At 44.6% G+C, this 144,179-nt stretch overlaps 1 protein-coding gene across 3 annotated transcripts; it reads left to right on the top strand.

Moving 5' to 3' along the window:
- The first annotated feature begins 30,728 nt into the window (after positions 1-30,728).
- On the top strand, positions 30,729-117,692 carry TRPM4 (transient receptor potential cation channel subfamily M member 4). Of its 3 annotated transcripts, XM_077259720.1 has the most exons (25): positions 30,729-30,920; positions 51,824-51,909; positions 54,564-54,741; positions 59,890-60,070; positions 61,888-62,054; positions 62,183-62,360; positions 65,457-65,521; positions 66,780-66,962; positions 68,174-68,273; positions 70,461-70,579; positions 75,021-75,395; positions 76,181-76,309; positions 84,844-84,973; positions 100,782-100,927; positions 101,510-101,622; positions 102,613-102,711; positions 102,804-103,235; positions 107,468-107,600; positions 108,035-108,209; positions 109,569-109,737; positions 110,801-110,982; positions 112,363-112,495; positions 112,833-112,905; positions 116,587-116,683; positions 116,991-117,692. In XM_077259720.1, the coding sequence occupies exons 1-24, from the start codon at positions 30,894-30,896 to the stop codon at positions 116,680-116,682; spliced, it is 3,669 nt and encodes a 1,222-aa protein (XP_077115835.1). In that variant the 5' UTR covers positions 30,729-30,893; the 3' UTR covers position 116,683; positions 116,991-117,692. The 3 variants fall into 3 exon arrangements, with proteins under 3 accessions (XP_077115835.1, XP_077115837.1, XP_077115838.1); XM_077259722.1 differs by lacking the exons at positions 30,729-30,920; positions 51,824-51,909; positions 54,564-54,741 and adding an exon at positions 56,621-56,671; XM_077259723.1 differs by lacking the exons at positions 30,729-30,920; positions 51,824-51,909; positions 54,564-54,741; positions 59,890-60,070 and adding an exon at positions 61,226-61,347.
- The last annotated feature ends 26,487 nt before the right edge of the window (positions 117,693-144,179 follow it).

The raw sequence follows: 144,179 nt of genomic DNA on the forward strand, positions 1-144,179 counted from the left end.
ACTTGTGGCATAACTTTGACTTGCGCTACTACCCCCGTTTTTCTATGTACATTGGTACTTTCTTTGGCATACAGGTACAGACCAGACGAGATATAGGGGTGTAGGCTCAATCACTCAGATTCATCTGTGTTGATCCATCTATCCATACATGTGTTGCGCACGTTTCCAGCCCTGGGGAGTTGATTAGCCATTCATGCTATTTTATACGAGGTCATATGATATATAGTTATTGTGTATTATATTTTGTCATATTGGGAAAACAATTGTCTTACACATGTATTTTTCTGACCTTTTCATATTTTTGGCGGGATCTTCTGGGTGATGGTGGGAATATTTAGATTTTTTTAAATTTGTTGTACCAATAAAAGTTTGCCTTTTTCATATTACATTTATCAGTGGTGTGCGGTATTTTAGAGTGGTTGCTTTGTTCTCTTTGTTTGCCATATCACATTACCACTCTCCCGCACCCCTTTTAGTTTATATTGTGTAATAGTAGTGCACCAGTGTTTGCTTCATGTCACATTTACAAAAATAGGACACTCCAATTTGCAGTACATCTTACCAAGAAAAATGGAGTACAAGTCCAAAATAGTACAAAGACATAGATTTATTCCAAAATTACATCAGACAATTAAGATCACATAGACAATTCATCAAAAACACATATCTTGTTTTTCCCTCGCTGAGCATGATATGTGTTTTTGATGAATTGTTTGTGTGATCTTAATTGTCTGATGTAATTTTGTAATAAATCTATATCTTTGTACTATTTTGTACTACTTGTACTCCATTTTTCTTGGAAAGAAATATCCAGTTGGTTGTACCAAGAAAATGGAACAGCAAAGTATAGTTGTTGTTTTTTTTTTTTTAAAGGAACCTGTAAAAATGGTTTTAAAAAATCTGTATCCAGGAACTCGTCCAAAAAATTAAAAATGGTGTTTGATCTGCAGAAGGATCTGAGCAGATTAGTATATAGTTTTGTAGGAAGAGATGTAGTATAACTTGTATTTTATTCCTTTACATCACAGCTTTTTTGTTTAGGAGTCCAGTGGGCGGTCCAATCAGGGAGTGATAGATAGCTTTCTTTGCACAGTCATATAGAGCAGGCTGCAAATTATCTAATAGGACTCGCTAAACCTAGAAACAGCAGAATTATTCTAAAAAAGACATGGCTTACATTGCACCAACTTCTGCCAAAATTTCAAAGCAAGAAAATAGTCTAAAAATATGACACGTTTTTTGTCTTGGGTTCCGTGCTTGGTTCTTTTTTTTACTTCCTCTAAAGCCAGTTTCCTTTGTGCTAGTTCATGCTTGATACAATGGTGACCCAGCATATACCAGGTATAACAAGCTTTCCAATAGTTAAGCCACAGTTCCAGGTGCCTGATTATCTACTTAGCTTCTTTTGAGTGTTATCTTGGTGCTCTCTGAACTCTCAGCTCTGTTGTATTAAGTTACCTGCCAGCCTACTCATCTCTGCTATTCCAAGGTGTTGTCCTCACTCACAACTCTGTTGTATTAAGTTACCTGCCAGCCTACTCATCTCTGCTATTCCAAGGTGATGTCCTCACTCACAACTCTGTTGTATTAAGTTACCTGCCAGCCTTCTCATCTCTGCTATTCCAAGATGTTGTCCTCATTAACAACTCTGTTTTATTAAGTTACCTGCCAGCCTACTCATCTCTGCTATTCCAAGGTGATGTCCTCACTCACAACTCTGTTGTATTAAGTTACCTGCCAGCCTACTTGCAGCGCCCCAGAGTCCTGGTCGTTGCAGTACTGTGGCTCCGCCACTATGGGGAGCCATGGTGCGTCCGATGGCACTGAAGGAGTTCATCTGATCAGGTATCACAGACACCAATACATTTCACAGCAGGGCCTCCGGGGGGAGCTAAGGGTGCTATTCATTAGGCCACTCCCCACCATAGTGGGTAAACCGGGGGTCAGGCAGGAAGTTAGATCAGAAGGCTGACTGGATTGAACGAAGCAACACCTTGTGGCAGAGGGTGTTGTGGAGGAAGAGACAGTAGGGTCTCTGCCAGGGGTGGGATCCTGGCAGAGGCTTGGCATTGGAAAGAACGTAACGGGACCGTGCCTGCTCAGAATAGCGGCGGTGCCCTAAGAAAGGACTAGAAGCGAGATAGATTGTGCTGAGTGAGAAACGAGATCAAGCAATAGGAGAATTCCAGTAGGGGTCGTGCTGTAAGACCGGAGCAACACCCTACTGAGGCGCATTACCGGTGGCCGGAACGCCGAGGGAGTATTATAACATTCAGCTTCAAGCAATACTCTAAACAGCGGCAGGACAGTCAGTTTAAGGCGGGCTGTCTAACACACATCACCTATGAAGTCTTGGGAGGCAATTGCGGGAGAGGGGCGTCTCTAGGGTCCCAGAAGAACTCCAGGCCTATCCGACAAACGGGTGCCGTTCCAACTGTAACATCAGGAAGGGACGGAAGATTAGAAGAACATCATTTAATCGAGTTGTGAGGGAACTTAAGAAACAGACACAACGGTTGTGGGGTACTTTCCGTAAGCACAGCAGGGAAGGACTACAACACATAGCGCTAAGAAGGAAGGCACCGATTTCCACCTGTGAAGTGAACTCTGGAGGTGCCATTGGACCGGCCGGACTTGCGCAGCCTGGTGAACCGTATTCTGGACTGAGGACTCAGAGATCTCCAGTAAAGAGGTAAAGAGACTGCAACCTGGTGTCCTCGTTATTTACCGCGACCTGCACCCCACAACTGCACCGTTACAACACGACTTATTGCACCGGACGTCCCCCACTGACAGACAGGGCCACGGACCGGGTCTAGCCACCGTGACAACCCCAGGACTGAGACCTAGAGGCCCGGCTCCGGGTACCCCTTGGCCCTGCGGCGGTGTGGGGGCGCTTCAAACTTGGCGTCACGAACAGGATCTACTTAAGCCTGAAGAATCAGGTCATGTGTGCCTAGAGACTGTGATTTGTTGTGCTTGAACTGTACTTTATTGCAAAGACTGTGTGCTACCATTGACCAAGAGAAGTTCCCGCCAAAAGCCGCCGCCATTGCTACTTCGGAGAAGAAGGAGGGCGTGCTATGGGAGGAGACTACCAGAATGGCGCGAGAAATGGATACCGCCCCCTGCGCTTCTGGCTGCAAGGAGATGACCTGCCCCAAAGCAGAGGACAACCCCCTGATTTGCAACGGCGGGAAGCGGGTGATGGAGAAGCCCGACCTCGGAGAAATGGCGGAGTCAGATGCATGCATTGCCACCGATCAACAGATCATGATGAAGAACAGCGAGTGCCGGAACGGGGAAGGAGCAGTCCCGGCTTACCCTCGTTCACTAGAGGTGGACCCGTGTCCTCTACAGCCGGCAGATCCGAAGCCTTTGGAACAGATAGCGGAGCCGAGTCACCCAATCCTGGCCTCGGAGTCAGCGGAGGAGGAACCCCAGCGAGTGGAGCAGCGTTCGGGGTCCGCATTGGAAGAGCCGCGGACCGAGCAGCAGCCGACTCCAGCGTTCTTGTCAGCGGACCGATTCGACACCAGTGGAACCACATCAGGCCCAGGTACGACAGATATCCCTGCCCCCACGCTCGGTCCCGCTCCCGCGACCGATCTTCCCCGCAGCAGTAATCATTCGTTCACTATTGAGCGGGTGGTCCTCGGCCCCAGTGCGATCGGGAAGTTGTTACCGCCATTACCAACTAAGTGGGGAGAGCCCATAGAAATGGACCCCGGTGGAGTGATGTTTCGGTGGGATACCCCCTGGGTCGAGCAGGATGGGGTTCCAGTGGATGGTCTCACTATTGCGATACTTACCTGGGACCAGTACAAACAATGCGTGCTCCAGCACTGGGGGCAGCGCAACGAAGTTGAAAAACGGGAATTGCAAAGCAAGAAGTTGATATATGGTGGAATGGATGTGGTAAGACGAGGAATTGTGTCGGCCTTCCACCCCAAGAAAGGATGGGGCTCCATTTGGGAGTCGGGTCTACCTACTGGCATCTTCGTTGCTGGTTACGACGTGGAAACTCCCTGCTGTGATCGAGAAGGCGAGCCACTACGGGAGGGAGATCAGGTGACGTACACCCGTCACCAGAATGCGCAAGGATGGCGTGCCCGGAAGGTACAGCGATGTGAGTCTGAGAGAGTCTCACCTGTGGCCCCAACTACGGTTGGTCCAGAGTTGCCGGATCTTGTTACTGTCTCCACTGTGCGCTTTGTAGTAGCTCCCGAGCTTGCCCGCCGGGTTAATCTTCAAATCCAGACACCGAGTGACCTGGTGGCCCCTGCGGGGCTTGCCGCTGGAATCCGTGCCACCGTGGACGGGGCCCAGGGGCCAAGGCCGCCTGAATAAGGATAAACCTCGGAAACCTGAAAATGTAAATAGTTTTCCCGTTAACTGTTTGTGAACTGTTTGCTGCTAAACCCGTCCAGGGTTAACAATTTATGGATCCCTTAGTTGACCCGGGATCCTTATTGTTTGTTTTTCTACAGTTTTGCACAAGTTTTAAAAACTGCTGAATCATGAACTGTGCATGATCCGAACTTCTTTGTATATAGTTTGCACCTTATTAAAGGCGCTCCCTACTGGTTTTACTTAAACAAGGACTCTTTGCGAAGATACCGCACTGGAACCTTTGATGAGTATGGACTGGTAGCTTGAGAAGATGTGCTACCTCACAGAGATTTGGTCCCCTCTTAAAGGGGATGTTCATTTGTTGCACGTAAATGGTGATATTGCTTTAAGACCGGTAGCAATAATGTCGATGGAAGAAAATGATGATAATATTTACATGTAAAAGTTATATGTATGCCATTAGTTAATTGTAAAGGAATGCTGATAATGTTCTCTGAAAGAAAAAGTAAAAGGGAGTAATGAGAAAGTTTAATGTTGTGAAAAGAAGATAGTTGATAATGTTGATAAGAAAAGGGGGGGGATAGAAGGTAAACCCTGCGTTCCCCATCGAAAGTTAGTAATGTGTTATTAAGGACAGAAAGTGAACCCGTAAGGGTTAGTGGGTGAGTCCTTATAGGAGCCAAGTAGAGCCGGCTCAGTGTTCTCAAACTGAAAGAAAAGTTATGTTCTATACTGTGTATAGTAGTTGAAAAGGCAGTAGGCCCTGGCTGAACGGGGCGGTCCTGTAACAGAAAGGAGAGGCAGTAGGTCTGGTGCCGATAGGACAGGCGGTCCTGCAGATCCAAAGTAGGAGAATGAAAAAGTTAAAGTGCCTTATAATGTGATTATAGGAAGGTCTTTAGTGGATTTAGAGTGTGAGTCCTTAAAGGCAATGTTAGATTATTGTTCAATAATGTTTGCACTTAGTAGAATACCCGGTTGGGTAAGAAAAGTTAATTATAGCATGTTGCTATGATAATTTTTGCCATGTTTGTAACGTTCAAGTGTCCTTACCTCCCATAAAGGGAAGCCTGTTCAAGTATACTTATTGTCATTGCACTCAACAAAATTGTATGTCTTTTTGCTAACTTGTATTGTTGTTTTCTTCCCAGTCCCGGAGTACTGTGTTTAACCAGGGGGGAGTGCAGCGCCCCAGAGTCCTGGTCGTTGCAGTACTGTGGCTCCGCCACTATGGGGAGCCATGGTGCGTCCGATGGCACTGAAGGAGTTCATCTGATCAGGTATCACAGACACCAATACATTTCACAGCAGGGCCTCCGGGGGGAGCTAAGGGTGCTATTCATTAGGCCACTCCCCACCATAGTGGGTAAACCGGGGGTCAGGCAGGAAGTTAGATCAGAAGGCTGACTGGATTGAATGAAGCAACACCTTGTGGCAGAGGGTGTTGTGGAGGAAGAGACAGTAGGGTCTCTGCCAGGGGTGGGATCCTGGCAGAGGCTTGGCATTGGAAAGAACGTAACGGGACCGTGCCTGCTCAGAATAGCGGCGGTGCCCTAAGAAAGGACTAGAAGCGAGATAGATTGTGCTGAGTGAGAAACAAGATCAAGCAATAGGAGAATTCCAGTAGGGGTCGTGCTGTAAGACCGGAGCAACACCCTACTGAGGCGCATTACCGGTGGCCGGAACGCCGAGGGAGTATTATAACATTCAGCTTCAAGCAATACTCTAAACAGCGGCAGGACAGTCAGTTTAAGGCGGGCTGTCTAACACACATCACCTATGAAGTCTTGGGAGGCAATTGCGGGAGAGGGGCGTCTCTAGGGTCCCAGAAGAACTCCAGGCCTATCCGACAAACGGGTGCCGTTCCAACTGTAACATCAGGAAGGGACGGAAGATTAGAAGAACATCATTTAATCGAGTTGTGAGGGAACTTAAGAAACAGACACAACGGTTGTGGGGTACTTTCCGTAAGCACAGCAGGGAAGGACTACAACACATAGCGCTAAGAAGGAAGGCACCGATTTCCACCTGTGAAGTGAACTCTGGAGGTGCCATTGGACCGGCCGGACTTGCGCAGCCTGGTGAACCGTATTCTGGACTGAGGACTCAGAGATCTCCAGTAAAGAGGTAAAGAGACTGCAACCTGGTGTCCTCGTTATTTACCGCGACCTGCACCCCACAACTGCACCGTTACAACACGACTTATTGCACCGGACGTCCCCCACTGACAGACAGGGCCACGGACCGGGTCTAGCCACCGTGACAACCCCAGGACTGAGACCTAGAGGCCCGGCTCCGGGTACCCCTTGGCCCTGCGGCGGTGTGGGGGCGCTTCAAACTCATCTCTGCTATTCCAAGATGTCGTCCTCACTCACAACTCTGTTGTATTAAGTTACCTGGAAGCCTTCTCATCTCTGCTATTCCAAGATGTTGTCCTCACTAACAACTCTGTTGTATTAAGTTACCTGCCAGCCTACTCATCTCTGCTATTCCAAGGTGTTGTCCTCACTCACAACTCTGTTGTATTAACTTACCTGCCAGCCTACTCATCTCTGCTATTCCAAGATGTCCTCCTCACTAACAACTCTGTTGTATTAAGTTACCTGCCAGCCTACTCATCTCTGCTATTCCAAGGTGATGTCCTCACCCACAACCAGGGCCGGACTGGGACTAAAATTCAGCCCTGGCATTTGAAGTTACACAGGCCCACTTGTCACATGATGACTGTATAATATCTTTGTACACTTGTAGGCAGGGCCGGTTTTAGGCAAAGTGGGGCCCTACGCCTAGGTAAAGTTTAAAATGGGGCCCCAAATGCTAACATATTGCACATCACACAAAAGCATTTCGGTTGTATTTACATGCGCTGAGTTCAGGCCGCTAAATGAGTTTGATCGACAATACTGAAGTTGTTGGACGCTTGTTTCCCGGCCTCTTTCCACCGTCTGAGACAGAATGATGGGACAGAACGATCACTAAGGGCCCCTTCACACTGTGCAATCAAAGTCTGAACGAGCGTTCGATTTGTGACGTTTATCCGTCCTCGTTCCGAGGTTGCAAAGTGTGACATGGCGTTACGATTTGCGACGCAGCCCAGCATCGTACGATGTGAAAGAAAGAGCAGAACTTTCTTTCGTCGTAAATGTCTCGCTGTGGCGGTCGAAATCGTAGTATGTGACGGCGGTCATACGAGCTCGTAATGCGACTACGTGGGTTGGGCTTCCGCATACCTGTCTCCTGATTGGGCGTGACGTTTTAGCACGCCCATGCTGGTAATACGTCACGCTCGGAGTCGTAGGACTATGGCGGTGTGAAGGGTAGCGTACGATTGCGACGCGTGACGTTCACATCGCAACTACGTCAGAAAAAGCGTTAACATCGTAGAGTGTGACCGCTGGCTACGAGCTCGTACTGCGATGTCGAATATGACGCAAATGCGTCGTAATCGTAGCAGAATCGACCAGTGTGAAGGGGCCCTAACAGATCACCATACAGTATCATGTTATCAGCAGCACATCTACAGTTTACGCTGGCGATTTTTGTTCCGGCAAAAACAATCTGAATATGCAGCATTTTACTTGTTTAGTATAATACACTCCCTATAGTCCTCCATATATTAAAATACACTGCTCAGTCCTCCACAGAGCATAATACACTCCTCATAGTCCTCCATATAGTATAATGCACCGCTATAGTCATCCATGTAGTACAATTCACTTCCCATAGTATAATGCACCCCATAGTTCTTCATATAGTATAACGTATTCCCCATAGTCCTCGATACAGTATAATGCAGCCCACATACAGTATAATGCAGCCACCACCCTACAGAGTATAATGCAGCCACCCCAGAGTATAATGTAACCCCCCATAGAATATAATGCAGCCCCCCCATAGAGTATGATGAAATCACCCCTCATAGAATATAAATATAATACAGCCCCCCATAGAATTTAATGTAGCCCCGAATAGAATAGAATACAGCCCACCTCCCCATAGAATATAATGCAGCCCCATCAGAGTATGATGCAATCATCCCTCATAAAATCTAATACAGCCCCCCATAGAATATAATACAGCCCACCTCCCCATAATATATAATGTAGCCCCCCATAGAATATAATGCAGCCCCCCATAGTATATAAGACACCCTCCCCCATAGAATATAATATACCCCCATAGTATATAACACAGCCTCCCCTACAGAATATAATATACCCCCGCAATAGTATATAACACACCCACATAGTATATAACACGGCCTCCCCCATAGAACATAATATACCCCCTATAGTATATAGCAAAGCCCGCATAGTATATAGCACAGCCTGCATAATATAGCACAGCCCGCGTAGTAGTATACAGCACAGCCTGCGTAGTATACAGCACAGCCCACACAGTGCTATATACAGCACAGCCCACACAGTGCTATATACAGCACAGCCCACACAGTGCTATATACAGCACAGCCCACACAGGGGTATATACAGCACAGCCCACACAGGGGTATATACAGCACAGCCCACACAGGGGTATATACAGCACAGCCCACACAGGGGTATATACAGCACAGCCCACATAGGGGTATATACAGCACAGCCCACACAGTGCTATATACAGCACAGCCCACACAATGCTATACACAGCACAGCCCACACAGTGCTATACACAGCACAGCCCACACAGTGCTATACACAGCACAGCCCACACAGTGCTATACACAGCACAGCCCACACAGGGGTATATACAGCACAGCCCACACAGGGGTATATACAGCACAGCCCACACAGGGATATATACAGCACAGCCCACACAGTGGTATATACAGCACAGCCCACACAGGGGTATATACAGCACAGCCCACACAGGGGTATATACAGCACAGCCCACACAGGGGTATATACAGCACAGCCCACACAGGGGTATATACAGCACAGCCCACACAGGGGTATATTGTTATGACCCCAATGGCGAGGGTCTCAGAGGAACGTGGAAGTCTGCAGAATACAAAAATCCAGCTCATAGGGCAGTGGTAACTGGGTTGACCATATATCTACTCCTAACGCCAACACTAGAAGTAGCCGGGGATCATTCCTACGTTGATTCTAGATGACACGCGCCAGCCGGAGAATCTAGCTACCCCTAGTAGAGGAAAACAAAGACCTTTCTTGCCTCCAGAGAAGGGGACCCCAAAGCTGGATAGAAGCCCCCCACAAATAATGACGGTGAGGTAAGAGGAAATGACAAACACAGAAATGAACCAGGTTTAGCACAGAGAGGCCCGCTTACTGATAGCAGAATAAAGAAAGGTAACTTATATGGTCAACAAAAACCCTATCAAAATCCACACTGGAAATTCAAGAACCCCCGAACCGTCTAACGGTCCGGGGGGAGAACACCAGTCCCCTAGAGCTTCCAGCAAAGGTCAGGATATAGATTTGCAACAAGCTGGACAAAAATACAAAACCAAAACAAATAGCAAAAAGCAAAAGGCAGACTTAGCTGATATAACTGGAACCAGGATCAGTAGACAAGAGCACAGCAGACTAGCTCTGATAACTACGTTGCCAGGCATAGAACTGAAGGTCCAGGGAGCTTATATAGCAACACCCCTAACTAACGACCCAGGTGCGGAAAAAAGGAATGACAGAAAAACCAGAGTCAAAAAACTAGTAACCACTAGAGGGAGCAAAAAGCAAATTCACAACAGTACCCCCCCCTTAGTGAGGGGTCACCGAACCCTCACCACGACCACCAGGGCGATCAGGATGAGCGGCATGAAAGGCACGAACTAAATCGGCCGCATGAACATCAGAGGCGACCACCCAGGAATTATCCTCCTGACCATAGCCCTTCCACTTGACCAGGTACTGAAGCCTCCGCCTGGAGAGGCGAGAATCCAAGATCTTCTCCACCACGTACTCCAACTCGCCCTCAACCAACACCGGAGCAGGAGGCTCAGCAGAAGGAACTACAGGCACAATGTACCGCCGCAACAAGGACCTATGAAATACATTGTGAATAGCAAACGACACAGGAAGATCCAGACGAAAAGATACAGGATTAAGGATTTCCAATATCTTGTAAGGCCCAATAAAACGAGGTTTAAATTTGGGAGAGGAGACCTTCATAGGAACAAAGCGGGAAGAAAGCCACACCAAATCCCCAACGCGTAGTCGGGGACCCACACCGCGGCGGCGGTTGGCAAAGCGCTGAGCCTTCTCCTGTGACAACTTCAAGTTGTCCACCACATGATTCCAGATCTGCTGCAACCTATCCACCACAGAATCCACCCCAGGACAGTCAGAAGGCTCCCGCAACCGCCGGTCAATTTGAATAGCCAGTGCCATAGTATCATTCAGACCTGTGGGAATGGGAAAACCCACCATAACATTCTTAATGGCTTCAGAAAGGCCATTTCTAAAATTAGCGGCCAGTGCACACTCGTTCCAATGTGTCAGCACGGACCATTTCCGAAATTTTTGGCAATACACTTCAGCCTCGTCCTGCCCCTGAGACATAGACAGCAAGGCCTTTTCTGCCTGAATCTCAAGATTGGGTTCCTCATAAAGTAAACCGAGCGCCAGAAAAAACGCATCAAGATCAGCCAATGCCGGATCTCCTGGCGCCAGCGAAAAAGCCCAATCCTGAGGGTCGCCCCGTAAGAACGAAATAACAATTTTTACTTGCTGAGCAGAATCTCCTGATGAACAGGGTCTCAGGGACAAAAACAATTTACAATTATTCACGAAATTCCTAAACTTAAACCTGTCTCCGGAAAACAGTTCAGGAATCGGTATTTTAGGTTCTGACCTAGGATTTCTGATAACATAGTCTTGTATGCCCTGCACACGAGTAGCCAGCTGGTCCACACTTGTAATCAAGGTCTGGACATTCATGTCTGCAGCAAGCATAGCCACTCTGAGGTAAAGGGGAAGAAGAAAAAAAAAAAAAACTCAGAATCTTCTTTCTTATAATCCCTCTTCTGCAATGCATTAAACATTTAATACTGGCCTGGCAAACTGTTATGACCCCAATGGCGAGGGTCTCAGAGGAACGTGGAAGTCTGCAGAATACAAAAATCCAGCTCATAGGGCAGTGGTAACTGGGTTGACCATATATCTACTCCTAACGCCAACACTAGAAGTAGCCGGGGATCATTCCTACGTTGATTCTAGATGACGCGCGCCAGCCGGAGAATCTAGCTACCCCTAGTAGAGGAAAACAAAGACCTTTCTTGCCTCCAGAGAAGGGGACCCCAAAGCTGGATAGAAGCCCCCCACAAATAATGACGGTGAGGTAAGAGGAAATGACAAACACAGAAATGAACCAGGTTTAGCACAGAGAGGCCCGCTTACTGATAGCAGAATAAAGAAAGGTAACTTATATGGTCAACAAAAACCCTATCAAAATCCACACTGGAAATTCAAGAACCCCCGAACCGTCTAACGGTCCGGGGGGAGAACACCAGTCCCCTAGAGCTTCCAGCAAAGGTCAGGATATAGATTTGCAACAAGCTGGACAAAAATACAAAACCAAAACAAATAGCAAAAAGCAAAAGGCAGACTTAGCTGATATAACTGGAACCAGGATCAGTAGACAAGAGCACAGCAGACTAGCTCTGATAACTACGTTGCCAGGCATAGAACTGAAGGTCCAGGGAGCTTATATAGCAACACCCCTAACTAACGACCCAGGTGCGGATAAAAGGAATGACAGAAAAACCAGAGTCAAAAAACTAGTAACCACTAGAGGGAGCAAAAAGCAAATTCACAACATATATACAGCACAGCCCACACAGGGGTATATACAGCACAGCCCACACAGGGGTATATACAGCACAGCCCACACAGGGGTATATACAGCACAGCCCACACAGGGGTATATACAGCACAGCCCACACAGTGGTATATACAGCACAGCCCACACAGGGATATATAGAGCACAGCCCACACAGGGGTATATACATCACAGCCCACACAGGGGTATATACAGCACAGCCCACACAGGGGTATATACAGCACAGCCCACACGGGGATATATAGAGCACAGCCCACACAGGGGTATATACAGCACAGCCCACACAGTGGTATATACAGCACAGCCCACACAGGGATATATACAGCACAGCCCACACAGTGGTATATACAGCACAGCCCACACAGGGATATATACAGCACAGCCCACATCTCATCTCTCCCCCACCAACCCCCCCGATAATGGCCCCACAGTCCAGTTTAAAAAAAACACTCTCCTCACCTTTCCTTTTGCCCGCGCTGCTCCCTGCTCCTGTCTCGGGCTCTCGGCGGCTGCAGTCTGCCCAGGACACAGCAGGTGCTCGATGATATGACGTCATCACGCACCCGCAGTGTACTGTCAGAGGCAGAGCGGGGAATGATGGGAGAGGGAGCGTCAGGAGACGCTCTCTCCTCCATCATTGCATTGAACTATACCGGCTTCATAGACGCCGGTATAATTAAATGCGGCAGCGGCACAGGAGGGGGAGGAACAGTGCAGCGGCCCACTACTGGCACCGGCCCTTCTGACATTTGCCAGAAGTGCCCGATGGCCAGTCCGGCCCTGCTCACAACTCTGTTGTATTAAGTTACCTGCCAGCTTACTCATCTCTGCTATTCCAAGGTGTCGTCCTCACTCACAACTCTGTTATATTAAGTTACCTGCCAGCCCACTCATCTCTGCTATTCCAAGATGTCGTCCTCACTCACAACTCTGTTGTATTGTTACCTGCCAGCCTACTCATCTCTGCTATCCAGCTGTACTGGTCCTCGCTCTTTCACGTTATGTCCTGCTACTCTGCATCAAAGCCTCCGGTCCATGCTGCTCACTCTGAGCTATAGCTAGTAAATCCACCTCATCAGGTGAGCCTCTAACAGGATACTCAGGCCATGGATTCCAAAGGTGCAGCAGCATCAACACCTTTGCTACTGGATACTGAGGACATATCAAAAACAGTTTTGCAACTTTCTGTGAGCCAACAGGAGGTAGTCACCCAAGTGGAGGAGGTGTATTGGAGTCAGATGCTTCCGATTCATTAGGGGTGCTGATAAACACCGTCAGTCTCTCTGGGTGATAAGGTTTCGTTTTCCACCAAAAATATTTGATTAAAGAGTCGCTGCAAGAAACTGGCTACTAAATTCATTGGTCCATTCCAAATCTGTGAGCAAGTCAATCCGGTGACTTTCTGCTTTGAAACCTCCATGCAATTTGAAGCTTATACTTTGCCTTCTAATTTCTACTATACTATCAAGTCAGTTTCTGCTTTCGCTACTGATCCTGACATGGAGTATGAGGTTAACCAAATTCTGAACTGTGAGAAGGTTCTTTTCTATTTGATATTTGAACGGATGAATCCTAAAGAGATACACTGGGTTCTTAAAAACTATATTAATGCTACAAATTTACTCATGAAGCTTCAAGCCAAGCATCTTCTTTATTTTTTGATGGACTCTTCTGGGAGGATCCCTAAAAGGAAGAGTACTGTTACTCGCCTCTCCGGGCTCCAGCGCCAGGCTATGCTTTTCCCTACCACTGACTCCCTCTTTGCTAATCTATTTTTACTAACCCAACATGCACCTCTGATATCATCAATCATCCAAGGGTTTTTAAGGTCATTTCAGGCAGCTGCTTACCGCCTGAGTATTCAGGTAGTAGTGCTTGCTGCTACCACATCTTATCTGCTTATCTTACCTATTCTTATCTACTTATCTATTCAGCTGCTCCTGAGTGCTATCCAGCCTCTAGCCCCTACTTCGAGCTCAGCTCTGCTGGTCCTGGTGCTGTACGCACCCTCATATCTGCTATATCAAGGTACCAGCCAGCCTACGAATCTTCCCCACCCTTTTTTTACATTTACATGGTGAAAACTGTTCAGATCAGAGATAGATACAACATTTTCAAGTCTAGAGAATTCTCTGTGAGCAAAATACAGTACGCCACCAACTAAACATGTGTCCTGTTTTACCATGGAGCAGTCCAGACTGTGTGGCTCACAATATTCGGCCTCATTCAGACATCCCCGATTCTCACATGCGAGTGATATCTGTTTTTTTTTCATGGATAGTTTATGGGGCCATTTTCATGTCTCTGTTCTTCGCAGATCGAGAGATCCGCGGAAAATCGCAGAAAGTCCAATTTTGTGAAAGTTCGCAGTCCAATTTTGATACGAGGCTCGGATCGAAATTGGCAATGCAAGTCAATAGGTCCGTGAAAAAAATCAGACTGCACTTGGATGACATCCGAGTGTGGTCTGATTTTCACTGACTGTCAGAAAGTAAAAGGTGGAGAAACTTTTTTTTCTTTTTTTATTTGCCTAGGTACGAGAAAAACAGTTTACACTCAGACCACTCTGTGATTAAACTCTGAACAAAGTCTCATCAGAACAATGGGTCTATTTTTCGCGAATGTTGAAAAATCAGACCTTACCTAAAGTGTATCCACTAGGGTTGAGCGAAACGGGTCGTTCATTTTCAAAAGTCGCCGACTTTTGGCAAAGTCGGCGTCTCATGAAACCGAGCCGATCCCAGCGTTGCATCGGCCATGCGGTACGCGACTTTCGCGCCAAAGTCGCGTTTCAATGACGCGAAAAGCGCCATTTCTCAGCCAATGAAGGTGAACGCAGAGTGTGGGCAGCGTGATGACATAGATCTCAGTCCCCACCATCTTAGAGAAGGGCATTGCAGTGATTGGCTTGCTTTCTGCGGCGTCACAGGGGCTATAAAGGGGCGTTCCCGCCGACCGCCATCTTACTGCTGCTGATCTGAGCGTAGGGAGAGGTTGCTGCCGCTTCTTCAGAAGCAGGGACAGTGATAGGCAGGGTACATAAAGCTGCAAACCGCTTGTGCTGTAGCGATTTCCACTGTCCAACACCACCTTTTGTTTGCAGGGACAGTGGAAGCTAAATTTTTTTTTCCTCAGCGCTGTCGCTCATTGGGCTGCCCTAGAAGGCTCCCTGACCCTGATAGCTGCGTTGCTGTGCCTGTGTGTGTACGACGCTGTGCAAACCAACTGCTTTTTTCAAAGCACAAATCCTCTTGTTCCTTCCTTTCTGCACAGCTATCTTTTTTGTTTGTCCACACTTTTTATTTAATTTGTGCATCAGTCCACTCCTTATTGCTGCCTGCCATACCTGGCTGAGATTACTGCAGGGAGATAGTAATTGTAGGACAGTCCCTGTTTTTTTTTTTTTTTTTTGTGGGAGATTACGATTGGCATTTCTGCTAGAGTGCCATCCTTGTGTGTGCCATCTCTCACTCAGTGGGCCATAGAAAGCCTATTTATTTTTTTGCTTGATTTGGGTTCTAAAATCTACCTGACAAAAAATCACTACATCAATCAGTGGGAGAAAAATATTGGCCTCAGTCAGGGCTTGTGTGCCACTCCTGACTCCTGTGTGTGCCGTCTCTCACTCAGTGGGCCATAGAAAGCCTATTTATTTTTATTATTTGGTTTCTAAAGTCTCCCTGAAAAAAAAAAAAAATTTCAAACAGTGGGAGATTAATATTGCCCTTTCTGCTTGTGTGCCACTCCTGACTTCTGTGTGTGCCGTCTCTCACTCAGTGGGCCATAGAAAGCCTATTTATTTTTTTGCTTGATTTGGGTTCTAAAATCTACCTGACAAAAAATCACTACATCAATCAGTGGGAGAAAAATATTGGCCTCAGGGCTTGTGTGCCACTCCTGACTCCTGTGTGTGCTGTCTCTCACTCAGTGGGCCATAGAAAGCCTATTTATTTTTATTATTTGGTTTCTAAAGTCTCCCTGAAAAAAAAAAAAAAAATTCAAACAGTGGGAGATAAATATTGCCCTTTCTGCTTGTGTGCCACTCCTGACTCCTGTGTGTGCCGTCTCTCACTCAGTGGGCCATAGAAAGCCTATTTATTTTTTTGCTTGATTTGGGTTCTAAAATCTACCTTTAAAAAAATCACTACATCAATCAGTGGGAGAAAAATATTGGCCTCAGTCAGGGCTTGTGTGCCACTCCTGACTCCTGTGTGTGCCATCTCTCACTCAGTGGGCCATAGAAAGCCTATTTATTTTTTTGCTTGATTTGGGTTCTAAAATCTACCTGACAAAAAATCACTACATCAATCAGTGGGAGAAAAATATTGGCCTCAGGGCTTGTGTGCCACTCCTGACTCCTGTGTGTGCCGTCTCTCACTCAGTGGGCCATAGAAAGCCTATTTATTTTTATTATTTGGTTTCTAAAGTCTCCCTGAAAAAAAAAAAAAAAATTCAAACAGTGGGAGATTAATATTGCCCTTTCTGCTTGTGTGCCACTCCTGACTCCTGTGTGTGCCGTCTCTCACTCAGTGGGCCATAGAAAGCCTATTTATTTTTTTGCTTGATTTGGGTTCTAAAATCTACCTGACAAAAAATCACTACATCAATCAGTGGGAGAAAAATATTGGCCTCAGTCAGGGCTTGTGTGCCACTCCTGACTCCTGTGTGTGCCATCTCTCACTCAGTGGGCCATAGAAAGCCTATTTATTTTTTTGCTTGATTTGGGTTCTAAAATCTACCTGAAAAAAAATCACTACATCAATCAGTGGGAGAAAAATATTGGCCTCAGGGCTTGTGTGCCACTCCTGACTCCTGTGTGTGCCATCTCTCACTCAGTGGGCCATAGAAAGCTTATTTATTTTTTTGCTTGATTTGGGTTCTAAAATCTACCTGACAAAAAATCACTACATCAATCAGTGGGAGAAAAATATTGGCCTCAGGGCTTGTGTGCCACTCCTGACTCCTGTGTGTGCCGTCTCTCACTCAGTGGGCCATAGAAAGCCTATTTATTTTTATTATTTGGTTTCTAAAGTCTCCCTGAAAAAAAAAAAAAAATTCAAACAGTGGGAGATTAATATTGCCCTTTCTGCTTGTGTGCCACTCCTGACTCCTGTGTGTGCCGTCTCTCACTCAGTGGGCCATAGAAAGCCTATTTATTTTTTTGCTTGATTTGGGTTCTAAAATCTACCTTTTTAAAAAATCACTACATCAATCAGTGGGAGAAAAATATTGGCCTCAGTCAGGGCTTGTGTGCCACTCCTGACTCCTGTGTGTGCCATCTCTCACTCAGTGGGCCATAGAAAGCCTATTTATTTTTTTGCTTGATTTGGGTTCTAAAATCTACCTGAAAAAAAATCACTACATCAATCAGTGGGAGAAAAATATTGGCCTCAGGGCTTGTGTGCCACTCCTGACTCCTGTGTGTGCCATCTCTCACTCAGTGGGCCATAGAAAGCCTATTTATTTTTATTATTTGGTTTCTAAAGCCTCCCTGAAAAAAAAAAAAAAATTCAAACAGTGGGAGATTAATATTGCCCTTTCTGCTTGTGTGCCACTCCTGACTCCTGTGTGTGCCGTCTCTCACTCAGTGGGCCATAGAAAGCCTATTTATTTTTTTGCTTGATTTGGGTTCTAAAATCCACCTGACAAAAAATCACTACATCAATCAGTGGGAGAAAAATATTGGCCTCAGGGCTTGTGTGCCACTCCTGACTCCTGTGTGTGCCGTCTCTCACTCAGTGGGCCATAGAAAGCCTATTTATTTTTATTATTTGGTTTCTAAAGTCTCCCTGAAAACAAAAAAAAAATTCAAACAGTGGGAGATTAATATTGCCCTTTCTGCTTGTGTGCCACTCCTGACTCCTGTGTGTGCCGTCTCTCACTCAGTGGGCCATAGAAAGCCTATTTATTTTTTTGCTTGATTTGGGTTCTAAAATCTACCTGAAAAAAAATCACTACATCAATCAGTGGGAGAAAAATATTGGCCTCAGGGCTTGTGTGCCACTCCTGACTCCTGTGTGTGCCATCTCTCACTCAGTGGGCCATAGAAAGCCTATTTATTTTTTTGCTTGATTTGGGTTCTAAAATCTACCTGAAAAAAAATCACTACATCAATCAGTGGGAGAAAAATATTGGCCTCAGGGCTTGTGTACCACTCCTGACTCCTGTGTGTGCCATCTCTCACTCAGTGGGCCATAGAAAGCCTATTTATTTTTATTATTTGGTTTCTAAAGTCTCCCTGAAAAAAAAATAAAAAATTCAAACAGTGGGAGATTAATATTGCCCTTTCTGCTTGTGTGCCACTCCTGACTCCTGTGTGTGCCGTCTCTCACTCAGTGGGCCATAGAAAGCCTATTTATTTGTATTATTTGGTTTCTAAAGTCTCCCTGAAAAAGAAAAAAAAAAAAAACAGTGGGAGATTAATATTGACATTTGTGCTTGAGTGACAGTCCTGCGTGTGTGGCATCTCTGTGATTTGGTGCCACAGAAAACAGAGTGTGTAACATTGTGCCTGATTTTCCTTGTGGTCTCACCAACCTGTTAAGGGATATTGAAATCATACTGAAGTTATAGCTCACCGTGTAAGTTGTTTGACAGCAACAAATAAAGTTACTTTGGTTAAGTTTTTAAAACAATGAGGAAGTCTGGTGCAAGAGGTCGTCGTGGCCGTGGGCGTTCATTGTCAGCTGGTAATGATGGTAGTGGTAGTGGAGCATCAGGTGGTCGTGGGGATAAAAATATTCCACCTAAGTCTGGAGCTGTGGAGCCAGTTTTGTCGTCTGGCTACACAAGGCCTCGAACGCTCTCTTTTCTGGGAGTAGGAAAACCGCTTTTAAAGGCGGAGCAGCAACAGCAAGTTATGGCTTACATTGCAGACTCAGCCTCTAGCTCTTTTGCCTCCTCTTCTGAAACTGGTAAATGTAAAAGCAGCGCGTCGCTTGTGGATGTTCACGGTCAGGGACAAGTCGCTTCCTTGTCCTCTTCAGCAAAAACTACAACAAGAGAGAAGGAGGCAGCAGGCGACACAACGGGTTACTCCATGGAGCTCTTTACACATACCGTCCCTGGCTTAGAAAGTGAAACACTTAACAGGCCATGCCCATTACAAGTAGATTCTGACATGGAGTGCACTGATGCACAGCCACAGCCAGAGTACTATGCTGCTCCTTTGACTCAGACCACCACATTGCCCTCTCAGGGTACTGATCCACAATCAGACCCTGATGAGACTATGTTGCCCCGCCACGAACGCTATACCACCGACCGACACAGTGACACAGACGAAGTTGCACACGAGCTCGAAGAGGAGGTAATAGATGACCCAGTTGTTGACCCCGATTGGCAGCCATTGGGGGAACAGGGTGCAGGCGGCAGTAGTTCAGAAGCGGAGGTGGAGGAGGGGCCGCAGCAGGCATCAACATCGCAACAGGTTCCATCTGCCGGGCCCGTATCTGGCCCAAAAAGCGTGTCAAAGCCAAAACCTGTTGGAGGACAGCGTGGCCATCCGGTTAAAGCTCAGTCTGCAATCCCTGAAGAGGGATCCGATGCTAGGAAGAGTGCAGTCTGGCATTTTTTTAAACAACATCCAATTGATCAGCGCAAAGTCATCTGTCAAAAAAGTTCAACTAGCTTAAGCAGAGGTCAGAATCTGAAAAGTCTCAATACTAGTTGCATGCATAGACACTTAATCACCATGCATTTTCAAGCCTGGACTAACTACCAAACGTCCCTTAAGGTTGTAGCACCCTCGGCCAATGAAGCTAGTCAGCAACGCAACATCCCTTCCGTCACTGTAAGGCCACCATTTTCCGCACCACCGGCAGTATCTGTGCAGGTTTCTTTGCCAGCAAAAGCAGTCAGGGTCAGGGAATCACCAGTTTTGTAGGAGGAAATATTGCATCTAGGTCACCGGCGGAAACAATACCGTCTCCAACCGTCTCTCAGTCTGCCATGTACACCGGCACACCCGAAAGTTCCTTGATCTCCAGCTCTCCAGTCCAGCTCACCCTACATGAGACTCTGGCTAGAAAAAGGAAGTACTTATCCTCGCATCCGCGTACACAGGGTTTTAACGCCCACATAGCTAGACTAATCTCGTTAGAGATGATGCCCTACCGGTTAGTTGAAAGCGAAGCTTTCAAAGCCCTGATGGAGTACGCTGAACCACGATACCAGCTACCCAGTCGACACTTTTTTTCCAGAAAAGCCATCCCAGCCCTGCACCAGCACGTTAAACAGCGCATCGTCCATGCACTCAGGCAATCTGTGAGTACAAAGGTGCACCTGACTACAGATGCATGGACCAGTAGGCATAGCCAGGGACGTTATGTGTCCATCACGACACACTGGGTGAATGTGGTGGATGCAGGGTCCACAGGGGACATAAATTTCGGGACAGTTGTGCCTAGCCCACGGTCTAGGAAACAGTTGGCTGTAGGCGTTCGCACCCCCTCCTCCTCCTCCTCGTCCTCCTGCAGAAGCTACAGCTCTTCCACAGACCGCAGTCGGCCAACCACTCCATCGGCAGATGACACTGTTGCACACCAGTTGTCCCATTATGGGCCAGCTACTGGCAAGCGTCAGCAGGCTGTATTGGCTATGAAGTGTTTGGGCGACAACAGACACACCGCGGAAGTTCTATCCGAGTTCTTGCAACAAGAAACGCAGTCGTGGCTGGGCACAGTAGATCTTGAGGCAGGCAAGGTAGTGAGTGATAACGGAAGGAATTTCATGGCTGCCATCTCCCTTTCCCAACTGAAACACATTCCTTGCCTGGCTCACACCTTAAATCTGGTGGTGCAGTGCTTATTGAAAACTTATCCTGGTTTCTCCGACCTGCTCCTCAAAGTGCGTGGACTTTGCTCACATATCCGACGTTCGCCTGTACACTCCAGCCGTATGCAGACCTATCAGCGGTCTTTGAACCTTCCCCAGCATCGCCTAATCATAGACGTTGCAACAAGGTGGAACTCAACACTACACATGCTTCAGAGACTGTGCCAACAGAGGTGGGCTGTTATGTTTTTGTGGGAGGATACACATACACGGGCAGGCAGTAGGATGGCAGACATGGAGTTGTCAGGTGTGCAGTGGTCGAAGATACAAGACGTGTCAAGTCCTTCAGTGTTTTGAGGAATGCACACGGCTGGTTAGTGCAGACAACGCCATAATAAGCATGAGCATCCCCCTAATGCGTCTGCTGATGCAAAGTTTGACGCACATAAAGGATCAGGCGTCTGCACCAGAGGAAGAGGAAAGCCTTGATGACAGTCAGCCATTGTCTGGTCAGGGCAGTGTACAGGACGAGGTAGCGGGCGAAGAGGAGGTGGAGGACGAGGAGGATGATGGGGATGAGTATATTTTTAATGCGGAAGCTTTCCCGGGGGCACTGGAAATTGGTTGCGTGGCAAGGCCGGGTTCTGGTTTTTTGAGGGACACAAGTGACGTATTTGCCTGAAACTGCCCCTCAACCAATCACAACCGGAGATTTGACAACTGGAACTTTGGCCCACATGGCGGATTATGCCTTACGTATCCTAAAAAGGGACACACGCATTACGAAAATGATGAACGATGACGATTACTGGTTGGCCTGCCTCCTTGATCCACGCTATAAAGGCAAATTGCAAAATATTATGCCACATGAGAACTTGGAACTAATATTAGCAACCAAACAATCAACTCTTGTTGACCGTTTGCTTCAGGCATTCCCAGCACACAGCGCACGTGATTGTTCTCACACGAGCTCCAGGGGGCAGCAGACTAGGAGTGTTAGGGGTGCACACATCAGAAGTGGCGTTGGACAGAGGGGTTTTCTGACCAGGTTGTGGAGTGATTTTGCTATGACCGCAGACAGGACAGGTACTGCTGCATCAATTGAAAGTGACAGGAGACAACATTTGTCCAGTATGGTTACTAACTATTTTTCATCCCTTATCGATGTTCTCCCTCAACCGTCATTCCCATTTGATTACTGGGCATCAAAATTAGACACCTGGCCAGAATTGGCAGAATATGCATTGCAGGAGCTTGCTTGCCCGGCAGCAAGTGTCCTATCAGAAAGAGTATTCAGTGCTGCAGGTTCAATATTAACCGAAAAAAGGACTCGTCTGGCTACCCAAAATGTTGATGATCTAACATTCATTAAAATGAACCACAACTGGATTTCGAAATCTTTTGCCCCACCTTGCCTGGCCGACACCTAGCTTTCCTATGAAAAGCTCTTGCCTGTGGACTACTGTGAATCACTTTTCTAATGTCTAATTTGCTGCAGCTGATTGTCCAGCATACAACATGTTTACACCTCCCTAAATGGCCAAACTCCCCACACGGGGCCGTGGTATCGCGACTTGGCGCAAGTGCAGCGCCCCAGAGTCCTGGTCGTTGCAGTACTGTGGCTCCGCCACTATGGGGAGCTATGGTACGTCTGATTGCACTAAAGGAGTTTCTCTGATCAGGTAACACCTCACTACACTTCACACTCCGGCCACCAGGGGGGGTGGTCCTATCTAGTAGGCCACTCCTCACAACTCTGGTAAAACTGGGGGTTGGACAGGAAGACAGGGAGAAGTAGCTGGGAAGAGCTAGTGAGAGGACCTGTCAGGGATGGGATCCTGGCAGACTCCTCGGAGCAGAACTAACCAGTGCACAACGGGAATACAGTAAAGAGGAATTGGGACCAGAAGGAGTCGTGCTGTTAGACCGAGGCAACATCCTTCTGAGGCGCAAACAGTCGGTGGCCGGAACGCCGAGCAAGTAAGAGACTTTAAGTACTACTGCAAACCACGGCAGGACAGCCAATTACAGGTTGGCTGTCTCACTTAACACCTAAGCAGACAACGGAGGCAGCTGTGGGAGAGGGGCGACTCTAGGGTCCCGGAAGAACTCCAGGCCTACCCCGTCATACGGGTGCGTCCTACCATATCACCTGGAGGACGGAGAGAACGAACATCAGAGATAGACAGAACCAGTTGTGAGGACTATCCCGGGAGCTCAGCAGGGAAGAACTACAACACCCAGCGCTAGAAGGTAGACACTGATTCCCATCTGTAAAGAGAACTCCTGATGTGTCTTTAGACCGGCCGGTCTCTGACAGCCCTGGTAACAGCGCTCTGGACTGCGGACTTTAAAACCTTCAGTAAAGAGGTAAAGAGACTGCAACTTGGTGTCCTCGTTATTTACTGCACTGCACCATCTACATCCGTCACATCATTCACTGTGCGCCCCTCGGCAGGGTCACGGATCGGGCCTAGCCACCGTGACAACCCCAGAGCAGAGACTCAGAGGCCCGGTACCGGGTATCCCCCTCGGCCCTGCGGCAGTGGGGGCGCTACACAAGCACCCGTGAGACTGCTGTTTGTCTGAAGAGGTGGGTGTGCTCGCTTTTGGTCGACGGCATTGCTACTGGGTCCCTCATAGTACAATAAAGTGTCTCTGGCGGTGGTGGTGCACACCCAACGTCAGACACACTGTTGTAACATGAGGGGCCCTGGGCCTGTACCGCCGGCCACAAGAGAGTTCACCCACCCCCAGGTCAAACATTGCTCTACCACTTCCACAGTTATCTCTCACACTTCCACCAATGTTTAGTCTATGCGCTGACATCCTTCCATACCTGCCACTGACAATACCATTGTGTTGACATGTATGATGGTACTTAACATAGTCAGGGGCAGTGTCCTCTATTTACCACAGTAAATACTTTGCGCTAAATTAGTAGGTCTGAAACAACGCAGAGGATCCCACCCCTGAACCTAACGATTGCACCCTTTAGTGTTTTTGTTTTGTTTTAATGCGAGACATTCACATTTATTTTTTGTTTTTGACTACTAACTGGCAGACACTCATTCCACTAGGCCTCCACTGACCTGACCACTGCTGCCCGTGTACCCCTGGAACCTATTTTACAGTGCCTACAGCCAGCCCATTTTATTGTGTTAGGCCTTCGAAGCCTGTCTGCGGTCCCTCCTTCCACTATGCCTCCACTGACCAGACCACTGCTGCCCGTGTACCCCTGGAACCTATTTTACAGTGCCTACAGCCAGCCCATTTTATTGTGTTAGGCCTTCGAAGCCTGTCTGCGGTCCCTCCTTCCACTATGCCTCCACTGACCAGACCACTGCTGCCCGTGTACCCCTGGAACCTATTTTACAGTGCCTACAGCCAGCCCATTTTATTGTGTTAGGCCTTCGAAGCCTGTCTGCGGTCCCTCTTCCACTAGGCCTCCACTGACCTGACCACTGCTGCCCGTGTACCCCTGGAACCTATTTTACAGTGCATAGAGCCTATTGTTTTATTTTATTTAATATTAATAAAGCCATGATGGACTACGCTGTACCACGCTATGAGCTACCCAGTTGACAATTCTTTTGCGAGAAAAGCCATCCCACCCCTCCACCAGCATGTTAAAGACCACATTGTCCTTTCATTCTGTCAATCTGTGAGTCCAAAGGTACACCTGACAACAGACACATGGAGCGGAAGGCATGGCCACGGAAGGTTACGTGTCCTTTGTGGCGCAATGGGTTAATGTACTGCATGCATGGTCCACACAGGGGACAGCCTGGTAAGTCTGTCTGCAGTCCCTAATTCAAATTGTCCTCAACTGAATAAAGCTGAGCTTCTACCTTCTGGCTCTGATTAACTGCTGTTTTTAAAAAAATTGGTGGTTCCCGCCTACTAACGGTGTCTGCCCCTGCCTGGTGTTGTCCTCAACTGAATAAAGCTGAGCGTCTACCTTCTGGCTCTGATTAACTGCTGTTTTTAAAAAAATTGGTGGTTCCAGCCTACTAACGGTGTCTGCCCCTGCCTGGTGTTGTCCTCAACTGAATAAAGCTGAGCTTCTACCTTCTGGCTCTGATTAACTGCTGTTTTTAAAAAAATTGGTGGTTCCGGCCTACTAACGGTGTCTGCCCCTGCCTGGTGTTGTCCTCAACTGAATAAAGCTGAGCTTCTACCTTCTGGCTCTGATTAACTGCTGTTTTTAAAAAAATTGGTGGTTCCGGCCTACTAACGGTGTCTGCCCCTGCCTGGTGTTGTCCTCAACTGAATAAAGCTGAGCTTCTACCTTCTGGCTTTTGGCCTACAGTAGCAAATATTAAACTGCATTTGGCCTATTAGTGTGTTTGGGCCCTTAAAACAGTGTCTGCTGCTCCTGGGTTTGCTACTCCACTCAACAAAGCAATGCCGCCTGTTTAGTCCTGTTACCAATTTTGAACTGCATTTAGCCTACTTTATTCTTTGGCCCTATATCTGTTTCCTCCTCATCCTGCCCATTCCCCAGCCACTGCTAGATGAGTCTGCTGGTACATTGACCTAGACCACTACATTCCCCTTGCACTCTACACAGCCAGAATCTGACCCTGCTGAAAGTAAGGTTCCCCTTCCCGCATGTTATACCACCTTACACAGGGACAAAGAGGAAGGTGCAGATGAAAGTGCAGGTTCCTTCATCAGGTGGGGGGGGCATACTCGTTGGCGACGTCACTGGCACAGGGCCCCTCAGAGTACGCAAAAGTGTCGCTGCCGGTGGGAGGCGCCCCCGCCGTGCAAACACACCGCTGTACTTTGAGGGGCCCTGTGCCAGTGCCAATGCCAACGAGTGGGCCCCCCCTGCTTGCTTAGGATCACAGCACTTGCAAACTTGACATACTTACCTCTCACTGCTCCACCGCCGTGACGTAGTCCACGTTTCCTGTGCCCACTAAAACCTTGAACCAGCCCTACCCCCCACAACTTTTGCCAAATTACCCCAATTTCCAATGCCCAACTATTATTATAAAGTTAATTAAGATTGACAAGCTTCAGAAACAAGAATGGATGTTTTTGCCATTAAAATGGGCACTGTAGGTGTTTTCCTGGCCTCCACTCACTGCCGACTATGCTTCCCCATTGACTTGCATTGGGTTTCGTGTTTCGGTCGATCCCCGACTTTTACCGATAATCGGCCGACTGCACTCGACTCGACTCTTGACAAAGTCTGGTTTCACAAAACCCGACTCGACCGTAAAAAAATGAAAGTCGCTCAACCCTAGTATCCACCATTGAACTGGGAAAAAAAGTGATAGGTTTAGGGTTCATTCACACATTGGATTTTTCATGTATGAGAAAAATGGACCGATGGACTACTAGATCTCAGGGAAAAAAATCGGACATGTGCTAATAGAATATCATAGGTACGAGTGCTATTCGTGAAAACTATGGATAAGCATTATTTTTTAACAGAGGTCTGTGCAAAATTAAATTCTCAGCAAAACTTTCTAAAGTTTGGAGTGCAGTGTTAGTAGGAACACAGGGCTCCTGAGCCCATGTCTTCTTGCAGTCACCACTAGGAGGCGCTAATACGCTTTCCGCATATACATTTTAATACCTGTAGCTTAATGTAGATCTGTCCCCAGATTTCAAAATACATGGGGGGCAACGATATGATTTTATAGGATTTAGAACACTGCAAGGCCCATAAATCTGACCAGCTTGCGACGGGGCGGGGCAGGTCAGGTCCAAATTTTAGAGCGGAGCCCATTGGATTCTAGTTGTGACAGGGGAGCAGAGAATTGAGTCATAACCCAAACATTTGTAGCAATTTTGTGCACTTGGTGGTTTAACGACCCTAACTTTTTATTTTTAAGGTGAAGTTAGGGCTTATTCGCAAAGATCATTTTTGTTTTGTTTTTATCATCCTTTTTAGGACAGGATAAAACCCAGTGTTTTCTAGTAGCAGGAACATGAATGATATTTCTAAAATCTCATTCACATGTTAAATTGTTTTCATTGGGTTTTTGAACCACAGTGCGTGTTTTTTTTATTTTTAAAAAATATATTAATTGTTTTTAGCAATTTTATTGCATTTTTCTATTTAGGATCAATACTTGAGTAGCAAAAAAATGCCTAAAAAAAACACACAAAAAAACATATAAAGAAGCATTAAAAATCCACTTTAATACGGAATTGCTATAGAATTTTTCTGATTATTTTGTTTTCCTATGGAAATATGTGTAAATATGCACCAAGTATTTTTTCCAGCTTTTTTCTTTCCTGTGATACTGAATGCTCTCCATTTTATCATCTTTTTTTTTAACATAACAGTCTCAAACAATGTCTTGGGAACATTTACTTTTTACCTTTTTTTTTATTATTTTGTTGTTTTCCACTAAAACTGGAGCATCTAAACGAGTTATGTAGCTGTCGCCCAACTGATTGTTCGGATTACAACTACGGTATCTCTTTGAATGCCCTGAAACATAGGATCGCTTGGCTCGACTGAGTACTTTAGCATTCTCTATAAGGACGCAGTCACATGGCCGTATAAATCGTACAGAGATCGAAAATGCAGTGTATGGACCGGCCGGCAGCTCTCCCCACCCAAACATGACAGCTGCATAGAAATACATGAAGCTGTCACGCTCAGGTGGGGAAAGCCGCCGGCCAGTCCGTGCACTGCATTTCGATCTTGGTCTGATTTAAGTGGCCTAAGACCACCCTAAGAGAGCTACTGTCAGGCATCACTGGTGGCGGCAATAGTTTATCGGATCGTTATGCTAGACCCCGATTCATAGGCCAGGTCAATAGTCTATGGCTACAAGGGAGGCTCGCAAGTCTGGTATGAAGTCATCATTGTGGCTTGATATGCAGCGCCCCAGAGTCCTGGTCGTTGCAGTACTGTGGCTCCGCCACTAAGGGGAGCTATGGTACGTCTGATGGCACTGAAGGAGTTCATCTGACCAGGTATCACAGACACCAATACATTTCACAGCCGGGCCTCCAGGGGGAGCTAAGGGTTCTGTTCACTAGGCCACTCCCCACCATTGTGGGTAAACTGGGGGTCAGGCAGGAAGTTAGATCAGAAAGCTGACTGGGTTGGAACCAGACAACACCTGGTGGCAGAGGGTGTTGTGGGAGAAGATTCGGTAGGGTCCCTGTCAGGGGTGGGATCCTGACAGAGGCCTGGCTACCAGAAGGAATGTAACGGGACCGTGCCTGCTCAGCATAGCGGCGGTGCCCAAGGAAGGATAAGAAGCGAGATAGATTGTGCTGAGTGAGAAACGAGATCAAAGCAAGAAGGAGAATACCAGTAGGAGTCGTGCTGTGAGACCGAGGCAACATCCTACTGAGGCGCACAACCGGCGGCCGGAACGACGAGGGAGTATTACAATATTCAGCTTCAGGCAATACTCTAAACCAACGGCAGGACAGTCAGTCTAAGGCGGGCTGTCTCACCCAAATCACCTATGCAGTCTTGGGGGGCAACTTGTGGAGAGGGGCGACTCTAGGATCCCGGAAGAGCTCCGAGCCTACCCGTCATACGGGTGCCGTCCTAACCGCAACATCAGGGAGGGACGGAGGATTAGCAGAACATCATCTAATCGAGTTGTGAGGGAACTTAAGAAACGGACACAACAGTTGTGGGGACTTTCCGTAAGCACAGCAGGGAAGGACCACAACACCTAGCGCTAGAAGGAAGGCACAGATTTCCACCTGTTAAGAGAACTCTGGAGGTGCCATTGGACCGGCCGGACTTGCGCAGCCTGGTTATCCGGACTCCGGACTGAGGACCCAGAGATCTTCAGTAAAGAGGTAAAGAGACTGCAACCTGGTGTCCTCGTTATTTACTGCACTGCACCACCACCACTATTCTTTCATATCACTGTACGCCCCTCGGCAGGGTCACGGACCGGGCCTAGCCACCGTGACGACCCCAGAGCAGAGACTCAGAGGCCCGGTACCGGGTACCCCTCGGCCCTGCGGCAGTGGGGGCGTTACAGATACACAAAATGAGGTTGCACCTGGTCATTAGACCGGAGTCCCGTGAATCGATTCTCCCAACTTTAGTGGTGGCTTATCTCCCAACCAAACAATTGAGATCTACCAACATGATCTTTCGGGAGATGGTCAGCTGAAATTGGCACTGTTGGACAACTTCTACCTAATGTGTATGGGGGGCTTCTACAAGGATAAACCACCACACGTCATGATATTGGTCACCAACATCTGCGTCTGTTAGCGTCTTGCATGTCTTACTTGCTGGTAGGACCTAGTGGACTCATGATGAGCAGGCCTAATAGACCTCTCCCCGTTGAGTAGGCTAGAAAGCAGAAGTGGCATTGGATCTTGCACAATCAGGGGCGGACATATCCTTGGTGCAACCTGCGACCCAAGAGGTAAAGAGGCCCATTTTCACCTCCAAAGCAGGTGGAATTGTTCATTGTGATGAACTATTGGACTGCAAAGGGCCGATATATTGCTCTTACTCAGGGGCCCTTTTTTGTCTGCGTGCATGAGGGTCCTCTGTTTTCATTGTCCGCCCTCGGATTTTCACGTAGTGCACACTTAGGCTAAGTTCACACTTTGCAGAATTTCCGCGGAATTTTCCGCGGCAATTCTGCGCCTCCTGCCGCGGGTATATCGCATGCAGAATTAGCATGCATATACCCGCAGAAAACTAGCGTTTTGCAAGCATAATTAGCTTGCAGAATGCTAGAGTTTTCCAAGCGATCTGTAGCATCGCTTGGAAAACTGACTGACAGGTTGGTCACACTTGTCAAACATAGTGTTTGACAAGTGTGACCAACTTTTTACTATAGATGCAGCCTATGCAGCATCTATAGTAAAAGATCGAATGTTTAAAAATAATAAAAAAAATAAAAAACATGGTTATACTCACCTGCAGACCTCAGCGGCGTCCGTTCCTATAGCTGGAGTGAAGTGAAGGGCCTGCGATGATGTCACTGTCTTGTGATTGGTCGCGTGAGTTACATGAGCGGTCACGCGACCAATCACAAGACAGTGACGTCATCACAGGTCCTGAACCACATCATCTATAGGAACGGAAGAGAAAGCATGCACCGGAGAGGCGGGAACACTTCGGGCGCCATCAGAGGGTGAGTATATCACTATTTTTTATTTTAATTCTTTATTTTTTACCAATTATATGGTGCCCAGTCCGTGGAGGAGAGTCTCCTCTCCTTCACCCTGGGTACCAACCGCACATGATCTGCTTGCTTCCCGCATGGTGTGCACAGCCGCGTGTGGGAAGTAAGCAGATCAATGCATTCCTAGGTGTGCGGAATCTCCGCGATTCCGCAATTTTAATGAACATGCTGCGTTTTTTTCTGGAATGCTATTCCGCTCAGGAAAAAAATGCAGCATGTGCACAAAAAATGCGGAATGCATTCTATTAAATAGGATGCTTAATGTAAGCGTTTTTTTCGCGTTTTTATAGCGTTTTTATAGCGAAAAAACGCGAAAAAAACACGAAAAATATGCTACGTGTGCACACAGCATTAGGGCTCATATTCACTTGCGTGAAACTCAGATGAGTCTCGCATGTTAATACCCGGCGCTGCTGCCGGCACTCAGATCGGAGTGTGCGGCCGCATAGGAATACATGCAGCCGCACGCTCCGCTCCTGAGTGTCGGGTGCAGTGCCGGGTATTGCAGTGCGAGACTCATCCGAGTTTCGCGCAAATGAGTATGAGCCCTAAAGGTTATATAATGTGAGAGAAGCGCGGTGGGTCAAGGTGGCGTCATCGACAGGCCGTGCAATCCTGACAGACAGGTTCTCCACAGGTGTGCATATTACAGGAAGGGAATGGGGTGGAGAAGGAGGATTGTGTCTGTAGGTGTGGCGTGCTCTGTAAGGGAACACCATCCTCACACAGTTTAGAACTTCCTTAGCTGCCAGCAGGGAATTTACACAGAAAAGCCCTGCTCCGAAAGCAGGCTGGCCACCGGAATCTGGAAAGATGGCCAATACTATTGCTAAAGACCAGGTAGGTGGACATTCCTGGGCCGCCGCTCTGCAGTCACGTGTGCTATGTGTCTGCCTGTTATGCAGGTAGGTCAGGTGTGGACTTGCTGATGATGTGCGGTATGTCGTGCGTTCTCGCCGCTCTTCTACAACGTCTCGGGAGTTGGAATTTTGTTTTCATCAGTTTAACACTTTAGGCAGTTCATATTATTGTAACTCTCAGTGTATTGTGCCAAGAATGCCGTGATCCTAGATACAGATCATCAAAGAAAAAAATGCTGCATAACAGCTGCCTTTTCCAAAACTGTAAAACTGCTGCTCCATTCATACTTTTTAAAAAAAAAATTGTATTATTATTATTATTTTTTTTTTTCATATGACTGCTGGAAAAAGCCAAGTGAAATGCTCAGTAGCCCCATAAGGAATGAATGCAGCGGCGATCGAGCATTCTTATGGGGTTAACATGTCCCATTCAATTGCACCCTCACAGATCAACAATTTATCAACTATCCTGCGCATAAAAGGTGGCTTTTTTTTCCGGACAAACCCTTTTATATACCAGTTAGGCTATATTCACACCTGCATTTTGGCATTCTGTTTGTCCTGTATTTGGACTATCCAAAATGGATTTGTTCTATAACTGATACAAATGGACCCCTTTGATTGTTATGGGATCCACTACGTGTCAGTTGCTTGGCCACACTTTTTTTTTTTAATTCTGAAGACAAACTGGCTACATAAAGAACCCCATAATAATCAATGGGATGCCTCTGCTCTGCCTCTGCTTGCAACAGGTAAATTTTGGAAAAAATGGAATTTCCGAAAAGAAGTGTAAAATGCAGCCTTAAGTCGTTTTTATCAAGTCAAATTGATAAAATTTTTACCTATACCTTTCAAAAGATGGGTGATCGCCAATATGGCTGCCATTAAAGGGGTTGTCACTGAGGTTAAGCATTCTCCAAACGACAAATCTGGACAAACTCCTTTGAGCAGTTTTATGGATCTTATTCTTTCCCCGTTCATTATTCCTCCTTTTCCATAAGGCATGTGATGGAGCGTGCCGCAAGGTATTCTAATGGATTCCCACCCTGTAATATTGGAGGTGCACGAGGTGGCGGTTATAGAAGGCTGTAGACACGGTATAATGGGTTTGATTTGAAAACCATAGTGTGAGACTTTAAGGAAATGGAGGAAATATCTCTAATAATCTGGCTGATAAGTTGTGGGGCAGGTTTTACTTTGTGTTACTATTTTCAGTCTATGTGAACCAGACGGTGAAAATTACAAAATGCAAAAAGAAACCAGAATGTATGGCATTTAGCATTGCCGTATCTGGGAGAAAGAGTAGGGTGCATGGGCAGCTGTAATTTACCACCATTCATAATTATTATTTTTTATTGGGACGCACCCATATTGTTCATCCAGATCATCCTAGTTCTGATGCCCGATTTGTAGTTCTGCCAGAATGAAAGTCAATGAGGGAATCAATGGATAACTGTGCAAGTGAGAGGTCACTGAGGGTCTAGTGACAACCTCTGTATACATTGCCATACAAGCATAGGTATATATGAGTGATAACCAGGACAAGGGTCTGCCAATGTAGGCAGATGGCTAGGGCCCTTCTGTTCCCTCTGGATGGATGTGCCTTCATATTTCTGCAGGTCTAGGGTGTAGACACAATTTTTATTAACTACAGCAGCAGTGACCTATGAAGTGGCCGTTCATTGATTTTTTGTTCATTACCTCCTCCTATATGAATGGCAGAAGCAAGTATTTGGGAGATGGTTGTATTAATGTATATGGGGGCACACTGTATTTACGGCACTACATATGGATGCACACTGTATTTATGGTACTACATATGGATGCACATGTTAATGTGTCACTGTATATAGGGGCACACACTAGTTGTTACTGTATATGGGAGCATACACTAGTGTGGCACTGTATATAGGGACACACTGTATTTATGGCACTACATATGGATGCACATTCTAGTCTGACACTGTATATAGGGGCACAGTCTTGTTGTTGTAATATGCCGTTTTACCCCACCTTGCAGCAGTCTTGAGATGTGGTTCCCACCTACACATTTTTTACATGTGAGACCCACTTGGTGTGTGGCACGTCACTGACGTTGGCCTGTGCTGTGTATGAAATCAGACGGATTCATTGATGACCTATAAGTGCACATCCGGCGTTACCTGTCCGGGCAGCAGAAGCTCAGTCATCCTCTATTATGTCTGCACCAGAGGATGCCGTCAGACACTAATAATCTTGCAGGTTTCTAGATTTTGCTTCTTTTTTTTCTTTCGTATCCACTTACCTCCTACAAAGTGCCCATCGCCCGCTCTGTTGTTCTTGGCATCTCCTGTATCCAACTTGGATTGAACTTTGTGCAATTGTTTCACATTGTTTGGGATTTATCTCATGTTTACTTCTGACTTTTCCTTTGATCAATTATTATGGCTACATAATTAATTACATGCAGCATTTGTATACAGACGTTACTATGCTTCATATAACTAAGCCGTGTTCCAAGAGTAAAAGCCTCCATGGTCATTAGGCTGAGGTCGGTGGAATTGGCCAATATCAATGGTCTCGGCTCCCATTAGTCTAATGTGCATGGGCCTTCTGACTGTATTTTTTTTGAATGCTTGAGCGGAAGCTTCAGTCCCCGCCCCTCTGGTTTTGGCGCTTTTTAGACAGCCAATGAACATGCGAGGATTGCCTGCCAGTCACTGTAATGCCATAGCCATCTTGGTTGTGGCATTACTGTGATTGGCTGGGAGTACAGCGTCATCAGGTCTATAGAAGACCCCATGCTTGGCACACTGTACCCCGGATACAGGAAGCGTAGGGAGAGTGTGCTGAAGGGATCGTGTAGAACAGGATACGGTGAACTGTACGTCCTTTATGCTGCAGGCTGCAACTCATACCAAAACCCCTTCTCAGGGCTAACAATATTCTGTTTGCTCTTAATCCTGCAAATTGTTCTGAGCAGGGAAATTTTATCTGCCATTTTTACTGCAGCCAGACTTGGTTGATCTCCATAGCATCGCTATATTGCTCCTGCAGTGTAACCAGTCCATCTGAGATGGGCACATTTTCCTGCAATACTAATACTGCTAATTTTTTTCAGCAGTGAAATTTTATGCGGCATTTATAGTGCTCCCATTATGCATTTAAAAAAAAACTTGGCTGGTTAGAAGTGGCATCGCTATATTGCTCCTACAGTGTAACAAGTCAATCTGAGGTGGGCCAATTTTCCTGCAATAGTAATACTGAAATGTTTTCCCAAAGGGATATATCATACATAATTTAAAATGAGCAAGATGCATGGTAAGGGACAGGGAAGTGGACGTGATGGTGCGCAAAGGCTGTGGGCAAGGTGAAACTGTACCTGCCATGGGAACACAGCAAAGACACACATCATGTCGATCTAACTCCCTGTCCCACTTTGTAGGGGGACGCGGAACACCACTTTTGAAGCCAGACCAGTGTGTAAATATTGTTGGATAGATGGCAAACAATGCTTCCAGTCTCTTTGCCAGCCTTACCTTGTCTTCCACACGGACCAGTCTCAGTAGCCCTGCTTCTGGACCACATAATCCTCACCCTGATCCTCCTTCCTCCTACCATGTCGAGTACCCGGAGACAAGTGTTCCCACTCTTGGACACTCTGAATAGCTGTTCACATTTCCATTTATAGATTCTGGCCTCTCCCCTGCCCGTTTCAAGTGGGACACGAGGAGATCGCATGTAGCGATGTCCAAATATTTGAGCAGCCACGCTCACAAGAAGGCGATGGTGAGAAAATGCCATTACTGTTGCAAGAAGTAAATGATGATGAGACATATTTGCCAACAATTGGTGGTGTTTTGTCAGCAAGTCAGGAGAAAGACAAGGGTGCGGAAGTGGAAGACTAATTGGTGGACGATGAAGACACTGACCCAACCTGGGAAGGTGACATACAGAACGAGGACAGCAACGCACAGGGGGAGGGGTCCACAGCATCACGACAGGCAGGAAGAAGCAGTGGGGTGGCCAGAGATTCAAGGCGGTTAACTGTTCCTCAGAGCACCAACACAGGTGAAGTTGCCAAGCCAGGGGTTAGGTTTCCTCAAGTGTGGAGCTTTTTTAATGACAGTCCAGTTAACCCAGAAAAGGCCATTTGCAACATCTTCCATGCCAGCATAAGCAGGGGCAGCGCAACTACCAGCCTGACCACCACCAGCATCCTCAGGCCCATTCAAACAAAGCACTAGACTACTTGGGCCAAGTGCCAGAGTCCAGAAACAGTGTCTGCTGTTGACACCACTGCCTATTCCCCTGTTCCAAGGGCATGACAATCCCCCTGTCTATGATGTAGGCAAAGATGCCTCCCACCCTGCGCCTGTTGTTGCACACTTGCAACCATGTCCACGCCTTTGTCCCAGTGCAATGTCAGTTGTCTCTCTACTCTACCTCAGTCCTTGGAAAACACAGCCTCCCATCCACAGATTACAATATTAAACGACCACATTTCCAGACTGCTTGTCCTGGAAATGTTGGTGTTTAGGCTTGTGGAGACCGGAGCTGTCTGAAACCTCATGGCCGTAGCCATACTTCGGTACTCGGTCCCCAGCCGCCATTACTTCTCCCTGTGTGTCTCCACCTTGCACAAGCACGTGTCCCATAGCATCAGCATCAGCCATGCCCTGACCAATGCTGTTACTGGGAAAGTCCACTTAACCACGAACTCCAGGATAAGTGGTTGTGGCTAGGGACGCTACATTTCCCTGTCGGCAGACTGGGTGAACATTGTGGAAGTCGAGATCCAGTAGGACCCCGTGACGGAACACGTGCTACCGACACCGAGGATTGCGAGCCCTGTTTTTATCAGGGTTGCCCTCACCTTCTACAGGGTTGCCCACCACCATCTCCTCCTCCTCCTTCTCCTCCTCACCCTTCCACTCAAACGTTATCATCAGTCGCAAGCTGTAAGCATTGCCTCGGCCAAGCCGCATTAAACTCTGCTGAAGGTAATCTACTTAGGTGACAAACCACACATCGCCATGGAGTTGTTGAAAGGTCTAGCAGACCAGAATGATCTGTGGCTCTCACCCCTGAACCTACAACCAGGTATGCTTCTGTGTGACAATAACCGTAACTTGGTGGCGGCTCTGAATCTTTGCAACCTCGCACACTTATCATGCCTCGTGCTCAACTTAGTGGTTTCGCGTTTTTTTTGAAATGTTACCCAGAACTGCCTTAGCTACTTGTGAGAATATGTTGCATGTGTGCCCATTACCGCAAGTCAGCTACAGCTACTGCCGCCCTGGTGGTGCTGCAGCAGCATTTGCAACTTCTAGCTCATCGACTGGTGTGCGATGTTACCATGCATTGGAACGCCAACGCACAAATGTTGGCAAGGCTTTGAACAGCAGAGGGCAGTAATTGAATACCAGCTACACTGTGCCCTTCGATATTCCGGTCAGCCTCTGCACACAAGAGCTGCTGAGTGGGCATGGATGTCTGACTGACATCTGTGCAGTTCTCCAAAATGTTGAGGACTCGACCAAGGTGGTGAGCGGCGATGATGCCATAATAGTCGTCACCATCCCGCTTCTGTCTAGTGAAATACTCGCTGCTCACAATTCAAGACGACGCTTTGCAGGTGGAGCAAGTTGAGATGGCGCAAGAAACTATACTGGGTTATACTACACAGCCAAGCCACATCTCATCTTCTCAACGTGGATTGGGTGATGATGAGGAGGAGGAGGAGGAACTGGAGCTGTTTGCCTGCATTACAGATGGTGGTAACCACACCACCTTCATCCCATCTGTTCAGTGTGGATGGCCTGAAGACGAGGAGAGGGAGGCGGAGGAGGACAGCATGGACAAGCGTCCTCTTGGTGGGTACAGGGAAGTTTTGGCTTTTGGCAGTCTGGCACACATGGCTGAGATTATGTTCCGCTGCCTTTCCCATGGCCATCGAGTTAGATGCATTTTGGCCAATTTTTGGAACGTTCTTTGATATACAGTTGTGTTCAAAAGTTTACATACCCCGGCAGCATTTTTGCTTTCTTGGCCTTATTTCAGAGAATATGAATGATAACACTAAAACTTTTTCTCCACTCATCGTTAGTGGCTGGGTGAAGCTATCTATTGTCAAATTACTGTGTTTTCTCTTTTTAAATCATAATGACAACCCAAAACATCCATGGCTTTTCTGTGGAACCACCTTCTAATTGAGGGAACATTTTTGGAAACCAAAAGAGCTGGTGAGTTCTATTAGTATACATTCCAGGGCCTTGTTGTGGGCTGTCAGATGGTCATCATATAAGGAGTTCTCACACTGCAAACAGTATTTCACAGCCTGGACAGGAGACTTTGTACAGTTGGTGCAGAAGATCCTGGTCTCCTCCATATCAGGCTGAATAGATGTGAAATGCTCCACTATATTCCATAGTAGGGTTGATGAAATAACAGTCCTTGATGCTGCTACATTAAACTAATCAATTTTTCAGGGCTAATTTAAATAGAATCTTTTCTGTTCTAATAATGCTGCTCTTACCTGCAATTCGTCTAAGGTGAGATGTGGCAGTAGGGATAGAGTAATGCAGCGATCTAGTTTGCCTTAGATTGCCTTAATTATAATCCTTCCTGATGATTTTTACCACACACTCATTGACAGATTCGTGTTTTTTTTTTATCTGTACTCAGCAATTCATCAAGGCTAGCAGTGTTATTTGTGTTCCTCCAGAGTTTGTTGCTGCCACGTACAACAAAAAATCTTTTCAAGACAGGTTCAAATCCCTTCTTTATTTTACAATGATACCGCTCTTATTTGCAATTCGTCTATGATGGCGTGTGGCAGTAGATATAGTGTATGACCGACATCTAGTCAGGGATTATTGCCTTATAAATTTCAAACCTTGCCACTGCTTTTTTCAATACTCATTGGCAGATTTGTGATTATTACGATGATCTGTACTCCGTTAATTTTGCCCGCATTGCAGAATTTCTAATTTGCATTTTGACTGTAGCAGCTTTATGTAAGAGGTAGTGTTGGGAGACTTTATGCTACTGGAGCAGGAATTACCACATCTGAACTCCAGTGCTTTTGTTTCCATCTATTTCTGAGTGCTACTTGAAATACGTTTGAGGTCATTGTCCTGCCGGAAGTCCCATGACCTAGGACGCGAACCCAGCTTTCTGACCACAGGCACTACATTAAGACCCAAAATCTTTTGGGAATCTTCACATTTTATGATGCCTTTCACACAGTCAAGGCACCTAGGGCCAGAGACGGCAAAACAACCCCAAAATATCTTTGAACCTCCACCATGATTCACTGTAACTAATGTGTACTTTTATTTGTACACATATATTTGGTATCGTTGTGTTCTTAAGTCGATCTATCAAAGTATAAAATACAGTATTTTGCGAACTAATGACAAAAATAATAACTTTGTGAAGTAATGCCAAAAAAAAAATCGACAGCAAATTTTTGTTTTTTTCATGGCCACCACAACATTGCAATGAAATGGAATAGTAGGTGATCAAAACAATGTATTGGTATCTGCATACTCGCACTGACCTGGAGAATCTTATTACCTCGTCAGTTTTACCGCAATGTGAACTTGGTAAAAAAATAAAATTGTGGAATTTCACTTTTCTGCAGTTTCAATGCACTTGGATTTTTTTTTTTCCCATCTTTCCAGTGCATAACATAATAAAATGAAGGTCATTCAAAAGTGAAGCTCGTCCCGTAAAATACAAGCTCTCATATGGCTATGGGGACTGAAAAGTAAAAAAAAATATGGTTCTTGGAAGAAGGGGAGAACACCCCCACCACCAAACCCTGAAAGTAGCCATGCTATCAAGGGGTTAAATCCGGTGCACTTTTTATCAGGTGGCTGCTGATTGCACCACTTGCTCCACACTAGAGGCTGAGATTCAGGGGCTTAGCACTTTCTCCATGCAATGCATCATGGGAGAATTACATCTGAAGAGCAGAGGAGCTTGGGAATTCCCCTGGAGGCGACTTCATCTGAAGTTGGCTAATCTGGTCGAGAGACCGGTGCCTTGAAGAGGAGTGTTTCTCAGGTTTGGTATACCAATTGAGTTTTTTTTTTTTTTTAAATCATTTATAATATTACATCGGCTTTTAAAATAAATAATTTTAGTGATCGGTTCTCTTTAACTGTCACTTACCGGTACGTGACCTTGTCAGATGTCTCCTTAATTCTCACTTGCTGCGATCATCATTGGCAGGTAAGAAGACATGACCACTTGGTCTTTTTTTTTCGGTGCTTCCTACTATGACCTAAAGTCTTTTAAGGGAATTGTGTAAGTCTATTTTCGTGACGTCACCTGTGGTTCTCGGTCAATAGGGACTGACGATGCTTAAAGGGGTCTTCTGGGGTGTTGTTGTGGCAGCAAGATGGTGACGCTTCCCACAGATGAAGCGGGGTCCCCAGGGCTCCCAAGGTGTATGGCAGGGATGATGTGTTGCCGGTAAATAACGGGAGACACAGGGTTGAAATCTTTACCTGGTTTACTGGTGTTGTAGTAGGCCTCAGTCCAGGGTACCAGCAACAGGTACAGAAGGAGTCCAGGCAGCCCAGATACAAGCAGGACTCCCCTTGGCAGGTCAGGTTGGGAGCCTTCCACTATGCGCTGGGTTTCTGGTACCTTGCTACCTGTGGTTTGCTGGCAAAGTACTTTTCTCTCTCCTGTCCTGGGACAGTACCTACATGGTAGGCAGCTTGAGCTGTACTCTTGGGGTCTCTTACACGGTGACTCCAGGCTCTAACTGCTGCTTTACCTCAGGTATGGTATGGGCAATTAACATACAGTCCTATGCCCTCCGGTTCTACTGTGAATAGCTTCAAGGTCCACCATCTCGGGCTCCCGGTGCCCGGTTTCTGCGTTCTGGCTCACAGGAAGCCATATTGCAGCCTCCCTGAGCTCTCACTCTCTCCTCTGCTCCTTTCCTGCCTCTCTTCACTCTCAGAATGAACTCAACTGACTCCTCCTCCAGACCAGGATCTATATATCTCAGGGAAGCTCCCCTAAACCAGGGTTTTGAGCTCCCCCTCCTGGCCTGGAGTTAGACTGTGTTGTGTGTGGGATAGCCTACCAAAGGGATCCCTCTTGTCTCCAGGCATAGCACTACCCTCCCCGAGCGAAAGGCAGCACTACTGTGGTACCCTAACTCCTGGGGTGCCATACATACAGTGGGGTTGGGGAGACCACTGGGTGATTGCTCTTCTACCCTATGGGACAGTCCGAGCCTGCCTCTAAGTAGTCAACAGCCTCCACTTGTATTAGGATGCTCATACACAGAGTGGTATTGTGTGACTCGCACAAGAATCGGGCAGCAAAACTGTAAGGGGCTATACTAATAATTGCAGCACTTTTGCAATGCAGTAATAGCCTCCCAGTTTGTACAATTATACTGAAATGCGTGCACGAGCCACAAGGTCAAAAACTGCACTAATTTGATGTAACACAGCATTCGAATAGTCTCAATCTATGTGGCAGATTTATACAACTTTTTGTTTTTTAATCAGACCGCTGCTTTCATTTTTCTACAGCGTGGTCCAAAATAGAAGCTGCGTTGTGATTGGCTGCTGTGGGTATCAATGGCCAGTACAAAAATTTAAATCCCAACTGTCATTTTTCAAACGCTGTTTGAAAATTTAAAGTCTTCAAACTGATTGGAGTTTTCCTTTGTCCGCGAGGTCTCAACTGTCCTTGTTACCCCTAGCAACTCCATTAATTTAGACTTATTTCTTGAACTGCTCTGGAAAAATAAAGCGGATTTTACTAAATTTTAAAATAGAAAGTTGGTATAACCATGGATGACTCAACCTCTGCACATTAGTTGTCAATAGATAGAGGAGCCTCCAGCCCTGATGGCCTGGACGCCCAGAAATAACATACCTGAGTACTGCACAAATCTATATTACCCAGTTGGTCTATGTACATTTATATTTATGTAACCTATAGATAGATATCATTGGATCGTCCTTGTAAATACAAGCAGTTTTGCATTTTACAGCTTGTTAAAATTCTCAGCTGTTCTTGAGATATTAACACTTCTTCTTACAGATCGTTGTCTTGGAGACCGACCACCGCTGCCAGAAAGCGGACAATATGCAGTCCTTGCAAGCTCTTTTCTTTTGAGCTTGTAAAAAATATTTTTTGAAGCTGGCCAGGATCATTGATGGAGTGCAGTGCTTACCCTGAATTCCAGCCATCTTCAGCGTAGTGTTTACAATCTAGACAACGGTGGTGGTCGGTTTCCTAGGCAACAAGATGAAAAGTGTTAATATCTCAAGATCGGTTGCAAATTTTAATAAGCAGTAAATTGCAAAAGTGCTTGTGTTTACAAGAACTATCTAAATATCTATTTATGGAAATGGAATCCAGTTGGATGAACTGGATCCCATTTCTGGAGAATTTATCTACCAGCCACGGGGCAGCAGCAGCAGTGTTTCTTCATACCTACGTAGGCATCAGGTGTTCATATGTTTTACCTGTTGTAGTCTGTTAGCTTCATGTATATTTAGTTAGTGGGCTCGTTCAGCAGCATACACCTGCTTAAACAATGGCCCATCATGGTTCCTTTCTCTGAATGTCGTGTATGAGGCATTGTGTCTTCATAGAAGAATATGAATACCTTCTATTCGGTTACAATAAGAGGCTGATCCATCCAGCACACGCTCTAGTACAAGGGTTAATTTAAAGGGAGAGAATTTAGACTAATCTAAAAAAAAAAAAAAAAAAAAAAAAAAAAAGCCAAACAATAAATTGAGTTGTCTCTGATTTTTAGATTTTCTGGATATTAACCATTGATGGTTGCCTTTGGGCTCTTTGCACAACCTAAAGCCACATTCCGATGTCCATGACTCACGGACCAAAAATGGACAGCAATAACCTGAATTTAACATCCTTCTAGGCACATATGAGGCTGTTGAGTTACGGTCCTGAGCCCAGGCCGTGTATCATGGTCTTCTGCTTTATTGCTGCCTCGGTTAAGTAAAATGGCACAAAAGAATGATAATTCGGGGCCTGAGTGCCTAGAAGTCCCTATTACGGATGCATAGGTGCTGGTGTATGGAATATTCATAAGGCACTAGAGCATGTGAGAAAATCTTCACTCTGATGGCCTCTATATAAACCTATATGCATAAACTGTACGGATATGTGCACAAGGAGTTTTTTGAGGAGCGACCCAGGTCCAAAAGATGCCTGAAAAATCACTCAAATGCCACTTAAAAGACTTTTCCTATTCATTTATATTATTCAAAGATTTTGATGTTCAGGATTTTCAGCAGTTTTTACAATTAAGGTTTCGAAAAACACCTGGTGGAAAATAAGAATGTGCATGTTGCTTCATAGAAAAACGTCTCCTTATGGCATCTGTTCCAAACTATACACTGTCCCATCAAAAGGATATGAACGTACTCTTTCAAAACTCTTCAAAACTGCTTTAAAACTCTTTAAAGAGGGAGTGTGTCCTCCTGAAGTGGTTTTCACTAGAAAACTTATTAGCCTCAAAAAGAACTGTATGCACTTGCCTTAAGGCTGGGTTCAGATGACTGTTTCCAAAATCTTCTGTTTTTTTTCATCTGTATGGCATCTATTTTTTTTTTTTTTACATAAACAATTTAATAAATAATAAAGGTCAAACACTGTCTCATATCTTAAAGAGGTTCTCCAAGAATGTAATAAAATGTCCCCTTGTCAGGTTTTTCAAACAGCAGCCTGTCCTAGTTGTGCATCAGGACGAGCTGCTGTATGATGAAAAAACTGCTCCCTGTCTCAACTGACAGAGAAGATTTGAGTTTCCATAAAAGGGCTGTAACAGGAGAATAGATTTTCTCCTTGGGTGACTGGACACAAAGCATTTTTTTTTTTTGTCCTCTGTTTGCAGTCACCTGAGGAAGATTTTTCATCTCCCATCGCTTCCATTCCCAAGCAGCTCATCAGCATGTATGCAAACGATATAGCTACTGTCAGTTGAGACACAGGTCTCGGGAGCTGTGCTTCTTTAGACTGCAGCCCTTCCTGACAGTACACAGCTGTGTAATATGTTCATCTGAATGAGCCTAAGAGTTATATTCATGGGGTCCATCAGATGAGACCCTCTGAAGGGCCAAAATGTAATGGTCTGAGTTTTATTTGATTTTACTTTGATGTGGCCACGCATGAAAACATCTCCTTTGCCAAACTGATACCTCTAGCTTATATAGCCCAAATATGTAGGTTTTCCTGAGTGATCGATGTCCCATGGGACAGATCTGATATGATACTAATATCCATCCTTGGCTTCCGGACAAAGTAAAAGTAGTTTTAACCCTGTTTGCATTACTAGATATTAATTTACATTAAGGAGGGGAAAGCTTCATTGTCTGTGCAGCCCTATTTTAATTATGGGACCAATTTCTCTTCCTCGGTGGGGGGGACACATGCCAATGTCATGTCACTGGAAAAACCCCTTTCCTCAATTAAACACAATAGATAATGACAAGACATGCCTAAAGTGCTTTCACTATCAAAGTACTGAAAACACTTCAAGTATGTGTTTAGGTGCAGTGACTATAGCCATACATTGTATGCTAATATGTATATATTGTATTTTATATGCTTTGTTCTCCACCACATCTATAGGGGGGGAATTGATATTGAAGATATTTCACAACTTGCCAAGTCTGAGGCAAGTATCTGGAAGGAGGACACATTTTCTGCAGTAGATATTGGTAAAGCAAGCATTGTGCCCTGTAGCCTAGAAAAATCTCCCTCTACATTCCCCCTTAAAGTGAATTTGTTACAATGTTTTTGAAATGTAATCTGAGAGCTGCACAATGTAAGGGCGGACATCCTGATTCCAGCGATGTGTCACTTACTTGGCTGTGTGCTGCTGTTTTCAATACAATCAGTGTTTTATTAGCAGGAGACTGACTACAGGACTAGTTGTCTCGTGCTTCCCGGTCCAACCCCGCCCACAGCATTCATTAGCTGCTTTCTGTCAGTGGTGTGGGCGGAGTTATACAAGGTTTGGTGTTCTGAGCTCTGCTAGATTTGCAGCAGAGAAAACGGTGATTCTATGAAAATGACAGCAAGCAGACCAGCGAGTGACACATTGATGGAATCAGGGTCTCAGCCCCTACATCATGTTGGTATCAGTTTTACATAGAAAACTGTAGTGACACATTCCCTTTAAATTAAAAAGTAATAGTATAAAAGTACTAATGTCAGCTACTTAGGGATCAAAATGCATCTCCATTCACCTGTATTATGCTGCAATGTAACATGAGTACATAGCGATCATTGGTCAGGGAACCTTGCTGCCAAAGTCTGTGTGTAACCCCAGCCTATTTATTTAGGTAGCTGCTGGCTCCTTGCTTGCAGAACGCATGTGTAGTCAAACAGCTTAAACTTCATGTATATGAACCTTGACATTATGTGGTCAATAGTGATGAGCGAACTTGCTCGGATAAGGTGCTATCTGAGCATGCTCTCTTGCTAACCAAATGACTTTGGCGTGCTCGAAAAATATGTTCGAGTCTCTGTGCCTGCATGTCTCATGTTTGTCAGACAGCTGCAACGCAGGAAAGATTGCCTGTTTGTTGGGCAATCCCTACATGTGTTGCAGCTGTAGACCAGCTACGAGACATACAGGCGTGGAGACTCGAACATATTTTTCAAGCACGCCAAAGTCACTCAGTTAGCACCCAAGCATGCTCGCATGACACCTTATCCAAGCAAGTTCTCTCATCACTTATGCTCACCCTTTTTATTTGAGTGGGCATCGTTTAATACTGCATGTCCCCTGGAAGAAAACCATTGCCACTTCCTTAAGTAATATCCATTGACAACTGGGGCCTCAGCAGCTTGACCGATGGTGTGAGCAGCTAATGGCTTGGACGGCTTTACAGGGGATGTTCATATTGAAAAAATCCATTTAAAAACCTGTCCTGTTTTAGGACATATGCACAATACCTGCCGATCATGCACAGGAATAAGGGGGGGTGCAACGTCATTGGCACTGTTAACCTCCTGGTGCGCCACCATACAACCTTTATAATATTGTGAAGAACCGCCCCTTGCAGCCCCGCCTGACGTCACTAATACATCGGGGGGAGGATCACAAGGTACAGTCTCCCCACTTTCACCAACGTGACGTTCCTCACACCCTGGGGATACATAATGTCAGCTTGGCACAGATTTACACAGACACCTCCTGTCCACACGGGCACAGAGAGGTATGGGAAGTAAGAGTGTTGCTTATGCAACTGCTGGCATGGCACAACACTTGCTTACAACCCTGACAGGCTGAGAGACGCTTTTCACTAGCACAAATGAAACAGATCGATGCCAGCCCAGTAGGACTGCCATCAGTTCCTCGTTAGATATAATCCTGTTAATGGACCAAGCTTATATTTGGCATCTATACTTGGGGCATAATAGGGTCAGCGAGTGAGAGCTGACGAGCAGGGATTCATCCAAAACACTTTGGTATCAGCTACTTCTAAGGGTATGAGCTTTTTAAATTAAAGCTGTTGAAGCTGGACCACCTGCTAAGCCAGGTGTCCTGTCTCAATTTTACGCTTTTGAAGGAGGTCTGTAATCTCAGACCGGAGATGATACAGCCAATTGGCATGAAATTATATATCCCATATTCTTCACAAATGTCCTTTAATTTTGCAAGATAATACAGATCCCTTCATGGAAGAGTAACATGATGGCTTTAGTCATTGCTTTGATTAAAAAAATTTAAAACTTATTTTCAGCAGAGGAATATGACTTGACCTGGGTGATAGCTGCTCATCCATGTAATAGTATGAGTCTCTCCTATGGTTCCAGTCCTTGAAGACTTATATTGCTGTGATAAGGAGTAATAATCAATATGACACAGGGTGTTCTTTATTAATTTATTAATAAATAACGGAGTCCAGAGCCCAGTGATGAAATTATCCAAATAAGACAACCCTTCTTCTCCAAATGCCTTGGTAATACAAATGTCAGAGAGCGGGATCCCCTACTCTGGATCCCCTCCACTAAAAGCTGCTCATCCATATATTGTGATTTCTCTCCGTGGCAAAGACAGCACCATTCCCTGGTCCATCTGTCTGGCATTGTTTATTTGGAGGAAGGGTAATACGCTTTCCCATGGATAAGGCTTCCTGTCATCAAACTTTTTGTCTCCAGTGTCCAGATATGAATATTGAGGTTTTGCGTTGATCTTATACTTATGGGATATAGATTATTGGAGTCATAGTGAAGGAACGAATAGAATATACTCGCTCTCATCACTGTAGGGCTGTGAGAACTCCTCTAACTTAATAACGTCCAATGCATAATGCTATCTATGTCACTTGTGATCTCTATACAAATGTAAAATCATAAGACACGTGACGCCAATATCTAGATATCCTGTAAGTTGGTGATTTCCTAAACTTCTCAAGGGCCGAGCACATCCCAAAAACACTACCCACATGAGCTCATCAAAGCAGTGAGCATACCCGGGTGTGTGTATGTATATGTATGTATATATATATATATATATATATATATATATAACACACATAGCAAAAAACAAGTACAATAATCTTGAATAAAACGAGTCCCCCGACTGGTACAGAAGGACAAGGGATCCTGCCTGCGAGGGCTCATAATTTACATATACATATATATATACACCCTGGTTACAACTACTTGACTGTTTGTATTTTTTATTATTACAGACCACGGCAGTACATACGCCTATTTCTCTTGTGGCTTTGGGTGGGAGAATCTGAGGTACGGGAGCTCCTTAGTGTTAGTTACATGTCAGGCAGAGACTTGTTGAATTTTTTCTTTGAAGAATTCCTCACCTATCTGCAGTGAGGACCCCTCCCTTCAATTCTTCAGATACGGGTTCATTTACACTTGAGAGAAAAACGGACGAGTGCAATCAGATAAAAAATCGGATTGCACTCGGACCAATGTTATTCAATGGATGACATCTCATCTGCGATTTTTTTTTAATTTTTTTTTCTCAGCTGAAATCGGACTGAGAAAAAAATCGCAGCATGCTCCGTATTGCTGCGATTCTCGGACGAGACTCACCAATGAAAGTCAATGGATGCGAGAAAAAAATTGCACAGCACTCGAACCATTTTTTTTGCACCCGTGTTCTTTGAAGAGTCGGCAATTCAGTGCGGTGTACAGTAAAATAACACTGACTGGTTAGAATAGAATAGATATATATGGAGCGCCCCCAGACGCAGGGCCGCGGGGTACTCGGTACCGGGCCTCTCAGTCTCGGTCCTGGGGTTGTCACGGTGGCTAGACCCGGTCCGTGACCCTGCTAAGGGGCGTCCAATGAAAGATGAGATGATGGTGCGTGGTGTAGGTCGCGATGAATAACGAGGACACAGGGTTGCAGTCTCTTTACCTCTTTACTGAAGGCTTCAGGATCCAGAGTACGGTTAACAGGGCTGTCTGAGACCGGCCGGTCCAAAGGCACATCCAGAGTTTCCTTTGCAGGTGGAAATCAGTGCCTACCTTCTAGCGCCTGTGTGTTGTAGCTGAGCTGCTGAGCACCACGGGATAGTCCTCACAACTGTTGTGTCTGTTTCTGATGTTCTTCTCTCACAACTCGTATCTATTCTGATGTTCTTCTCCGTCCCCCAGATGATATGGATAGGACGCACCCGTATGACGGGTAGGCCTGGAGTTCTTCCGGGACCCTAGCGTCGCCCCTCTACCACAATTGCCCCCTATGTCTTATTAGGTGATTTAGGTGAGACAGCCAACCTACTGGCTTTATCTCCTTTTTGCTGCAATCTCGTTTCTCACTTCTCCACAATAAACCTCGCTTTGTTTCCTTTCTTAGGATGCCGCCGCAACGGGTGCAGGCGCGGCTCCGTAACGTTCTGTTCTGTTCGCTAGGCCACTGTCAGGATCCCACCCCTGACAGAGACCCCCCTGAATCTTCCCCTGCAACACCCTCTGCCACAGGATGTTGCCTGGATCCAACCCAGTCAGCTTCTGACTAACTTCCTATCCAGCCCCCAGTTTTACCAGATTGTGAGGAGTGGCCTAATACATAGAACCCTTTGCTCCCCCTGGTGGCCAGAATGTGAAGTGTAAAGTGTGACTGTGATACCTGGTCAGGTGAACTCCTTAAGTGCCATCAGACGTACCATCACTCCCCTTAGTGGCAGAGCGTCAGTACTGCAACGACCAGGACTCTGGGGCGCTGCACTTACACATAGAAAAAAAAAAAAAAAAATATATATATATATATATATATATATATATATATATATATATATATATATATATTTTCTAATATATATTCAGCGCTAGATAGCAGAAAAGCCGGTAATTCAATTGCCGGCTTTTCCTATCTCCTTCACAAACCCGACATTATATGAGACATGGTTTACATACAGTAAACAATTTCATATCCTTTATTTTTTTACATATTCCTGACTACTAATGTTAGTCGTGTGTGTGTAAAATTTTGTGGCTCTAGCTGTTAAAATAAAGGGTTAAATCACGGAAAGTAGACTTTTGCAGATTCCATCTCCGCATGTATAAATTCTGATTGCATTATTCTCTACAGGACTTGTTGATCTGTGAAGGGTAGAGTTCTGTGCCCCACACTAATTGGCAGAATGGTGAACATTTATCCCTGTTAGACTGGAGCGGCCGTACTGCGCATGTTTGATCTCCGCTTCATTTGTTCACTATGGGGCTGTCGAGTTCTGCGCTTGGCTTTTTCCAGCAACCCCTATAGAGATTGAATGGCAAGGCCATCCAACTTGTTGCCCCATTTTCAAATGGGCACAAAAGTACCCCTTCAGAAATTAAAATTCCTCATACTGCCGAGCAAGGCGGGTCTCAGCAGTCGGACCCCCATTTATCAGTACATGATCTCCAATCCTGTGGATAGATGATAAAGGGTTTGTCCATTATGTGGGAGCACGTGGATAGGTTGCTTGGTTATGCAGGGAAATGGAGATCTGAAGGTGCTTCCATTTGTAGGAGGAATCCCAATTTGCATTTTGAAATGTAGAAAAAAAAATCCAGCAAACTTATTAATGTTTTTGTATTTGCTGTAATTTCGATCCAACACTGAGTGTAAAAAAACCAAAATGTATTCACATACTAATAAAATGGAACAAATTTAAAATAACAATTAAAAAAAAAATTTCACAATGTGTTTCGCCTGTAAAAACCTTCATCAGGTGCTGGGTTGAATAGTGAGGCACATATCAAAGAAGGATGTCTACCCCCCCCCTTTTTTTTTTTTTTCTTTTTCAGCTGGCAATAGCTGCCCTAGATAGGTGGTTGGGTTTTATTTAGTTCTTGAGCAGAGGCTGGTTCATTCAATTGATTTGCAGATGCTTATTTTGGAATCTAGAGTAACCCGTTGGAACACGGTATATTAAAGTGCTGCCTAGTAATACCTGAACAGTAGTAGGAAAGCTGGTGAGAACTGTGTTTATGGTCCCTCTGGGTGAGACTTATAATGCTCCATGAGGCTTTACATTTATGTATTGTTTGTTTATATGTTTTTATTATATAACTTTTACATCGATCCATTAAAACTATTCTTACTGATTTGTAGATTGTGAGCCCTCGCGGGCAGGGTCCTCTCTCCTACTGTACCAGTTGTGACTTGTATTGTTTAAGATTATTGTACTTGTTTTTATTATGTACACCCCTCCCCACATGTAAAGCGCCATGGAATAAATGGCGCTATAATAATAAATAATAACTGTCAGGTTACGGCAGCCGTTAATGACCGTTTGAAGTTTTGAAATTCGAACTGTTGAGTTTGAATTCAAATCCGGGCAGTTGGTGACCTTATACCTCGTGGAGTAGGGTTAGGACGGGAGAGGTTTTCTTAGGTAAAGGGGAAATCTTCTTGTCAAGCATAAGTCCTTGGGGCTCAAGTCAAATTTTAGCCATATTTTATTTACTTATATAGCACCATTAATTCCACAGACATCATCATCGTTGTCCCCTTTGGGGCTCACAATCTAGATTCCTTATCAAGATGTCTTTGGAGTGTGGGAGGAAACTGAAGAACCTGGAGGAAACTCATGGGGAGAACATACAAAGACCTTGCAGATGTTGTTTTTGGTGGGATTTGAACCCAGGACCACTGAGCCACCATGCTGCCCTTTTATTAGGCAATGTGCATAAATGCTGAAATCCCTTATTTGTCAACGTGAGCAGTGGCTCCATTATGTTTTCTTTTTCCTTCCCGTCACTATACGGGTGCCCATCAGAATGTTGCAATCTCCATGCATCCTATTCTCAACCAACACCCATGGGTGTAAGGCTTTAGAGGATCCCAATAAAAAACTGCATTTTTATATGATCCCTTGTCACACGTGTTCTGTGTAATACTTTACCTCACCTGCGGGGGTGCTGTAGGGATATTTAACACTTGCAATGCAGCTTACTTTTTTTTTTTTTTTTTTTTATTTTGATGGTGGTGGTCTTAGCCACACTACACCCTATAACAAATGCATCGAAATTGGATCTTCTGGATTATCCTATACAGGCGTACCCTTTCAGTGTACATTACTGTTATTACAGTATGTTCTTCACCAGTGCTTTGTCTCCAGGGTGATCACCACGTTGCTTTCCAGGGATGCGGTTAATTGTGTGAGAGTAGGAATCGGTCCATACCCCCAGAGGATTAGTCATGTATTCCCCAGATCAGTGACTAAGCACAACGGAAAGCTGGAAAACCAGTCCTGCAAGCGTTTACTCACAGACTGGAAATAATCCTAAATATCTTATTTTCGGCCTTTGTACTTCCAGCCCTGTACTAATAGCTGCCAGAAGATTGTGGCATTGCTGCATTCAGGTGTCTTGGCACAAGTGACTATTTCATCATGGGCATTCCCAGAGTAATCCTGCCCTATTGTTTGTGTGTGTGTGTGTGTGTGTACTGCACTGTATCCACAACATACAGTTTAAGGTGTGTATACAGTATATGTATATACCATGTGTCATTTACAACTTGGCACCTTCTGTTACTCTATCATTATTAATGCTTTCCTTCACCCTGAGCAAAAGTTCAGTTGGCTGGCATAGTCCATTATCTAAGTGCCAAGGCAAAGTAGCTCCTTGACACCTTGCCCCAGTTACCCTCCCATTCTTGCATATATCACTTTATTTCTGATCTATATAAACTGTATTACCGCTATATAGAATATACCTATGATTTGGCCAATTTGTGCTCTACTTTTATTTTAAGAGAACTCACCAGCCACAACAAGGCAATCTTTTTGCCTTGTCATGGCTGGTGGGCTCTCATGAATTTGTCAATTTGTGCACCAATAACTCCATCTATGCACCATCTCTCTCCCATCTAAAAATCACAAAATAAAGCAGGACTAATTAACAAAGTGCGAGTGGAAGCCTTCAGGTCACAGACCACTGGATCAGAAGGGTTCTGATGGCCCCTTCCCCTATATTGTCTGTGCACTTCAGCCCTTCACATACAGTAGTTCTTCGCTCTGTAGAGAATATATGGGGAGGGGTGATGGATCAGGACGTGGTGCAGGATCTATTATTTTACAAGCTCTTTGGAATTAATGTTTACAAAGAATCCGGTTTTTTGCCGTAAAATGTGAAACTGTTTACGAAAAGGGTGAGGCTCCTGAATGTCAGTGCCGCGACCCGTCACACCTCTTCATCAAACGGGTGACTCACATTGATGGACACGGGAGGCTGCAACCTTTGACTTAGGTTCCTGATAAGTTCTCCTCCTTTTCTGCACATCTAGCACATTATCCATTTTATTATTTAATCAGCCTGTGAACTTGACTTTATTTTCCTAATACCATCATAAAATATATAACTGAATTAGCAAAATCTAATTTCTGCTGTTTTTTTTTCTTTTATCTACAGAGCTGGATCCCCAAATTATTCAAAAAGAAAACATGTACCACATATATAGAGGACAACAGACCTGGCCTGTACATTAATTCTTACAGGTTTGCCTTTTTGTGTTGTGTATTATGTGTTTACTGCTGTAATGGGGTATACATAGCCTCGCACAGATCAAAGGGGTAATGTCCTAAACGCAGGTGATAACCGGTCTCCAAAGTAAGTGATAACTTGGGGTCCGCACAATCCCAAAAATTGACCAGAGAAGTTTCTAGGTATTAATAAAGGACCTCTTTGTGCCTCGACGTTGAAATAGTGACCCCCTTGAGCCTCGACGTTGAAATAGTGACCCCCTTTTTTTGCCTCCACATTGAAATAGTGACCCCCTTGTTCCTCCACATTGAAATATTGACCCCCTTTGTGCCTCATATATTTAGATAGAACCCCTTGTGCCTCAATTTTGTTTGTTTTTTTCTTGAGTGTTTTTCAGATGGTTTTGGCCACTGACGCTTTGTTTTCAGAGTTATCCTGTGGTTTATGTGACATCTATTTTTTTTTTTTTTCTTTTTTTTTTTTCACTGTCCTTATCCTTTTTTTCTTTTTTTTTCACTCCACTGAATGATAAAAAAAAAAAAAAACACTAGCAGATTTTTAAGCAAAATGCTAAAAAAATGGGCATCTTTTGAAACTGTTTTCCGCACAGAAAACGCCAGAAAAATGGAAGTCGCTTCTTTTTTTCTTTTTGGTGTTTTAGAAACCTGCAGCAGTTAAGACGTGCCGGAACATATGAACAGCGAGTAATTTTTACACAATTGTTTGTGTTCATTCTTTGGAGCATTTTCTGCAGTCTGTGGCATGGCGCAGGCAGATTGATGAGCTGATGTCAGTCCTCTGCGTGCTGCGTGACAACCTCTGGCTGATCTATGGCTCTCTGCTCTGTCGTTGCTGCTGAAGAACCTCTTCATAAATAGACGAGGAACTCTGCATTTAAGCCAGAGAGTAGCTGGCAGAGGAGAGCGCAATTCTGTAAAAGTGGTATGTGAAAAACTGCTGTCGTAGAAAGAGATAAGAAGTAGCACGGCTCGTCTGTGTCATCAAAATGTGAACATTCTACAAATATTTCCACTTACTACTTATTCAAGGTTATACAATAGAAGAACTATTTGTATAAGACTCTATAATTTTTTTTAAAACCACTGGACAAAAGAGAAGTGTGAAAACTTTTGCAATAAACTTGTAAAAAGTAACTTATAAAAAGTTCGGTGGATTGTAAAAATATGTAACAAGGCAAGAAAATTGTCATAAAGGTTAATCTCAGGTTATAGCAAGTCCCCATATAGAAGGCAAAAAATGGAAGCTGCACACCACCAGTAGGAGGTGGAAAAGTAATGCTATTTAATAGCCAAAAAATGGCCTAGAATTTATATTTTTATAGGGGTCTCCTTTTCTAAAACCTAAAAGCTTATTTATCTAGTCCCTGTTATGCCCATATAGCAACTCACTCAGGAAGATGGGTTATGCACTAAAAAAAACTGCACGCTTAGTGTACAGACTAGAGAATCTCACTGCAGTCCCTGGGGGTGCAGATAAAGGCCTAACCACAGACTTGGAGATCGCAATTGGGACCTAAACTGCCTAAAAGGCTGTCGAGTTGCTCCACATTCCTCCTAAAGAACTGTAGGGCATGGCAGAGTGTGAATTACCTACAGGAGGAGAAGTGTGCAGAACAAAGAAAAGATTCCAGAGTGAGTAAAGTGAATAATAAGATACCAAACAAAGAATAAAGCAAGAACTGTTAACAAATATACCGCCTAGTTACTAAAGATAAACAGAAGAGGGGTGCAAAGAAACAGCAAGGTGAAAATCCTTAGCTGGAATTTCAGACTCACAGACAGATGTCAGAAAATCCAAATAAGTCTATCAGCAGCAGGAAACCCCTGCAAGGGAAACAATGTAAAGCTGCACCCAAAAGGTGATGGGCAGACAAATGAAAACACTTGTTATACTAAACAGACTGCAGCCAGAATACCAGAACCCAAACACCCAGAGAAAAGGTGTCTGCTGTCACACTGCAGAAAGCGAAACCGACCACAGAACACTCAAGGGCTGTCATGTATAAGTGATCGGATCCAGGAGCATGACAACCTCTATATCCCACAGTTCTACCCTAGACCAAAATCCCACACAAATGAGTATCCTGCATAGTGGGAGCCCAAAGTTATATCTATTCAACTATATCAGATCAACATCTCATATTTGGGCATAATTTTTAAGGGGGTAGGTCACATCTGGCTCCTTAAAGGACCCAGTGGCCCTCCTGCTGTGTTAAGACACCAGTCATAAAGATGGCACATGATTAGGGGTGGCCCTATTATAGATTTTTGTATTGGGGCGCAACGACCTTAGTTTCACCTTCGATCATATATTAATCGTTTTGATTTTTTTTTATGCATAGATTTTGGACTACAAATCATCTTTGTAACTTGATTTTATTAAAAACGTTGCATTATTTGACTTTTACAGTTTTTTTTTTTTTCTTTCTGCCCACTTACCTGTTGTGTGGTCATAAATCATCTGAAAGGAGCCGAGATAAACTCTCCTGCAAAAGGAGCTCGCTGACAGAGTCTCGGTTAACTCTTTCTGGCAGCCAGCAATAGATAGTACAGCACAGGCTATAGAAGACAAATCGTGCAAAAGTTTTTATGAAATCAAATTGTAAATATGTTTTTTTTAGCCCTAAAATGTTTGTTCTGTCGTTCAGACCGGGCCCGTTCTGCCAGTGTGGACTGCCCAAGCAAAATCATGGGTCTGTGGCCATGGAAGACAATTTTGGAGCAGCCATTGTGAGCACCTGGAACTCAGCGGAGCACACGACCGAAGAGCCCACCGATGCCTATGGAGAGATTGAGTTTGTAGGCGCCGGGAAGAAGCTCAGCAAGGTGAGACTGTGGATAACAGGTTTCTATCATCATGTCAGTAACAACTAAAAGTGGTGTCCTTCCCATGGACTCTGTAGTGCCCCTGTGCCCTGTGACTGAGCCGTAATATCAGGCATGTCCATACAGGCCAACTGTACGATTTTTCTCCAATTTTTGTTGTCTTGAACCAAAGTGGACCATGGGTTATACAGACCTCACCTGCAGATTGTTCCTCGTGGGTGGGATCACAGCCTTCCTGGGAGGCAACTAAAGCTTCACTAAATTGTCAACACTGATGTTTGGAAACATGCACATCCTGTGGCAGAGTGGTTCCATTATAGTAAAAAAAAAAGTGAAATCCAAGAACCAATTAAATAAAAATTAGTAGAAAAAGTGGTCTACAGAGAGTCTCAACTCTTTGTCTTCCCATTAGAAAAGAAGCCAAGAATGTTTATAAAGCCGCCCATGGGATTACGCCCACAAGCCCTACTCAGATTAAAGGGAATCTGTCAGTAGATTTTTGCTATGTAACCGGAGAGCAGAGACCCTGATTCCAGTGGAGTGTCACTTACTAGGCTGCTAGCTGACACTTTGATGCAGCAGAGTTCAGAATGCTGAGCCCTGTATAACTCCGCCCACACCACTGATTGGCAGCTTTCTGTCAATATATAGTGTACACAGAAAGCTGCCAATCAGGGATGGGGCATGGTTGGACTAGGAGGCACGAGACACCTAGTCCTGTACTGATAATCTCCAGCTGATAAAACCCCGATTTTATTGAAATAGCGACATACAGCTCAGTAAGTGACAAATAGCTGGAATCCGTGTCTCTTCCCCCTACATCATGTTGCAAAAACTTGCTGAAACATTCCCTTTAAAAGGATTAAAGGTGATATCCATAGTTTAGTGAAAATTGTCTATGAACAGGAAATATGTTGAAATGATAAAATAATCATTGATGGTTTATTCGGTTCTCTTCCGATCCAGTCTCACTGGTTGTGTAGTGCTGACCTTATGTCCATCATTCACATGACTGCTGCAGCCAATCACTGACCTCTGTTGACAAACCAACGCTAGTCCAGTGATTATCTGCAGTGGTCCAGTGATGCTGGATATGTAGAACCGGTGGGAACTCCCGGAGATGTGGTAATGGGTTCAATAGGTGTAATGGTTAATTTATTATTTAATACATCATGGACAACCCCCTATTAAAGGTAAAGATCGGCTGATAGATATTTATACATGTATGTGATTGGTCCCATAGACTTATTGCATTGAGAGCATTTTTAAAAACTTGGCATTAATGTGTTTTGCTTTGTTACAAGGTCATCGCCGCAATGCCTTGATGTAGAATGGGACATTTAAGTTCCTCCGTCCTAGGTAAAAGCTAGACTGACACAAGTATGGTGTTATACGCCACCTCTAAAATTCTGTTAAAGGGATTGTCCACTTTTCAGAGAACCCCCATCTCCATTACTGTATATCCCTCATACAGTATTATAACAGCCTGTTCTCCCCTCCGGTGATGGCGTCATTCCAACAATGTTAGTGCTGGGTCTCCTGGTGCTTATGATGTCACATGATTCCCGCAGCCAATCAGCCACCGTTTCACTCTCCCTTCCTTTGGAGGAAGTTCAGTACTCACTACTTTTGTTCTCACATGGTTATCTCATTAACTTCCTTCTGTGAGTCTTGGCAAGGCTCACACTCTATAAATCCCTAGGCTCCAGTTGCCAGTTATACCTGACCCTGGTTCTCTCCCTTTTTCCTCTGCTGCCCAGATCCTGTGTGATATTCTGTTGTTGTCCTTGGATTGTTTTTATTTGATTTTGCTTTCTGATTTCTCTGGTTTTTAGCCAACTTTAAGCAACCCTTCTCTGTCAGACCACTCCACCGGCCAGCAGCTACTCCGTGGATGCAACCCAGGGGGCCCTATTGGGAAAGATGCAAGGTTAGCTCCGGAGCCTGTATCAGAGGGGGACCCAACATGTGATGTAGTGATACAGAATATGTCGGGAAGAGGTTTATGGTGAATACAATCATTTACTGATTAAGTTTTAGGCATTAAAAGGGTAGATGTATTAACTGATTGTTTGCACATTCCCAGCAAAACCTGAGAAAACCTCAGGAGTGAAGTGAAATGGACGCAGTCAGCCCAATGCCTATTTTGTAATCTTGTCATCTATGCACTCTCTAGAAAACCGTATTTTTGTGAATGCTGCAATACTTTTATATATACTGCTACTTTTATAAATTGATTTAAATGTTGATTTTTTGCTGAAGCTTTTTTTCTCCAGTAAACCTTTCATTTTTCACGTTGGGAGCAGAAGCTGTTCTTCCCTCTCTTCATTGTCAGCTATATTTAGTCTTGTCACACGTTGTTTATTCAGCATTCGCCATTCAAAGCAGGTCGCTGGTCGGGCTCCATGTCTGGGCAACAAGTAGATGCTCCTCTGTACAGTTGTGGGTTTTGTGAAAGGACACTATGCAAATGCCTCGGTGTCAGAGTATACATTACTCATACATTTCTGCAAACATCATTTTGGCTTTCACTTCCAAAATCCTCTACTAAAGTCGCACATCATGCAATGCCATGGTTTCGCCCCTCATGTCACCTGCAGCATTTTGAACATCAACAGTGCTTGCAGTGAAATGTTAGATGGGAAATCCATTGTCCTTGTTGGATGTCATCTTGCTAAAAAGATAAAATTGCAAAGAATTAAAAAAGCAACTTTTCAATTTACCTTTCGTTCTCCGCTGGATTTAGCTAGTTTCAGTCTTTTGCTGCTGCTGCAGAGGTAACATTGCCTCTGCTAGCAGCATCAGAAAAGATCGTTTCCTGAACAGCATACATATGAAAACCCCTTTTAACTAATTTGCATTTTTACTCTTGGTGTAATTATAGGAAAAAAATATTGATACTGTATAGAAATAGTACTGTTAGTTCTGTTACTCTTGTTAATGGAGCGCCCCCATGGGGCCGTGGGGTTCTCTGTACCAGGTCCTTCAGTTCACAGGGGGATGTCACGTTGGGTGACCCGGTCCGTGGCCCCGGGGACGTCCGTGTAAAAGGGGAAAGGTCTTTAAGGGGAATGTTCGTGACGCCACCTGTGGTATTCGGTCAGGGTGACTGACGCTGCTTTAAGGGGTCCACTGGGGTGATGTTATGACAGCTAGATAGCATACCTTCCCACAGGTGAAGTGTATCCCCAGGGCTTCCCGGTGTGTAGATGGTGGATGGTGAGAGGCGCAGAGAAGAACGAGGACACAAGGTTGCAGTCTCTTCACCTTTACTGAAGACTTCAGCATCCACAGTCCAGGGTACAGACCACAGGGCAAGCAGAGTCCGGCCGGTTTGGAGGCAAGTCCAGAGTCCCCTTGTCCAGGTGGAAATCAGTAGCCTTCCTCTAGCTCCGTGGTATTGTAGTCCCTTACTGCCTATGGCTTCTCATAAGGTCCTCACAGATGTAATGTCTTTTCTCTCTGTCTCCCATATAGGATAGGAGAAACCCATATGACTGGTGGTTTGAGGTAGTTTATAGGGACTCTAGCACGCCCCCGCCTCCATGGGTTGCCACCGTGCCTCCTGGGTGTAGGGCGGACAGGTAACTTGCAATTAGCTGTCCTGCCAGTCTCTGGAGCAAAGCATAAAGGTCTTTACTCCCTCAGTGTTCCAGCTACCGGGATTCTGCGTCTCAGAAGGAGGCAGCCTGTGTAGGGCTGGTCCCCTTCTGGTATCCACTCCTTTGCTACGACTTCCTTCACGCTCGCTGCAATACAGTTCTGCTTCTGTGTGTCTCTTTCTGGGAGCTGCAGCTCTGAGGGCATGCACAGCTCCGTGTACTTTCTCCTTCGTTCTCTGACAGGATCCCACCCCTGTCAGGGACCAACTAACTGAGCTGAGCTCAGCCAGCAACTAACTAACTTTCCCTACAGGCGACCAGTTTTACCTATGTGGGGAGTGACCTAATAAATAGGAGCAAGAGCTCCCCCTGGCGGCCTGGAGTGCGAAGTGTGTTGCATGTTTGTGATACCTGGATGCAGTTGTCCTTCTTTGCCTCCAAACGTAACATCACTCTCCCCTAGAGGAAAATGACATTACTGCAACGACCAGGACCCTGGGGCGCTGCATTAGTCTCTCCTTAGACGTTTGTGTGCAGTATAATTAGCTGATGGCAGTGGACTCAAGCCAATCGGCAGTTGTTTAAAGGTCTGTTTAGACTGACTGACCAGAATTTGATATGCACATAACAATCATTTACATGATCATTCTTTGTGCATAGAATGTCATCATTATCGGCAGCATGTCACCTGTTTACACAAGACAATGTGCTGCACAGAACTTTGACTTTAAAGGGTTATTCCCATCTTCGTGCGTAGGTTTTTGTCAGATAGTACTTACAATATAAAACATTTTGCACTTTTCTGTTTTATTAAAATGTTGAGCTGTTCTTGAGATTTTAAGTAACACTTGTTTACAGCTTGTTGCTGTGGAGGCTGACCACCGCTGCCAGTTTTTGGCCAGGATCAAAGGAGCGCTCTGTTGCCTCCTAATCCAGGCCGTTTTCAGCGCAGTGCTTACAAGCTATACAGCAGCGGTGGTCGGTCTCCTAGGCAACAAGTTGTATACAAAAGAAAAATGTCAACATCTCAAGAGCGGCTCCAAATTTTAATGAGCAGTAAATTGCAAAAGTGCTTGTATTTACAAGCACAATCCAACAATATCAATTTATAGAGATGGGAATATCCCTTTAATGACAGCATGAATGATTCAGTCATCTGAAAAACTTTTGTTCCCAATAATCAGCCCATCTAAATGAGCCTAAGAGTCAGAACAGGAGCTGTGGGGGATTAAGGGTGAGTATTTCTAATTTTTTTATTTTTTTTTAATTGTAAAAAAACAATTTTAATCCTTCAAACAACCTTATGTTAGGTAGACGTAAAAAAATTGAAATAAAATAGCATTAAAAATGTACCAAATTAATCTGCTTCTTGATGGTTTCCAGATGGCAATATTTTAAAAACTAAAAAAAAAATATACTGTGACACCGCTCATTGTTACAGCTCTATAATAAGAAATAATTCATGGGTTTTTTTTACATTGGACTCCTTTATTATTGCATTTTAGAAATTTACTTTAATCTTTCGTATTTATTTATTTTTTTACAGTTTATTCGCTTATCGAATGAGACCGACCCCTCTATTGTATACAACCTTATTACTCATAATTGGAAGATCCCACCACCAAACCTGGTGGTGTCTGTCGTGGGAGGAGATGGAGACTTCAAAATGATGACCTGGCTAAAGGATATTCTGAGGAAGGGATTGGTCAAGGCAGCGCAAAGCACAGGTCCGAGGCTAACGAGTATTACATGGGAATAATGATTCGATAGCCCCCCCTATTTACATTAAACTAACGTCTGATAAGCCCACCGATATTGGGGAGATTGGCCAACAGTCTCATATGTAATGGGGTTTCCCTTTTCTGCTTAAGCCAAGCGTTGCTCTGTGGCATGAGTCAGGGGACCCGGCTGTCGTCCTATCTATTGTTTCGTTCTATCCTTTTTCCTTTTTCCCATGTGCCTTTTCTATTCTATACAGATTATTTTTATTTATATTTTTTAAATCTATACCTCTTTATTTTCTTTGCTTTTTTTCTTCCCACCATTTTTCCTTATTTTTGTCGTCTGTTTTTCTTTTTTCTTTTTTCTTCTTTTTCTTTTTCATTTTTTTTCAGTTTTTTTCTTCTCTTGTCATTGTTCAGGGGAGGATGCCTATAAACTGTTAATGGTACTTCTCCCATCTTGAAGTGTTTCCAGGAAACCTAACTAGATGTTGTCTTCTGATAACCTGCATGTTATAGTGGGCATGTGCCATTCATTAATTACTGTAAGTACTGGATTTGTTGTAGAACTATGAAAAATGAAAATGTTGATCTATGATATGTGAAGGAAGTCCATCCAACACAACCTCAATCCATTACAAAGAGAACTATGCAATGATGGAGGGCCTATCATTCATGTGCATTGACAGCCCATTGAGTTAGATGGGCTCAATGTAATTTCCCCCCCCCCCCGGGATGCCGCTGCAGAAAAGTAAAAACTTTATTCCAGGTTTTATTGTGGGTTACAGCAGTTTCTTGTTGTTCCAGAGGTGATTTGACCCTGTCATCACCTTATTTTGGGGGACTTTTCTGACTATGTAGACAACTCCTTTATGAAGACCATATTTCTGTCCCTCTTCTGCATTTACCAGCAATAAGACCTTTTCCCACTGTTACCAACCGGTCCTTCTCCCGGGTGCACCAACCGGTCCTTCTCCCGGGTGCACCAACCGGTCCTTCTCCCGGGTGCACCAACCGGTCCTTCTCCCGGGTGCACCAACCGTTCCTTCTCCCGGGTGCACCAACCGTTCCTTCTCCCGGGTGCACTAACCATTCCTTCTCCCGGGTGCACCAACCGTTCCTTCTCCCGGGTGCACCAACCGTTCCTTCTCCCGGGTGCACCAACCGTTCCTTCTCCCGGGTGCACCAACCGTTCCTTCTCTCGGGTGCACCAACCGTTCCTTCTCCCAGGTGCACCAACCGGTCCTTCTCCCGGGTGCACCAACCGCCTCTTTGATTTGCAGGTCTCTTCCTGTTCTTTCATCCATAACATCCCAATCCTCCTCCTTCAGATCTTTCCCCCCTGCACACTCGCTTCCACCTTCATCTGTCATTTCTACTATTACCCTCCCTGTTTTCAGTATTCTTTATAGCCCCTAATAAGGAATGTAATTTTGCTGTTTATTTACCCAAAAGTTGACCTAAGCATACACAGTGATAATTTTTGGACCATCCTACCGATAAGGTCTTTTTGCCCCTTCACAGTGCACAATCTGTTTGCACTTGACCTGAAGTGTCAATATTACTTTCTTATCTTAGAATTGCTGCAAAAACTTCTGTAACTTGAAATTAATTAAAAAATATATATATATAGATATATATATATATATATATAATCTATCTCAATGGGGCATCTACATCGTATGCATTGATTATTTTCTTTAGGCTCCATACAGATAAATGGGACAGTCGATGATGATTTTGTCAGGTGTAAATATATCCAAATACATATGTTCTTAAATCAATAAGAAAAAAGTGAAAATGATCTCATGTCCTCATGACAGGTGCTTGGATAATGACTGGTGGAATGCAAGTCGGCATTGGAAAATATGTTGGTGAAGCTGTCAGAGACCATGCCACTGCTAGCTCCAATTCTAGGACTAAAGTGGTGGCAATGGGCATTGCGCCATGGGGAATTGTACATAACCGTCAAGGCCTGGTGAACCCTAAGGTGAGATTTTCCTGGTTGACAGTGATGTGATTTGCTAGAGCAAAGAGCATCTTACAAGACTCTCACTTTCAGCCATGTATCTCTTGGAGATCGTTTATTGACTCATGCTTGACCTTGTTTTTTTGTAGGGATCTTCTCCTGCAAAATACTTTATGGAGGGCGTGGACGGACCGACATATTCTTTGGACAATAATTATTCAGTGTTCCTTTTAGCAGATGATGGAACCAATGAACAAATGGGAGGAGAAACCAGCTTCAGATTTAGGCTTGAGGAGCACATATCTCGACAAAAAACTGGAGTGGGAGGTGAGAGAACTTTTATTGAAGACCATAGATCTTCCTGAACTTATTTTAACTTGGCCTCTATTAGTAACGCAAAGGGGTCATCTGACAACTAAACTTTTTTGGAAAGACAGTGATGGCTTTGAAACAATAAAGGACAACAATGGTGAATCCAGCAGGTGTCTATCTAGTCATCAGCGCCGAGACAAGAAACAAGTCGATTAACTGCTGAGCATGTGATTGGCTGCAGCAGTCAGAAGACTGGCATGGTGCATCATAAAATGCAAACCGAATGGTGTCCTGCTCAAGTTCCACCAGTCAGATAAAAGATGGAAAAAAATAAATATATATATGTATGTGTGTGTGTACTGTTTTATTCAGCTTTTTCCCATGAGATTTTGGTGCATCCAGTTTTGAGCCCATTAATTATATAGTGGTTATCAGCCATCCACAGTGTGGACTTCTGGTGGAAGCTGTAATAATGACCATATATTTGTATTAAGCCAAATTTTTGATGAGGCTACGACAGTTAGAATTTTTAGAACTTCATGCTAGAGTTTTATTCATAAAGTTATTTAATTGTGTAGGCTTCATGTTACTTCTAATTTGCAAAAATATTTAGAATTGAGAGTCCTCAGTAGTTGATACCTTTTAATGGCTAACTGAAAAGATGGTAACAAATTGCAAGCTTTCGAGACTACACAGGTCTCTTCATCAGTCATAGACTAAAAGAAATTCTGGAGAATCACATATTTATGCACAACATAGCACAGAAAAAAACATGGATAAGACAGGTGACATGAAGCAGAATTACCATGAGTGATAAACAGTTACGTCCATAAATATTGGGCCAATTCTTAGATAAGGAGTGTTTTATTGTCCTCTGATTGGGGTCTGGTTCTGTTGTGATGACCCCACATGGTCTGAGGGGCAAATTCCTTAGTTCCTTAGTTAGCTGATGTATAAAATCCATGCGACACATTCATTCCTGCACTAAGAGTGTCAAAGGTCATCATCAGTTTATATTCCCATATTCTTCTGTCTCTTTGAGATTTGAAGTTACCTTTTAATACAAGTAATTTCATGTCCATAATGTTATGATACGGGAGACAGAAATATATTGCCACAGGTAGATCCATTCTTTTTTCTCTTATTGTATGGCGGTGAGAGTTCATCCTTGTTCTTGTCTCCCCCACATACAGACCCCCAGTTGGACATTTAGTACAAATGATTGGGTACACCACATTTGAAGTGACACAGCTGAAAGTACCTGGGATCTTGTAGTCCTGATGTGAATTGGGGATCTTTATCTTGTCCGTAGTCATTATAAATGGACAGGTTTTAAGTTTTTTCTGGTTGCAAGGAAAGGTTCCTGCAGCTGTTGGAGACGACAGGGAGCTTATGACAATGATGCTTCTTAGATTTGGGGGCTGCCTAAAACACAGTAGTGGGGGGTCTGGAAAAAAGGATTGTAAGCGGGCATCTTTTTGTAGTAAAGGTTGTAATTTCCGTGCAGCTCCCCTTAGCACCTCCAGATTTGGATTGTAGGTGACCACTGTCTGTCCATTTTTAATGACCACGGACAAGATAAAGATCCCCAATTCACATCAGGACTACAAGAAACCAGGTACTTTCAGCTGCATCACTTCTAATGTGGTGTACCTAATCATTTGTACTAAATGTCCAACTGGGGGTCTGTATGTAGGGGTGACAGGGCAGAAACTGAGAAAAAGAATGAACTCTTATCGCCATACAATAAGAGAAAAAAGAATGGATCTACCTGTGGCAATACATTTGTCTCCTGGATCATAACATTATGGACATTAAATTAATTGTATTAAAAGGTAGCTTCAAATCTCAAAGAGACAGAAGAATATGGGAATATAAACTAACGATGACGTTTGACACTCTTAGTGCAGGAATGAATGTGTCGCATGGATTTATGTCTCTTTACATCAACTAAGGAACTAAGGAATTTGCCCCTCAGACCATGTGGGGTCATCACAACAGAACCAGACCCCAATCAGAGGACAATAAAACACTCCTTATCTAAGAAATGGTCCAATATTTATGGACATACAGTACAGACCAAAGGTTTGGACACACCTTCTCATTTAAAGATTTTTCTGTATTTTCATGACTATGAAAATTGTACATTCACACTGAAGGCATCAAAAGGTGACACTTGGTCTTCCTTTCCTGGGGCGGTCCTCATGTGAGCCAGTTTCTTTGTAGGGCTTGAAGGTTTTTGCCACTGCGCTTTGGGGACACTTTCAAAGTTTTCCCAATTTTTCGGACTGACTGACCTTCATTTGTTTAAGTAATGATGGCCACTTGTTTTTCTTTACTTAGCTGCTTTTTTCTTGCCATAATACAAATTCTAACAGTCTATTCAGTAGGACTATCAGCTGTGTATCCACCAGACTTCTGCACAACACAACTGATGGTCCCAACCCCATTTATAAGGCAAGAAATCCCACTTATTAAACCTGACAGGGCACACCTGTGAAGTGAAAACCATTCCCGGTGACTACCTCTTGAAGCTCATCAAGAGAATGCCAAGAGTGTGCAAACCAGTGTTCAAAGCAAAAGGTGGCTACTTTGAAGAACCTAGAATATAAGACATAATTTGTTTCACACTTTTTTTGTTAAGTATATAATTCCACATGTGTTAATTCATAGTTTTGATGCCTTCAGTGTGAATGTACAATTTTCATAGTATGAAAATACAGAAAAATCATTAAATGAGAAGGTGTGTCCAAACTTTTGATCTGTACTGTAACTGTTTATCACTCATGGTAATTCTGCTTCATGTCATCTGTCTTATCCATGGTTTTTTTTTTTTCTGTTTTTTTTTTCTGTGATATGTTGTGCATAAATATGTGATTCTTCAGAATTTCTGTTAGTCTATGTCTGATGAAGAGACCTGTGTAGTCTCGAAAGCTTGCAATTTGTTACCCTCTTTTCAGTTAGCCATTAAAAGGTATCAACCACTGAGGACTCTCAATTCTAAATATTTTCTATCCACTGGCTAACACGGTATCAATATATATATATCTATCTTGTATTCTAATTTGCATGCATTTTAATGCTAAACAATTGTGTTTTGTTGTAATCTAGGCAAAGGAAGCATTGAAATCCCAGTTCTGTGCATGCTTATTGCCGGAGAGTCTAAAATGTTGGAAGTAAGGATCTATTAAATTACTTAGTCAGTTTTTACAGTAAACAGGAAGGGAAGAATATAAAATAACTCTTGTTTTCTGAGACTTTTTCTTGATTTGATACATAGGACGGTAGGGCTGTCCTTTAATCAACATGCTGCATATCTTCCTAAACATTTTCTTGTCCTACTGAGGATTCTTCTATTCTATTTATTCTCCTCCCACTTATTTTTTTTTTCTTCCTCTACTTCATCACATTTTCTTACTCTTTTTTTTTCTTTCTCTTTTTTCCTCTATTACCTTTTTCTTCATCCTTTTTTCTTCATCTAATTTTCCTACTCCTACTTTCTTCATTTTTTTTTCTTCTTCCTTATCCTTCCTTCCTTCTTCTCCCAACCTCATTCCTTCCTTCTTCTCATTCCCTCCTTCCTCCTTCTCCTTCCCTCCTTCCTTCTTCTCCTTCCTTCCTTCTTCTCCTTCCCTCCTTCCTTCCTTCTTCTCCTTTCCTCCTTCCTTCTTCTCCTTTCCTCCTTCCTTCCTTCTTCTCCTTCCCTCCTTCCTTCCTTCTTCTCCTTCCCTCCTTCCTTCCTTCTCCTTCCCTCTTTCCTTCCTTCTTCTCCCTCCTTCCTTTTCTCCTTCCTTCCTTCCTTTTCTCCTTCCTTCCTTCTTTTCCTTCCTTCCTTCCTTCCTTCCTTCCTTCTTCTCCTTCCTTCCTTCCTTCCTTCTTCTCCTTCCTTCCTTCCTTCCTTCTTCTCCTTCCTTCCTTCTTCTTCTTCTCCTTCCTTCCTTCCTTCCTTCCTTCTTCTCCTTCCTTCCTTCCTTCCTTCCTTCCTTCCTTCCTTCTTCTCCTTCCTTCCTTCCTTCGTCTTCCTCTTTTCATTCTTCCTTCCGGCTCAAATTACTTATTTCCTCTTTCTTCTAATTTTCCTATTTCTACTGCCTTCACATTTCTCTTTTCTTTCTCCCTAGTCTTCTCCTTTACTCTCTTCGTCTTTTCTACGGTCTTCTTATTTTCTCTCCTTTTACTTCTGCTACGTTTTCCGCTTGGTTACATAGGTTGAACTTCATGGACCTGAGGTTTTTTTTTCATCCTTTCCCGACCCTTTATACTTGATCTATTGCTAGTTTATTCATAACCCACAATTCTTCTTTTGATCCATCTTTCTCTTCATCCAGTTTCTTTTTGATGTCAACGAATGAACAACTACCTAATTCCCAATTACATCATCAGTCACAGTTTTTAAAAGTCTTTTATATGGTTTTTGCTTCTTTTTTTAACTAGAGAGTTTACAAAGCCACAATGAGTCCCATCCCATGTCTCCTTGTGGCTGGTTCTGGTGGAGTTGCCGACTGTCTGGCTGAAATTTTGGAAGAGTCACTTACATTGGAAACTATGCGAAGTCTGATAGAAGAGAAATTAAAGCTACACTTCCCAGAGGAGAACTTGACAAAAATGATAGGAAAGGTTCGTAGCAATTTTTGTCTTTCTATTTTCTTGAATTTATTTTTTTAAAGTTAATTTATAATCACATTTAGGCCATGTGCACACGTTCAGGATTTTTAGCGTTTTTTTCGCGTTTTTTCGCTATAAAAACGTGATAAAAACGCGAAAAAAACGCTAACATATGCCTCCTATTATTTTCAGTGTATTCCGCATTTTTTGTGCAAATGTTGCGATTTTTTCCGCGAAAAAATCGCATAGCGGAAAAAAAAGCAACATGTTCATTAAAAATGCGGAATTGCGGGGATTCCGCACACCTAGGGGTCCATTGATCTGCTTACTTCCCGCACGGGGCTGTGCACACCATGCGGGAAGTAAGCAGATTATGTGCGGTTGGTACCCAGGGTGGAGGAGAGGAAACTCTCCTCCACGCACTGGGCACCATATAAGTGGTCAAAAAATAAGAAATAAAATAAAAAACAGTCCTATACTCACCCTCGATGTCCAGCGCAGTGTTCCCGCCTCTGTGCTGCACGCTGGCTGGTTCCTGTAGCTGGTGTGCGGAGAAGGACCTTGCCGAATGACGTCACTGTCCTGTGATTGGTCGAGACCGCTCACGTGACCGTGACGTCATGGAAGGCCCTGCGCGCACACATCAGCTAAGGACGCCGGTGAGGAGATCTGATGTCTGCGGGTGAGTATAAGCATTTTTTTTATTTTTTTAATTTTTTTTAAACGTTCTATCTTTTACTATAGATGCTGCAAAAGCTGCATCTATAGTAACAAGTTGGTCACACTTGTCAAACGCTATGTTTGACAAGTGTGACCAACTTGTCAGTCAGTTTTCCAAGCGATGCTACAGATCGCTTGGAAAACTTTAGCATTCTGCAAGCTAATTACGCTTGCAGAATGTTAAAAAAACGCAAAAAAAACGGAAAAAAAACGCAAAAAAAAAAATGCGGATTTCTTGCAGAAAATTTCCGGTTTTCTTCAGGAAATTTCTGCAAGAAATCCTGAACGTGTGCACATACCCTTAAAGATAAAGTCTGTCCCCTTTCAGGAAAATCTTGCCTACTGGTGCTTTTTTAAATGTTTTTTAAGGAGCTGGATTTTTTTTAAAAGGAACAACCTCTTTAATGACAACTGCAGTCCGTAATGGAAAGCTATGTGCATTAAAGGGCCGGTACATAAATAATGGTGTGGCATATTATATATATATATATTTTTTTATTTAGATTGAAAAAATTGTGGAAAATCGAGATCTGGTCACAGTCTATTCCAACGCTGATGGAACCGAAGATTTTGAGACTGTGATTTTAAAAGCTCTAGTAAAAGGTAAATGGTATTTTATGGGAATATTTGACAAAATTATATAAAATGCAAATAGAATATGTATGTATTGTATATTGATTATACGTACATATGTGTTCATGTGTATACAGTCATAGCTGAAAGTGTTGGCACCCTTGAAATTCTTCCCGAAAATTAAGTATTTTTTCCAAAAAATCATTGCAATTACACATGTTTTGTTATACACAGGTTTAGTTCCTTTTGTGTGTATTGGAACATAGAAAAAAGGCAAATTGGACATAATTTCACACAAACCCCAAAAATGGGCCGGACAAAATTATTGGCACCCTCAACGTAATATTTGGTTGCACCGTTTGTAATAAATAACTGCAATCAATCGTGTCCTATAATCAACAACAAGCTTCTTACACCTCTCAGCTGGAATTTTTGCCCACTCTTCTTCTTTTGCAAACTGCTCCAGGTCTCTCATGTGAAGGCGCCTTCTCCCAACAACAATATTAAGATCTCTCCACAAGTGTTCAATGGGATTTAGATCTGAACTCATTGCTGCCACTGCATAACTCTCCAGCGCTTTGTTTGCATCTATTTCTGGGGGCTTCATGAGTTATGTTTGGTGCCATTGTCCTGCTGGAAGACCCATGACCTAGGATGAAAACCCCGCTTTCTGACACTGGGCACTACATTGCGCCCCAAAATTTTTTGGGTAATTTTTCAGATTTCATGATGCCTTGCACACAGTCAAGGTACCCAGTGCCAGAGGCAACAAAACAATACCAAAACATCTTTGAACCTCCACCATATTTGACTGTAGGTACTGTTTTCTTTACTTTGTAGGCCTCCTTCCATTTTCTGTAAACTGTAATATGATGTGCTTAACCAAAAAGCCCTATCTTGGTCTCCTCTATCCACAAAACGCTTTAACAGACGGATTTTGGCATACTCGGTACATTATGGAAAACTGCAGTCTAGCTGTTTTGATGGTTTCAGCAGTGGGGTCTTCCTGCTATAGTTTTTCATTCAAATAGTTTACACTGACACTGATGCACCCTGAGCCTACAGGACATCTTGAATTTCTTTGGAACTTAATTGGGGCTGCTTATCCACCATCCAGACCATCCTGTGTTGCATACAACCTTTCATCAATTTTTCTCGGTTGTCGAGGGAAATTAGCTAAAGTGTCATGGGTTGTAAATTTCTAGATTATGTTGAGCACCATGGGCAAAGTAACATCAAGATCTCTGTAGATGGACTTGTACTCTTGAGATTGTTGATATTTTTTTCAACAGTATTGGTTTTCACGTCCTCACAGTTCTCTTCTCCTCTTTCTGTTCTCCATGCTTAGTGTGGCACATGCAGACAAACAATGCAAAGATTGACTCAACTTCTCCCCTTTTTATCTGGTTTCAGGTGTGATTTTCATATTGCCCACACCTGTTACTTGTCATAGGTGCATTTGAACGAGCATCACATGCTTGAAACAAAGTTGTTTACCCACAATTTTGGAAAGGTGCCAACAATTTTATGTGGACCATTTTAGGTTTTTTTGTGTGAAATTATATCCAATTTTCCTTTTTTCCTCTTTTTTTGTGTTCCAATACACACAAAAGAAATAAACAAGTAAAACAAAATGTGTAATTGCAATTTTCTGGAATAATTTCAAGGGTGCCAACACTTTTGGCCATGACTTGATACATTTGCATCATTTTTTCTACATCTACCTAAAAGTTTGCACAATATTGTAAAGTAACAAGCTTTTAAAGATCGAAGTGTTGATAGTTTGCTTTTATCAATTAACAAAATACAAAGTGAATGAAAGGGCAATCAAAATCACATCAATATTTGGAGTAACCGCCCTTTGCCTTCATTAGTTCTTCTTGTTACATTTATTCATTGTTTTTGAAGGAACTCCAAACATATTGTAGAACTGACCGCAGATCTTCTGTTTTGAGGCTCATGCAGATCCTTCTGTCGCTTCATGTGATCCCAAACAGACTGAATAATGTGTGATCAGGGCTCCGTGGGGGCCGGATCTTCACTTCCAGGACTCCTCGTTCTTCTTTACACTTCTTTATGGCATTGGCTTGATATTTTGGGGTCGTGTTCAGAATAACTCTGGATCCAATCAGATGCCTCCCTGATGGTATTACATGATGGATAAGGATCTGCCTGGATTTCCCAAATATAATTGTTTTATTTCCGATTCTAACGCAGCTTGCAAGAAGCAGTCTAGCGATGCCACAGAATACCTGGATGAGCTGAAGTTAGCGGTAGCCTGGAACAGGGAGGACATTGCCAAGACAGAATTGTTCCATGGAGAAATAAAATGGCGGGTATGATGCCACTGCTGAATATGCCTTGTATATCGTGCTTGGACACTTCACACTTAGATTTCATCTTTTTTGCATTTCTATTCCCTGTCTTTGTCTCAACTCTATATCACTAGTGACATGTTGTGCTTTTATTACTAGATTTGACCTTTTCTTGTTTAACTTTTGGTGTTTTTTCGCTTTTTTTTTCAATTTGTGCTTTATTATTCTTTTAATTTGCACCTTTATTTTAAGTTTATTTTACATCTGTTTGCTTGTTGCTGTTTTTCATTTTTCCTTTTTTTTCCTCTGTGTTCACCATTGTGAATTTAGGCTTTGGGGTTATCAAATGTTTTCGACTGATTCATCAATTGCAACTTTTTTTTTTATAAAGTTGAACTTTTTATTCACAAATGTCCACCAGTTCCCCTATAGAATGATTTTATGCACATCTGACATTTTTGCTCAGTTTGTTTTTTACATCTTTGTGGAACATGGGATTTTCACAAACCAAAATAAAGTGCTTTCCACAATATTGGTGAACAGTTTTCACCATTTTTAAGAATTTGGGGCCGATTAATCACTCAATTTTTTTTATTTATTTTTTTTAAATGTGGTATTCATTAACTTTGGCTCCAAAGTTTTGAAAACTTTTAATCCAAAACAACTAAAAATTAATGTTTTAAAGTGACTTATTTTTCATCAGTGATACGTCTGATACATTACTCTAATCTTTGTGCTACCGGAGCTTACATTGTGGTTTTCCTGTTTAAGTAACCATGGATTAAAAACTTCATCCAGGTTTACTCCCTTTTTTACAGTCATTCTTTTCCATTCCTTTTGTGGAATTTTAGATTAAATTTATTTTTCAACCGGAAATAGAACTAGTAACACATGATGCGATGCATGGGACATGAGAAGAACCCTGCACGGTCATTTCATGCAATTCTCGTCCCGGACACTGCTCACTTCTGACTTGGATATTCAGCTATGAGAAGACCCTTAGTTTTGTAATATCCTATCAGACTCCTAGACTACAGATTGTTTTCTCGCCTGAACATGAGCAACAAAGTTATATCAGCTTTATGAAACACACAAGTTCATGGACTCATGGATTTCCTGTCAGAAGAATGCACAATTGGCAATCTCAGGAAGACATGCTTCCTCGTCTACTTTCTCATGTTCCGTAGGTTACAATATAAAAGGAAATGATTTTTTAAAAAAAAGACCTGTCACGGGTCAAAAGTGACCAGTTTTTGCTATTATTTTATTCCCACTCCTCCCCATACAGTACCAGAGCTATAAACCTTTTTATCTAGTGCTACAATTTATGGCATTTACTAAGGGGGCGGGACTCACAGGGTTATAATACAGAGCAGCATAAAGACACGCCCCTGAGGATCCTGTGAGTCACAGCTTATTGTAAAGACCATAAAAAGTAATACCAGATTGTTTATATCTCTGGAACTGTAAGACTGATTAAATAAAAAACTAAACATAGAAAATTCAAGGAACAGTGAGAATAAAATAGGTTCAAAAACTGTCCACTTTTGACCTGGTCACAGGTCCTTGTTAGCTTTTCTGACGTGTCTTGCTTTAACAAATACAGGACTGTTTTTTCCATGGAAAACCTTTTTTGAATCGTATACTGTTATGAACCTGGTGGTTAGGTGCACCCGGAATGACCTGATAGTTAAACACGGAATCGGGACGAGCTCTGGGGAAATGGGAACTCTGCTGACCGCAAACACTACTCCTATCAACACACACTAGAAATAGCCGTGGAGCGTGCCTGACTCTGCCTAGACGCCTCTTCACAGCCTAAGAGCTAACTACCCCTAAAGAAAGGAAACACAGCCTCACCTTGCCTCAGAGAAATACCCCAAAGGTAAAAGCAGCCCCCCACAAGTATTGACTGTGAGTTAAGAGGAAATCACAAACACAGGAATGAAATAGGTTTTAACAAAGGAGGCCAGTCTAACTACACAGATTGAGGATAGAAAAGGGATCTTTGCGGTCAACACAAAAGAACTACAAAAACCACGCAGAGTGTGCAAAATAGACCCCCGCACCGACTCACGGTGCGGTGGTGCCACTCTGCACCCCCAGAGCTTCCAGCTAGCCAGGCAATTTCATAATAGCAAGCTGGACAAGAACATTGCAAGAAAAACAATATGCAACAAATGAACAAGCAGGAACTTAGCTTCTGCTGAAATAAACAGGTCCTCAGAAAGGTCCAAGAGAGATCTGAACCAGTGCAAAGACATCGACAGCTGGCAAGTACTAACGATCTGAGTGGAGTTAAATAGAGAAGCCAGTAGCAGTAAACGAGACCAGGTGAGGAACGAACCTCAATGGCTAGTAGCTCCACACACAGCCACCAGAGGGAGCTCACAGACAGAACTCACCGAAGTACCATTCACGACCACAGGAGGGAGCTCGAGAACGGAATTCGCAACAGTATACCCCTTCTCACATGTAAAGCGTCATGTAATAAATGGGGCTATAATAATAATAATAATAATAATCTCTTATTAGGGGACACTGCATTATGCCATTCTTCTGTTATTGCTCATAGCGATGTATGCGTTCATTGACGACTAGGCGTTGCCAATAACGGATTTGCTGCTACAAACTCTCCAGCTGTCCAATCAGTGCTGTGAGAGTCAAAACGTGTAGAGAAAATACAACTTAAAGAACCTCACCTTGGACCTGAGTCCTTAAAAGACCTTTGAGGAGTTTCTCGTACCTCCTGAAGGATCAAAGGTGAGGCCACTACACACCACGAACAAGGGTGAGAGGAAAGTGTGCAGGTGGACACGAACACCCAGGGTGAGAAAATGTAAAGTATACTCATAAAGAGAGAGTCAAAACCAAAAATAAATTAAGGTAAAATAACCTCTTTGAATCCCAAATGTGGTCACAGAAAAAGGTGCTGGGAAGGTAGACAGACACTCAGCAGGAATACAAACTGTTTGCATAGCAGAGAAAATCCCATAACTGTAGGGTTGCAACTCCTTAGCACAAATTCGCTTAAAAGTATAGCCAACAAGGAAGTGCAGTGAAGGAATAATATATAAAGTCCAACCAAGAACGCGTTGGGCCAAACTAAAATAAGGAAATGGAAAACACCTGGGGAGGAGTAAGCCATGAAGGGAGAATAAAATTAAAACAGTAACTGTATCGATAACAGTTGTTTTTTTTAATGCTGTACGCAGCACAAATTGGCAATAACATACAATATCTCGCATTTTGACTATCGTACCAAACACGTCAGATAACTATTTACTGAATACTTGCTCAGGCGACCAATAATTCTCTTGGTTCCCCTCCCACATGCTAACTCCACTCCCCCTGAACGTACATGTCATGGGTGGAGACAGTTAAGACCTTGTTACAAAGTAGAGTAAATAAGGCTGGAGTCGCCAATATGCAGGACTTCTGACCATCTATTGTGTATTGGACCTTATTGACTTTCCCTCCACACATGACATTGAAGAGCAGGAGGATCGAGCATGCCAATCCTCCCTAGTGATAAGCCACCAGAAGAGGGGTGAATTGCTCTACTCTTCCCATACAGTGCACTTGCACGCTCAGCCAGGTGTAGGAGTAGAAGTTTAAGAAAAAAAAGCAACAATCTAGGGAATGCGCATGAGTGCATGCTACAAGTATTTTTTCATCTTCTATCTTGCTATTTACAAGTAACCTGACTTGTGATTGGATCTCTGACATATACATCCACCCCCAGATGAAGCGATGAATGCGAAACGCACATCAGATGGAAATGGTTGCCTGCATAGGAGCGACCTCTTGTGGTAATTGTTAGTATAAAAGACACCAGGTGGTGGAGAGGATGGTAAAATTAGACGTTAAAAGTTAAAGTGTGTTCCTAAATAATGTATGGATACACGTGACTAGCTGCAATTTATGGAATGTGCATGGACACATGATACTTGCTGCAGGTATTCTTTCATTTCTATTTTGCTATTTTCAAGTAACCTGTCTTGTGATTGGATGTCTGACATATTCTGTATAAGCCCCTGCAATTGATAATAGTGCAGCCACTCCCAGATGAAGCAGTGAATGCGAAACACGTTAGGTGGTAACAATTAATTTTTTTTCTTGGCCTTTTATACTGTTTTCATATGTTACTTACATAAGTCCCATCATGATGAGACTTGTTTCTGACATCAATTTGTTCCTTTTTATGTGTATGGCTACCTTAGTCGGCTACTGTTCGCCAGAAAAAATAAGATCATCAATTAAATTCAACACGTGGACATGGCAGGTTCCCGTATACATTAGGTAGTAGACCAGTCATGACGAACTGGGTGGGTTCGTCGACTTTTTTACTAATGTGTAGGTGGGGTCCTAACATTTTGCGAGCTGTTCTATGTATTGGTCCATCATTATAATCCATAAAAGATTAAGTTGTAGACTCTTGACTTTTCTCCTTATATTACAGGCTTGTGATCTTGAAGACACCATGACGGACGCACTTGTAAACGACAAACCCAGCTTTGTAAAGCTCTTTGTGGACAACGGGATGAACATCGTGGATTACCTGACGTATGGACAGCTGGAGGAGCTCTATAGTTCCGTGCTGGAGAATACGGTTCTCTGCCATTTGCTTCAGCGCAAACATGAAGAACCCAGAGAGTCTAACAAAGGACAGCAGCACCCGGTCTACATGCCGGTGGACATCGGAGGCAAAGGACATGACTTCAAGCTCTACGAAGTGGCCAAAGTTCTACGAGAGCTCATGGGTGATGTCTGCGCCCCATTCTATACACACGTCTTGGGAAATACGAAGAGTTCCGTCAACAGGAAGAACTCCCATGTACGTACTGACTCCACAAATGTTGACCACCATTGTTAATTTGAGATGACAAGTTGACCTGAATAATTGTATGGCCAGGCTCCTTGGCACTACAGGGCATTGTTGAGTAGCCTACCAGAAGCCATCATGGTAGCTTCAACAAAGTGGAGGCCAAAGTTTGAAAGCTGTTACTATTATTTTTTTTTACAAACTCTTTACCATTTTGTGAATCCAGCTGCAATGCAGACTTGTCTCCATGGTAACGGACTACAAACAAAGCATGTGTAGTCTGATGCTAAGCGACAGGATATATAAAACCGTGGGACACTTTAAGACTAGTTACAAAGATGGATCTTTTGAATTTGAAGGTTTCTCAGTCTCCATTTACTTTAAAGGGGTTGGACACCTTTTGGGAACATTTGGGGGTAAAAAAATTTGTATTGAAAATTTTACCAGCATTTGGCTTTTTGATGTGTCTGTGGCTATAATTCAGATGAGAGGAGCTGAGAAAAGACAGTGTTACAGTGTTATTGTATGTATGTATGTATGTATGTATGTATGTATGTATGTATATATATATGCACAATATATATATATATATATATTTTTTTTTTTAAGAAACCAAAAGGCAAAAATTGTGTTTAGCCCTAAATACATTAATTTGCATGAAAAAAAAAAAGGTTTCCCAAGTGTGGACAGCCCCTTCTAAGAACAGTTATGTTGTTATATTACTAGATAGTATAAAAATATTATTTTTTTTGCCTGGTATATTTCTACACAACTTGTTTCTACGTCTTTGTCCACAGATTAAAAATAGTCCAAGCAGCCCTTATCAGAGGTATGACACTAGAAAATCAACAAGCCCATGGATCGATCTCTTCATTTGGGCAATTTTACAGAATCGAAATGAAATGGCTACCTACTTCTGGGAAATGGTGAGATCTCAAAGGACCTATTTCTAAACCTGTATACTACTTTTTGGAAAGAGGGCACAACTGGTACTCTGCTATGCCTATTGACGGGGTGGATCAAAACACAAGGATTCACCAATGAGAGGATCCCAGTGCTAAGGACTGGCCCCTAGGAGCCCTGCACACGCCGTAAATCAATTTTGCCTCGAGTGTTCCTCTAAATGGTTCTCAATTATGACAGGTCTACAAAAATTTTACACATACAAGCAATTGTTTTAAAACACAAAAATTACTCATATTCCCCTGTTCCAACCACCATGGATCCAGGACGATAAGCAATGATGTTCCTTGTCCATTTTTTGGGGGGTAACTGAGATATCTGATGATGTCCCCTTACAGTTTCAGGTGACATTATCGCTTCTTGTCCAGGGGCAGACTAACTTTAACAATGGCAAAGAATGCCTCAATAGTATAGTATGGAAAGGGGAGATGTTCGGACATTTCAGCAATAAAGACATAAAGGGGGCAAAATGGGTTTTCTTGCAAACCAAACATGTAGGTTAATAATGTTTTGAATATTAATTTTTAATAGCTTACTAATTTAGTCCTGTTGGCAGAGAAGCCATGGTCTTCTACTACCAGCTGCATTCACGGTTCAGGATACCTAATTTCTGGTGCTTTCAGTAGCTAAGCCAGCCCCCTTCTCTGTCTATACATTTGGCTGAAAGGTTTCTTGCCTTTAAAAAAAAATAATAATCAGCCACCTCCCTCTTTTTTTTTTTTTCTTTTTTTTCCTTCTTCTCTAAGCCAGTCCCCTTCTCTATCTTTACATTACAGAAGAGGGCTGGATGATCTTTAAAAAACAAAAACACAAAGAAAGGTTAAGTGGCAGTTTGTTTGTTGTTTTTTTTCTGCTATATAGCTATGCCAGCACTATTCTCCATTGTAACAATCTAAAGACAGGGAAGGGAGTTGGCTGTTTTTTTTTTTTTTGTTTGTTTGTTTGTTTTTCTTCTTTTAATGAGCTAGCCCCCTTTCTGTCTTTTAGATTGTTACAATGGAGAAAAGGGATGGCTTGGCTATAAAAAAACAACAACAAAAAAAAAGCAATTACAATTAGCCATTTTCATTCTCTACTTGTGTGTTTACCCTGATTTAAAGGCAGGGAACGGGGCTGGTTTAGTTTTTATAATAATAATAATAATAATAATATTATTATTTATTATTATTGTTGTGTTTTTTTTTTAGCAAAGCTAGCCCTCTTCCTCCATTGTAATTATTTTTCATGTCATGCACGGCCTTCTTTAGGTATTCCCAGGGCGTAAAGGTACCTTCACACTAAACGATATCGCTAGCGATCCGTGACGTTGCAGTGTCCTGGATAGCGATATCGTTGTGTTTGACAGGCAGCAGCGATCAGGATCCTGCTGTGATATCGCTGGTCGTTGCTGAAAGTCCACAGAACTTTATTTCGTCGCTGGATCTCCCGCAGACATTGCTGAATCGGTGTGTGTGACGCTGATTCAGCGATGTCTTCACTGGTAACCAGGGTAAACATCGGGTTACTAAGCGCAGGGCCGCGCTTAGTAACCCGATGTTTACCCTGGTTACCATTGTAAATGTAAAAAAACCCACTACATACTCACCTTCTGATGTCTGTCACGTCCCTCGCTGTGAGCGCCGGCCGTAAAGTAAAAGCAGAGCACAGCGGTGACGTCACCGCTGTGCCCTGATACTGCCGGCGCTCACACAGTGCAGGGAAGCGGACGCCGGGGGACGCGAATGTGAGTATGTAGTGTTTTTTTTTTACGTTTACGCTGGTAACCAGGGTAAACATCGGGTTACTAAGCGCGGCCCTGCGCTTAGCAACCCGATGTTTACCCTGGTTACCCAGGGACTTCGGCATCGTTGGTCGCTGGAGAGCTGTCTGTGTGACAGCTCTCCAGCGACAACACAGCGACGCTGCAGCGATCGGCATCGTTGTCGATATCGCTGCAGCGTCGCTTAGTGTGAAGGTACCTTAAGTTAGTAGCAGTTTTGCAAGCATTATTTGGTTAAGAAAATCGCAGGCACATGAGTTAGATTGGATTAGAGCAGTGATTTTCAACCAGTGTTCCGCGGCACACTAGTGTGCCGCGACACATGGTCGGGTGTGCCGCGGGGAAAGTTCCCCAAACTATGGTGCCCCCTTTGTTTTGTTCCCCGGCAATGCGCAGCGATGCGCAGTCACGGAATAACACATGCGCGAGCTTTGAACGCTCACGTGACTTAATGATGTCACCGAGGCCAGTGCGTCATCCTGAGAGCGGAGAGACTCTCGCATTTGCCCGCCGCCAAGGTAATGCCCGCCAATAATGCTGTGTATAATCATTAAGTCAGCAACAGCTCATTAACCCCTTCCCGATCTTTGACGCCACGTAGGCATCATGAAAGTCGGTGCCAATCCGACCCATGACGCCTATGTGGCGTCATGGAATGATCGCGTCCCTGCAGATCGGGTGAAAGGGTTAACTCCAATTTCACCCGATCTGCAGGGACAGGGGGAGTGGTACTTCACCCAAGGGGGGGGTGGCTTCACCCCCTCGTGGCTACGATCGCTCTGATTGGCTGTTGAAAGTGAAACTGCCAATCAGAGCGATTTGTAATATTTCACCTAAAAAACTGGTGAAATATTACAATCCAGCCATGGCCGATGCTGCAATATCATCGGCCATGGCTGGAAACACTTATGTACCTCCCCACCACCACCGATCTCTCCGGTCCTCCGTCCGGTGCTCCGCTCCCCTCCGTCGTCCTGTCCGCTCCCCCGTCCTCCTGCCCGCTCCCCCCGTGCTCCGATGCCACCCCCCCCATCCTCCGATCCACCCCCCATGCTCAGATCCCCCCCTCATACTTACCGGGCCTCCCGGTGTCCGTCCGTCTTCTCCATGGGTGCCGCCATCTTCCAAAATGGCGGGCGCATGCGCAGTGCGCCCGCCGAATCTGCCGGCTGGCAGATTCGTTCCAGGTATATTTTGATCACTGAGATATAACCTATCACAGTGATCAAAATAAAAAAAATAGTAAATGACCCCCCCCCCCCTTATCAACCCCATAGGTAGGTGTTGTGAATTTGGATTCTGGGCTCCCCCGGTGGCCGCTTGTGGAATTGGACTTGTCATCCTCTTTCCTGTTTCACCTGTTTCCATCAGTAGTGGGTGTCGCTATTTAAGCTCATTTCTCTGGTGGTTTCTTGCCGGTCAACAATGTTATCTGATGCCTCTCAGTGCTTGTTCCTGCTTCTGACAACTACTAGATAAGTTGGACTTTTGTCCATGTTTCGTTTTGCCTATTTGTTCCAGTTCACAGCTGAAGTTTTGTTACTGTGTCTGGAAAGCTCTCGTTGATCAGGGATTGCTACTCTGGTGTTATGAGTTAATGCCAGAGTTTAAGGTAATCTCTGGATGGTGTTTTTGTTAGTGTTTTTCTGCTGACCATGAAAGTATACTATCTGTCTTCTGCTATCTAGTAAGCGGACCTCAAATTTGCTAAGACTATTTTCCTGCTGCGTTTGTTGTTTCATCTGAACTCACCGTCATTATATGTGGGGGGCTACTGTCTTCTTTGGAATATTTCTCTAGAGGTGAGCCAGGTCTTATATTTCCCTCTGCTAGCTATTTAGGTCTTAGGCCAGAGCTGGGCATCTAGCAATAAATAGGAATTGCTACCTGGCTATTTCTAGTTGCGCGGCAGGCTTAGTTCATGGTCAGTATAGTTCCATCTTCCGAGAGCTTGTCCCTCTATAGGCTTGCTATGATCTCTGCCTGCAGAGATCATGACAGTTTGACCGGCCGATAAAGTGTTAAAGACCCAGGTTGAGAAAGGAGAGTTATAAGAAGTCTGCTGGAATTTTTTTTTTTTTTTTTTTTTCCTCCAGTTTGCCTTGCTGCAGTCTTTTTTCTCTCTCTCCTCCTAATCTCTGTATGGCTCTGTGTGCACCTGACAATAATGGATCTTCAGAGTGTAACTGCGGGTTTGAATAATCTCATCACGAAAGTACAAAATTTACAAGATTTTGTGGTACATGCTCCAGTATCTGAGCCGAGAATTCCTTTGCCGGAGTTCTTCACAGGGAATAGAGCTAGCTTCCAGAATTTCCGAAATAATTGTAAGCTTTATTTGTCCCTGAAGTCTCGTTCAGCTGGAGACCCTGCTCAGCAGGTTAGGATTGTGATTTCCTTGCTCAGGGGTGACCCTCAAGATTGGGCCTTCTCATTGCCAGCAGGGGATCCTGCGTTGCGCGATGTGGATGCGTTTTTTCTGGCCTTGGGCTTGCTTTATGAGGAACCTCATTTGGAACTTCAGGCAGAAAAAACTTTGATGGCACTATCTCAGGGGCAAGACGAAGTTGAGGTTTACTGCCAAAAATTCCGTAAATGGTCTGTGCTTACTCAGTGGAATGAGTGGAAGACCGCATTTAATACGCCCGAGGGCCACTTTGAGTATTTGGTCATGCCTTTTGGTCTTTCTAATGCCCCTTCAGTTTTCCAGTCTTTTATGCATGATATTTTCCGCGATTTTCTGGATAAATTTATGATAATATATCTGGATGATATTCTGATTTTTTCTGATGACTGGGACTCTCATGTCCAGCAGGTCAGGAGAGTTTTTCAGGTTCTGCGGTCTAATTCTTTATGTGTGAAGGGGTCTAAGTGCGTTTTTGGGGTCCAGAAAATTTCCTTTTTGGGGTATATTTTTTCTCCCTCTTCCATTGAGATGGATCCCGTCAAGGTGCAAGCTATTTGTGACTGGACTCAGCCCTCCTCTCTTAAGGGTCTTCAGAGATTTTTGGGCTTTGCCAACTTTTACCGCCGATTTATTGCTGGTTTTTCGGATGTCGTTAAACCACTGACTGATTTGACCAGACATGGCGCTGATGTTGCTAATTGGTCCCCTCATGCTGTAGAGGCCTTTCAGGAGCTTAAGCACCGTTTTGCCTCTGCCCCTGTGTTACGTCAGCCTGATGTGAATCTGCCTTTTCAGGTTGAGGTTGACGCTTCGGAGATCGGAGCTGGGGCAGTGTTGTCGCAGAAAGGTTCCGACTGCTCCGTCATTAGGCCTTGTGCCTTCTTTTCTCGCAAATTTTCGCCCGCAGAGCGGAATTATGATGTTGGGAATAGGGAGCTTTTGGCCATGAAGTGGGCGTTTGAGGAGTGGCGCCATTGGCTAGAGGGGGCTAAGCATCAGGTGGTGGTATTGACTGACCACAAAAATTTGATTTATCTTGAGACTGCCAGGCGCCTGAATCCTAGACAGGCGCGCTGGTCTTTATTTTTTTCTCGCTTTAATTTTGTGGTGTCATACCTACCGGGTTCTAAGAATGTTAAGGCAGATGCCCTTTCTAGGAGTTTTGACCCGGACTCTCCTGGTAATGCTGAACCCACAGGTATCCTTAGGGAGGGAGTAATTTTGTCGGCCGTTTCTCCTGATCTGCGGCGGTCCTTGCAAGAGTTTCAGGCGGATAGACCGGATCGTTGTCCGCCTGATAGACTGTTTGTTCCGGATGATTGGACCAGTAGAGTCATCTCTGAGGTACATTCTTCTGCATTGGCAGGTCATCCCGGAATTTTTGGTACCAGGGATTTGGTGGCAAGATCCTTCTGGTGGCCTTCCCTGTCACGAGATGTGCGAGTCTTTGTGCAGTCATGTGACATTTGTGCTCGGGCCAAGTCTTGTAGTTCTCGGACTAGCGGACTGCTGTTGCCCTTGCCTATTCCTAAGAGGCCTTGGACACACATCTCGATGGATTTTATTTCAGATCTGCCTGTTTCCCAGAAGATGTCTGTCATCTGGGTGGTCTGTGACCGTTTCTCTAAAATGGTCCATTTGGTTCCTCTGCCCAAGTTGCCTTCTTCTTCTGAGTTGGTTCCTCTGTTTTTTCAGAATGTTGTCCGATTGCACGGTATTCCTGAGAATATTGTTTCTGACAGAGGTACCCAATTTGTGTCTAGATTTTGGCGGGCATTCTGTGCTAGGATGGGCATAGATTTGTCTTTTTCATCTGCTTTTCACCCTCAGACTAATGGCCAGACCGAGCGGACTAATCAGACCCTGGAGACATATCTGAGGTGTTTTGTCTCTGCTGACCAGGATGATTGGGTTGCTTTTTTGCCATTGGCAGAGTTCGCCCTCAATAATCGGGCCAGCTCTTCCACCTTGGTGTCCCCGTTTTTCTGTAATTCGGGGTTTCACCCTCGATTTTCCTCCGGTCAGGTGGAATCCTCGGATTGTCCTGGAGTGGATGCGGTGGTGGAGAGATTGCATCACATCTGGGGGCAGGTTATGGACAATTTGAAGTTGTCCCAGGAGAAGACTCAGCGTTTTGCCAACCGTCATCGTCGTGTTGGTTCTCGGCTTTGTGTTGGAGATTTGGTGTGGTTGTCTTCTCGTTTTGTCCCTATGAGGGTCTCTTCTCCTAAGTTTAAACCTCGGTTCATCGGCCCTTATAGAATATTGGAGATTCTTAATCCTGTTTCTTTCCGTTTGGACCTCCCTGCGTCCTTTTCCATTCATAACGTTTTTCATCGGTCGTTATTGCGCAGGTATGAGGTACCTGTTGTACCTTCAGTTGAGCCTCCTGCTCCGGTGTTGGTTGAGGGTGAGTTGGAGTACGTTGTGGAGAAAATTTTGGACTCTCGTGTTTCCAGACGGAGACTCCAGTATCTGGTCAACTGGAAGGGTTACGGCCAGGAGGATAATTCTTGGGTCAATGCATCTGATGTTCATGCTTCTGATCTTGTTCGTGCCTTCCATAGGGCTCATCCTGGTCGCCCTGGTGGATCTGGTGAGGGTTCGGTGCCCCCTCCTTGAGGGGGGGGTACTGTTGTGAATTTGGATTCTGGGCTCCCCCGGTGGCCGCTTGTGGAATTGGACTTGTCATCCTCTTTCCTGTTTCACCTGTTTCCATCAGTAGTGGGTGTCGCTATTTAAGCTCATTTCTCTGGTGGTTTCTTGCCGGTCAACAATGTTATCTGATGCCTCTCAGTGCTTGTTCCTGCTTCTGACAACTACTAGATAAGTTGGACTTTTGTCCATGTTTCGTTTTGCCTATTTGTTCCAGTTCACAGCTGAAGTTTTGTTACTGTGTCTGGAAAGCTCTCGTTGATCAGGGATTGCTACTCTGGTGTTATGAGTTAATGCCAGAGTTTAAGGTAATCTCTGGATGGTGTTTTGTTAGTGTTTTTCTGCTGACCATGAAAGTATACTATCTGTCTTCTGCTATCTAGTAAGCGGACCTCAAATTTGCTAAGACTATTTTCCTGCTGCGTTTGTTGTTTCATCTGAACTCACCGTCATTATATGTGGGGGGCTACTGTCTTCTTTGGAATATTTCTCTAGAGGTGAGCCAGGTCTTATATTTCCCTCTGCTAGCTATTTAGGTCTTAGGCCAGAGCTGGGCATCTAGCAATAAATAGGAATTGCTACCTGGCTATTTCTAGTTGCGCGGCAGGCTTAGTTCATGGTCAGTATAGTTCCATCTTCCGAGAGCTTGTCCCTCTATAGGCTTGCTATGATCTCTGCCTGCAGAGATCATGACAGGTAGGGACAAGAATAAAAAAAAAGAAAATATATTTTTTTCTTTTTCCACTAGGGTTAGGGTTAGAACTAGGGTTAGAACTAGGGTTAGGGGTAGGGTTAGGGTTAGGGGTAGGGTTAGGGCATGTGCACAAAAAAAAACTAAGAACAGGGAGAGACTGAGAACTGTTGAGGAAGAGCTTTGTGTGTGTCTTTCCACCATTCCTGCCAGGATATCCCTTTTGTGTTTATCGAAACAGGCCCAGGTTTCACACTGAGTGAGTATAAATACATTTAGAATCTATATTATTAACTATATGTAGAATATGTACTGTTTTAGTGTCATTTTGTGCCATTTTGGTTGGTGGTGTGCCCCGGGATTTTTTAAGTATAAAAAGTGTGCCGCGGCTCAAAAAAGGTTGAAAATCACTGGATTAGAGGGAGCTTTTCTTATGCAGACTATTGAGTGGCTCATGACCATGCTGGTCAGTTGACATGGTGGACTCCTCCAGGAAAGTAAAGGTACCGTCACACTCAGCGACGCTGCAGCGATATAGACAACGAGCCGATCGCTGCAGCGTCGCTGTTTAGGTCGCTGTAGAGATGTCAAACACAGCAGCTCCACAACGATGCAGGAGCGATCCTGTGACGTAACGGTGACTCACTTATCGTTCTCACAGGTCGTTAGCTCCATGTTTAACATTGCTGACGACGATAAACGACGATCTGACGACCAAATAAAGTTCTGGACTTCTAGCTCCGACCAGCGATATCACAGCGGGATCCAGATCGCTGCTGCGTGTCAAACACAACGAGATCGCTATCAAGGACGCTGCAACGTCACGGAACGTTCTCGTTCTCGTTGTAAAGTTGTTTAGTGTGAAGGTACCTTAAGACTTTGAGGAGTAGAAGAGAGGTTTAATTCTGGGGGAACAGATAATTATCAGTTATTTTCTTGAATTGCTCCTTAGGGCTGTTTTTTTCTTGTTTTTCTATCTCCGCAGGGGCCAGAAGCTGTGACCTCAGCACTCGCTGCTTCCAAATTGCTAAAGGAGCTCTCTCGCCTGGAATCCGAAGCTGAGGAAGTGTTGGCTATGAAAGAACTCGCTGCAAAGTTTGAACATCTAGCAATAGGTAATCCACAGTGGCATAATCATCTACTTCTAGTAAAATGTTAAAGAAAGCCTTCTAGCCAGGCTTGGACTGGCCCACGGGAGAGCAGGGGAAACCTCTGGTGGGCCGCCAACCTCTTATATGAGCAGTAATCGGCACTATATACTGGAATCTCTAAGTACAGACAGAGGCGGCATCTTATTTATTTATCCATCTACCCAGATTGTTATATGAGTTTGTGATTGAGGATAATGTCACACTTGCATATAGCTGAACAGTGGTTACTGGTGGGCCCTTGGCAGTCCAGTCCAACACTGCTTTCAGCTCTCCGGACACATCTGTTTTTATACTTGAAAGCAGACCCCCTATACTTATAATGATGCATTGTACCATCCCTATTTTCTTCTTATTAATAACAGTGTGACATCAGACTGTCACCCCCCCAGTCAAGTGGGCGTGTTCCTCTGACATTTTCACAACTGATTGGTCTATAAAGATCAACTAAGCTTAAAGGGCTTGTCCACTATTGTGCAACCTCTTCATGGTCCATCATAAAGTAACCAAAAAAACTGCTTATCACTCAATCCTCAAATCTCCCATGTTATATTGTCTGGAGACCGCTGCAGCCAATCAATGGTCGTCAATCAGCAGCAACCTTATCCAAACATCCACTCTGGCTCAACATTGAAGGATCGGTCATGTTGAATTTCTCCCCCTAATCCTGATAAGCCACCGCAAGGGGTGTCTGGCTCCCGAATGAACTAATATGCATGATCGGCTAAACCGAATGTGCATGTGTATAAGGCGGAGAAAAACGTCTCCATTAAGGGTGTATGGGCACAGTAAGGTTTTTAGAGGATTGCAGCAACCCGGTGCTGGAAAGTAGCCAAGCCCTCCACCAGAGCTTATCTATGAGAATAATGGCGACCTCAGCACCATCTCGAATTTGACAGACAAATGAGATCTTTTTATAGGTTTGTTTCAGCAGCACATCACGTGCTCGGCATGGAAGGGACATATTTGATTTCACGCCTTGCCGGCATTAGAGGTGATTTACATGGCACGTGCTCTCACTGCTGCGTATACAGTGGGACCTAAGTACGGACACTATGATCCCATTACTATATGTGACTCCTGTGAAGAAAACAGATTGTATCTTAATTTCCCAGACAACCATATTTTTGCAAAGACCAAAAGAACTGGCTTTTTATCTGTATATTGGCTTGTGAATTTGGGTGTTTACGTCTGGTGGGTCAGGAATACAGACTTGCCAACTGATATACTATCTAACATGCTGTGTGATTTATGTGCACACGTCAGGATTTCTTGCAGAAATTTCCTGAAGAAAACCGGAAATTTTCTGCAAGAAATCCGCATTTTTTTTTTTGCGTTTTTTCCCCCGTTTTTTTCGCAGTTTTTTTTAGCATTTTGCAAGCGTAATTAGCTTGCAGAATGCTAGCGTTTTCCAAGCGATCTGTAGCATCGCTTGGAAAACTGACTGACAGGTTGGTCACACTTGTCAAACATAGTGTTTGACAAGTGTGACCAACTTTTTACTATAGATGCTGCTTATGCAGCATCTATAGTAAAAGATAGAATGTTTAAAAATAATTAAAAAAATTAAAAAAATTGGTTATACTCACCTGCAGACAGCCGATCTCCTCAGCGGCTTCCGTTCCTATAGATGGTATGTGCAGGACCTTCAATGAAGTCGCGGTCATGTGACCGCGACGTCATCGCAGGTCCTTCACACACACCATCTATAGGACCGGAAGCGGCAGCGTGCACCTGAGAGGCGGGAAGACTGCGGGGGCCATTGAAGGTGAGTATATGACTATTTTTTACTTTAATTCTTTTTTTTTTTTACCAATTAAACGGTGCCCAGTCCGTGGAGGAGAGTCTCCTCTCCTCCACCCTGGGTACCAACCGCACATGATCTGCTTACTTCCCGCATGGTGGGCACAGCCACATGCGGAAAGTAAGCAGATCAATGCTTTCCTAGGTGTGCGGAATCCCCGCAATTCCGCAAATTTAATGAACATGTTGCTTTTTTTTCCGCGATGCGATTTTTTCGCGGAAAAAATGCAACAATTTGCACAAGAAATGCGGAAAACACTTAAAATAATCGGAGGCATATGTAAGCGTGTTTTTCGTGTTTTTTTCACGTTTTTATCACGTTTTTATAGCGAAAAAACGTGAAAAAAACGCGAAAAATACTGAACGTGTGCACTTGGCCTAAGTCTGTAATAGTGACTGTACATTGAGTGTGTTAAGGCTGAGGCACACATAACGATATTGTTAACGATATCGTTGCAACGTCACGCTTTTGGTGACGTAGCAACGATCCCGCTAACGATCTCGTTATGTGTGACCGCGACCAACGATCAGGCCCCTGCTGGGAGATCGTTGGTCGATGGGAGTGATCAGGACCATTTTTTGGTCGCTGATCACCCGCTGTCACCCGCTGGATCGGCGTGTGTGACGCCGATCCAGCGATGTGTTCACTTGTAACCAGGGTAAATATCGGGTTACTAAGCGCAGGGCCGCGCTTAGTAACCCCATATTTACCCTGGTTACCATTGTAAAAGTAAAAAAAAAAAAACCAGTACATACTCACATTCCGATGTCTGTCACGTCCCCCGGCGTCCACAGGGTTACGCGCTGCTGCTCAGAGCTTCCTGCACTGAATGTGTCAGCGCCGGCAGTAAAGCAGAGCACAGTGGTGACGTCACCCTGTGTAACCCTGTGGACGCCGGGGGACGTGACAGACATCAGAATGTGAGTATGTACTGTTTTTTTTTTTTTTTTTACTTTTACAATGGTAACTAGGGTAAATATCGGGTTACTAAGCGCGGCCCTGCGCTTAGTAACCCAATATTTACCCTGGTTACAAGTGAACACATCGCTGGACAGCGGGTGATCAGCGACGAAATAAAGTTCTGGACTTCTAGCTCCGACCAGCGATATCACAGCGGGATCCAGATCGCTGCTGCGTGTCAAACACAACGAGATCGCTATCCAGGACGCTGCAACGTCACGGATCGTCGTCGTTCTCGCTGCAAAGTCGCTTAGTGTGAAGGTACCTTTAGTAACCCGATGTTTACCCTAGTTACCCGGGTGCTGCAGGGGGACTTCGGCATCGTTGAAGACAGTTTCAACGATGCCGAAGTCGTTCCCCTGATCGTTGGTCGCTGGAGAGAGCTGACTGTGTGACAGCTCCCCAGCGACCACACAACGACTTACCAACGATCACGGCCAGGTCGTATCGCTGGTTGTGATCGTTGGTAAGTCGTTTAGTGTAAAGGCCCCGTCACACTTAGCGAGATCGCTAGCGAGATCGCTGCTGAGTCACAAGTTTTGTGACGCAACAGCGACCTCAGTAGCGATCTCGCTATGTGTGACACGTACCAGCGACCAGGCCCCTGCTGTGAGATCGCTGGTCGTGTCGGAATGGCCTGGACCTTTTTTTGATCGCTGAGGTCCCGCTGACATCGCTGAATCGGTGTGTGTGTGACACGGATTCAGCGATGTCTTCACTGGTAACCAGGGTAAACATCGGGTTACTAAGCGCAGGGCTGCGCTTAGTAACCCGATGTTTACCCTGGTTACCATCGTAAATGTAAAAAAAAACAAATACTACATACTCACATTCCGGTGTCCGTCAGGTCCCTTGCCGTCTGCTTCCCGCACTGACTGACTGCCGGCCAGAAAGTGAAAGCACAGCACAGCGGTGACGTCACCGCTCTGCTGTTAGGGCCGGCGCTCAGTCAGTGCAGGAAGCGGACGCCGGGGGACGCGAAGGTGAGTATGTAGTGTTTGTTATTTTACATTTTACACTGGTAACCAGGGTAAACATCGGGTTACTAAGCGCGGCCCTGCGCTTAGCAACCCGATGTTTACCCTGGTTACCCGGGGACCTCGGCATAGTTGGTCGCTGGAGAGCGGTCTGTGTGACAGCTCTCCAGCGACCACACAGCGACTAAACAGCGACGCTGCAGCGATCGGCATCGTTGTCTGTATCGCTGCAGCGTCGCTTAAGTGTGACGGGGCCTTAAAGGTACCTTTTAAGCTTTGTTTATTGATGTGTGCTTATATGCTAATAGTGCTACTTAATCCCATCACCATTGTTTGCCTTATCTTGATGTTGGACTGGGAGACCCTGGGTGATTCTGGGAGTGGCTTACATGCCTTGGGTATAAAAAGACTCCGAGATCACATCCTGGGTGTCTGAAGTAATACAGAGCTACCAGCCAGACATTCTGCAAACCACCCAACAGACAAGAGAAAGGACTGCAGCCTATTCATCATGGCACCATCACGAGGGCAAACCAAAACACAAGGATTCCTAAAATATAACTTTTAATATTCAAAGTTAAAATACAAGGTTCTAAAATTGAGGACAATACAATGAAAATAAGTAACAAGGGAACTAACTGACCCCTGTCAAAACCCTACTCCTATCCACTACCTATTTGCGGGGGTAGGCACCCTAAGTTTCTGCGGTTGGTGCCCCCGCTCGTCGAAGACTGGCCCTGTTGGCCCTACAAATACCCTATAGTGCCTAGAAAGGTAATGTCACAAATATGAACCCAAAACCAAAAATATCATAAAAAATTAGCAAAAATAGTATAAATAAATAAGAAAAAAATTAGAAAAAACAAACTAAGCAAAAAAACAAAAATTAGTATTTTTTGCCCAAGCTGAGGACCCTAAATAGGGTGTTCACATATCATATTGTGATATATATATATTTTTGGGGTGTATAGCGGGAGAAAATAAGAGAGAGCCCCTCAAATCACAGTAATACCAACATCTCCCCCTCCCTGCATAGAGTAAAGAACCCCAATCACCTCATTTACAATGATCTGCAATTTTTAAGCAAAAATATCATAAAAAAAATAAACAAAAAATTGTATGAAAAACATAGTATAAAAAATAATCAAAAACAAACAGAACAAAAAAACTGAAAAATAGTTCAGTAACCAACAGCTTGGATGCCCCAATAAGGTGTATAGACCAGATATAACTTTTGGGCCAATAGAGAGGGGAAATATTAATGTCCCATTTATGCAAAAAAACTCAATTATGGGAAACCACTCAAATGACAAAAAATGTCTATATACGGTTCTCACACAATGGTGGGATCAGCAAAAGCTAGGTCCATAAAAAAAGCCTCCTTTAGTACAACGGCTTCATTCAAAAAGGTCATTTCAAAGAGTGGAAATACCAGAGTATGATGCAATTCTTATCCCAAAAATATGGGTATATCATATATCAAAAAGTCATTCTGATGGCTGTATCATATATGAACCAGATAAAGCGTATTTCACACAGAGAAGAGATGAGGATATGGCCCGTCCAGTGTGTCGAGGTCCTTCAATCCTGTTGTAAATATGGATCCAGCAGTCGTATAGATAGCCGCATATCATGCAGCAAAAGATAGTCATTAGACCATATCAAGCATATCGGTGCAGCAACCATTTATATGGCCATATCATATGCAGCAATAACAGTCATTAGGCCATATTCGGCACTTTACTCATCTGATTCACAGAGATCCTTTCACCAATGCTGCAGATATCGGTCCAGCCACCACGTCTCCAAGATGTATTCATCAGGCCAAATCAAACCCTTTACTCATCTGATACGGAAAAAATCCTTCAACAACGCTGTAGATATCAGTCCAGCCATCAGAGTCAGGAGGAGAGGAGGTGGCGGCCGCAGCCGCGGACGCAGGGGCAGCTCCGGTCCCCGCAGCGAGTGAAGCCGCGGCCCTAATACCACCACCGGTTGCCGCAGAACCCGCTGTTCCCCTCAGCCAGTCGGACACTGCCGCTAACACAAAAGCCATAATGCCCTTCTCCATGCCGTACCTGCCCGGAGCGGCCTGGCTCCCACGATACTCTGGGGAGTCGCATACATTCACTGACTTTAAGGAAGGGCTCTGCAGCCTGCTCGAGTTCTATCCCCTGACAGAGCCTCAGAAGGTTCATATGATAACCGGCCAACTCTTTGGGGCGGCTCTGAGAGAATTGAAGTCCTGGCCCGCCGAGGATAAGGGAACTGCACAACAGATTTTTGCAAAGCTTAAAGCCACCTTCGATACTCGCACTGCTACAGAAATTAAACTGACTTTCTATGGATGCAAACAAAGGCCGCAGGATAGCTTACGGGACTATGCCCTTAATCTCCAAGAGGCGATGCGGGCCATTAAGCAGAGTGACCCCAGCAGCATGCAAGATGAGGATAAACTTCTGAAGGAGCGGTTCATTGAGGGGCTCCTGTGCAGTCACCAGCGAGGCCAATTGCACTTCCTGGCCATGCAAAATCCAGACTTGACTTTTGCGCAATTTAAAGATAAGGCTATCCAGGCATTGCAGGAGCGACAGCCCAGCCGCGCAATACCACCCAGGCGCCCCGCTCTCACATACCACCAGGAGGTGGCATCAGATACCCCAGTTGCTGCGGAGGCCGACGCCCAGAGCTTCGAGGACGACTCCCCTGCAGGACTTCGCCTCCAGATGCAAGAGCTAACCAAGAGCGTTGCTGCCCTAGCCCGGACGGTGCAGTCCCTACAGGAGGCCCCCAAAGAAAAGATCCAGCTAGCCTCCGGACCAGAAGATGTCCCCTGGACGCGACAGAAGAGGACCCCACCGACCAGAGGCCGGGACAGCGATTGCTTCCATCAGGACGGACGACCCATCTGCCGCCGATGTCACCAGGTGGGCCACCTTGCAAGGTACTGTCCTTTAAATGAGCAACCCCTGGGGCAAAGGGCCAACCCCCAGGAGTAGGACGGTCAGGCCCGCAGCATTGGAGAACCAAGTATATTGGAGGACGGCCAGTTCTCCCTGTAGTGATTGATGGAATCCCCTTGAACGCCTTGCTGGACACCGGTTCTCAGGTGACGACTATACCTTACGTGCTTTATAAACGGTATTGGGAGGACGCTGATATTACTCGTGGCCCTGACGATGATTTCACCATAATAGCCAGTAATGGTCAGCCGTTGCCACAAGTGGGGTATAAGGAGGTCACCATCAAGGTGGGGCGGGTGGAATTGAAAGCCCAAGGGATTGTGATTGTTGATATTGATCGTCGAGAATGTAATCCCATGATGACTCTTGGTACTAATGTTATAGAAAATTGTCTTGCAGAAGTTATTGTTTTGTTGCAACAGGTGGCAGAAACCGCTGGCCACAGTGAGCAACGTGCCCTGCAGAAGGAAATCAGAGCTCTGATGCAGAGACAGCAGGTAGAGCTGACTGGTGGTGAGATTGGTCGTGTCACTGTGAGTGATTCAAACCCCATCGCGATACCCCCCAGGAGTGAGATGTTAATATGGTGTCGGGCAGCCATAGGCCTCAGGGGTAAGGACTACCAGCCCCTGGTAGAACCCGTGTATTCAGACAATAGGCCTACTGTTCTGACAGCCCGGGGGGTGGTCGACGTCCGCCAGGGGAGAGTGCCCGTACGTGTCCTCAATTGTGGGGAGGAAGAGGTTCACCTCACCAAGTATACCACGCTCGCCAAACTGTTCACTGTCAATAATAGTGTGATACAGACACCTGAACCCTTGGTCCCGTCAAACGTGGCGGAGAACAAAGGTTCTGCAGAGCACTCGAAAGACTGGTGTCGGGAATTGCATGTGGGCACTGACTCTACCCCATCCCATCAAAAACAGGGGGCCTACAGGGTGGTACACGAGTACGAGCAGGTATTCAGCAAACACCCCTTAGATTTTGGGCAGGTGAAAGGGATCCAACATCACATCCCCACGGGAGATCACCGACCCATAAAAGAGAGATATCGCCCTGTACCCCCAGCTCATTACCAGTGTGCCAAGGACATGTTGCGGGAAATGAAGGAGGCTGGAGTGGTGAGAGACAGCTGTAGCCCCTGGGCAGCTCCGTTAGTCCTTGTTAAAAAGAAAGATGGTACAATGAGGATGTGTGTTGATTACAGGCAGTTGAATCGCATTACACATAAGGACGCATACCCACTGCCCAGGATAGAGGAGTCTCTGGCTGCCTTAAAATCTGCTAACTACTTCTCTACCTTAGATCTCACCAGTGGGTACTGGCAGGTTCCTGTAGCGGAGGCGGACAAGGAGAAGACGGCCTTCACGACACCAATGGGTCTCTGCGAGTTCAACTACATGCCCTTCGGATTCTGCAATGCTCCTGGGACATTCCAGAGGATGATGGAGTGCTGCCTAGGACACATGAACTTTGAAACTGTGCTGCTGTATTTGGATGATGTCATTGTCTTCTCTAAGACCTACGAAGACCATCTGAAGCACCTGGCCGAGGTGTTTGAAGCCCTGTCCAACTTCGGCTTAAAGGTGAAACCGTCCAAGTGTCATCTGCTCAAACCTAAAGTGCAGTACCTGGGCCATGTGGTGAGCGCTGAAGGAGTGGCCCCAGACCCCGACAAGGTCACAGTGATCAAGGACTGGCCAAAGCCCAGTGACCTCCACGAAGTCCGGCAGTTCCTCGGGCTGGTAGGCTATTACCGGAGGTTCATTAAGGACTTCACCAAGAAGGCCGCACCCTTGCAAAACCTGTTGGTGGGCCAACCAAAGAAGACCAAGGGGAGGAACACCCCCTTTGATTGGAACGAGGAGCTGGAGGAATCCTTCACCTGTTTGAAGTCGGCACTGACGGGAGAAGAGGTACTGGCTTACCCCGAATATGACCAACCGTTTGTGCTGTACACAGATGCCAGCAATGTGGGATTAGGAGCCGTGCTGTCTCAGGTCCAGAAAGGCAAAGAAAGGGTGATCGCTTACGCCAGCAGGAAACTCCGTCCCACGGAAAGGAACCCTGACAACTACAGTTCCTTTAAGCTGGAATTCCTTGCCATTGTCTGGGCAGTGACAGAGAGGTTCAAACACTACCTGGCCTCCGCGAAATTCACCATCTTCACGGACAACAATCCGCTAACGCATCTAGAAACTGCCAAACTCGGGGCCTTGGAACAGCGATGGATGGCCCGGCTGTCCAACTACGATTACACCATCAAGTACCGGGCAGGACACGAGAATGCCGATGCCTTGTCCCGAATGCCCAATTTGCCCGAAGCGGGAGAAGACCCGGAGGCACTTCAAGAGGTGGAGCTGCCTGCATTCCATCGCCCCAAAGCCACTCAGAGCTCTCATCATGTGAAGAACAGGCACAAGAACCAACCGGATGACGCGCTGAATCCCCTGCCCCATCACGGATGGGCGGAAACCCAGGATGGTGACCCCGCGGTCTGTCGGGTGAAAGAGCTCTTGACGCAGGCAGGGTCGCACCCTGGCCCAGATGACCCACAAGAGACCCAACAGCTGTGGAAGGGGAGAAGCAAACTGTTTATCCATGATGGCAAGTTGTGCAGGAGGAGCATCGACCCACGTACTCATGAATTGGTGTGGCAGATAGTGGTGCCAAGGCGAGATGCGCCCATGGTTCTGGGAGCCTACCATGATGGAGCCGGACACTTCGGATGGAGGAAGCTAGAAAGGCTACTCCGAGGGAGGTTCTATTGGATTGGCATGAAGAGAACCATTGAGAAGTGGTGTCGGGAGTGTGGTCCATGTAGTCTGCGCAGGAAGGACCGTGACAGTCAACGGGCTCCCCTGCGGCCTATCATCACCAAACGGCTGCTCGAACTGGTCGCGCTGGATCATGTGAAGCTGACACCTAGCCGGTCGGGCTATATCTACGCCCTTACCATCGTGGACCACTACTCCAGGTTTTTGGTGGTTGTACCTGTCAAGGATCTAACGGCCAGGACTGCAGCCAGGGCCTTCCAGCAGCACTTTTGTAGGCCCCATGGCTACCCAGAGAAGGTACTGACTGATCAGGGACCTGCATTCGAAGCGGAAGTGTTCCAAGAATTCTGTCAACTGTACGGGTGTAAGAAGATCAGAACCACACCGTACCATCCTCAAACCAACGGGATGTGTGAGAAGATGAACCAAGTGGTAATCGATTTATTGAAGACCTTGCCTGTGGAGGAACGGAACCTATGGCCAATAAAGTTGCCTGACTTGGTGGATATGTACAATCACATCCCAGTAAGTTCCACCAACTGTACCCCAGCGTACCTGATGCGAGGAAGATCTAGTCGGTTACCCGTTGATTTGGACATGGGGGTCCTAGTACCCGAAGATACCTTGCCGGATGCAGATTGGAATGCAGAAAGGCAGCGAAGGTACCGCGAAGTACAGGAGTGTGTAGAAAGAAGTCTCGCCCAGGCTAGGCAGAAACAAGAAAGGGACTACAACCAACACGCTCCTGCGATTCCCCTGTCACCTGGTGAGCAAGTACTTAAACGAAAGAGGAGATTACACAAGCTCGATGACCAATGGGAAGCAGAACCGTATACCATCCTGCCATCTGACTTCGACAACACGAAGGTCTGTCTCATCAGCAAGGACAGAGGGGAGACCTCGACAGCGGTATCCAGGGATCACCTTAAGGTCTGCCCCGATAAGTTGAGAGAGAGGGACACGGCCCCAGAAATCTCCCCGCCGGTGGAAAAGGAGAAGATGATCCATACCGTCCTTGGTGACATTCCCCAGTCCTGGACTCAGATAAATCAAGCCATCGTGGTACCTGTTCTAATGTTTCAACAGCCGGTCCCACCAGAAACAATGGTGGTACCAGATCATCCGGTCCCGCAACCTCAACAAGCCTTACCTGAAGATGCCATGCCAACCGTTGAACCGGCAAATCCTCCCTCTGCTATCGGTGAATCTGCTGTACCCACTGTTGATAGCAGCAGCTCTGAGAGCTCCAACCTGCCAGTGCTACCCAGACTCACTAGAAGTGTAGCTAGAAGACAGTACACTACACCAGCGGTAGCAAGCATAGCGGGCCCTGTTAGGCCGATAGCAACCCCTGCGCTGCGACGGTCCACACGCAGCACTCAAAATCAAACTCCTCTCCGCTACAAAACTTGGAGGTATTAGCGGGGGCTGCTATTCAGTTGAAAATGTTTGTGTGTATATCTTTTGTTACAGGTTTTAAAATGGACAATAGAGTAATGGACAGTGAATTGCTCAAAAAACTTTCACAAGGGGGCCCCTTTGTTTACCCGGGGTCCCCGCTGTTTCAACCACTGAACTGAGAGTCATAAACTGTGCATGACCTAATTTTCGCAACGTTCAAGAGTTCTCACCTCCCATAAAGGGAAGCACTGTTATGTTTAATTGTTTATGCTATTTCAAAATTTTGTGTGTTCCCTGTTAACATGTATTGTTGTTCTTGTTTTCCCAGTCCCGGAGTACTGGATTTAACCGGGGGGGAGTGCAGCGCCCCAGAGTCCTGGTCGTTGCAGTACTGTGGCTCCGCCACTATGGGGAGCTATGGTACGTCTGATTGCACTAAAAGAGTTTCTCTGATCAGGTAACACGTCACTACACTTCACACTCCGGCCACCAGGGGGGGTGGTCCTATCTAGTAGGCCACTCCTCACACTCTGGTAAAACTGGGGGTTGGACAGGAAGACGGAGAGAAGTAGCTGGGAAGAGCTAGTGAGAGGACCTGTCAGGGATGGGATCCTGACAGACTCCTCAGAGCAGAACTAACCAGTGCACAACGGGAATACAGTAAAGAGGAATTGGGACCAGAAGGAGTCGTGCTGTTAGACCGAGGCAACATCCTTCTGAGGCGCAAACAGTCGGTGGCCGGAACGCCGAGCAAGTAAGAGACTTTAAGTATTACTGCAAACCACGGCAGGACGGCCAATTACAGGTTGGCTGTCTCACTTAACACCTAAGCAGACAACGGAGGCAGCTGTGGGAGAGGGGCGACTCTAGGGTCCCGGAAGAACTCCAGGCCTACCCCGTCATACGGGTGCGTCCTGCCATATCACCTGGAGGACGGAGAGAACGAACATCAGAGATAGACAGAACCAGTTGTGAGGACTATCCCGGGAGCTCAGCAGGGAAGGACTACAACACCCAGCGCTAGAAGGTAGACACTGATTCCCACCTGTAAAGAGAACTCCTGATGTGTCTTTAGACCGGCCGGTCTCTGACAGCCCTGGTAACAGCGCTCTGGACTGAGGACTTTAAAACCTTCAGTAAAGAGGTAAAGAGACTGCAACTTGGTGTCCTCGTTATTTACTGCACCGCACCACCACCACTATCCACATCTATTACTGTACGCCCCTCAGCAGGGTCACGGACCGGGGCCTAGCCACCGTGACAACCCCTCAGCAGAGACTCACAGGCCCGGTATCGGGTACCCCTCGGCCCTGCGGCAGTGGGGGCGCTACATATGGACTCTATGGACAGTTCTTGGTCATCTCCCTATGCTTGTCGTTACCCCTTCTCTGTGCGTTCATCCACAGATGGAGTAGTGACCCTGGGAGCTCTGACATCATGTCATACTGGAAATACATGGAGACGCAGTGATCTTTTATATGCGCCCATGTGACCCTGGGAGCTCTGACATCGTGTTAGACTGGAAATACGTGGAGAAGCAGTGAGATTTTATATGCGCCCATGTAACCAAGGAATTCCAGCCAGCATCCTTCATTCAGAATCCAGCCAAAGCAGAGTGGACCTCCTGAAACACGAGGTGGTACTGAAAGAGGTACTACAGCACAGTAGACCCCGTTACAACCCCGTTCACCGCACAGGGTTCCTCATTTGTTCCTCTTGCATTTTTCAAAATAATAATGAGCAAAAATTAAAAATCGATTGCCGTCTTTTGCCTTATTGACATAGGATACATCTATGGGCAACACTGATAACTTAATATCTTGTATTTATACGATTTATGACCAACTTTAATCCTATAGCTGCTTTGTTCTTTAATGAAGAGTTTTCAGGATGCTCATTATCATCAGAGGCAGGATGACAATGACAGGTAGCACCTCTACACATAGCTGATAACACGGATCCCCCAATCACAATGGGCGATGGCGCGGCTGACCTTGAGCTCCTTTCCCTTCACAATGACATTTGCACACGCTCATTAGATGCTTCATTACAAAATCTAGAGCTGAGATTGGACCTTTATGGCTAATGTAGATGTGGATTTCCTGAATGAACAGGAAGTTAGCGTAAAAACAGCCCCAGTGGCCAGTTTGAGAATTGCACAATTTTTTAAAAATTTTTTTAACAATAAATATTTATCTACTTAAATCTATCTGGAAAGAAAGATGTATAGCAATATATATTGTGTTAAAAAATTATTTGATGATGATGATGATTCGCACACTGTCCACTTTTTTTTTTTTTTTTATATTAAAATATATAAAATAGAATTCATTTATTGTATTAATATTTATATATTCACATTTATTTCTATTATAAAGCATAAAAATCTTATTTAAACAATAGGTCAATCTCTGATCATTACCCTTTTAATATTTAATTTTAATATTGATAAAAGTTCAAAGGGTAATGATCAGAGATTGACCTATTGTTTAAATCAGATTTTTATGCTTTATAATAGAAATAAATATGAATATATAAATATTAATACAAATAAATGAATAATATTTATAATTTATATATATATTTTAATATTTAATTTTAATATTGAAATAAGTTCAAATATATAAATATAAATCTTACTCATTTATTGTATTAATATTTATACATTTCATTCATATTTATATATTTGTTTGTATTATAAAGAATAACAATCTGATTTAAACAGTGGGTCAATCTCTGATCGCTTCCCTTTGAAGGTGTTTGTTTTTTTTTTTTTGTTTTTTTTTTAAGTTCTAACAGCCCAGATGTCCTATTTCTCTTCTGGCAGCTGTATTTTAGGCCCCCGCTGCTTATCTTCTGGTCTGCTCATTAGCTAAGTCAGCCCCCTTTTCTGTGTGCGCATCAGAGAAGGGTGCTGGCTTAGATACCGTACTTAAAAAATAATCCGCTTGCCATGCACCGCCACTTCAGGTCCTGCGCGAGACATAACCATTAGTAGCAGTTTCTATAATGAGTGTTTCCTCAGATGCGTCTTGTGTAACCATAATCTTCATAGGCGGTCTCTAAGTGATGATCAACCAATGAACCTTAAGGGGCTGATCCTTCACTTAAGCAGAGTCGGCTTACATTTGGGGGTGACACATTGCACTCTTAGGAGTCGTTCTTGCAAACTGTATGTCCATCTTCTCATCTTACTGTAGTTTCTCACATTTTATGATTCTCTGTGATCTAAAAGAATGAGTTGGGCTGATTTTTTTTTAATTTTTTTTATTTTTTATTTCATGTGCGTTCCAAACCACATCACTCCCACTGTCACTGAAGACCATCTGGGGTCTTTACTCTTCACCCAACATATATAATGAAAAGTATACATTATTTCCCACAGCTTCGCTTTTACCATTAAATAATGACTCCACCCTGCAAATTGTGGAACATTTAACCTTTTGTGTGCACGGCACAGTGATTGTGTTCAAAGGGAACCTCTCAACTGATTCATGCTGACCGATCCACTAGAAGCATCCAGCTTCATTGTTGCAGCCATTTATGTTTCACTCTAACATGCTACAGCATTTCAGATAAACATACTTTATAATAGAGGTTTGAGACCATGTGACTAAAATTACTAGTCCAAGAGGCTTCTTTCTGTCTCGCTGCCTTTGACTGACAGGTCTCTCTGTACACAAACACAAAAAGATTTTGGTCAATCTAGGGGAGCTAGGAGAAGATGCCAGGGACCTGGTCTAGTCCTTGTTGCATCATTCCTGGACAGGTTTAAATCCTATTTTCCTATTTTCTCTGAAATGCTACAGTGTATTGGGCTCACCTGAGGGGGTGGATTCACAAAGCTGAAAGTTAGGGTGGACACGCTGATCCAGGTTGTTGGCACAGCAGGCTAGAATGCACGTGAAACAGTAAGGACCTGGACAACAGGCTATGTTGGACGGCAGACAAACAGGAGGCACATAGGCAGGAAACACTGGAAGCAAAAGAATCAGAAGGGCAGATGAAGAAGGAAAACAGCAGGTATAAAGCAGGGCTCAGTTGTAGGTAGCAGAATCCACAACAGATTGTTGCGTAATAACAATTTGCGATGCTTACAGCAAATGATGGGTTAACCTTCAGATCACAGAAGCAGCAGATGTAAGCTATAGAATCCACAGAAGATTGAAATGTAGTGTGAACAAACTCTATTAACAGCTTGTGACTCTTAAAGCATCTGATGGGTTAACCTGCAGATCACAGAAGAAACAGATACAAGTTATAGAACCAACTGCAAATTGCAACGTAATGTGAACAAATTCTAATAAATGTTTGTGATGCTTATAGCAACCAATAGGTTAACCTGCAGATCACAGAAGCAGCAGAAATTACAGAAGTCAGTGGAGGTGTTTGCAATAGAAGAAGTTGGATGGTCTCTACACAATACAACTTCAATATTCAGAGACACGGGTGTGTCCAAGTGGACCGTAAAAGTCCTTAGATGATTTCGCTGAGGAATACCAGGCCACTTGTATGATCCAAGACCAATGTGGAGTAAAGCAAAGAGTGGCAGACATAGGGGAAGGGAACAAGGCTTCGCCTTTCCTTTTATTGCTTTTGGGGTGTATGATATATAGTACCTTATTATCTGGGTGGTGCTGGTCTATTGTTCTTTACAGGTGCCTAACGCAACATTTTGGAGTAAAGCCTACACGGCTGCAAAAGCAGAGACAGTCTGTGAGTCATGCTGTCCATGGTTGAAGGCACATGAACCATCTGACAGGTTCCCCTTAGTGCATGGTGGTTCTGGCACTAAGGGCAGGTCAGGAAATTGCTTGACATATTGTAAATGCTGAAGGCAGATAATTCGGAGGTCAAAACTGTATTGCATAACTGTAATTCTCATTGCTGTAGGTGTGTTTAACGAGTGTTACAGAAATAGCGAGAACCGGGCGTTTAAGCTACTGGTACGCCGCTCAGCCGTCTGGGGAGGCGCAACTTGCCTGCAGCTGGCTTACGAGGCCGATGCACGTAATTTCTTTGCACAGGATGGTGTTCAGGTACGAGAACATATCTATCATGCTTTCAGAGACATTCTATAAGGTCAACCTACTACCTAGTCTCGGATGTGGGACCGCATAATTAGGCTTATAAATTAGAACTGAGGTCTCATAAATATGTTTTAAAATTATTGTACTTTATGCACCGTTCATGAAGCCTTACACCAGCCACACACTTTCTCTTCTATACGGAAGAATTTTCAGCAGTCTCATTATCATTACAGACACTGTTAATGAAAGGTAACATCTCTCTATACAATAGGTCATATAGGATCCACTATACACAAGAGGTGATGTCATAGCTCACTTCTTCCTCCTCCCATACAATGACCTTTGCCGAGATTAGAGCATGCTCAAATAACGATTCTATACGAACAAGTAGGTTCAGAGTCCATGTATTGCTTCTAATATTCATGTGACGTAGGAGGAACTTTGAGAGTGACTACAGACTTGTAGCTTAAGACCGGACAACCCCTTTAATGGTCCTTTTAGTGACATTGATTTCTTGTCAAGGATTGAAAATTACCAATGTTTTTTGAATCATCGAAGCCACTGTAATAATAGCACCTTTCTATTCCACAGTCCATGTTAACAGAAAACTGGTGGGGTCAAATGGCACAAAGCACACCGGTGTGGGCAATGGTGCTGACCTTCTTCTGCCCTCCTCTCATTTATACTGATCTGATTGAATTCAAGTAAGTAGCCAAAGCCTTCTTTTTTTATGAACGTTCTCAGAACAACACTTTGATTTGGAAAATATACATTCTATATGCAATGATTTAGAAGCAATGTTCCAAATTTTTCATGGTCTGGAAATCTCAGAAAAAAATATTGACCTGCTAGACTAGCAAGATCATGATAAGGTATTACAAGGCCAATAATGGGTAGCAGTTTATTTTAAATCTGACTTCTCACCAAGTCAGAAGTAGCCAGATTTTGTTCTTATTTCAGTTTTTTAAATCGGACTTCTCGCCAAGTCAGAAGTAGCCAGATTTTGTTCTTATTTTATTCCTATGGTTTTCCTGAGTATTCTACTTTTTTCTTTTTTAAAATCCGACATTCAGCTCCAGAGATATGGTCCTTTTTTATGTGGTACAAATTTTTATAGTCTTTTGCATAGGGGCGTGGCCCACAGGATCCTCTAGGGCGTGTCTTTAGGCTGCTCTGCATAATTATACTGAGACACGCCCACTTAATAAAGTTCCTAAAAATCTGCGCTAACTAAAAAGGACCATATCTCTGGAACCGTATGCCGAATTTAAAAAAAGAAAAAAGCTAAATACTCAGGAGAACAGTGGGAATAAAATATTAATAAAATAAATAATAAATTAAAATACTTAATTTGAAAATATAAATAAAAAGCTAAAACTGGCCACTTTTGACCTGATGATGGATTTTCTTTAAATAGATGATGTGCAATTTAGTTGGTGTCATAACTTAAGCTATATACAGTATGCTTCAGCGATCCTTAAAGGTAACCTTGCCTATTTAAATATAAAAATGAATGAAAATTGTTCCATTGTTGCATCCTAGGTTACTTTTAGAGGCCAAATTTTGTAAGCCAGCATAAAGGACACAACGTTGGAGTAATAAAATCAATACCTTGATATGCCCCTCTATATATTTTGCCAAAATATTATGTGATCCTTTTGTGATTTGTTCTTTTTTTTTTTTGCTTTTTCTAGAAGTTTTGATAATGAAAATGGAAGTGACGGCACCAATAGAGTTGAAATGGACAGCTTAGACATTGATATAAAGACTACTGTCGCAGAAATAATGGAAGGGTATGTAAAGTTAGAATTATTTTTTTTTAATGACCAACACACTTTTTCGTGGCCTTGTGTTAATGGATATTGTGTTGTACGTTAATAATCAGGGAGGAAGTTATGAAGGAGAAGAGTGAACTTGTACAGCTCGAGCCTGTCAAATCATCCGATGGAAATGCTTCTCACGCCGAAGCTGAAGTCACTAAGGAGAAGCCCCGGCCACAATGGATGCGTCGCTGGAAACAGTTCTGGAGTGCGCCTGTGACTGCTTTCTTCGGCAATGTTGTCATGTACTTTACCTTCCTTTTCCTGTTTTCTTATGTTCTACTCCTGGACTTCAAAAGACCTCCACCAGATGGTCCAGCCACTTCGGAGGTTATCCTGTATTTTTGGGTTTTCACTATGGTTTGCGAAGAAATACGGCAAAGTTTCTTTGTAGGATCCATGCCGGTAGCACAGAAGGTCAAACAGTACTTGCAGGACTCTTGGAACCATGTAGACATCACGGCCTTGCTGCTTTTCATCATTGGAGTAATCTGCAGGTACTGGTTTTACCCAATTGGAAAATTTACAAAATTGAGGAATTACTGCTCATGTCAAGAAATTTTGTTTCTGGTTATGACAATAACTCAGCTGTTCCCGTATATTGGTTAAGAACTGAGTCTTCTTAGCAACCAATATGTTTCCGTATTTATGCAAATTGCCTTTTCAAAGTGCATGAGGACCGTAACTCTAGTGCCAACTCTTGAACATAGTAGTCCTAAAGTCAAAATCGACCCTTTATAGGACCTTGCCACGTGACTTAGGATAATGCCAAACCATAAACTCCACGTGCAGATATGTTTTGGGGTGGTTGCTCCTCATCAGTGCAAACCGTAATTTAGCTAGGTGAGAGTCATTGCATGGCTTAGAATTCTCCTTACATGAACTTGACACTCTCCACAAGGAGAAACGTTAGCCCTTAGTCTGCCAGTCAAAGGCCTCTCATCTAGCCAAATCAGTTCTCCTGCTTTGCACTGATGAGGGGCAAACACACCGAAACACCTGCATATGCAAATGGAGTTTCGGGTTTGGCTTCTTATCCTAACTCATGCGGCAAGGCTCATTAAAGGGTCAATATTGAGTTTTAGAATTGCTCTTCTTCTTCGTGGCTGCTCTTTAATTCTCTGAAGAGGCTATTTTCATACCTAAATTCCCAAAGGAGACTTGCATGGCCTATAAGTCTCCTTACATTGACTTGGGTTCTCCCACAAGGAGAAACGTTTCTGTATCTGCTGAGTTTATTATAGCTGCCCTTAGGCATTGTTTACATCGATAGATCCTATTAACCCCTTAATCCCATATGAGGTACTATCCCGTCAAGATGACCTGGGACTTAGATCCCAGGGACGGGATAGTGCATCATAGGCGATTGACGGGGGGAGCGTGGCCGATCGCCACCGGGTGTCAGCTGATTATTACAGCTGACATCCGGCACTATGTTGCCTGGAACGGTCTCGGACTGCTCCTGGCACATTAACCCCCGGAACACTGTGATCAAACATGATCGCAGCGTTCTGGCGGCATAGGGAAGCATCGCGCAGGGAGGGGGCTCCCTGCGTGCTTCCCTGAGACCCACGGAACAACGCAATGTAATTGCGTTGTTCGGAGCATGTCCTGCCTGCAGGCCCTGGATCCAAAATGGCCGTGCGGCTCCTTCCGGGTCCTGCAGGGAGGTGGCTTGTCAGTGCCTGCTGAGAGCAGGCACCAGCAAGCCTCTTGCACTGCCTGTCAGATCGCTGATCTGACACAGTGCTTTGCAAAGTGTACTGTGATGTCCCACACTGGGACAAAGTAAAAAAGTAAAAAAAAATTTACATGTGTAAAGATAAAAAAAAAAAAAAAATCCTAAATAATGAAAAAATATATATATATATTGTTCCAATAAATACATTTCTTTATCTAAATAAAAAAAAATAAAATAAAAGTACACATATTTAGTATCGCCGCGTCCGTAACGACCTGACCTATAAAATTGTCCCACTAGTTAACCCCTTCAGTGAACACCGTAAAAAAGGACAAAAACAACGTTTTATTATCATACCGCTGAACAAAAAGTGGAATAACACGCGATCAAAAAGACAGATATAAATAACCATGGTACCGCTGAAAACGTCATCTTGTCCCCACAACAACGAGCTGCCATACAGCATCATCACTGAAAAACTAAAAAAGTTAGTCCTCAGAATAAAGCGTTGCAAAAATAATTTTTTATATAATAGTTTTTATTGTATAAAAGCGCCAAAACATAAAAAATGATACAAATGAGGTATCGCTGTAATCGCACTGACCCGAAGAATAAAAATGCTTTCTCAATTTTACCAAACGTGGAACGGTATGAACGCCCCCCCCCAAAAAAAAAAGAAATTCGCGAATTGCTGGTTTTTGGTCATTCTGCCTCACAAAAATCTGAATGAAAGGCGACCAAAAAATGCCACGTGCCCGAAAATGTTACCAATAAAAAACGACAACTTGTCCCGCAAAAAAACAAGACCTCACATGACTCTGTGGATCAAAATATAGAAAAATTATAGCTCTCAAAATGTGGAGATGCAAAAACTATTTTTTGCAATAAAAAGCGTCTTTTAGAGTGTGACAGCTACCAATCATAAAAATCAGCTAAAAAACCCGCTATAAAAGTAAATCAAACCCCCCTTCATCACTCCCTTAGTTAGGGAACAATAATTAAATTAAAAAAAATTATTTCCATTTTCCCATTAGAGTTAGGGTTAGGGTTGGGGCTAAAGTTAGGGTTAGGGTTTGGGCTAGGGTTAGTATTACATTTATGGTTGGGATTAGGGTTAGGGGTGTGTCAGGGTTAGGGGCATGTTTGGGTTAGGGGTGTGGTTAGGGTTGGGATTAGGGTTAGAGGTGTGTTGGGGTTAGGGGGTGTGGTTGGGATTAGGGTTAGGGGCATGTTTGGGTTAGGGGTGTGGTTAGGGTTATGGTTAGGGTTGGGATTAGGGTTAGGGGTGTGTTTGGGTTAGGGTTTCAGTTAGAATTGGGGGTTTTCCACTGTTTAGGCACATCAGGGCTCTCCAAATGCGACATGGCGTCCGATCTCAATTCCAGCCAATTCTGCATTGAAAAAGTAAAACAGTGCTCCTTCCCTTCCGAGCTCTCCAGTGCACCCAAACAGGGGTTTACCCTAACATATGGGGTATCAGCGTACTCAGGACAAATTGGACAACAACGTTTGGGGTCCAATTTCTCTTGTTACCCTTGGGAAAATAAATCATTTTTGTTGGAAAAAAATGATTATTTTCACGGCTCTGCGTTAAAAACTGTAGTGAAACACTTGGGGGTTCAAAGTTCTCACAGCACATCTAGATAAGTTCCTTAAGGGGTCTTCTTTCCAAAATGGTGTCACTTGTGGGGAGTTTCAATGTTTAGGCACATCAGGGGCTCTCCAAACGCAACATGACGTCCCATCTCAATTCCAGTCAATTTTGCATTGAAAAGTCAAATGGCGCTCCTTCGCTTCTGAACTCTGCCATGCGCCCAAACAGTGGTTTACCCCCACATATATGGGTATCTTCGTACTCAGGACAAATTGTACAACAACTTTTGGGGTCCAATTTCTCCTGTTACCCTTGGTAAAATCAAACAAATTGGAGCTGAAATAATTTTTTTGTGAAAAAAAGTTAATGTTCATTTTTTTTTTTTTTTAAACATTCCAAAAATTCCTGTGAAACACCTGAAGGGTTAATAAACTTCTTGAATGTGGTTTTGAGCACCTTGAGGGATGCAGTTTTTAGAATGGTGTGACACTTGGTTATTTTCTATCATATAGACCCCTCAAAGTGACTTCAAATGTGATGTAGTCACTAAAAAAAATGGTGTTGTAAAATTGAGAAATTGCTTTTAACTTTTAACCCTTATAACTCCCTAACAAAAAAAAATCGGTTCCAAAATTGTGCTGATGTAAAGTAGACATGTGGGAAATGTTACTTATTAAGTATTTTGTGTGACATATCGCTGATTTAAGGGCATAAAAATTCAAAGTTGGAAAATTGCAAAATTTTCGCCAAATTTCCATTTTTTTCACAAATAAACGCAGGTAATATCAAAGAAATTTTTCCACTATCATGAAGTACAATATGTCACGAGAAAACAATGTCAGAATCACCGGGATCCGTTGAAGCGTTCCAGAGTTATAACCTCATAAAGGGACAGTGGTCAGAATTGTTAAAATTGGCCCGGTCATTAACGTGCAAACCACCCTCGGGGGTTAAGGGGTTAATACAGGAGCAAAATCAACAATCTAATGTGTATGGAAATCTCTCCATTGTCCCTTGAAGGCATGTTAGGAATGGACATGTTGGATTTGAATATGCCTGATCTTGAGTCTTAACCTCACTCAAATGTAATACAGTGGTATTTTAGGGTATAATCACTCTGATATTTTTTGCTGAGTTTTCTGAGCAAAAACACTCCAAATTTTCAATCAAAACATGTGATTTTTTAAATCCAAATGGTTTTTGGAGAGTTTCTGCTCCACAAACTCAGCAAAAAAGATCAGTGTGGACACACCTTTCATAGTTGACCATTACGTCTCGGCAATCCACAAAACACAGACCAACATGGTATGATCCCACCTAAATTACTCAGTTGTAGAATATATCACACATGATATGAGCCCGCAATGATGATGGAGAAGTTTTGTAATAAGCAATCATTCTACTTCTCAACTAAAACCACTAAAATTAACACACAATAACTTTTGTTTGGACAGAATGATGGAAAGCTCGTATGAGTCAGGACGGACCATAATGTGTTTCGACTTCATGGTTTTTACCCTTCGACTTATTCACATTTTTGCAGTCAACAAACAGCTGGGACCCAAAATAATTATTGTCAGAAAGATGGTAAGTGTACATGTAAACTTTACACCTTTCATTCATTTTTTTATGTGCATTTTTGATGTTGTTTGTTTTGTTTTTGTTTTTTCTTTACTTATTTTTTGGAGCAGAAACTGAGCAGAAATGTAATTTTTATTTTTTTTAATGAGGAATTTGGATAGTTTCAATTTCGGCTGCAAGAACTCATCAAAAAGACTCCGTGTGAACACAGCTTTCATTTCTCCCAACTTTTTTCTACCATCTACTTTTCTTCACATTCACTTTCTTTTCTTCGATTATCTGCATCAGGTCATAGACATAAGAGACTGTATATCTCATTGTTGAGGTCATTGATACCAACTTTGACTTCTTTTCTTATTTTTGTATAGGTGTTATTTCCGAATTTATATTGTTGACCTTGAAGGAAGACCTAATTTTGCCTCTCTTCTTGTTCCTCACAGATGAAAGACGTCTTCTTCTTCCTGTTTTTCCTTGGTGTCTGGCTGATTGCCTATGGGGTTGCCACCGAAGGTCTCCTACACCCCAACGATACACGGCTGGGGTGGATATTCCGACGTGTATTCTACAGGCCTTACCTGCAAATCTTTGGTCAGCTGGAGCTAGACAAGATGGATGGTAAGAGACAAATGTGATGCCTATAACTATGCCACTGAGGAACCCCACCACCATCTCCACCCAAGGTGTAGACGTCAGAGGCTTAAGGTACCTTCACACTAAACGACTTTCCAATGAGAACGACAACGATCCGTGACGTTGCAGCGTCCTGGATAGCGATCTCGTTGTGTTTGACACGCAGCAGCGATCTGGATCCCGCTGTGATATCGCTGGTCGGAGCTAGAAGTCCAGAACTTTATTTGGTCGTCAGGTCGGCGTGTATCGTCATGTTTGACAGCAAAAGCAACGATGCCAGCAATGTTTCTTCATGGAGCGAACTGGAGCGAACAACCAGCGAGAACGATAAGTACGTCACTGGATCGCTCCTGCATCGTTCTGCTGTTGCCGGTGTCTGACGTCTCCTAGCGACCTAAACAGCGACGCTGCAGCGATCGGCTCGTTGTCTATATCGCTGCAGCGTCGCTTAATGTGACGGTACCTTTAGTCTTTTTCAGTATTTTGTTGACTAAACAAAAAACAAAGGTTTAGGACAGAGAACCACAGTTCCAAAACTGATAACCAAAAACTATTTTAATCTACCTTAACACCTCAAAAACTTTGAGTTTTCACTCACTGGCTATCTGCACATGAAGTATTTAGTATGTTTTTTGGTAGAAACTGATCAGAACCTCCATGTTTTTGAGAAGTTTTGCATTTTTGAGGACAACTTGAAGAGTTCCTCTCTGTGGTTATGTGCACATCGTTTTTTGAGGCATTACGGGAGCAGAAACGAAGTGGAAACTCCTTGAAAATGGGAACACTCCTCAAATACATGGCAGCAATGAAATAGCATTTGATTGGAGAGGAATTCTTTAGTTTCACCAACGTGGGACACATCCATGTCTAGGCTCCAGATACGTGCTCGTAACTTGCCATTGACCTACAATATCATTGGCTTTGTTGTCTCACGGTTTCTGGAAGAATGTCCCTTGTAAGAGAGACGTCCCTGGCTCATTTTGTTCCAGTGTAGTGAAAGATCAGCCTCCCCTTAACCCTAGATTGTTCACGATCCTGAGACTCACGACTTTTTAGCTTCTTAAGAGTTTTCCGCTACATCGAAAGTGAAGACCTATCCAAAGAGAATGGTAGAGCCTCAATATGACACAGGTTTGGTGGCCAAAAATGAGCACCGCCAACGCATCAGATGTAAAAGTCTCTGAAACCTGCTGGATATCAACAATGTACAAGAACAACCGCTCCACCACAGTGTTTAGTGGACCCTAAAGGCTTTGGAAATCAATTTGTCAACATTTGACCCTGAAAGGAGACAACACCAAAGCCTCAATCACATTATCTAATTTTGTCTTTTTTACTCCATAGCTGGGAAGCTGGCCAACGAAACCTGTTCTGATGACCCTGACGTCATTTTGAGCGGCCTGCATCCCCCATGTGTCAACATATTTGCCAACTGGCTGGTAATTTTCCTGCTTGTTGTCTTCTTGCTTGTTGCAAATATCCTCCTGCTGAATCTGCTGATCGCCATGTTCAGGTAATTAGCGGATAGAAAATAGATTACGTACAGGTCTCCAGTATGTTCATGCAAACAGTGTAGATTCAGATTTTTTTTTTTTTATTAGGTTAGGGTCTCATTTGAATACGGGGTCACCAGATGGAAAGGTCTTTGGCCAAATCGAGAGCTCATGTGTATGGGGAGTAGGGTGAGCTGGACAACAGCCAAGAGACTTTCTCATGCTGCACAAACCACATGTAGCATCAGTCAGATACTGCTTTCAAAAGTTGGCCAAGGACTATGCAACTAGAATGACTAGTCCAATCAGGTCCCGGGCGATCATCTCCTAGACAGATGGGGCTCTCCTTGACCATGTGCTTCAGGAGGGACCTGTCTTTGAAGGATATCGGGGTGAGAAGAAGTCATCCAAGATTCATAAAAGATTTTTAAAATATGATTTTGGCCGGGTCTGGGCATGGAGACCCCAATGATGCAGTGCTCCTCAAAGTTTCATGCTTCTTTTGGTAAACGTACTGTATCCTTCCTTCCTTGGCTTTTCTTCTGGGCTCCATATTTTGATAGCATAATACAATAGAAAGAGTAACTTTTTTTATGTTGTTTATGCTATATGTGTCCACGTGATGATGTATGAAATTTCCATAGGGATAAATTGCAATCAATACGTAAATGTAAGAGTGGCTCTATGATGTGAAGCTAATAGAGACCGGTAGGATCTAAACCATGAAAATTCACCAATAAAATTGAGAATTCTTCATACAAAGATATTTTAAATTACTTTATCATGTAGAACAATGTAATAACGAACTGGTGTTATAAAATAAGAGGAATTTTAGGCTGTGTTCACATGTTGCATCCAAATTTTGAAAAATTGCAAAAAAAAATAGTGTGAACGCAGCCTTGCAGAGAGTTATTAGTGACCTTGTGATGTCAAGTAGGTTCCATGCACAAATTTGCCAGACTTGTAAAAAAATAAAAAAAAATAAAACCACAATTATGGGCTTTTATTACAAACCCACAGGCGTCTCATTATGGTGCCTCAATATATATGGTGACCTCTTTTCTCCATTTCTCTTTTCTTCAGCTACACCTTCTCCAAAGTGCAAGGTAACAGTGATATCTACTGGAAATTCCAGCGATACAACCTGATAGTGGAATATCACAATCGTCCGGCTCTCGCCCCACCCTTCATCATCATCAGCCACATTCACACATTTATCAAGCGCAAGATCCGCAAGGTCCAGTCTCAGAAGATAAGACATTTCAGTAAGTGCTCGCTAAGAAGTACAGTCCTGTTGAATGGAGCTCTCCTAACTTAGAAAGAAAAACCGACCCAACAATAAAAATTTCCTTGCCTAAAACTGATCCAGATTAGTGATGAGCGATTGCGCTTGAGTAAGCGGTTATCCACAAATATTTGATACTGTTTTTTTTTTTTGTTTTGTTTTTGTTTCCAGCATGGAAAGAAAAGCAAAATGTTGTTTGATTTTTTTTTTTTTTTGTAGAGTTTGTTTTGAAAATATTCCCCATATACAACAAAAGCGCATAACAACACACACACTTTTTTTGAAGTTTTTGTGAATGGTGCAATTAATTTAGTGGTCACATTTTGGAATATTTTTTTTCAAGCAGAAACTCCAGTGTTTTTTTTTTTTCTTGACTTACCAGGCTGGAAAAAATGTGTTTTTTTTTTTGTTTTTTTTTTTAAATAGTACCAAATAGTTGTGGAGCAAATCTGTACCAATATCCATATGAAAGAACTCTTCACGAACATACTCCTGAAGTATATTGACGCCCTTGGGGGCTCTTTTAGATGGATATTAAAACCCATCTGCTCCACAACTATTTGGTATCTATTTATTTAGTCATTTAGTTATTTAGTTTTAACACTTGTTTTTTTCTTCCAGCATGGAAAATAAAGTAAAATTTTAACTTTTGTGAAGATATATATATATATATATATATATATATATATATATATATATATATATATATATATATATATATATATATATATATATATATGCGCACACACACACACATGCACACACACACGTACATACATACACGCATACATACACACACACACACACACACACACACACACACACACACGCGTGCACACATGCACGCGCACACATACACACATACACACACATGTGTACACATACACACACACACACATACACACATACGCACACACACGCACACATGCACACATACACACACGATACATTAACTGCAGCAGAGAAATATGCCCCATGCACAAAAATACCAAAAAATTATTTTGGGGGGAATTATTTGCTGCTTCAATTAATTCAGTGATATAAAAATTTGCTATTTTTTTTTTTTCAAGCAGAATCGTCACAAAAACTGACAATTTGCTTTTTTTTTTCTACATGGGAGGGAATTTGCGGAGAAAAAAATGGCACCGTAGGTGTATTGCAATGAGTAAGACGCCGTTTTAAAGGAAAATTTTGCATTTTAATGTGGAATTTGGGGCAGAAACTGCTCCGATATCCACTTCAAAATATTGTGTGTGTGAACATGCTCTAAAAAAAGGGCATATGTAGACGATCCTGATAAAGAGATGGTGGCCTTGCCTTATTTTTGGCATGTTGATAGCCTTTACGTTTTGCTTTCTAGTGTTGGAGCTGAAGGAGCCGCTGGACAGCCGGATGCTCACGTGGGAAGCCGTGCAAAAGGAGAATTACCTGGTGAATATTGCAAAGCAGAAGAGGGACAGCGACACCGAGCGTCTCCGGCGCACGTCCCAAAAGTAAGCCATCAAAACCGACTCCAATATAAAGGAACAGTCTAGGTAAAACTGGTGTAGGCACTAGTGATGAGCGAACGTGCTGGGGGGAAGGTGTTATCCCTCCATGCTCGGGTGCTAACCAAGTGTCTTCGCCGTGCTCGAAAAATATGTTTGAGTCCCCGCAGCTGTTTGACAGGCGCAACACATGTAGGGATGGACTAAGAAACAAAATTAGCACAGAGACTTACATTGCTCCAACAGATGAATCCAACGTCCCGACCTCTGTCGGACAAGGTGTAACCCAGTAACATTTCCTCCACCCAGTGTCGGTCGGTCACATTTGTGTTAATTTCTGTAGGGTAGACACCGCGCTGAAACAACTCGCGGAGATCAAGGAGCACGACCGAAGGTTGAAAGCGCTGGAACTAGAGGTACCAAAATGGAAATATCAGTAAATATCTCATGAATTCTGTACAACAAAGGGGTTATTGAGGAGTAGGAAAAAAAAAGTGGCTGATTTTCAAGGGTGTGCAAATTATTTTTAATGGGTGGTTGGTTCACAGCCATATTTGCATATAAAGTGAAAAAGCAAATAAATCACACACACACGCACACGTGTAGACAAACATGTATACATGGACAAACTGCAGATCACACATATATACATCAGATATACACACTGTGACAAATACTCTACAGATCACACATATATACCATGACACACGCACTACATATTGCACATATATACGTCACACGTTTATACACTGGCACACACGTATACTAAAGATCACACATGTACACACTGTGACACAAACATTACAGATCACACAAATACACCCTAACAGCCATACATATATACAACACACACCCACACACATCACACAGACACATATATCACACACACATCACACACACATCACACACACATCTATATCACACACACTTCACACACACATCACACACACATCACACACACATCACACACACACTGTGTCACTCACTCATATACAGTACAGTCCAAAAGGTTGGACACACCTCATTTAAAGATTTTTCTGTATTTTCATGACTATGAAAATTGTACATTCACACTAAAGGCATGAAACTATGAATTAACACATGTGGAATTATATACTTATCAAAAAAGTGTGAAACACCTGAAAATATGTCTTATATTCTAGGTACCTCAAAGTAGCCACCTTGTGCTTTGATGACTGCTGTGCACACTCTTGGCATTCTCTTGATGAGCTTCAAGAGGTAGTAATTTTCATAGTCGTGAAAACACAGAAAAATCTTTAAATGAGGTGTGTCCAATCTTCTGGTCTGTACTATATACAGTGTGTGTGTGTGTATATATATATATATATATATATATATATATATCTATCTCAAGGTCTGCAAAGCGCTGCGGAATATGTTGGTGCTATACAAGTGAGGAAAATAAATATACAGAGACATCACACACAATCACTGACACATAAAATCACATACATATACACAAATTGACACATACTAGGTCACATGTATATACTCTGACAAACATAAAAAACATACATGCATAACGCACATACGCACTGATGCACACACTACAGATCACACACATAGACATTGTGACAAATACTCTACAGATCACACATATATATCTCATGACACACACTACATATTGCACTTATAAATGTCACACACATATATACACTGTGACACATACATACACTAAACATCACACATGTACACACTGTACACAAAAAAAACATATCATACACACGCTACAAATCAAATAAATAAATACACCCACTTTACACATACACTACATATAACAGAGATTCGTCACACACATACAGTGGTGTGGAAATGTTTGCCCCATTCCTGATTTACTATTTTTTTGCATATTTGTCACACTTAAATGTTTCAGATCAACATGTAAATATTAGACAAAGATAACACAAGTAAACACAATGCAATTTTTAAATGAAAGTCGTTATTATTAAGGGAAAAAGAAATCCAAACCTACAGGGCCCTGTGTGAGAAAATGATTGCCCGCCTCCCCCTTAAAACATAAATTAACTGTTTTTTCACATATTTGGGAAGCTGAGTTTGAATTCCCTAGCCACACCCAGGCCTGATTACTGCCACACCAGTTCTCAATCAAGAAATCACTTAATTAGGAACTGTCTGGCAAAGTGAAGTAGACCAAAAGATCTTCAAAAGCTAGACTGCTGCGATCCAAAGAAATTCTGGAACAAATGAGAAAGATCTTAATTACTTTCTATCAGTCTGGAAAAGGTTATAAAGCCATTACTAAAGCTTTGGGACTGAAGCGAACCACAATAAAAGCCATTATCCACAAATAGCAAAAACCTAGAACAGTGGTGAAGCTTCTCATGAGTAGCCAGCTGACCAAAATTACCTCAAGAGCGCAGCGACAACTCATCTACAAAGTCACAAAAGACCCCACAGCAACATCCAAAGAACTGCAGGCTTCACTTATGGTCAGTGTTCATGTCTCCACCATAAGAAAGAGACTGGGCAAAAATGGCTGCATGACTGAGTTCCAAGACAAAACCCACTGCTGAGCAGTAAGAACATAAAAGCTCATCTCTATTTTGCCAGAAAACTTCTTGATGATCTTCAAGACTTTTGGGAATTCTCTGTGGACCGAAAAGACAAAATTTGAACTTTTTGGAAGGAGTATGTCCCATTACATCTGGTGTAGAAGTAACACAGCATTTCAAAAAAGGAACATCATACTAACAGTAAAATATGGTGGTGGTAGTGGGATGGTCTGAGGCTGTTTTGCTGCTTCAGGACCTTTAAGACTTGCTGTGGTAAATGGAACCATGAATCCTGCTGTCTAACAAAAAATCCTGAAGGAGAATGTCTGGGCCATCTGTTCGTGATCTCAAGCTGAAGAGCACTTGGGTTATGTAGCAGGACAATGCTCCAAAACGCCCCAGCAAGTCCACCTCTGAATGGCTTAAGAAAAACAAAATTAAAACTTTGGAGTGGCCTAGTCAAAGTCCTAACTTTATTCTGATTGAGATGCTATGACCTTAAAAATGCGGTTGGTGCTCGGAAATCCTCCAATGTGGCTGAATTACAACAATTCTGCAAAGATGAGTGGGCCAAAATTCCTCCAGAGCGTTGTAAAAGACTCATTGCCAGTTACCGTAAACGCTTGATTGCAGTTGTTGCTGCTAAGTGTGGCCCAACCAGTTATTAGGTTTAGGGGACAATCACTTTTCACACAGGACCGTGTAGGTTTGGATTTCTTTTTCCCTTAATAATAAAGACCTTCATTTAAAAACTGTGATTACTAATATTTACATTTGTTTGGTGATCTGAAACATTTAAGTGTGGCAAACATGCAAAAGAATTGGAAATCGGGAATGGGGCAAACACTTTTTCACAGCACTGTATACACACTGACACATGTAATCACACACTATAGATCACACAAATACACACTGTGACGCAAACATTACATCATACATATACTCACTGTCGGGTACCTATAGTGGGAGCATGGGATGCCCGAGTGGTGCATCAGTCTTTCTCCATGATGGAGCAGCAGACATGTTGAGCTCGGTCTATGACACACATGAGCTTATAGGACGGAAGCCAATTCTTATTTTTTGGAGTATTTGACGAAACCGGGGCAAGAACATACAAAGTCTATGGGACTTGTTAGACATAGTCTTGGACTCTGTAGATGTTTGTGTTCCAGTCTCGGAACCAATCTGTCCCGCAAGCAGGTTTCCTTTAATAAATTCCCATATCAGCCCCCTCCTTTATCCTCGCGTGTATCATAGTATCTGGAAGGTGACCTCGAGGCTCGACATAGAACGAAGCTTGGCAAGCACTAGTAAATGTTAATGTATGCCGGCCCTCTCCGATTACTGCACACAAAAGTGCTGTAACTTTCCAGCCAGAATCCAGGGTTCATTCAAGGAAACCATTGAGATGATAAGAAATGAAGGCCTCATCTGTTTGTTTTTTCCGAATTAACTCTATCAGCGCAGGTTTCCATGATGTCACCACTAGAGGAGGGAGAAGGGCCAGTTTTAGGTCATACATCTCCTAACAGTCAGAAGTTACATGAAAAATGTGTATTTCAGGTGGAATATTGCGCTAAGGCACTGTCCTGGATAGTGGAGGCTCTCCAAGATAGTGGCACAGTGAAAAGTGACAAACCTCCTCCCACACATAAATAAGGTAAGTAGCAAATATGGGCAGAAGATATCTGGCTTTGGGGAATTTAAGGTGCATTTTACTAACCTATAAATGATCATAAACCTCCTTGGTCACACACAAAATCCATTTAGATTATATAGAAGGGGAGAAAGCAGATCCCTTGATGAAGCAGTAAGGGCGAAACTCGAGTCAGATGAAGTTTATTCTAGGAGGAAGATGCAGCTGCAGTCTTTTTCTATTAGTGTCATGATCCCAGTCTAAGGGACATTTTTCTTTTTATGAAATTGATGTAAAAAATTCTAACTTGTTTTTTTTGTTTATATTTTAGGAGGATTTTTTATTCGTTGGGACATTCAATATTGTTTACTGCCATATGATGGATAACACTACTGCTGCCTTATGTCCTATACTTAGCGATGAATCCCGGCCCTGCTCAGCTGTTAAGGAGAGTATTTTTTTTTTTAAGACTCCTCAGTTTTTTTTTTTCTGTTGTCATTTCAGTTCTAGGAAACGATGAAAACATCTGTGATGATCATAAGACCGTTCCATTTTTATAAGTTCATCCTTTTCTCAACATGGAAGATGGAGATTTTTATAACCTTGAACCATTACTCAGCAAGGGATAAAATACTGTATTTAATTTTTTTTTTTTTAATAATCTGATTAATACCACCAGGAAGTACTGACTGTAGTCCGGGCCCCTAGGGGCCAATGGTCATGGGTCCCTCACCAACCGATATAGCTATAGTACACTTAATCCGGATTAACACAATGGAAAGATTTACCCCAATAGACAGTAGCAGCGAATCAATAATCAGCTTTTATTTCCTAGACTACTTTGGGGAAAAAAAACTAACTGACTATTTCATTTGGGCAACAAAGACCATTTTTGAAATAGAACATTTTGATACATTTGCCAAAATTTTCAGAAATCATTCCAGCAAATTTTGGCCTGTCTCAATGGAAAAAAAAGGTGGAATTTTGGTAAACCCTACCCAAATGTTTGCATTTCTGAAATTTTTTTAATATTCCCAGGATGATCCTCGGGGGCTGGGCTTAAAGTGGTTGCACCCTTTCAGAATAATTTTTCCTATAAGCAACGTTATTAGTAAAATCCAGCCCGATCCAGCGCTGAGTCTCTGCCGCTGTTCCCGGTGTCTTTTATTGTCTGCAGCGCTGACTTCTGGTTGATAGCCAATCAGTGAGCTCATACAATTTCAATCAGCTCACCGATTGGTTGAATTCCTGCAGACAATTACAGTGGTGGAGACTCAGCGCCAGACCAGGGGAGGGTGAGTAATGCTCTTTTTTTTATTTTTTTTATTACGAATAATAAACTTAGAAACTTTTCTGACATTCCACAACCCCTTTAAACATCTGTTATATCAATCGAGATGTTGGAATGTATTTTAAATGTGTGAATCCAGCCTTAGTTTGAGTCTTTTTTTTTTATTTTTTAAAGCTTTTGTTGCGTTTTTGGACATCATGAATATTGTCCGATCCTAAGACTCAGAGACAGAAGTCTTGAGCCGGGTAATCTTTTTATGATGACTGATTTCAGTGGTACTAAGTACTACTACTTTATATTTATAATGAGAGAGAATTGTTGTTTTTTATATTTCTTTTTTTTTTTTTTTTTTTTTTTTGCCTGTAAGAAATTTCTTGCATTTACAAGTCTGGAAAATTCTGTGCACTTTGAAACGGTTCCAGATGTTCTGTCTCATTAAGAATTAATGTGTTTTTTTTCTCTTTCTTTTAAAGATTTTTTTTTTTTAAAAGAATGTTTTGTGTGTTTACAGAACAATAAAATTTATTATACAACCTTAAATATTTGAAGTTTTAATTTTCTTGTGTAGGGTCTAAAGATGGCCTGCAGTGTCAGACTTATTTTAAAGCGTATTTGTATTTTACATTTTTCATTAGTTTTTCACTCTCTGCAGGCTTAAGCTCTAATTTTCAGTTCTCTCTGAGCTGGTGGGTGGAGACAAGCTACTATATCATCTCCCTCTACAGTACGCGGTACATAGATACAAAGGAATTCTTGCTTTTCTGTAACACACAGAAGCAGCAGCATGTAGGACACTATGTAGCAGTGCTGGAGTCACAGGTGCACAGCTCAGTACTGAGCAGTGTGCATGTGAATCCAGCACTGCAGTGAAATAAAATTGCTACAAACTATAATACTATCTATCTATCTAGCACTTTTTATTAAAGAGGCTGTACAGTACTCAGACAACCCTTCAATATAGGGGAGCTCGTCATGTAAGATCCAGCCATCAGTATAATGGGGGCATTCAAATAATGCTGAAAGAGCTGGTCATCTGTAAAAGTCCAACTACAAAGTGCAACTGAGAGGGTGGAAGAGAGCAGAGGATAGTTAGATTAGTGAGTTGAGGTGATACAACAATCTAAATATGTTTTGTGGGCACGCTTGAAACTGTGGATACTGGAAAGAGTAACGGGATTGTCTGGGGTAGTGCATTCTAGAAAACTGGTGCAACAGAAGAGAAGTCCTGGAGACTGGAGTGGGAAGTTCGGATTATACAGGATATATATTTTTTGTGTGTCTAACAGCTGCAAAACATATGGACGTGGGGGCTCGAACGTGTGACTTGAGCCCCCGTGATGCTCGGTGCATACATGAGCACCCTAAGCAAACCTCAAATAATGAGCACTTGTGCTCATCACTAAGTAATATGAAAAATGGAAAAACATTTAAAAAATATATTGAACATAAAAATTTGGGACAATTTGTCACTTCCTGATGACACATTCCTTTCAAGGTGGAAATGAACGACCATGTTGGCTATAACAGCAGGCTGTGGTTCGTGGCTTTAGCTCTGCCTGTAATGTTGTAGGTCGTGGGTTCGAGTCTGAAACTTCTGCCGGCGCATCCGCATGGTTCACCTCCTCCTACCATGCGAGGACGCCGGCTTACTCGGTGCTCCAGCCATTGCAGCATCCCCGTGTGCCTCCTCCTTGTCCTCTGTGCACACCGCACTGTGTTTTGGCTGTGCGCCTAGTGCGTGCACTCCCCTGCTCTTAAAGATGCAGCGTCCACATGAAAAAAATCCCCCCCTGCTAACAGTAGGGAGACATTTACCTAAAGTGATCACCTGCAAGGTGTCTCCCAGCCAATAGCTGGGGGGGCATCTTGTGTACATAGGCACCCTCCCCAAAAGGCAACTGAGCAACCCCTATAGTTTAGTTTGGTGGTGTTGGTGTGCAACTGTATGCTGCCAAGTCCCTCGTCCTTCATCTGTTACTTATTCCCGTATCCTGTGTTCCCGCTAGTCTAGTATAGTTTATCTGTGTTCCTGTCACCTAATCTTGAAACTGTGTCCGTGGTCTCCTGGTCCTGATAGGTTCTTGTTCGCACGCGTAGATATCTTCAATATGCAAGCTGTCCATACAATCCGTCAGTCTCCGTTACCTGTTTGTCAGGTCTCCCTGCATTAACGAACCTGACCCCAGCCCCTGCCTAAGAATGTTACCTGCATCCCTAGGCTGTCTCCACCATCAAGAGTTCCAATAACCACCAGGTAGCCACTTAGCTAAGCTCCTGCAGATCTGGCCCTGTGGTACCGTGGGTCCAGAAACCACATTCACCACCTGTGGGTGTGACAGGGAGACTCACGAAAAAGACAATTTGAGAGGTTGAACTTGATGCACCAAGGTCTTTTTTCAACCAATGTAACTGTCTGAATTTCCATTCCCTCCCACTGATGGCCGGAGCACGGATCACTAGAACATGGGGACAAAGCCGCCTTCTACTGGTGAATCTGAATTTGACCCCAGGAGACGTATAAGGGATTTTGCATTGATGAATATTTTAAGCATGCAGAACGTGTCACTGTCAAAATGTGCAAAAAGAAAAAAAAGTACAGTAAATGGCGAAACAATACAACTTGCAGACCTGTGACTTTTTTAAAATGATTTCATTTATTAATTTTTAAGATTTTTTTTGCCATAGCAGGTCAGAGTGATAGTGTCAAATGAGCGGGGAATACATGATTTTCTGGCACTGATTTAAAAAAAAATAAAAATAAAAAGAACAATATTGGAATTTTCAGGACCTCTTCAAAATGTCAAAAAACAAAATATGGCTTTAAAAATTTGTTGCCTATAGCACCATTCACATCTGGAAATTACGACATAGCGTTAAATCCATCGCATGACTGGCAACAGATTCTCCCAACGGACCCCAATGATTTATAATGGGTCGGTCCGGTTCTTTTGTTGCTGCTTCCTTTTTCTCAGAAAGAATAGTGCTGCCGTATAAGTCTTACGTAGACAACCCCTTTAAGTAAGCCATATAGGAATATTGCAGCGCCATCTGGTGGTCATGACTGTTTAAAACGAACAGACAAATGCTTGAAGGATTTTAATTACCTCCTGCAGAATGAGTTATCTGAGAATCCATCAGTGAGCTCATTTTGACTTGAGAATTTATCATTCATATATATTATTACATATTGGATATATATTTATCATTCATATATATTAAAATATACTTCATTTATGTTGGCTAATTAGCCTGATGCATTATATTTACTAAAGATCAAATGATACAACTATAGTCAAAGCAGGTTACCTTGCAGGAGGAAGGGGGGATTTAATGGGGTCATAAATGGACTTGATACTAAGACAATTAGATTTATTTTATACTTCAATTTTTCCAAGATTCATAACCTTGGGAACAGAAAAGTTGTCTGAAGGAAAGCTGTATTGTGGCATCCAGAGATCGTGTTTGGTGCCACTATGGATGGCTTGTGCTATGGGTGGCACTCTAGAACTTTGCATTTATCTGTTCCTGCAGCTTAGCACTGCTATTCAGAAGGCAAAAAAAGAATTAACAATTAATTCAGCTCACTACGCCAACAATTCGGGTAGAGATCCCAGGAAAACTTTGAAATAAAGTAAAAAAAATTTCAAATAGTATACAAGTAATACAAGCATTTGCCAGTAGGTGGCACCATTGATCTATACTATAGCAATGATCATTGGGCTTTTGGTAAAATCCCAAGATTCCTTCATGTTTTCCCCCATTTTCATAAATAGGTATTGTTGGATAGGGTTTGTAAATAGAAGCAATTTTACAATTTACCGTTTTATTAAAATGTTCTGCTGTTCTTGAGATATTAACACTTTTGCTTACAGCTCATTGTCTAGGAGAGTGACTGCGAGGATAGCCTTGTTTTAAAGACTATTGGACCAATGCTTGTAGAGCGGAATCTAAGGGATGCAGACTTTTTTTTCCAGGATGGACCACTGGTTACGTCGATCTTATTGTCGTTTTATTAGTGATTTGCTTTTTCAGCTTCAGGACTCGGTGTTTCCATTCAGTGACAGTAAACAGAGGAAAACAGCTGGATCTTAGGTCTACAGAAGGCCAGACAAGAGATTGGAAATCAGGTAAAGCAATCATTTCATTACTCTTGTCAGTGTCTCAGGGACTTAAATTAAGCCTTTGTTCTCCCAGCCACTAGTCCATTTATGTGGATGGGGATATTAGACCAAGTGGAGCCATCACCACACGGGGGGGGGGGGGGGGGGAATCATGGCTCCATCTAGGGGAATACAGGTCTGTTCTTCTGCCCATCACTGAACCCACAAAGACGTTTGGAGAACCATGGTTGGGATTGTATAACATGTGGTTGCCGGCTGGAGCTTGATACACGTGCTACAGTCGTGATATCTATCATCCAGATGTGAGGAGCTCTCTTAAGGACTGTTCCTGGCTGGAGTGGGATACACATGCTACAGTCGTGATATCTATCATCCAGATGTGAGGAGCTCTCTTAAGGACTGTTCCTGGCTGGAGTGGGATTACACATGCTACGGTTGTAATATCTATCATCTGGATGTGAGGAGCTCTCTTAAGGACTGTTCCTGGCTGGAGTGGGATACACATGCTACGGTTGTATTATCTATCACCTGGATGTGAGGAGCTCTCTTAAGGACTGTTCCTGGCTGGAGTGGGATACACATGCTACGGTTGTAATATCTATCATCTGGATGTGAGGAGCTCTCTTAAGGACTGTTCCTGGCTGGAGTGGGATATACATGCTACGGTTGTGGTATGGAGCATGGACTGTGGCTACAGACTATATTGGTGGGAGATACAATAGCTGTGGGCCAACCAAACGTTGCGAGATAGTTCAACTGCCCCGGTACCAAGCGATATTCGCTATCAGCCCCAGGATGGGATCTTGTGCACTGGGAACATTGCATTGACCATCCACCTGGAAATGCTGTAAGACCAGGGATGTAAGGAATAAAACAAAAATACTTTTATTCATAACCTGCTTAGGTGCCCATTACTTACAAGCTCTTTTCTATTCAGCTTCTAAGCACATATTTTAAGCAGGCTAAAAGTGTGCCACTAGCTCCTGATCCCATCCTGCTTCAACGCAGCAGCAGTGGTCGGTCTCCTAGGCAACTTGTTGTAAACAAGAGAAGTGTTAATATCTCAAGAACAGCTGGAAATTTTAAAAAGCGGTAAATTGCAAGAGTGCTTGTTTTTTCAAGCTCTATCTATGAAAACTTCTTTAACCCCTTACTGACATCGGACGGGATAGTACGTCTGATGTCAGCTCCCCTGCTTTGATGCAGGGCTCCGCGGTGAGCCCGCATCAAAGCCGGGACATGTCAGCTGTTTTGAACAGCTGACATGTGCCCGCAATAGCGGCGGGTGAAATCGCGATTCACCCGCCGCTATTAACTAGTTAAATGCCGCTGTCAAACGCAGACAGCGGCATTTAACTACCGCATCCGGCCGGGCGGCCGGAAATGACGTCATCGCCGACCCCCGTCACATGATCGGGGGTCGGTGATGTGTCAGAACAGTAACCATAGAGGTCCTTGAGACCTCTATGGTTACTGATCGCCTGTAGCTGTGAGCGCCACCCTGTGGTCGGCGCTCACAGCACACCTGCAATTCTACTACATAGCAGCAAACAGCAGATCGCTGCTATGTAGCAGAGGCGATTGTGCTGTGCCTGCTTCTAGCCTCCCATGGAGGCTATTGAAGCATGGCAAAAGTTAAAAAAAAAAGTTTAAAGAAATGTAAAAAAAATAAAAGAAATATAAAAGTTTAAATCACCCCCCTTTCGCCCCAATCAAAATAAATCAATTAAAAAATAATCAAATCTACACATATTTGGTATCACCATGTTCATAATCGCCCGATCTATCAATAAAAAAAAGCATTAACCTGATCGCTAAACGGCGTAACGAGAAAAAAATCGAGACTCCAGAATTAAGTTTTTTTGGTCGCAGCGACATTGCATTAAAATGCAATAACGGGCGATCAAAAGAACGTATCTGCACTGAATTGGAATAATTAAAACCGCCGGCTCAGCACGCAAAAAATAAGCCCACAACCGACCCCAGATCATGAAAAATGGAGACGCTACGAGTATCGGAAAATGAAGCAATTTATTTTATTTTTTTAGCAAAGTTTGGAATTTTTTTTCACCACTTAGGTAAAAAATAACCTAGTCATGTTAGGTGTCTATGAACTCGTAATGACCTGGAGAATCATAATGGCAGGTCAGTTTTAGCATTTAGTGAACCTAGCAAAAATACCAAACAAAAAACAAGTGTGGGATTGCACTTTTTTTGCAATTTCACCGCACTTGGAATTTTTTTCCCATTTTCTAGTACACGACATGGAAAACCAATGATGTTGTTCAAAAGTACAACTTGTCCCTCAAAAAATAAGCCCTCACATGGCCAAATTGACGGAAAAATAAAAAAGTTATGGCTCTGGGAAGGAGGGGAGTGAAAAACAAACACGGAAAAACGAAAAATCCCACGGTCATGAAGGGGTTAAAAAGAATGCTAATTTATAAGGTAGCTTCATCCAATAGGTGGTCATTTTTCTTTCCTTCTGGAAGAGGTCTAGTTTGCAAGTAAGATTTGTTCTGTACTTTTGCTCATGTAAATAATTGACCATAATATAATTTATACTTTACACCACGAATGTTAAGTGGGGCAAAAAGGATAATAAAGCAATATGCTATGCTACCTGCAGATGGCGACATTGCAGCACAGATCAGACGCTGGGGTTTGTTGGCTGGGACCATCTCCGCTCATACACCTGCCCTGCAGCGTGCCATTTAGGAGTTTTGCGCTTGCCAAGTGTCACTCGTCCAGGAAAGGAATTGCTGCCAACTGACCCAGTTTTCTTAGCTGAAACACTCCTTGTGCTCCAACTTGAGCCGCCGCCACCGTGGTGCATTCTGGTAGCAGATTTGTTTCCAGCGTACTTTTCTTGTAATCCAGAAGTCTACAGAAAATGTAACCATTAAAAGATGTTTGGTAATATTACGGGAAAAAAAAAACCTAACAAACCTCTCGCATAAGAGTGCAAAGTCCAACCCTGAAGGAAAGTGCATGATATTCTAAAATTAATATTACTTTTATTTCTCTAAAATCAGACACAAATCCACAAAGTCAGGTAATAATCCTCGTCAAATCCTCAACAGCCAAGAAAAATGCTCCAGAATGGTTCTCAATGCAATACAAGGAGAAGACTCTATAAACTCAAGTTCTAAGATTTCACTTGTTCTCTTTTCTTCTCCACCCGGCCCAGACCATCATGATGACTTCTCCTGACAATCCCTAAATAAATTCACGCCCCTGGCAGGACACTAAATTAAATGCAGACCGAAGACCAGACCCTTAAATATCTTCAGACCCCCAAACCAGATGCTAACATTAATTCAGACCCCAGAAATGTAAGGTTTTTTTGGTGTTCAAAAACCACAAATTTTTCAAGCAGAAACCCCTTCAGGAACCTCCCCTTTTTTTTTTTTTTTTTCTTGTTTTTTTTTTTTTTTTTTGGAGGAATTTGTCTCCTCTTGAAGTTCTAAAGTGTTGTGGTGTTTCAGCCTTTTGATGGGACGATGCCTAGTTTTAGGTTTTGTTCGCAGGGCCATTTTTTTCCACCTAAAAAAACACTCAATAAGCATTTTTTAATGCTGAACACTATGTACAGTAATGTCAAAATGAGTTATGGTATAAGTTCTGCCTTTCGTCACTTGATTATTTAACTGCTTCAGGCTTTGAAAGCCGAGAAGAGGTTGAGAAGTGACATGAGCATTGTTCAGGTGGCTTCTGCTTGTAGGAAGACGCTAATAAATATATATATTATTTTTTTTAATTTAAAGAAGCTAATGTATGTGAACATACATCACTGGTATTTATCGAGACATGCATTTTAGCTCCCTTTTTATGAATCCTAAAAATTTTATTTGCTTTTGCAGCTGCTGACTGGTCTTGAGTGCTGCAATTTAGGTCATTGGTAACCAGTAAATCCCAGTCCGTTTCTTGTTTTGTTAATCCCAGCTACATTCTATTGAACATGTTTTTTTCTTATCTTACTGGTCTTTTCAAAGCTTTTCAGAATATTTTACAGTTACGTTGAGTTTTCAGTATTCGAAATATATTATATCTATAATAACAATAATAAAAGGCAACTAACAAAATCCAACCAATGTTCAAATATAAGTCAACATAAAAGAGGTAATAAAGGAAAAGTAAAAAAAAATACAAAAGGGCCCAATACAGAATTTTGTAGTAAGCCACAGCCTATTTTGAGGCCTCATTCAGACAGCCATGTTTCACAAATGTGTATGTATAATATACATATATAAACAGATGGATATATATATATATATATATATATATATATATATATATATATATATAATTTCTGTGTGTAGTGCTAATTTTTCTACTTTAAGTGGGCATTGCTAACATTGTAATGTAATAATGCTGATCAGCCTAAAGACACTCCCCCGAGGATCCAGTGAGTAACAACCTCTTGAAAAAGACTATAAAAAATTTCAACAAATAAGAATCCTCATATCTGTGGAACCGTATGGCTGATTTAAAAAGAAAAAAATTACTTAGGAGTTGCAAGAATTAAATAAGGGCAAAAACTGTACACTTTTGACCTGTCGGCAAGTTCTCTTCAAGTCCATGGTTAAAAAAAAAAATAAAAAAAATGGATAGCATTTATCGTCTGATTGGTCAGTAATTTTTACTGTTCAATGGGTGACTGTGGGGTTTTTTTTGTATATGATACAATAGATGCCAGGGTTGTGTTTAAAAATGGACCCAAAGACTAATAATGGATGAAAATCGGATCCATCACATTGGTCTAGTTAAAGAAACGGATTCCTGAATGTAGTGGATTTCTAAGTCCAACAACTTGAGATGGGACGAGATTATATAAGGTGGAGATGGCTATATAGATAGACTGACTGGAGCATGGTGGGTCATGCAACCAAATCTGACCAGGAGAACATCTGCAAGAAGTTTGTATGTTCTTCCCATGGACCCATGACTTTCTGAAGCTCTTCTACTTTCCTCCCACACTCCAATGACGTGACCTTGACCTTAGGATGGGATATGTGTTTGAGATAAGGAGAGCTGATGGATGAAGGAGATCTGATGGATGTGGGAACCCTTCGGGCAGGATATGTCATTGGGGAATTATTTTTTTAATTTTCTTTTTGTTCTTTCTTTATAGTGGGCACACAACGCATATTTGGGATGCACATACTTATCTACGTTCCAAGGATGCCTTCAGCTGTGGGTGGGGCTGTTTGTGGAGCTGCTTTTTTGGACAACTTGTTCCCATCAGGGGTGGCTTAAAATAATACATTGAACGAAAAGTTCTGAGCTTTATTCCAAAACACTTCAGAGCTCGCTCGCATGTCATGCCGTCCCCCTCGCACCCACTGATGTGTTACACGGATGGAAAAGTCTTTAGAAGTTTTTCCCGTAACAATGTCAGGATTTTTATATGTTGAGAAAAGAAAATTTTTTGACCTGAACATTCTGCCAAAAATTCATCTGGAACCTCCGTTGTGTTTATTCCATTGCCCCTTCCAGGAGATTTTAGTATTGACTTCAAAGCCGAATATGTGGAACAGTTGCATAGTTCCCGCTCAAGAGTCTGGTACAGTGGGGTCCGTGGATGATTAACACTTGCTTTTCCTGGGACGTCACTTTGTATTTTTTCTTAAATACAGAAAATGAAAATGTTAGGCTACGTGCACATGATGTCTTTTTTGCTGAGTTTTAAGAGCAGAAGTTCAAAAGTTTTAATGAGTTGGAGGAGGATTTGGAAAGTTTATGCTCAGTGGCTACAAATGACATATTTTCAGGTGGATTCCGCCTGAAAAACCTATAAAAAATACTACAAAGGATGATGATATGCACTTCTATGTTAGTATGACATTCTATGTTTAAGCTTTTGAATGTCTATTAACAGCTTCATGTTTCTAAAAGTGCCAAGGGGTTAAAGGAAGTGACCTGACTGTTCTGCAGGCAATTTCCAAGTCAATAGGAAATCTCAAGAGACGCCCATAAGACAGCCGAATGTTTTTTGGAGCACCTTGCTATCGTTTTTATATACGATATATACCCGCTGCTCCGTTCTCTGCAGAGAGCATTCTGAGCGCCCACACCTTGTGCCTGCTGCACTGATATGTAGTGACGTCATCGCATCAGCTGCGCTGAGAAGTCAAACGCCGAGGATGGATGATGGGACGGGGAGCGTCAGCTGATGCTTCCTCTTTCATCATTGCTTTCAACTCTATCTGTATCCAGGATGCCGATACAGTTGAATTTGTGAGGCCGGGCAGTGCATACGCTGGTCCCTTGCCCCCCCCCCCCAGCTCCTGGCGCACATAGCTCCGGTTGGGCCTCTCAGGGAACGATCCAAGACCAAAGGGAATCCTGCCATTCATTTAGTCGTCCCTGCAAAGAACATGGCGATAGATGCATAAGTAACCATCACAGGCATAAAACATATCTAAAGAGATATGTTTAGCATATGCATAATGAACACGTGTAGTTACAAGTCCAACACCTGGGGCACATCCCGCACCCTTGTTACAATGCAGTGCTATTCATAGCAGAATTCAGAATATCAGTGCCAGACACACTGCCCCAGATACTGTGCCAGTCTCGTGGCCCATAAGAGTCAGACACGCGCCTCCATAAATATTCTACTTATACCTGTGCCGGTAATTATCACAGGGATCAATCCTGTCTGTGCATGCACTAATATTTTACAAAAGTTGCATCTGCCCCATGGGCTGCCGGCCACCTATGGTTAGACTCTCAGCCATTGTCTGAATTAGGTGGCTTGGAAATTCAAGACTGAGCTGGAAATTACTGCACTATCAGTAGTGTGCACCGAAGATACATTTGATCCCCGATAAGGAACTAAATGATAAGAACCGTTCAGTAGTTTTATTCATGGTCATCTGATATGGAGGCAACAGCCTTGTAATGTTGGAGAACTTGAACACCAGCAAATCAGACCGCTGCCTCCATGCCAGTGCATCTGCCACCACCTGCACTGTTACAGATTGCATACCCTTCTTCATGAAGCACATGGTGATCACAGAGGTCATCACTATCCTTCATCCACAGGCCTAGCACCCTTCTGGTTCCTCCAAGGCAGACCAGACAGGCACCACCCACCTCCCTCAGTCTTAGGGTACCGTCACACAGTGCCATTTTCATCGCTACGACGGCACGATTCGTGACGTTGCAGCGTCGTATAAGTATCGCTCCAGCGTCGTAGACTGTGGTCACACGTTGCAATACACGGCGCTGGAGCGATAATTTCATGACGTATTTGCGATGTAGAAGCCGTTGGTTACTGTGCGCATATCGTATACAACCTGTGTCACACAATGCAATCATGCCGCCACAGCGGGACACTAGACGACGAAAGAAAGTTTCAAACGATCTGCTACGACGTACGATTCTCAGCGGGGATCCGGATCGCAGTAGCGTGTCAGACACTACGATATCGTAAATGCATCGCTGGAACGTCACGAATCGTGCCGTTGTAGCGATCAAAATTGCACTGTGTGACGGTACCCTTAGGATGGCCTTATCTTATTGTCTCCTCCCAGACTCTGACCTTACTTTGAGCCTTCTCATTCAAGACGTTCTTCTCCAGTCCTCCTTCTGTGCAGTAGCCACACAAGCGCTCACCTGGCTATGGCGATGGTAGTAGGAGCCTGAAAGCTCTTCCTGACTGCTCTGTTTACTCAGAGTTTGGCTGTTACATCTCCAACAGGAATCATGTATTGGGCGTCCTTCCCACCTACCGCTTCCTGTCCATCAGGGTGGTCTTTACGTAATGATTGTGTTCACAGAGGTCATGATCATGACTGAGCCCATGTGGGTGAGGGGCATGCTGATGTCAGTGCAAATTTCAACTGGATATGCGTCTTCAGACACACGTTAAGGTAAGTGTATTGCACCTATATATGGGGGACATAAATACCTGGATGGGGCAGCAGATAAGGAACATATACCACCAGTATGGAGGACGGGTATGGAGCGCCCACCAGGACCTAGGGGTACTCTGTACCGGGTCCAGTTGTCATTAAAGGGGTGGTCACAGTGGCAGCGACCCGGTCTGTGACCCTAGGAGTCCAAATTAAAGGAAATTTCTTTAAAGGAGTTATCTAATATATAATTGCCTAGAATACTACTTCCTGCAATTTGTGCCAACTTCCGTGGCTTTGTCCGGAGCTAATGTCCGGAGATAATGTCCGGAGCTAATGTCCGGAGATAAGTGACGTCACCAGTGTCCTACACCCAGGCAGAGCACAGGGGCCCCAGGCAGCATATGGGGCCCCAGGCAGAGCACAGGGGCCCCAGGCAGCATATGGGGCCCCAGGCAGAGCACAGTGGTCCCAGGCAGAGCACAGGGGCCCCAGGCAGCCTATGGGGCCCCAGGCAGAGCACAGTGGCCCCAGGCAGAGCACAAGGGCCCCAGGCAGCATATGGGGCCCCAGGCAGCATATGGGGCCCCAGGCAGATCACAGTGGCCCCAGGCAGCATATGGGGCCCCAGGCAGAGCACAGGGGCCCCAGGCAGCATATGGGGCCCCAGGCAGAGCACAGTGGTCCCAGGCAGAGCACAGGGGCCCCAGGCAGCTTATGGGGCCCCAGGCAGAGCACAGTGGCCCCAGGCAGAACATGGGGCCCCAGGCAGAGCACAGTGGCCCCAGGCAGAGCACAGGGGCCCCAGGCAGAACATGGGGCCCCAGGCAGAGCACAGGGGCCCCAGGCAGAGCACAGGGGCCCCAGGCAGCCTATGGGGCCCCAGGCAGAGCACAGTGGCCCCAGGCAGAGCACAGGGGCCCCAGGCAGCATATGGGGCCCCAGGCAGAGCACAGTGGTCCCAGGCAGAGCACAGGGGCCCCAGGCAGCCTATGGGGCCCCAGGCAGAGCACAGTGGCCCCAGGCAGAACATGGGGCCCCAGGCAGAGCACAGGGGCCCCAGGCAGAGCACAGGGGCCCCAGGCAGAGCACAGGGGCCCCAGGCAGCATATGGGGCCCCAGGCAGAGCACAGTGGCCCCAGGCAGAGCACAGGGGCCCCAGGCAGCATATGGGGCCCCAGGCAGAGCACAGGGGCCCCAGGCAGCATATGGGGCCCCAGGCAGAGCACAGTGGTCCCAGGCAGAGCACAGGGGCCCCAGGCAGCCTATGGGGCCCCAGGCAGAGCACAGTGGCCCCAGGCAGCATATGGGGCCCCAGGCAGAGCACAGTGGTCCCAGGCAGAGCACAGGGGCCCCAGGCAGCTTATGGGGCCCCAGGCAGAGCACAGTGGCCCCAGGCAGAACATGGGGCCCCAGGCAGAGCACAGTGGCCCCAGGCAGAGCACAGGGGCCCCAGGCAGAACATGGGGCCCCAGGCAGAGCACAGGGGCCCCAGGCAGCCTATGGGGCCCCAGGCAGAGCACAGTGGCCCCAGGCAGAGCACAGGGGCCCCAGGCAGCATATGGGGCCCCAGGCAGAGCACAGTGGTCCCAGGCAGAGCACAGGGGCCCCAGGCAGCCTATGGGGCCCCAGGCAGAGCACAGTGGCCCCAGGCAGAACATGGGGCCCCAGGCAGAGCACAGGGGCCCCAGGCAGAGCACAGGGGCCCCAGGCAGCATATGGGGCCCCAGGCAGAGCACAGTGGCCCCAGGCAGAGCACAGGGGCCCCAGGCAGCATATGGGGCCCCAGGCAGAGCACAGGGGCCCCAGGCAGCATATGGGGCCCCAGGCAGAGCACAGTGGTCCCAGGCAGAGCACAGGGGCCCCAGGCAGCCTATGGGGCCCCAGGCAGAGCACAGTGGCCCCAGGCAGAACATGGGGCCCCAGGCAGAGCACAGGGGCCCCAGGCAGAGCACAGGGGCCCCAGGCAGCATATGGGGCCCCAGGCAGAGCACAGTGGTCCCAGGTAGAGCACAGGGGCCCCAGGCAGCCTATGGGGCCCCAGGCAGAACACAGGGGCCCCAGGCAGCCTATGGGGCCCCAGGCAGAGCACAGGGGCCCCAGGCAGCATATGGGGCCCCAGGCAGAGCACAGTGGCCCCAGGCAGAGCACAGGGGCCCCAGGCAGAACATGGGGCCCCAGGCAGAGCACAGGGGCCCCAGGCAGCATATGGGGCCCCAGGCAGAGCACAGTGGCCCCAGGCAGAGCACAGGGGCCCCAGGCAGCATATGGGGCCCCAGGCAGAGCACAGGGGCCCCAGGCAGCATATGGGGCCCCAGGCAGAGCACAGTGGTCCCAGGCAGAGCACAGGGGCCCCAGGCAGCCTATGGGGCCCCAGGCAGAGCACAGTGGCCCCAGGCAGAACATGGGGCCCCAGGCAGAGCACAGGGGCCCCAGGCAGAGCACAGGGGCCCCAGGCAGCATATGGGGCCCCAGGCAGAGCACAGTGGTCCCAGGTAGAGCACAGGGGCCCCAGGCAGCCTATGGGGCCCCAGGCAGAACACAGGGGCCCCAGGCAGCCTATGGGGCCCCAGGCAGAGCACAGGGGCCCCAGGCAGCATATGGGGCCCCAGGCAGAGCACAGTGGCCCCAGGCAGAGCACAGGGGCCCCAGGCAGAACATGGGGCCCCAGGCAGAGCACAGGGGCCCCAGGCAGAGCACAGGGGCCCCAGGCAGCATATGGGGCCCCAGGCAGAGCACAGGGGCCCCAGGCAGCATATGGGGCCCCAGGCAGAGCACAGCGATATTTTGGACCACTGTGCGGTGTTTCAGACCCCCTGTGTGATGTCTGGGGCCCTGTTCTTAAGTATATTAAAGATTAAAGTAACGTATATTAAAGTATATTATAGATCAAATTTGACACGTTTATGAGCACCATTGAGTGATATACTCAAGAATGACATAATTTTTCAACATTTTATGGTTTCAAACTGTAAACACTCAGAGTTTTTTTTACTTCAACCAGAAAACCTTAACGGTTCATAAAAAACTTGACTGTTCAGGATATGATAAAAGTCATAGTATTCTGAATCTTTAACTTATAAAGATACCTTTACATGGGGTGATTATTGGTTCCAGAGAGGCTTTCGGCCGATAATCGTACACATGGCTGGTGACAGGACAATACAATATAAACGTTCAAAGGTAAACACTGATAACATTAAAATCTAATATATAATTGCCTAGAATACTACTTCCGGCAATTTGTGCCAACTTCCGTGGCTTTGTCCGGAGATAATGTCCGGAGATAAGTGACGTCACCAGCGTCCTACACCCGCTCAGGGTGGACAAAGATATATGCCTTCGTGGTGCGTGGCACTTTTCTGATTGGTTGCCGCCTGCCGCGAGCGACCAATCAGAAATGTGCCGTACTGTCAAGAATTGTCAAGAGCTGGTGAGTGCAGCCATTTTTTATTCTTTCTTACTATTATTTATTAATTGTATTATTCTTACATTTGAATAAATAAAGTATATATGGATTCTAGACTCCCGATTCTTTAGAATCGGGCTGCCATCTAGTTAAATATAAGAATATTTGTGACGCCACCTGTGGCATTCGGTCAGGGGAGACCGACGCTGCTTAAAGGGGTCCTCTGGGGAGTGATGGCACTGCAGCAGGGATGGTATGGCTTCCCACAGGTGAAGCTGGGTCCCCAGGGCCCCCGGTGTATTTGGCAAAGACAGTGTGGTGCCAGAAATAATCAGAAGACACCGGGTTGCAGTCTCTTTATGTGGTTTACTGATGGTTTACAGCCACAGTCCAGGGTACCAGCAACAGGTGACGGTGGAGTCCAGGCAGCCTGGAAACGAGTTGAATTCCCAGATTGGAAGCCTTCCACTACTCGCTGTATAATAGTCCTTCGCTGCCTATGGCTTCCTTCAAGGTCCTCTCTCACTCTGTCCTGAGACCGTTCTTGCATAGTAGGCAACGCGAGCCGTTTTATAGGGGTCTCTCCTCACGGTGACTCCGGACTCTGTATGTTGTACCTCAGGGTGTAGATGTGGGCAAGTTTCTTTCAATATCCTGCCCTCCTGTTTATGCTGTGGGGCATTCAGTCCCACACAGTCTGGGGCTCCCGGTGCCCGGTTCCGGCGCTTCAGCATGGAGGGAGCTGTGCTCCTTCCTCCATCTCTGTCTCACAGAAACTCCAGACTGAACTAACTCCTCCTCCAAACCAAAATATATATATCTAGGGAAGCTCCCTTGAAACCGGGTCTAGAGCTCCTGCAGCGCCCCAGAGTCCTGGTCGTTGCAGTACTGACGCTCCGCCACTAAGGGGAGTGATGGTACGTCTGATGGCACTAAAGGAGAGGCCTAGGCGAAAAGGACAGATCGTTATGGAGCCGCGCCTACACTTCATTGCGGCAGCATCTTAAGAAAGGATAAGAAGCAAGGTTTATTGTGGAGAAGTGAGAAACGAGATCACAGCACAAAGGCGAAAGAACCAGTAGGAGTCGTGCCCCGAGATCGTTAACATTCTACTGAGGCGCGTAGTCGGTGGCCGGAACGCCAAGGAAGTATTGGGCTCCACGCATTACTTCAAACCAACGGCAGGGCAGTTAATTTTAGGTTGGCTGCCTCACCTAAATCACCTAATGAAGACAACGGAGGCAATTGTGGGAGAGGGGCGTCTCTAGGGTCCCTATAAAATAACTCCAGGCCTACCCCGTCATACGGGTGCGTCCTATCCATATCATCTGGGGGCCGGAGAGAAAGAACAGAAACATACACGACAGTTGTGAGGACTATCCCGTGGTGCTCAGCAGGGAAGCACTACAACACCCAGGCGCTAGTAGGTAGGCACTGATTTCCACCTGCAAAGGGAACTCTGGATGTGCCTTCGGACCGGCCGGTCTCAGCCAGCCCAGTTAACAGTGCTCTGGATTGCGGATGCCGAAGCCTTCAGTAAAGAGGTAAAGAGACTGCAACCCTGAGTCCTCATTATTTACTGCGACCTACACCACCACCTACACCTTTTATTGGGCGCCCCTTAGCAGGGCCACGGACCGGGTCGGGCCACCGTGACATCCTCAGAACCAAGAGACCCGGATCCGAGTACTCCGTTGTCCTGCGTCTGGGGGCCGCTCCAACTTGACGTCACGAACAGGATCTACTTAAGCCTGAAGAATCAGGTCATGTGTGCCTTGGAACTGTGATTGAATTGTGCTTGAACCGTGATTTATTGCAAAGACTGTGTATTGCTATTTCCTGCCAAAACCGCCGCCATTACAGCGCAACGCGGAGCGCAGAAGAAGGGCGTGGACTTGTGGGCGTGAACAAGCTGAAGAGCGCGAAGAACAATGGCCGCCCAGTCTAAATACCTCTGTACCGTGAGGACGTGTCCGTCAGCAGCCGAGATCCGCCTCCTGATTCTCAATGGAGTGCGGAGACAAAGAAAGCGAAACCGCCTACGAAGAAGAGAGCGGGAAAAAGACCAAGAAGTGAACCACGTGGAGGACACCATAGCCAGTTGCTCAGACCCAGAATGCGGGGTTGAAGCAGAGGACTCCCCCAGCTACCGGGAAGAGCACAGCAGCCAGATCTCCACGATTGGAACCGACCTCCTGCAGATCGAGATGGAGGAATTGATTGAGCAGCTTCTCCAACTACGGATGGAGGCCAAGGCCGCACACTGGGAGACGCCAGCGGAGGATGCCCCGACATCGGTTCCTGTGCCGCTGCCCGAGTTGCTGCCGATGTCTCCACCGACGTCACCACCAGCGGAGCCAGCCGCGAGGGAGGGCGCCGCACCGGCCGGTAAGCCCGCCGACCTTGCCCCGCTGACGGAGAACCTGCTGATAGGCCCCGTCGCAGCGCCACCTCCCCCTGGGACCCATAGACTCCAGCGCCTTGCACCCTGGGACCAGGCCACGGGCATGGAGCACCTCCTCAAGGACCCGATCTCGCCGATCACCGTGGCGGGAGAGGTCTATGCAGAGCGGACCGTATGCCGCTGGGTGAACCCAGGGTCAGACTTCATGGGGTTCCCTGGAGTACAGACGCATGAAGGGGAGATGGTGGAAGCCCTTAGCTGGGAGGAATACCAGGCCCAGCTAGATCAACGGTGGGAGAAGGAAGAGAAAGAGTACCAGGCCCGGTAGGAGGCCCATCACCAGCGGGACCTAGCGGTGAAGAACCGGGCCCGCAAGGACCACACCACGCACCAGGCCCCGTGCAGGCGAGGTACCGTTGTGGATTTTAGACTCCGTGGGGGTTGGGGCTTTATTAAAGAACCAGACTTGTATGCCGAGGTCTTTGTAAACCGGCGAGATGTAGAGTCCCACCTCAGAGAAGGCCACCCGGACCGGGATCTTTACCCGGGAGACGTTGTCACCTACACCAGGCACTTCGGGGAGAAGGGCTGGTTCGCGCTAAACGTGCACAAACAACGAGACCTGGTAACACCTACACCCGAAGCGCCAAGGAAAGTGTCTCCCATGACCGTGGCGCCCCCTCGTAGTCAGGCTATCGTTACCACAAAGACCACTGTTACTACCCCAACGTGCACCATCGCCAAAACTACGATCTGCACCGTCGCCACCGCCAATACCGTTGTGGCCAGAGAGTTGACCGCAGTGGTGGTTAATGCCCAGGCCACCTCAGGATCCAAGACAGTGGGGACACAGACCCCCAATTGGGAAGAGAGACCTCCCTATGTAGTACCCGGCGGCAGCCAATACCCAAAGGGACTACCCCCGCCGGTGCTACCTCCAGAGTGGTTTAAGTAAACCTCGGAGCCATGAAACTGTAAATAGTTAACTGTTTTGTTTTCCTGTCTTTGCTGCTTAAAACCCGACCAGGGTTAGTCCTTAAAGGGATCCCTTTGTTTCCCCGGGATCCCTATTGCTTTATGTTTTTCACCAAGTTCATCACTGTTTTAAAAAGACTGCCGAATCATGGACGGTGAATGGTTCACAAACTGTGTTGTATATAGTTCGCACCTTCTTAAAGGTGCCCTCTACTGGTTTTACAAAAGAAGGAGCTTTTTGGAGAGACTGTTCCTGAAAACAGCGCAGAAGTTCTTGCTTTAAACGGACTTGCAACTTGAGAGTTGCACTACCTCAAAGAGACTTGGTTTCCCTCTTAAAGGGAATGTCTAGTAGTTACACTTAGCTTAATCCATAATGTTGCTTTAAGAAAGTTGGTTAGTAATAATGTTTTACATAGTAGTATGTAGCCAGAGAGATAGTGATAAAGAATAGAAATGTTGATGATGACATGTGAATAAAATTGAAATTGAAGTGATTATCGGAACTAATGATAGAGAGCCAAGGAAAGATGCAGTAGGCCCGTGGGGGTAGACGAGAGAGTCCTGCATAGGAAAAAGAGAGCTCAGGAAAATGTTAATTTGCACTTTTAGTCTTGTAGTATGCCTTTAGTGGGTTCCTGCCTTACGCCCTTAAAGAAGAAGTTGAATTATTGTTCGAGAAAAATTTGCACTTAAGTAGATAGTGAGTAGTATACCCGGCTGGGTAGTTATTTATAGTCAGTTATTTAATAAATGTTATTTAAGACCTTAAGCACTATGTAAATATGTTTTGTTTGTAACGTTCAAGTGTTCTCACCTTCCATAAAGGGAAGCCCTGTTAAATTTACTTGTTGATTTCATTTCAAAATTTTGTATGTCTTTTGCTGACATGTATTGTTGTTCTTCTTTCCCAGTCCGGGAGTACTGGATTTAACCGGGGGGAAGTGCAGCGCCCCAGAGTCCTGGTCGTTGCAGTACTGACGCTCCGCTACTAAGGGGAGTGATGGTACGTCTGATGGCACTAAAGGAGTTCACCTGACCACGTATCACAGTCACACATTACTTAAATTTAAGAGGGGACTGGATGCCTTTCTGGAAAAGTATAATGTTACAGGGTATATATATTAGATTCTTTGATAGGGTGTTGATCCAGGGAACTAGTCTGATTGCCGTATGTGGGGTCGGGAAGAATTTTTTTTCCCCATGGTGGAGCTTACTCTTACCACATGGGTTTTTTTTGCCTTCACCTGGATCAAGATGTTAGGGCATGTTAGGCTATGGGTTGAACTAGATGGACTTAAAGTCTTCCTTCAACCTTAATAACTATGTTACTATGTTACTATCTTACTATTACACTTCACACTCCGGCCACCAGGGGGAGCAAAGGGTTCTATGTATTAGGCCACTCCTCACACTTTGGTAAAACTGGGGGCTGGATAGGAAGTTAGAGAGAAGCTGACTGGGTTTTGCCCAAGCAACACCTAGTGAGAGAAGAGGTTGCTTGGGAAGATTCAGGGGGGTCCCTGTCAGGGGTGGGATCCTGACAGAGGCCTAGCGAAAAGGACAGATCGTTACGGAGCCGCGCCTGCACTTCATTGCGGCGGTATCTTAAGAAAGGATAAGAAGCGAGGTTTATTGTGGAGAAGTGAGAAACGAGATCACAGCACAAAGGCGAAAGAACCAGTAGGAGTTGTGCCCCGAGATCGGCAACATTCTACTGAGGTGTGTAGTCGGTGGCCGGAACGCCGAGGAAGTATTGGGCTCCTTTCAAGGCTGTGGTTATCCCCGTTGCATGTGCACCTTTTACTACCACACTTTTTCCTTCCACTCAACTTTCCATTAATTTGCTTGGATACAGCACTCTGGGAGCAGCCAGCTTCTTTAGCAATGACCTTTTGTGGCTTATCCTCCTTGTGGAGTGTGTCAATGACTGTCTTCTGCACATCTGTCAAGTCAGCAGTCTTCCCCAAGATTTTGGAGCTACTGAAACAAACAAAGGGACACATAGGAAGCCTTTGCAGGGTTTTTTGTTAATTATTCTAATTTATTGAGATAATGACTTTTGGGTTTTCATTGGCTGTAAGCCATAATCATCAACATTAACAGAAATAAACAGTTGAAATAGATCACTCTGTAATGATTATATAATGAGTTTCACTTTTTATATTGAAGAAATACATTTTTGATGATCTTCTTATTTTGTGGGTCTTATATACCAGGATGGGGCACAGGATAAGGGACATACATACCAGGATGGGGGATATATATATCAGGATAGAGGATATATACCAGAATGGGGGACATATACACTGCTCAAAAAAATAAAGGGAACACTAAAATCCCACATCCTAGATATCACTGAATGAAATATTCCAGTTGTAAATCTTTATTCATTACATATTGGAATGTGTTGAGAACAATTAAACCTAAAAATGATCATCGTTAATCACAACTAATATCCCACGGAGGCCTGGAGTTGGAATGATGCTCAAAAGCAAAGTGGAAAATTAAGTTACAGGCTGATCCAACTTCATTGGAAAGACAAGGATTGACTAAAGCATCCGCCAACTCCTGGACAGTCTGTGGTGCAACGTGACGTTGGTGGATGGAGGGGGACATGATGTCCTAGATGTGTTCAATTGGATTCAGGTCTGGTTGACGGGCAGGCCAGTCCATAGCTTCAATGCCTTCATCTTGCAGGAACGGCTGACGCACTCCAGCCACATGAGGTCTGGCATTGTCCTGCATTAGGAGGAACCCAGGGCCAACCGCACTAGCATATGGTCTCACAAGGGGTCTGAGGATCTCATCTCAGTACCTAATGACAGTCAGGCTACCTCTGGCGAGCACATGGAGGGCTGTGCGGCCCTCCAAAGAAATGCCACCCCACACCATTACTGACCCACTGCCAAACCGGTCATGCTGAAGGATGTTGCAGGCAGCAGATCGCCCGCCACGGAGTCTCCAGACTCTGTCACATGTTGTCAGCTTGAACCTGCTTTCATCTGTGAAGAGCACATGGTGCCAGTGGCAAATTTGCCAATCCTGGTGTTCTGTGGCAAATGCCAAGCGTCCTGCACAGTGTTGGGCTGTGAGCACAACCCCCATCTGTGGATGTCAGGCACTCAGACTATCCTCATGGAGTCGGTTTCTAAACATTTGTGCAGACACATGCACATTTGTGGCCTGCTGGAGGTCATTTTGCAGGGCTCTGACAGTGCTCCTCTACTTCCTCCTTGCACAAAGGCTGAGGTAGCGGTCCTGCTGCTGGGTTGTTGCCCCCCTATGGCCCCCTCCATGTCTCCTGGTATACTGGCCTGTCTCCTGGTAGCGCCTTCAGCCTCTGGACACTACGCTGACAGATACAGCAAACCTTCTTGCCACAGCTCGCATTGATGTGCCATCCTGGATAAGCTGCACTACATGAGCCACTTGTGTGGGCCACGAGTGTGAAAGCACAACCCACATTCAAAAGTGACCAAAACATCAGCCAGAAAGCATTGGTACTGAGATGTGGTCTGTGGTCCCCACCTGCAGAACCACTCCTTTATTGAGGGTGTCTTGATAATTGCCAATAATTTCCATCTGTTGTCTATTCCATTTGCACAACAGCATGTCAAATTGATTGTCAAACAGTGTTGCTTCCTAAGTGGACAGTTTGATTTCACAGACGTTTGATTTAATTGGAGTTATATTTTGCTGTTTAAGTGTTCCCTTTATTTTTTTGAGCAGTGTATATGAATCACCCCGTAGGACAGTGGTACTCGGTACCGGGCCCTTCGGTTCTCAAGGGGGATGTCACGGTGGCTGACCCGGTCCGTGGCCCTAGGGACGTCCATGTAAAAGGGGGAAAGGTCTTTAAACGGGAAATGTTTGTGACGCCACCTGTGGTATTCGGTCAGGGTGACAGACGCTGCTTTAAGGGGTCCGCTGGGGTGATGTTATGGCAGCTAGATGGTATACCTTCCCACAGGTGAAGTATAGCCCCAGGGCTTCTCAGTGTGTAGATGGTGGATGGTGTGAGGCGCAGTGAAGAACGAGGACACAAGGGTGCAGTCTCTTTACCTTTTTACTGATGGCTTCAACATCCGCAGTCGAGAGCACCAGATCATAGGGCAGGCAGAGTCCGGCTGGTCTGAAGGCAAATCCAGAGTCCCCTTATCCAGGTGGAAATCAGTAGCCTTCCTCTAGCGCCTGGGTGTTGTAGTACCTTACTACTGAGCCTCTCATAAGGTCCTCACAACTGTTGTAGATGTTCTAGATGTTATGTCTCTTTCTCTGTCCCCCTGATGGATAGGATAGGACAAACCAGTCTGACTGGTGGCCTGAGGCTTTTTACAGGGACTCTAGCACGCCCCCGCCTCCACAAATTGCCACCATGTCTCCTGGGTATACTGTAGGGCGGATCAGTAACTTGGAATTAGCTGTCCTGCCGGTCTCTGGAGCAAGGTATAAAGGACTGTTTCTCCCTCGGTGTTCCGGCTACCGGATCCTGCGCCTCAGAAGGAGGCAGCCTGTGCAGGGCAGAACTCCTTCTGGTTTCCTCTCCTTTTGCTATGACTTTCCTTCACGCTTTACAATACAGTTCTCTGTTCATGTAGTTCCTTAGGGGCTGCCGCACGTGGTGCAGGCGCAGCTCCGTGTCCTTCTGTCTAGGCCTCTGACAGGATCCCACCCCTGTCAGGGACCCACTAACTGAGTGGAGCTCAGCCAGCTTCTGTCTAACTTCCTATCCAGACCACCAGTTTTACCTAATTGTGAAGAGTGCCCTAATAAATAGGAGCATAGCTCCCCCTGGTGGACTGGAGTATGAAGTATGTTGGTGTTACCTGGAAAGAGATCTCCTTTATTGCCTTCAAATGCAACATCACTCCCCCTGGTGGAGAATTATATTACTGCAACGACCAGGACCCTGGAGCGCTGCACTTATACGAGGATAGGGAACATATATGTAACGGAAGGGACGTGGCTTAGCTTACGGAACGTCAAGTCACCAGGCCATGACTATGTGGGAAGTGCGACCCAGGTGGTAGTGGAATGTGGACCCAATGGACCACAGTGGGGGACCTAGGCCTACCCGGGCTAGGGAAGGGCAACGGCCGGGTTCTGTGGTAGCTGAGCATGTGGACAAGGTGGTGATATGGAGGACTAGATAACACCGCACAACTTCAGGTAAGAAGAAACAAAGTTTAATACATAAAGACATCATAAAGAACACAAGACATAACAATGCTAGGCTCCCGATTCTGCACATCAAGGAAGGGTGAACATCACAGGTCTGCAGATGTCAGACGATGGCAAGAGGTCATCATGAGTTGATGCAGTTGAGGGTCATCTGGCAGGGGCATATCAGGAGAACCTCTCTCTGAGGCCTCAGGCATAGCGCAGGCACAGCAGGAGAACATCAGACACCGCCCTCGGACAGACGTCATCAAAGGATGGACCCCAGGGCAAAGGCAGGACATCGGGACACAGGCAAAACACGGACAGCATGGATCCAGGAACACCATCATGGAAGCTCAAGACAGTGGAGCAAAGACATTACAACACATGTACAGCTACGCAGCAGAGCGGGGAAATGAGCAGAATCCATACAGGTAACAGTCAACAGTATCCTAGCTGGTAAGGGGGAAAGGAGTAAAGGGTAAGAGTACAGACATGCAAAGTAATGCTGGGGAAACAAGGTACAAACACACCGGCATTACAATATATATTGAGATGTGCCCCACAGGAGGGACATACAGTATATACCAGGATGGGGGACATATAAACTAGGATGAGCCCAAGATGCGGGATATATATATAAAAAACCACCAAGAAAAAGGCAGAGACGCTTACCTGCCCAGGCCTCAAAACAAATGCACTAACAGGGCGCAGTGGACCCAATTTAAGATGGTGGCTACACCGGTGCAGTAATACCGATGAGACAGCCAGCCTACAAACAGGGATTGGCCGTTTGGTATACCAGTGCACACAAAGATACTCTGTATGCGGCAATGTTCACAAACAGGAGATGCAGAGCATCTGGCTCACAGCCTATTAATGACGGCCATACTCTTAGATCAGGCGGGCTGCCCAGTGCTAACTAAAATGCATCCTGTGTGAACAGAGGCCACAATTTAGGCTATGTTCACACGTTCAGGATTTCCATCCTTTTTTTTTCCTGACTGAAACTGCAGGTCTCTGCAGAAAACGCAGGTGCGTTTTTTGGTGCGTTTTTGGTGCGTTTTTTGGTGCGTTTTTTAGTGCGTTTTTTAGTGCGTTTTTTGATGCAGTTTTGTCTGCAGATTGTCTGTGTTTGACAGAAATAAAGTTTACTGCAGTGGGGGGGAAAAAAAAAAAAAAAGAAATGATGTCATTTCCTTGTCCAACCCTTTTCTTCTTCCATCCTCCATTTTGGGACTAAACACCAAAATGAGTGGACGTGTTTTGAATGACAGCGCTCCGCGTTTTGCGCCGCATGCGTCACTGCAGCGCACGCATCCGGGCGCAGAGGACGCAGCAAGTTGCATTTTTGCTGCGTCCAAAATCAATCAAAAAAAGGACGCATGCGGTGCAAAACGCAGCGTTGTGCATGCGTTTTGCTGCGTTTTACTTTGCGTTGTGTGTTGCGGCGCCGACGCTGCGGCGCACAACGCAAATGTGAACATAGCCTAAGTGCCACGTGCCACGTATTTCAGTGCCACGTGCCACGTGCCACGTATTTCAGTGCCACGTGCCACGTATTTAAGTGCCACGTGCCACGTATTTAAGTGCCACGTGCCACGTATTTAAGTGCCACGTGCCACGTATTTAAGTGCCACGTATTTAAGTGCCACGTATTTCAGTGCCACGTGCCACGTATTTCAGTGCCACGTGCCACGTATTTCAGTGCCACGTATTTCAGTGCCACGTGCCACGTATTTCAGTGCCACGTGCCACAATTTAAGTGCCACGTGCCACGTATTTCAGTGCCACGTATTTCAGTGCCACGTATTTCAGTGCCACGTATCACGTATAAGTGACACGTGCCACGTATTTAAGTGACACGTATCACGTATTTAAGTGACACGTATCACGTATAAGTGACACGTGTCACGTATTTAAGTGACACGTATCACGTATAAGTGACACGTGTCACGTATTTAAGTGACACGTATCACGTATAAGTGACACGTGTCACGTATTTAAGTGCCACGTATCCCACGAAGATTTTCCATGGAGAACAGACACATCCAGAGATATGTCTGCTCTCCACGGCTGCAGCAACACACTGACAGGAGCCATAGTTCCTGTCGGTGTGTCACTGCGCATGCGCGAGCGAGTTAACCGGCGGTCATTGACCCCGGCTCTCTCGCTTAACGGCAGTGCTGCGTGGGAAAGTTCAACGCAGCTGTACTGCCGTTAACCGAGACGCCGGAGTCATTGAACTCCGGAACAGTACGCGATACACTGCTAGGAGCTTCGCTCCTGGCAGTG

This window comes from Ranitomeya variabilis, chromosome 4, assembly GCF_051348905.1.
Source record: "Ranitomeya variabilis isolate aRanVar5 chromosome 4, aRanVar5.hap1, whole genome shotgun sequence".
NCBI lineage: Eukaryota > Metazoa > Chordata > Amphibia > Anura > Dendrobatidae > Ranitomeya > Ranitomeya variabilis.

Coding starts and splice junctions, on each gene's coding strand:
- TRPM4 (XM_077259720.1), top strand. CDS start 30,894: ATGGCCAATACTATTGCTAAAGACCAG. Junction 62,055..62,182: donor AAGGCCTGGTGAACCCTAAG/GTGAGATTTTCC, acceptor GTTTTTTTGTAG/GGATCTTCTCCTGCAAAATA. Junction 112,496..112,832: donor CTCCGGCGCACGTCCCAAAA/GTAAGCCATCAA, acceptor TAATTTCTGTAG/GGTAGACACCGCGCTGAAAC.